At 45.2% G+C, this 132550-nt stretch overlaps 3 protein-coding genes across 3 annotated transcripts in view; all 3 read right to left on the bottom strand.

The window, feature by feature from the left end:
- Nucleotides 1-15685: 15685 nt before the first annotated feature.
- On the bottom strand, nt 15686-37573 carry LOC142579097 (cytochrome P450 3A14-like). The gene is made up of 14 exons (XM_075688965.1): nt 37514-37573; nt 34950-35046; nt 34083-34135; nt 33853-33949; nt 30568-30693; nt 28031-28268; nt 27213-27343; nt 25379-25466; nt 22830-22899; nt 19499-19607; nt 18689-18780; nt 17138-17278; nt 16372-16534; nt 15686-15866 (listed from the first exon to the last, which is right to left on the bottom strand). The coding sequence occupies exons 1-14, from the start codon at nt 37570-37572 to the stop codon at nt 15777-15779; spliced, it is 1554 nt and encodes a 517-aa protein (XP_075545080.1). The 5' UTR covers nt 37573; the 3' UTR covers nt 15686-15776.
- Nucleotides 37574-43730: 6157 nt separating this feature from the next.
- LOC142578191 (cytochrome P450 3A14-like) lies at nt 43731-75815 on the bottom strand. The gene is made up of 14 exons (XM_075687593.1): nt 75757-75815; nt 73505-73601; nt 72746-72798; nt 72517-72613; nt 65768-65893; nt 63015-63252; nt 62185-62315; nt 58846-58933; nt 57162-57231; nt 56707-56815; nt 55886-55977; nt 54383-54523; nt 46168-46330; nt 43731-43864 (listed from the first exon to the last, which is right to left on the bottom strand). Exons 1-14 carry the CDS (start codon nt 75813-75815, stop codon nt 43775-43777), a joined length of 1554 nt encoding a protein of 517 aa, XP_075543708.1. The 3' UTR covers nt 43731-43774.
- A 15634-nt stretch (nt 75816-91449) lies between these two features.
- The window catches only part of LOC142579095 (cytochrome P450 3A14-like), a 42280-nt gene continuing 1179 nt past the window's right edge, over nt 91450-132550 (bottom strand). The window contains exons 2-14 of the mRNA XM_075688962.1: nt 122621-122717; nt 121814-121866; nt 119435-119531; nt 118369-118494; nt 117638-117875; nt 115762-115892; nt 111763-111850; nt 110669-110738; nt 107932-108040; nt 97179-97270; nt 96197-96337; nt 94699-94861; nt 91450-93367 (exon numbers count right to left, since the gene is read on the bottom strand). Of these exons, the coding sequence (XP_075545077.1) occupies nt 93278-93367; nt 94699-94861; nt 96197-96337; nt 97179-97270; nt 107932-108040; nt 110669-110738; nt 111763-111850; nt 115762-115892; nt 117638-117875; nt 118369-118494; nt 119435-119531; nt 121814-121866; nt 122621-122717 (1495 nt within the window). The 3' untranslated portion in view covers nt 91450-93277. The remainder of the gene's footprint in view (nt 93368-94698; nt 94862-96196; nt 96338-97178; nt 97271-107931; nt 108041-110668; nt 110739-111762; nt 111851-115761; nt 115893-117637; nt 117876-118368; nt 118495-119434; nt 119532-121813; nt 121867-122620; nt 122718-132550) is intronic.

Raw genomic sequence — 132550 nt, 5'->3', positions numbered from 1 at the left:
GTTCAGGCGAAGTAAATTAAGGCATAGTTAATAAGGATCAATTTAATTAAAGCGCTCGAACCTACCATATTTATTAAGAGTCAAACAACATGGAGATATCGGCGAGCCGCGGATAACTCCAAATTGGGTTCTAATAGACATCGTGAAGGTCGAGAGTCAAAGCCACGACCTTTCGTCGGAGTCGAACGCACTACCTTTTGTGTTATTTAGGGCAAGTAATTACTGTGCGGGTAATTAGGATATAGTTAAGGCACTCGAACCCGCGCCCAGTAGTGTGAGTCGAACCCTCCAGCTTTGGTGTTAATTATGGCGAAGTTAACTAAAGCAGAGTTAATTGAGGCAGAGTCAACAACACATAAACACATGACCTCGAACACATTACCTTTGGTGGGAGAAAACAAGCAATAGGAAGTAACAACGCATTAAAAAGAAAATGTTAGGTAATGTGAGGAATGTGTCGTGAGCGGGCAGGCTTTCAACTTCTTCCTCTTTAGCGTATGCTAAAGCGACTCTCAATGTTTTAAGTATCTTATGCTATATACCACGTCCTGATATATTACATGCGGTATATGCGGGTTCTATTGCCACATCATTCTATAACTAAAGTTGCTCCTACCAGGTCTTGCATTCTTGACATTTTTTATACTTCACCTCTTGAACGTAGGATTTCGTTCGCGTAACTAAGTGACGAACAGCTTTCCATCGCTTGAAAAAGAGTTCAAAGCCATAAAAAATGTTTTCTGTATGAGTTCCCTTTGTTGGAAAGGCCGTCACCTCCGAACTTTATGCAGAAACAAGGTGCCACGTGGAGCAATGTATGTGCGGCAACTGACACCTCCGCCAATGTCTCGAATTTGCTGTTTTATTTCGATTCTGTACAAAAGCTGTCAGTGTTCAATTACTATTTCGGTCTTTTTTGTTGTTGTTACGGAGCTATATTTAAACATACTAATTGGTGACATACAGTAGTAATGGAGGACTTCAATTCAAAAGTGGGGAAAAAGCAGGCGGGTGAACAGGCAATTGGCAACTACGGTGTCGATTCTTGAAACTCTAGAGGTGAGATGCTGGTAGAATTCGCAGAAAGGCATAAGCTGAGAATAATGAAAAATTTTTGGGGAAACGCAGCAACATAAAATCGACCTGGAAAAGCCCTAATGGGGAAACAAGAAATGAAATTGGTTTCATACTTTCTGCCGATCCACGCATAGTGCAAGATGTTCAAGTAATAGGTAGGGTAAGATGTAGTGATAATAGCTTAGTGAGGGCCAAGATCCAACTCAATTTAAACAGAGCAAGAGTAAAATTGATCAAGAAAGAACAGGTCAACTTAGAGGCAGTAAGGGTAAAAGCAAACAAATTTAGGCTGGTACTTGCAAACAAATATGCAGTCTTAGATCAGAGAGATGATGATAATGACACAGAGGTAATGAATAACACCGTAACGAGGCTGGCTTCAGAGGCAGCAGTTGAAGTGGGAGGCAAGGCGCCAAGGCAACCGGTAGGAAAACTCTCCCAAGTAAAAAAGGACATAATAAAGAAACGACAAAGAATGAAAGTGTCGAACTTAAGTGATAAGATAGAATTTGCGGAACTGTCAAAACTGATCAACAAGGCGAAAATAAGTCATGTTCCAAACTATAACGTGAGAAAGACTGCAGAAGCCGTAAAAAATGGATGCAGCCTGAAATCAGTGAGAAGGAAACTTGCCATAGGACAAACCAAGATGTATGCACTAAAAGATATGCAGGGCAACATCATCAGTAATCTCGAAGATATAGTAAAAGCAGCGGAAGAATTCTATACTGACCTTTACAGTACCCAGACGACTCAGGAGCGCTCTATTCAAAACAATAATGAACAGTATACAGAAAATCCTCCTATAACTAGAGATAAGGTCAGAAATGCCTTGCAAGGCATTTCTGGGGAAAAGTGGCAGGAGAGTATGGAATAACAGTCGATTTAATCAAAGATGGAGGAGACATAATGCTAGGAAACGGGCGGCTTTCTATACTAAGTGTCTGTCGACTGCAAGGGTCCCAGAAAACTGGAAGAATGCAAACATTATACTAATCCATAAAAAGGGCGACGTTAAAGAACTAAAAACTATAGGCCCATTAGCATACTCCCAGTATTATATAAAATATTTACCAAAAGAATATCCAATAGAATGAGGACAACATTGGACTTTAGTCAACCAAGGGAGCAGGCTGGCTTCAGGAAAGGTTACTCAACAATGAATCACAACCACGTTATCGAGAAATCCGCAGAGTACAATAAACCTCTCTTTATGGCTTTCATAGTTTACGAAAAAAGCATTTGATTCATTAGAGATACCAATACCAGAAGTCATAGAGGCATTGCGTAATCAAGGAGTACCGACCGCTTACGTATGTACCCTAGAAGATATCTGCCGAGATTCCCCAGCTACCTTAATTCTACACAAGAAAAGCAGGAAGATACCTATAAAAGAAAGGGGTCAGAGAAGGAGACACAACCTCTCCAATGCTAATCACTGCGTGCTTAGAAGAAGTATTCAATCTATTAAACTGGGAAGGCTTAGGAGTAAAGATCGACGGCAAATACCTCAACATCTTTCCGTTTGCCGATGGCATCGTTATATTCAGCAACAATGTAGTCGAGTTACAACAAATGATTGAAGAGCTTAACGGGGAGAGTGTGAGAGTGGGACTGAAGATTAATACGCAGAAGACAAAGATAATGACAAATAACCTGGCAAGGTAACAAGAGTTCAGGATCGCAAGTGAGCCTCTAGAGTCTGTGGAGGAGTACGTTTACCTAGGTCAACTAATCACAGGGAACCCGGTCCATAATAAGGAAATTCACAGAAGAATAAGAATGGGTTGCATCGCGTACGGCAGACATCGTGAGCTCCTGAATGGGAGCTTACCGTTATCATTGAAAAGGAAAGTATAAAATCAGTGCATTTTACCGGTGCTGACATACGGCGCATCGACTTGTCGGCTAACAAAGAAGATTGAGAACAAGTTAAAGACCACGCAAACAGCGATGGAACGAAGAATGCTAGGCATAACTTTAAGAGACAGAAAGAAAGCAGTTTGGGATCAGAGAGCAAACGCGCATAGACGAGAGAGAGAGAGAGAATCAATTTTTACACTGAGCCCTTATTAAAGGTTGGTGCGCGCTGGCACCAGATGGGGTGGAATCTTCTTCTCAGGTCCCATGTGCGTCCAGCAGTTCCTGGCCACTAGCTGCTAGCGCGAGCTGAGTTGGTAGGTCGGGGCTAGACAACAAGGTCTGCCATCGCTCGGGGAGGGGGGTTGGGGCTGGGGAGGGTGAGGGGTAGGTATGGTGGGGGGTTCTTCAGCTTAGTGCACTCTGCATAGATGTGTGCTAGAGTGCCCTTTGATCGTCTGCAAAACGGGCATGAAATGTCATGCTCCGTTGGGAACTTCTTGTGCAAGAGCATGGGATGCCCTAGCGACCCCGCTTGCGTGCGTCGCACGATCGTTTGCTGCATTCGGCTGAGTTGCGGATGCGGACGGGGAAGCCTACATCTGCCGCTTCTGCACATTTGGGTGATTTCTTTGTAACTTGTCACGGGGTGCGGTAGCTCTGGCTCGTCCTCGGCCCGGATTGACAGTTCTCGGGCATAGTGGTCGGCGAGTGCGTTGCCTTCCACTTGCGAGTGAGCCCGGACCCACACGAGCTCAACGACCCGTCTTGGTGATTTGCATTTGGTGAGGATCGCTAGATATTCTAATAGATCATCATCATCATCATCACCAGCCTGGTTACGCCCACTGCAAGGCAAAGGACTCTCCCATAATTCTCCAACTACCCCGGTCATGTAATAATTGTGGCCATGTTGTCCCTGCAAACTTCTTAATCTCATCCACCCACCTAACTTACTGCCGCCCTCTGCTACGGTTCCCTTCCCCTGGAATCCATTCCGTAACTCTCAATGACCATCAGTTATCTTCCCTCCTCATTAGATGTCCTACCCATGCCCCATTTCTTTTCTTGATTTCAACTAAGATGTCATTAACTCGCGTTTGTTCCGTCACTCAACCTGCTCCCTTCTTATCCCCTTAACGATACACCCATCATTCTTCTTTCCATAGCTCGTTGCGTCGTCCTCAGTTTAAGTAGAACCCTTTTCGTAAGTCTCCAGGTTTCTGCCCCATACCTGAGTACTGGTAAGACATAGCGGTTATACACTTTTCTCTTGAGGGATAATGGCAACCTGTGGTTCATGATCTGAGAATGCCTGCCAAACGCACCCCAGCCCATTCCTATTCTTCTTATTATTTCAGTCTCATGATCCGGATCCGCAATCACTACCTGTCCTAAGCAGATGTATTCCCTTACCACTTCCAATGCCTCACTACCTATCGTAAACTGCTGTTCTCTTCCGAGACTGTTAAACATTACTTTAGTTTTCTGTAGATTAATTTTTAGACCCGCCCTTCGGCTTTGCCTCTACAGGTCAGTGAGCATGCATTGCACTTGGTCCCCTGAGTTCCTAAGCAAGGCAATATCATCAGAGAATCGCAAGTTACTAAGGTATTCTCCATTAACATTTATCCCCAATTCTTCGCAATCCAGGTCTCTGAATACCTCCTGTAAACACGCAGTGAATAGCATTGGAGAGATCGTATCTCCCTGCCTGACGCCTTTCTTTATTGGGATTTTGTTGCTTACTTTATGGAGGACTACCGTGGCTGTGGAGGCGCTATAGATATCTTTCACTATTTTTACATGCGGCTCGTCTACACCCTGATTCGGCGATGCCTCCATGACTGCTGTTTCGACTGAATCAAACGCTTTCTCGTAATCAATGAAAGCTATATATAAGGGTTGGCTATATTCCGCACATTTTTCTATCACCTGATTGATAGTGTGAATGTGGTCTATTGTTGAGTAGCCTTTACGGAATCCTGCCTGGTCCTTTGGTTGACAGAAGTCTAATGTGTTCCTGATTCTATTTGCAATTACCTTAGTAAATACTTTGTAGGCAACGGACAGTAAGCTGATCGGTCTATAATTTTTCAAGTCTTTGGCGTCCCCTTCCTTATGGATTAGGATTATGTTAGCGTTTTTCCAAGATTCCGGTACGCTAGAAGTCATGAGGCATTGCGTATACAGGGTGGCCAGTTTCTATAGAACAATCTGCCCACCATCTTTCAACAAATCTGCTGTTACCTAATCCTCCCCAGCTGCCTTCCCCCTTTGCATAGCTCCCAAGGCTTTCTCTACTTCTTCCGGCGTTACCTGCGGGATTTCGAATTCCTCTAGACTGTTCTCTCTTCCATTATCGTCGTCGGTGCCACTGGTACTGTATAAATCTCTATATAACTCCTCAACCACTTCAACTATCTCATCCATATTAGTAACGATATTGCCGGCTTTGTCTCTTAACGCATACATCTGATTCTTGCCAATTCCTAATTTTTTCTTCACTGCTTTTAGGCTTCCTCCGTTCCTGAGATCATGTTCAATTCTATCCATAGTACACTTCCTTATGTCAGCTGTCTTACGCTTGTTGATTAAGTTGGAGAGTTCTGCCAAGTTAAGCGTTCTGCCAAGATATTAAGCGAAAAAAATGGCGCTGGGCAGATCATGTAATGCGCAGACTAGATAACCGTTGGACCATTAGGGTAACCGCATGGGTACCAAGAGAAGGGAAGCGCAGTAGAGGACGGCAGAAGACTAGATGGAGTGACGAAATTAGGAAATTTCCGGGTGCTATTTGGAATCGCTTGGCACAGGACAGGGATAATTGGATATCGCAGGGAGAGGCCTTCGTCCTGCAGTCGACATGAATATGATGATGATGATGATGATGATGATGATATCACTGCAGGAACAACTGGAGATTGCAGGGAAAAGCGTTCGAAAGGCCTGGGAACTTAAAGGGCCCCTGAAACGGTTCGGACAAATTTTGTAGACGCGTAGGGTACAGCTTCAGTAGAACATTCGCACCACAATTTAAGTGAAGCGTTACGTATTAATGGAGCTACAAGCGATTAGAAGCTACCCTCCTCCCTAGCCATGCTTTTCCTCCTCAACTCGTTCGCCGAGCGAGTGGGGCTAAGCTCCGCCTTCACTGGTTCAGCGTCACGATGCGACGTCACATCGTCCACTTCCGGTTGTTTTGGAGCCCGCCCCCGCCCGCGCGAGACCGCTCCGCTAGTCCCTTGGCCGTCGATCCCAAGCGAAAGCTATCGAAGCAGCGTGCGTTGCGAGCATTCTGTCGTAGCGCCGAACGTGTCTTGTATTGCGGTAACCACAGGCAAGCTGGTCATTTCGGCAAATGACTGTAGGCATAAACTCAAGCTGATGAAGGAACTTTAGCGTAGACGTACGTGAGCGACCTGATCGGTCTGCACGGTCCATACACTTGTTGGTGCAGCGCTTAACCAGCCAAACAAAGCGCTAATGATGATCTAACCAAGTGTAAAACATTTTAAACATTTATAAAAACAACGTGTTCATGATTACACTCCTGCGAAAAATACACACCAGCAGCAAAGAAGAATACACTTCGTTGCTGCTACTGTGTATGGTTGAGCTCTGTGCCACCAGGTGGCTGCACCGTGCAGACCATTCGCATTTGCCCTTCTGCTCATCTCCTGTCTCATCCCATTACGGCAAAGTCAAGCGGCCACACTCCGTCCCCTTGCGCTTGCGTTTTCCCTAATACCGGACTCGGGAAACGCTATTGCGTTAGTAATCTTCCGGTGTAAAGTGACGGCCACGAACGCGCAAATCCTGGCGCCGATCGGATAGCGGCAGTCCGATGCGCAGCAGCCAGTTCGCTCGTACGCTGCCTTGCAGAGGGACACGATGTCGCAGCTTGACATATTGCCAGTCGCTACGTTTGCAGTCCACAAGGCAACAAAGTCGAATCATAGTGCTCGCGAAAAGACTGAGACCGACTCTGACCGCGGAGCTCTCTTCAAAATGGAGTACGTTGTAACAGAAGCAGACGACACATGCTGTGTGCCGGAAGTGCTTAAGTGTACTGAAAAATTATTCTTGTGCATTCTCTTTATGTTACTTTCTTTTCATAAAAACAAATTAACTAACATTCCAACTATTACGAAGGTCATTTGTTTACCATAAAGTTGGAAAAATTATCGATCACGCGCCCTTGTCAGCCAATCGGATAGCTCGCCCCACTGACGTCGTATGGGTGATTTCGGTCATATGGGTAGGGGCGGCTTAAAATTCCGCCGAGCAGTGCGCTGCGATCGGCAGCGATGTGCATATTTAAAACCTTATAATAAATTACACGCTTTACGCGGAGCACTTAGATGTGTCAATTAATGATCAGAAGGACCTACTCTAACGACTCAATACGTTTGTAGAAAATCGTCAAAAGCGTTTCAGGGTCCCTTTAAAGAATATTATTATTATTATTATTATTATTATTATTATTATTATTATTATTATTATTATTATTATTATTATTATTGCACCTTTGAAATTAAAGCTCACCGTTTCTGTATTGCCTTTTCATCGCATCAGAGGGAAGAATAGCTGAAACCAAGGAACTCAATTTTTAACAGTGCAGCTGTTTAGCTTGAGTTCCAGCCGTGCCCGGCAACCGCTCAAAACTCGGTGCCGCTGTGCAAAGGGTAGTGGAGAGGAGGAAAGGCTAGCCGAGACATAGAGAGGCAATAGCTTGGAGCGCGCGTCGCGGCGCAGGTGCTTGGGTGATGAGGAGCGCAATGGGGGATTAGCTACGCCTAGCGATGACCTATGCTTTGACGTGCACAGGCACTCCTAGTTGAGAGACGCGTGCGCGCAGGCGGGATCAATGTCCGATCCACCGATAAGATGGGCAGGCGTAGGAAGGTGCTCTCTACCGACGAATAGAAGCGACGACGAAGGAGGAGGAGGCAACCGATGAGAGGCCGCGAGAAGGCGAGGCGATCGGCAGGCGCTTCTGTGCGGCGCGCCGTTTCGAAAGATGCAATCCGCTCGAGCCGCGCGTCAGCGCGGACTTGCACGCGATTGCGGTCAAGGAATCGGCGGTGGCGCCGACGGCCGCCTCCGCCGCCACCGCTGCCTTACGCAACATGACGGCGGCTGCTGCTACTTCGGCGACACAGCTGCTTGCAGACGTCGCAACCAACCGCTGCCACCGACTTAAACGTCCCCGTCCGCCTTCCCGCAAGTCCTCCAAATGTAGTTCACAGTAGATGCCCTTCGATTTGTTGTCCCGGACTGGCTCAGGACTGTCCGAGTAGCTGCGTACAACAACGCTGATTGGCTATTTCTACTGCTTTCTTGATCGTCACTACCACGTGACAATAAGGTACTACCGAGCTGACCCGCGGTGGAGGTGAAGCAACCGTTAAGCACTCCCCATACGAGGGCCGATTCTGAATGTAGTACGATAGCGGGCCAAGCCGCGCCGGAGGTGAAGTAGGGTTTAAGCACTCCTCATACGTGGGCCAATCCGGATATAGTGCATTAGCGGGACGACCCACGGCGGAGGTGCAGTTCGCAATTAAGGGACCCACGTACACAGTTTCGCTGGTAATCCTTCTTCACAGAGTGGAAGCGCACTGAATTTTTGTTATAACCACGTGAACCAAACAGACGATGAAGCCAGAGAAAGCAAAGGAAATGAAACGCTTTTTATCATTTATATCAAGAAATCGTACGGAAAACGGGAATTAAGAGCGGGGGAAATACAACCTGCTGCACGTGAGGATATGCGGGTTTGACTACATTGGAATTTCATAAATTTCAATTCTAAAAAAAAGACAGCTAATGTTCCCTGTGCATTTGATGTGTTCGTTGTCCGGTTGGTTCATATATTTCGGCGAATGAATTACCAACGAAAATAGTAGTTTCTTCAAATTCATTTGTTTACAAATTACGTACAATATTACGTACAAAATCTTACGTAAAAACGTTACGTACAAAAATTGACTTAACTCATTCTGCACTCCACACGCATGTGTGTTCAAAAAAATTGCTTTTTCTTTGGGCAATTTCTTTCTATTTTTTCAGAAGTTCCTCAACGGTTTGCTTATTCGCTTTCTTTTTCAATAGCTTATGAATTCATTATACATGCTTTTTTTCCGAAAAAATAACTTCTGGAAACGTCTTGAGATAACAAGTCACACTAAATTGATTTGACCTGACTCCTATATTAAAGTGAGAACGATTTGATCAAAGCTATAGGCATTGCGCTAGGTGTCAAGGTCCCCGAATGAGAGACACATCCACGCAGCATCTGTCACACAGCATGCATCGTGCTTTTCGTATAGAAATAACACATTCTAGTAATGAAGTGTGCTTTCCGTTGAAGTGACACGGGAAGAAGAAAGAAGGCCTGCTCGGCCTTCTCCGCCCAGTCCACCAGTACAAGCTGCCGGCCGACGTCCCAGGACCGGAGCCAGGCGGTTAAGTCTGTCTCGCTGCTGACCGGGGGTTGAGAAAGCAGGAGCTTTCATTTCCACATTATGTGGGTGAGTGTCCCTGTTTGTGTACAGAGCTACATAGGTCGCTTTCCTTGCCCCCTGTGATTTTGTCAATGCGCTTCGGTTGTGGGTATGTGTTTATTTGGAGTCGCCTAGAAGCTTGCGTTTTATCGAGTTCCTTGGCCTGTGGAGGGAGCGTGCGACGCCTCAAGCGATGGCATTCCGTTTTTTGTTATTCCACTCAGGGTTCCTCGGTCACGCCGTCCGCATCCGCGGACGAAGCTCGGCGCGCGAGATCTCAAGCCGAATTGTGAACCGACGCATTGCCGGGCACACCCGCGTGAGCGGGGATCCACACAAGGATTTTCCAGTCGCTTAGGGGGCGCCGCGTAAGGACACGGTACGCCTTTTAGGAAATTCTACAACAGACAAAATTACCGATGGTCTGCTTGCTATCGCTGATGACGGTAGTCGCTTGTGCGTGCATGGGCATGGCAATCGCAGTTTCCTCCGCTTACACCACTCGGCCAACCGTGATTGTTAGGTCTTCTATCAATGGTTCGTTGTGATCCGCTAACACCGCAGTCATGAGATCGCCGCGACGGTGTCTCCTCGCGTCCCTGTAAACCCCTCCAGCTTGCGAGCCGTTGCGTCGCCAACTGACTTCACTACGGGCCTGCCAGTGGCCCTGATGGAACTCGGCGTCCATGTTGCCGGATAAAGGTGGGGCGTAAATATGCCCCCTGACCTATCACGGAATCGTCACGTACTCTGTAACCTCGGGGAGGGCCTCGAGATTGAGCGTCCGGAGCACCGCGCCTCCGCCGAGGTTAGCCGGGGTAAAGTTATGCATAGGGGCATCGACGTCGTACAAGCTTATGCGAAGTCAAGGGGCCTGACGTGCTCACCGGAAAAATCCCAATACATGCTTATCAAGCCCGGCAAAAGTAGCTCTGCCGTGCCACGGCAGAGTGCTTCCTCGAACTTAGGGTCGGAGGATTTAGAATCCGGGAGCACACCAGTATCAAGATACTCGGGCTAGACTTTCAGAAGACGCTGCACTGCGGCATCACGTTAAAGAAACTCAAAAAGGACGACCAACTCTGCTATGGCATTCGGTTGCCAAGATAGAGAGAAATAAAGAGGAAAGGCAGGGAGGTCAACCAGATATCGGTCTCCGGTTTGCTACCCTACACTGGGGATGGGAGATAACGGTTATAAAGCGGACAGAGAGGAAAACGTTAAAACACAGGCACACACGGAGACACACACACAAGAGGCGTTCCAGTTGAAATTGCTCACACTGGCAGGTAGATCGCAAAAAGCGCAATAGTGCTTGCACGGCCTTCTTCTGTGATGGTAGGTCCTTTCGATGGCGTAAAATTCTTTTTTCTGATAGCAGTTGGTCGTCCAGCTGGTCAAGTTCGTGGCGAAGGCATTCCCTCTGTGGACTGTACTGCGGGCAGGCGCACAAAATATTGTCAATTGATTCTTCGTGGCCGCAGTGGTCACAGATTGCGGTGTCGGTCATCCCTATGCGGAATGCATAGGTTTGGTAAACGCAACGCCCAACCAAAGTCGATATAGAAGCGCGGCGTCTCTACGGCGAAGCTGTGATGGCGCTCGAAGACTTAGTGTGGGATCAAGTGAGTACAGTCGCGTATTTCTTAAATGTGGCTAATTCCATTGTGACGCGGTGCACTGCCGAGCAAGTATGCGGAGCTTCCGTGCTGCGTCAGTTCTACAAAGAGGAATTGGGAGGTGGTGCTCCTTAGTATGGGCTGAGCGGGCAGCTTGATCCGCCCGTTCATTGCCGATAATCCCGCAGTGACTTGAAAGCCACTGAAAGGTTATTTCATGGCCTGCATCACTTATATGGTGTAACGTCTCTGTATTATGGAATATTAGTTGTTCGTGCGGTCCGCGTCTTAAAGGTGGCTGTAGAGACTGCATGCCGTCCTTGAATCGCAGAATATCGTCCACTTGTGTGGTGGTTCATCACTACTGTGATGAAGAGCGGTAAAGAGCGCTGCGAGCTCTGCTGTCGTCGATGTTGTCGCATGGGTCGTCTTAAATGTGATTGTTGTAGCTTTCGCTGGTATTACAATTGCGGCCGCGGAGCTGCTTGGAAGGACAGATCCATCAGTGTAAATATGCGTAGAGTCATGGTATTTCTCGTACAAATATATTCGCGTGAAGGAATCGAAGTTCTCGCAACCGGAATAAAACAAGCTGGCAATGATTTATCATATGCGGTTATCGTTCGGCTGAAATATGTGTGTGGTCTGTCCGCTGGTAGAAAGGCTAAGTGGCGACGAGGAGTCCTGGCTAGATGTCTTATATGGGTCCTGAGTACTTCAATTTCAATGTGGGTCTTGACGAGGTGGTCTCTAGCGATTGCTTTCGTAGCCACTGTTGAAGCACGCTGAGGCAGGCCTAGACAGATCCGGAGCACTTGAGCCTGAAGACTTTGTATTGTGCGTAGATTCGTTTTACCTGTGTTTATTGCTGGCAAGCTGTATCGCAGAAATCCTAGAAGCAGCACCCTGTGCAGTTGTAACATGGCACTTGTCGACATTCCCCAGGTCTGCGAAAAACTTGAACAGGTGGCAGATGCCTATCAACAGTTTTTTCACGTATGATACGTGAGGGCTATATGACAAGTCCATGTCGATTGTGACACCTAGAAACTTGAAAGATCGGACTCGTCGTATTATTTGGCCATTTATCATTACGCTATAGTTTGCCAAGGGTTTTCGCGCAAATGTCACTAGTGCGCATTTCTCGGAGGAAATTTCCAGGCCTCCATTACGGAGGTAGATAGCGGTTTGTGTGGCGGCTCTCTGAATTCTCGCTCACAACTGTAGGTGTGTTACTGCAGGCGTCCGTATGCAGATGTCATCCACGTACGTTGATAGCCTGACTGTGGTTGGCACGCGCTCAAGGAGAGCAATTAGTGTTAGATTAAATAACACAGGTACGCCGCCCTGGGGGACGCCGCGGTAGGTATAATGCAGACAAGCATGGCCTTCCTCGGTGTTTACAAAACAGGATCGCATGGAGGGATAGCCCCGTATCCATTCAAACATCCGACCACCTACTCCTACCTCTGCGAGAGCAGAGAGGATGGCTTCACGCGTAACGTTGTCATACGCCACTTTAACGTCAAGGAATAAAGAAGCGCAGAGGCGCTTACGGCCTTTCTCATGCTGGATGTAGGTGACCAGGTCGACGACTTTATCGATCGATGATCGATAAATTTATTTCATATTTATTTTTTTATTATTCTTATTATTTCGTCCGTGAATATGGCAACGTTCTTGTTAGGTGGCTGCACTCTGGCATCCAGCATGGCTTCGGCTCTTTCCTTGCGCACGATGCTCGCAAAGGTGCGCGCGAAGCCGCTACGGAACAGGTCCCATGTTGTCAAGGTCGACTCCCTATTCTCAAACCGCGTTCTGGCGGCGTCTTCTGAGGCAAAGTATACATGCCGCAGCTTCTAGTCGGAGTACAAGTTGTTGAAAGTCGCGATTCGTTCGTAGGTCTGCAGCCAGGATTCCGGGTCTTCAGTCGCTGCTCCATGAAAGGTCGGGGGGTCCCGAGGTTGTAGGATAACGGGGGACGCTGTGGCAGCCATTGGGGTTGTTTTGACCACGATCTTCTTTGTCGTCTCAGGTAGAAGTTCATGCTCTGGGGGCAGTCCTTGCAGTCTGCGGCTAGCACGCTGGTCTTGGGCGACGTTGGTTTTGTCCTCGGGCTTCGGGCTTGGATCGCGGCTTTGCGGGGGCGTTCGGTACATGAACGCACTAGCACCTCCACCAGATGTCACGTGGTAGTGACGGTTAAGAAGACAGCAAAACTGTGATTAACGAAACGAGCGTTCTGTTGGGTGAACTTGTGCCCTCAAAAACAGGCTACACTTAAGGAACAATGGTAGTGGTGAACACGATCGGTGGTCGTCGAAATCTGATCAACGGGTCAAGCGCGTCGGCTATTATACATCAATCGTCGAATGTTCCAGACTAATCGCTGGGACGCGCACGCCTTCCACAAACTTCTATTCATATCCACGAAGTTCCAGAAAGTTCTATTCATGTCATCCCCTATCATTGATGTTTGTCATACGCTTTACTCATACTATGCTAATTTTGACACATACCGAGTTAACGAAACGACCATGAGAGCCCCGAGACGTAGGCGGCTGGCTGCTGGGTGGCTAGATGATGGATGGATACTGTCAAAAGGACAGGTGTTCTCCAAGAAATAATTCGCATTTAAAACCTTGAATGACGAAAATGCGTAAACCACGACAGCATCCCGACCATCACATACGTAGAAGCCAAAGCTATAAGACAACTTGGGTCAACGGGTCAGCGTAGACGGTGCAAAGATGACGGCATGACGAGAGTCAGATGACGAAGCTGGAATAAACGACAGTCAAACGACCACGATAACATCATGACCACGAGCACTTAGCTAGTAGTCCAAGCTGGTAGCCAATTTGGGCCATTTTATCAGCTAAGAGGATAGGTATTGCAACAGGAGCGAAAGTTTGTGAGTTGGTAGAGTAACAATTTCGTTGCAGCGGGAAAGAACAAAGACGTATACAAGATACACAGCCCACATATTCTTTTGGTTTTCAATGCGTAAGCATTTCTATGCCGCTCCAACGAGGAAACCCATGCTCCGTTCGTCCGTTACGTTGTATGACTCGCTATAAAAAATCAATGTATAAAAATAAATTCGAAAGGAAACCCGTGGGCGTGCTGAATTTCGAACCTACGACTCCATGCGCTCAGAAACCAAGTGTCATGCACAACTGGTTCAGCAACCACGCTTGCAGATGGTGAATATATCTAAACCATACGAATTTCTTGTAACCGTGTGTACAAAACAAATCTCAAAGGAGAACATCTTGTATAAAGAGTTCTTTTTTTTTAGTTTTCGTGGTGGTGGAATAGAAGCCACCTCTAGGACCACATGTACGGCCGACTTGGAGCATCGCAGACATCCGGGAAACTCCGTTCTTGCGAAAATTTCATGCCAAACACGCCACATACCCAACGCGTCTCTGTGATCGGGGAATGCTCGTTCCTTAGGGCGTTCCATTGGAACATTCCATCACCGGTCGAAATGCCACCGATCTCTGAGGTCGCAAAGATTGGATGAGGGCGCAATACACACAGATAAGCTGTCAATGAATTGATAAGGATATTAGGGAGGGAGGAGCTATATGCGTCTCAGCATGGTTCGTAAGGGTTCAACGCGGATAGATAAGGTGCTAAAGAGTCGTAAGGAGTTACGATGATAGGATGAATTCTTATAAGGTCGATAAGGACTAATAAGGGTTGATAAAGGCTAGATCGAATTCGATAAGGATGACACAAACGATATAGTTTGGTAAGCGTCAGCTCTAGTCTGATCATATTGATAACGACTGATAAGAGTATGTACGGGTCAGATCAAGCTTCATAAGATTGACAATGACACCGGGCTGCGTGGATATGAGCAAGTAGCCCAATGGAAGGAAGCCAGAATGCGACACACTCACGAGAGTGGACATGAAAGCATGTCCGCTGTCGAGCGAGTGACTTGTTCCTATCGTTGACTATTTTGCAGCTATGTTTCATACTAATTCTATGAAAAGAGACTTTGTCGTTATCGGCGACATTATGTAATGACATCAATGACACCCTTCATGTCCAGAAGAGAGGGTGAGGCATTCGGCTACGTGCACGGTGCAACCAAACGAGCCGGGAGGATTACACAGTTGGCGTGGGCCCGCGCAGCGTGGTGGTACAATGATATAGTCGCTTCCGCCAGCCTCCTCCTTCCCGATACCCTTTGGTCTATTTTCTGCCTGTGCACTGATTCATCTCGATCATCCTTCCTCAATTCCTAACTAGTTTCGATAATAACCACGAATGCTGAGCGTCCATGGTTCATGTAATGTTATCGTAACAAAAGTGCTCTATTATTTGTTTAAAACATGCTTGGGTTTGTCTGCATTTTTCCAACGATCTTCAGCGCTCGCCCTTTCATCTGGATCAAAAAAAAACGTGAACGACGAAATTTTGTGTCACTACACATTTATGTTCGGCGCACGTCATTAGCACGCAGAATTTTACCGCCACCCACAGCATTAATAAAGCATTTGCTTACTATTATTTGATTCTAACGTGCCGAATGGCAACTCCCGCAGTCAATAAATAATATAGAACAAACAATCAAGTATGTTTATTAGAGAAAAGCTGTTTATGCACATGACAAAGCCGCATACGTAGTGATGACAAGGGACCGAAAGGAACAACTCCACATATATAGAATTGGGAGGCCAGAGAATCACTTGTCTCAGCGTTCGTTCGCATAACTGTGTAGGACAATCCAGGGCCCTCTTGCTGGCGTTGATACCATCGCATACTGGCCCAGCTCCATGGTTCCCTAAAAGGTTGCAGAATATGCATCGAATACGATTTTATTGAAGCAGTACAAACAAAACAAAAAGCACCTCAGCTTGGGCTCCGAATTCTAACAAGCTTGCGCTCTCTAACGCGCTCCTGAATCGTATGCGCTCGTTTCTGACTGGATTCTGCCGTTTGTATTTAGCTGTTCTTTGTGAGGCCAAGGGGCAAAGAGCACACGCAGCAAACATACCATAGTTAAACAGCTCGATCTTGCGCATTGCTAAGATGAGCCATGCTTCTTTCGTGCGTATACGCACGGGTTGACGGTCTAGCGTCAACCCGTTGCACTGCCCGTCCTCAGTCCCCCATGCACTGCACGCTCAGTCGCTAGAATGTACAAGTATAGGCGCTATGTATTCGTTTTACGCTGAACCCCGAAGCGCACATTTCCATAAAAACCCTTGACTGAGATGGTAAGAGTAAGGTGAAGCAGTGAGGTTGGCAGACTTATTTTTCGTAATGCAGTATGAAAAGATCGTAACCTTCTGAGAGGGGCCTAGTTTCATGCGGTACTTCTGGACCATCTTGGCCACCGTGTACCTCACTTTTAGCAAGGCCAGCCTCATTCCAACGCAGTTGCGAGGTCCGACGCCAAAGGTCATGAGTGCTGCTTTTGTAAACGAGGCCTCGTTTCCTGGCGAAAACCTGCACGGTATGAAACGCATATGTGCGCTATGAAGCCGCAAGGTTGCATTTACAAATGTCAGACACTCTTTACTAACGTCCCTTCGTTAGTTAGTTAGTTTGCTTGTTTATTCGCTCGTTCGTTCGTTCGTTCGTTTGCTTGTTTCTTTGTTTGATGGTTTGTTCTCGTTCTGTTTTCTTTTTCAATATCTTTAGGGCACGTTGGCGTCATGAGTGGCGTCCATACATAGAAACATTGCCCTGCTTCAAAAATCTAGCACCAAAATAGAAGGCATAAGCAAGGTTCTTCGTGGAACACGTAAAGTAAGGTTATTTGAACACTCCTGGATCTATCATAGTGGCTGTATAGAATAATTGTTGGTGTTGTATACGAGTTAATTATAGTCGACATAAGGCTTTCTAGCGTTTTCAAATGTGAACCATGGCTTCCCGAGACTAATAAGTATGCCAGGCAGAAGTGATGGTACGTTCGGACAGGAAATTTTGAAAGCTTATTGCTTTCAAAATTCCTGAGTAGTGAACTTGCTTTTCCAATACAATGACCGTGGTGCGCAAGTTTGCGTTCGTAGGAGCGTCAGTAGAGTAAGTAGTAAGTTCACTCACCTCTCGGGATTGAACTCCAGAGGGTTCGAAAAATAACGTGGGTCTCTATGCATCTCGTACAACGCTGCCGTGACGTTTGTACCTGCCTTGTACTTGATGCCATTGTATTCGAAGTCTTCTTTGGCCTGTCGATTCACACCCCTGCAAACGAACATTTCAGGGGATATCAGATGCAGTAGAGCTTTATATCATGTACCTTTCTGCAGGAAAGACGAGTCATCAATTTACCGCTAAGTCTTTCACCAAATAAAGTAACTTGTTGCGGAATAATTTTGCAGCTCCGTTACCAGTGTAAACAATCCTTCAAAAAGGCTCTGACAGCTTGAACAACAATTAAAATTGCAAACACGTACTTTGTTCCGTAAGTAACGAGACATGAGCTATTACGCCCGTTGTCAACTATTATTTTTGTATTAATAGAAGTAGTAATAGAATAGAATTATTATTGGAAGTATTGTAGAATATTGTATTCAATAGAAGAGAATGTATTATGATGAGAATGCATTAACCAGAGCAAGCTCGCAGTTTTGCCACATTCAGAAATAAATTTGGGGTTAAAAACAAGATGTCGCTGAATAATTGCAGGGATGGTTCACCGAGGTGCTTATGTTTACATACAATGGATGCATTGTGGATGTAATACTGGGGATCAGGAGTCTACTGAATCGATATCCAATACTACGATTGTAGCACGCTCCGTCACTGGGTTAAAAAATCGCGGAACGTAATTCTTGGCATTTAGTCATTAATATTTGACTTCTGAGCGATTCGCTGCTTTAGTAAAAAGATCAGTTCAATTTAATCTTCCTATTTGAGAAAACCGTTACATCATAAACGCCTTTACGTCGAATTGGAGCTCGTGTTTTTAGTGCCCTCTTGATCCTCAGTCAAGCTATCCATTTACATGTACATTTACAACCGTAAATAATATATTTGCAGTCAAGCAAATATTTTGACAGTTGTTTTCGAATACGGGCTCACAATGAAGTGCAGAAAAACTGCTGGAAATTTGTTATTGTTGTAGGTGCAAGAAACATTTGTGTCAGCGATTGAGCAGAAAGCAGCTGTGCAACGGGCATCGCCCACCACGGTAGCCGAGTGCCTACGGCGCCACGCTGCTCAGCTTGCGGGCGAGGGCTAAACCTTGGCCACGGCGGCCCCATACCAACGGGGCTCAATGCAAAATACCATGCATTGCGGGCACGTTAATGAAACCCAGGCGGCGAAAAATTATTCCGGTGTCTTCTGTTCCAGCGCGCCTCATAATAACATTGTGCTCTCGCTTTGGGACGTGAAACTCCATAATTTCTTTTTTATTTTAATGCAAGGAACAACTGCATAACACAATCCCTCACCATTTATAGAGGACGGACCATTTTGTATGAAGGTGTGCATTATTTTGCTTTTCGAACCAACTGTGGACGGTTACCATTGAGTCAACTAATCAAGCTTGTCTCTAGGGTCCTGCTCAGCAGATAAGTGCGCAACTTGATACCAAGCCTAGTTCGTCGGTATGAGTTGTTCGAAGTTTGTCACACTGAGTCTACTCACGATAATGCTGGAGGATAAAGTCGTAATGTTTCATCCACTACGTGTTCCAAGTATTTCAGCTTTTTCATGACTGTTTCATAGTCCAGGGAGCCCTAAAAAGGAGAATATAAGTGATTTCGTACAGTATTCAAGGTTTCACAAGCGGCACATAACTATTGAATTCAAAACTTAATCTAGAACCGAAACTTCATTACCTTTACCTTCACCTAGAACAATGGGTGGCAGTCAGGAATAGTTTCTAAGTTCGTTCGGGCTGAGAACCTCGTTTTATGTGGTGAGCAAGACGGATACAAACACTAAGGATCTAAGCATCCTCGTTGTTCGAATTAAGCGCAATCGAGTGAATGTCTGCGAGCAATTTCAAAGCATCGATCAATGGTGCCATTTTAAGTACATTTTTCATAATTAATCTGGCCAGCAAAAAGTAGTAAATCTTTGTCACTACTTCGCAAATAGCTCGGAAAGAGATAGACAAAGTGTTTGTGCGTCCCCGCGCGCCTACAGCATTGGCCTCAGATTAAATTTCCTCACCTTTATGAGCCAAGATAGGGATGCTTGGCAATCGCTTGAAGAGGTGGACTAGTCTTTCTTTTTTACTGATTGAAATCGCCAGCCCAACCATAATTTATTTACGAGAAAACTCATCACTTAGTGAACAATGAAATCTAGTCACAAAATAAAGCGATCATCTTTTCTGACGTAAAAAAACGCAGAAATATTTCTGTGTCCACAACAAGTATTTTAGATCCTCAACTTCAGGAAGATCGAAGAGCCCGACCTGCATCTCATTATAAAACCAGCGTCACTTACATCGGTACCGACGGCATCGATGACTTCTTGCCGAAGCTTCTCTTGGACATTAGGGTGTTTCGCAAGGGAGTACGCAACGTAACTCAGTGCTGTTGCTGTAGTTTCAAACCTGCATTTATCCAAGCTACGTTAGTTGCATCTCATACATCATCAATCATCATCATCATCATCATCATCAGCCTAGTTACGCCCACTGCAGGGCAAAGGCCTCTCCCATACTTCTCCAACTACCCCGGTCATGTACTAATTGTGGCCATGTTGTCCCTGCAAACGTCTTAATGTCATCCGCCCACCTAACTTTCTGCCGCCCCCTGCTACGCATCCCTTCCCTTGGAATCCAGTCCGTAACCCTTAGTGACCATCGGTTATCTTCCCTCCTCATTACATGTCCGGCCCATGCCCATTTCTTTTTCTTGATTTCAACTAAGATGTCGTTTACCCGCGTTTGTTGCCTCACCCAATCTGCTCTTTTCTTATCCCTTAACGTCACACCCATCATTCTTCTTTCCATAGCTCGTTGCGTCGTCCTCAATTTCAGCAGAACCCTTTTCGTAAGTCTCCAGGTTTCTGCCCCATATGTGAGTACTGGTAACACACAGCTGTTATGCACTTTCCTTTTGAGGGATAGTGGCAACCTGCTGTTCATGATTTGAGAATGCCTGCCAAACGCACCCCAGCCCATTCTTATTCTTCTGGTTATTTCAGTCTCATGATCCGGATCCGTGGTCACTACCTGCCCTAAGTAGATGTAGTCCCTTACCCCTTCCAGTGCTTCGCTACCTATCGTAAACTGCTGTTCTCTTCCGAGCCTGTTAAACATTACTTTAGTTTTCTGCAGATTAATTTTCAGACCCACCCTTCTGCTTTGCCTCTCCAGGTCAGTGAGCATGCATTGCAATTGGTCTCCTGAGTTACTAAGCAAGGCAATATCATCAGCGAATCGCAAGTTGCTAAGGTATTCTCCATCAACTTTTATCCCCAATTCTTCACACTCCAGGCCTCTGAATACCTCCTGTAAACATGCTGTGAATAGCATTGGAGATATCGTATCTCCCTGTCTGACGCCTTTCTTTATAGGGATTTTGTTGCTTTCTTTGTGGAGGACTACGGTGGCTGTGGAGCCGCTATAGATATCTTCCAGTATCTTTACATATGGCTCATCTACACCCTGATTCCGTAATGCCTCCATGACTGCTGAGGTTTCGACTGAATCAAACGCTTTCTCGTAATCAATGAAAGCTATATATAACGGTTGGTTATATTCTGCACATTTCTCTATCACTTGATTGATAGTGTGAATATGGTCTATTGTTGAGTAGCCTTTACGGAATCCTGCCTGGTCCTTTGGTTGACAGAAGTCTAAGGTGTTCCTGATTCTATTTGCGATTACCTTAGTAAATACTTTGTAGGCAACGGACAGTAAGCTGATCGGTCTATAATTTTTCAAGTCTTTGGCGTCCCCTTTCTTATGGATTAGGATTATGTTAGCGTTCTTCCAAGATTCCGGTACGCTCGAGGTTATGAGGCATTGCGTATACAGGGTGGCCAGTTTCTCTAGAACAATCTGACCACCATCCTTCAACAAATCTGCTGTTACCTGATCCTCCCCGGCTGCCTTCCCCTTTTGCATAGCTCCTAAGGCTTTCTTTACTTCTTCTGGCGTTACCTGTGGGATTTCGAATTCCTCTAGGCTATTCTCTCTTCCACTATCGTCGTGGGTGCCACTGGTACTGTATAAATCTCTATAGAACTCCTCAGCCACTTGAACTATCTCATCCATATTAGTAACGATATTGCCGGCTTTGTCTCTTAACGCACACATCTGATTCTTGCCTATTCCTAGTTTCTTCTTCACTGTTTTTAGGCTTCCTCCGTTCCTGAGAGCCTGTTCAATTCTATCCATGTTATAGTTCCTGATGTCCGCTGTCTTACGCTTGTTGATTAACTTAGAAAGTTCTGCCAGTTCTATTCTAGCTGTAGGGTCAGAGGCTTTCATACATTGGCGTTTCTTGATCAGATCTTTCGTCTCCTGCGATAGCTTACTGGTTTCCTGTCTAACGGAGTTACCACCGACTTCTATTGCGCACTCCTTAATGGTTCCCATGAGATAGTCGTTCATTGCTTCAACACTAAGGTCCTCTTCCTGAGTTAAAGCCGAATACCTGTTCTGTAGCTTGATCCGGAATTCCTCTAGTTTCCCTCTTACCGCTAATTCATTGATTGGCTTCTTGTGTACCAGTTTCTTCCGTTCCCTCCTCAAGTCTAGGCTAATTCGAGTTCTTACCATCCTATGGTCACTGCAGCGTACCTTGCCGAGTACGTCTACATCTTGTATGATGCCAGGGTTCGCGCAGAGTATGAAGTCGATTTCATTTCTAGTCTCACCATTCGGGCTCCTCCACGTCCACTTTCGACTAACCCGCTTGCGGAAAAAGGTGTTCATTATCCGCATATTATTCTGTTCTGCAAACTCTACTAATAATTCTCCTCTGCTATTCCTAGAGCCTATGCCATATTCCCCCACTGACTTGTCTCCAGCCTGCTTCTTGCCTACCCTGGCATTGAAGTCGCCCATCAGTATAGTGTATTTTGTTTTGACTTTACCCATCGCCGATTCCACGTCTTCATAAAAGCTTTCGACTTCCTGGTCATCATGACTGCATGTAGGGGCATAGACTTGTACCACCTTCAATTTGTACCTCTTATTAAGTTTCACAACAAGACCTGCCACCCTCTCGTTAATGCTATAGAATTCCTGTATGTTACCAGCTATTTCCTTATTAATCAGGAATCCGACTCCTAGTTCTCGTCTCTCCGCTAAGCCCCGGTAACACAGTACATGCCCGCTTTTTAGCACTGTATATGCTTCTTTTGTCCTCCTAACCTCACTGAGCCCTATTATATCCCATTTACTACCCTCTAATTCCTCCAATAATACTGCTAGACTCGCCTCACTAGATAGCGTTCTAACGTTAAACGTTGCCAGGTTCAGATTCCAATGGCGGCCTGTCCATCATCATCAATATGCACAGACAACTCATATTCTCCAAAAGAACTTCGAGGAATCACAATGTTTCTTGGCGCTGTATTGTCAAAGTGCTTGCGTTCTTTATATCAGAGGATCGTTCTTTCTACGAACTACGTTGTTTATTTTTTTTTCACAGACTAATCTTACTATCACCCTATTTCTATAGATATATTTAGGATTTGATTGTGTCTTGAGACCACATCTGTTCAGATAAATTCTCGTGCTGGTGATTAGCATGATGATAGGCAAGAATTCAATTACTCCTAATTTATGCATAACGTCAGGTGCGCTTTTACTTCTTACCCGGCAATGAAAAGCACTGCAGCACTCGTTAAAACTTCTTCAGTGGTGAGAGCCCTCTTTCCGGCACTTCCTGAAAGAGAGCGAGAACAATTTATTTTAACTCGTTCTTCGTAACATTCTGAGAGAATTTATGCTCTCACTTCTTGGAAAGTTGTGTGTTCAATATTGTCTACAATGATGTTGCAGTAAGTAATGACGTCCCTTTCTTCCGCTTTATGCCCTATGTAATTTTGTTGTACTTCCTCTCTGATCACACAATGCTCCGATTGTAACCTGTGATGTATTTATAAGTAAATAAATGTCCAAAAACAACATCCTTTGTAATTTCATAGACGTGTATGTAAGAAAAGAATCCTAGCACACGCTTTTACGAGGAGGGTGACTAATAACATAACAGCTTGAAAACAGTGGCAGCCGCAGGACTGTTTAATTACAATTCATTACGAAGAAAAATCAAAACAGAAAAGCACAAACCATGAAAATAGTGATTCTATTAGGAGTCACAAGCACCTCACGGTCACAATCGTAAGCTCTGACAATCGCGAGGACATCGTTCTCCCTTATATTTCATTCTTGTTTAGTAGCTGGATTGTTCTTTTAAAAGGACTTGTGCTCGACGTCTAGACAAGCAGACAGCGGTATTATGTTGCAGCTGAGAATTCATAAATAGCATCAGCCCTCTCAACCTGGTTATAGACAACAAATTTTCTGAAGGTAACGGGTGGATTGGTTGAAGCACAGCGAAGGCTGCAAATGAATTTAGTTTTGCACTCGGTGTATCGTGACCGTCAGAATACTTTTGCGAGTGTTTGGGGCGACAAGCGTCTTCAAGCCTTAGAACATGTCGAATATAATGAATTACTGTATGCTAGTTAATGCGCATTCGATATACTATTTTTAGATTCTTTGTTTTCTACATATTTTTGATGACCGAATCATATGACCCTGGTTTCTCTATTAGAAACTACGAGCATCCTTCAAATCATTTGATCACTAATGGAGTTCGGTGCCGTGGAATTCGCGACTATATTATAGCCGCTCCAATACCCCGCCTCGCTCACCCAGATGTGCTTAGGTATTCCTATAAAGTAGTTTGAGCGAAAGGTTATTTTCAGCTGCCGAAAGTGTCGTTGCTACAAGAGACGAAGAGACCGGCGTTCGTGTTGTATTTCTCTTCTCACCGGCGTTCGTGTTGTCTTTCTCTTCTCGTCCGTGTTCAATTGTGCGCTGGAACGATGTTTCATAATGCTAATCACAACCAACTAGTCCAGCTGTCCATACGTAACGAGAAGAAAGGTGGTTAACCGAGGGGCCCGATTTTTATTACTCATATCATAAGGAGCCATAAGCTGTGACACCAAGGACAACGTAGGGGAAATTACTTGTGCTCAATAAATGAAATAAAGAAATCATAAATTAATGGAAATGAAAGTGTATGAAAAGATTTTATTTCATTTCTTTGTTTGATTTATTAAGCATAAGTAATTTCCCCTATTTTGTCCTTGGTGTCAGTGTTTGTTGGCTTCATATGATGTTACTAATAAAAATCGGGCCCCTTGGTTAACCCCCTTTCTTCTCGTTTACTACATAACGAGGGTCTCGAATCCGGCAACATTGACGCCTTCAGGTAGCATGTGTGGGTTTATTGACCGGTTGCCTTCTCCCAAAAAGGTCACGTTCTCGTGGTACTAGTGGCAGAAAGGATTTTCTAAATCCGCCGCGAAGGCCTGTGAGTGGTGGCGCTGGCTAACACTTCTAGAGTTCTACTAGAAAACATAAATACCCAAGAAAGTGGACGGGGAAATGGCGCCGCGGTAAATCAATTCGTAGAGCATCGCACGCGAAATGCGAAGGTTGTGGGATCGTTCCCCACCTGCGGCAAGTTGTTTTTTCATCCACTTTCATTTCCATTAATTTATCGTTTGTTCATTTCATTTATTAAGCACAACTAATTTCCCCTGTCTTGTCCTTGGTGTCAGTGTTTGTTGGCTTGTTATGATGTTGCTACAAGAGGTGGTTTGCTAATCAGCTTCATAAGCGGTTATTCTTCTTGGAGCACAATGTCCTGTGTTCCTATTACGGACAATGCTTCGCAGCTATCTGTCAGTTGAGATACCCGTTTTATTATCACCTTAGCAGACGTTTCCTTCTTGTGGCCAACCATATTTAATGATTGTCGTTACGTTTTGTACAATGCACAACGCTTCTAAGTATGTTTCGACGAACTGTATTTATTTAAATATTTGCGTTGATATATGACGAAATGTGTTTTCACGTACGCAGTCATATTCTGTCACTTCTTGCATTATTGATGTTCCAGAGATTACATAATTTATGCCAGAATTAGCTTTCTGAGCAGCTGAGGAAGTTTCAGTTTTGCACATCAGGATGCTGCACATTATTCAATAATACGGAAACGTTATTTATGTGTATATGTGAATTTTTTTTAATTTCACGGTGAGGACATCCTTAACTATATTTTCTCAATTTAAACAGTTACGCAGCACAATAGAAAATGCTATCAAAGGGAAACGAATTTACAGAGTCACCATTTGCAACTTTGTTATCGCCACGTTCCTCTTCTGCCTCGATGTACTCCGCGTCGAGGAGATTTTGCAAGACGTCGTGCTTTCGGAGCTATCATGGGATTGAATAAAAAAAATTAGCATAACCTTGTTTCTTACAAGGCAACATATCACGATGAAAATTTTCGCTTGGCGCCAGTGATCTGGCTGCTTCACTCACGAAAGAATGTGAAACCTGCTTTTTCTTATATTAAAGGTGCGTACCTTGCATTTTCATTAAACGCGGTGGAATAATTGAGATCGTAGATCCAATTATTCAACAGATCGTCAGGTCACAAGTGGATTAAAGCACAGGCCACATGGCCGCCCGAAGGCACATGGGCTTCGCTGTTATTAATTCTTAGCAATGCTTTATTAAGACAGACTAACAAGGTCATTATTGAGTGCAAGTAGGAACAAACGCATCGCAAGCTATCCTTAATATCCACTAATGTTGCCATCATGCCGTCTATCAAATATTAATCTTGACGAAGTGCAGAGCCAAAATTCGGTAGGCAAAAGCGAAGCGACATGCATCGGCGCTATTACAACACCCTTGCAGAGCGCTCCTGTGGCTTCTGTTTTTTTTCCTTCCGAATATGAGCGCTGGTTTCCTCATGTTAGTTCCATTATGAGCCCAGAAAGGAATTCTGCTAGCCGCAACAGTCCATTTGTCACCTGCGAGTGGCCGTGTCGCGTAACTAGAACCTAGCTTTAAATATGTAATAATATGCCTTTGAGAAAAATGCCGACAGTATTTGGTCTATAGTCATCTTGAGTTACTCAAACTATTTGTTGAAACGGAATAACTTAGCTAATTAGTTAGATTTAAACATGCAAAATTTTTCATTTGTGCTTTAGAGCATCGGTCGGAAGCATCGGTCATCGGCGGCCTTTTGAGCTACCCCTTTCGATCACTGAATACCCAGTGACGTAGGTAGATGGGAAAACGGTTAGATATGAACATTCAAACATAGCCCCCGGAAAGAGCGTGAAGTATCCAAAGAATGCTAGGGCATTAATAGATATTATTGAAACTTTCCGACAGCACGATTCAAAAAGAGGACCTCTAACACAAAATGCCTATATAGAAAGCATTACGGAGCGGATCCATAGATAAGCAACACCACTACAATTAGCAGCGGTTATGCTTTTTCGCAGAGTCTTATTGTCTTCTGTGTTTTAAGAAACGCGTAAATTGCCTCGAAGCTTAGGTAAATCAAGGCCTATAAAGCGTAATAAACGAAGCCACAAGAACTTCTGAAGTCCATGTGCGAAACATCATTCTCTTGGTGGCTTAACTATCTAACCACCAGTGTTTCCTCTAGTTCGTATTGCAGGCAACTCTTTGGTGCAAACACACTCGTGTTTGCACCACGATAGAGAGCGCTGCTACCCAGATGCTACCAAGCGCTCAGTGAGGTTATTATTCTGGATATTTCGTGGGCTTTATTCAGAGCCCCGGAAATAAAAGAGCAGCGTGAGAGATAACGTCATGAAAACCAATTTATTAGTTGTTTCTTAGCACGCTATAGAACTTTTGAAATACGACTTGTGTACAAAAACAAATATAAAATTTTGCAGAGGTAAATGCAACCAGTGCGCTCAGTAAGAGCACTTCAAAAAAATACGTTGCGTAACTCAAGACGACTGCAAACAATATGCTGTTCGACTCATTCGTCTAATAATGTATAACACTATGATATTAAATTTTGGTTCTAGTTACCTGGTGCACACGGTACACACGAATAAGCGACATTATTCCTGCGATCTACTGCAGCAATTCCTAAGACGCAAATGGCGAAAACGTTCTAATCACCAAGGGATCACTCTTTCTCAGCTTAATCACCTTGGCTGTCTGTTTAATCAGGTCGTCAAATGAATATTCTCCAAGGACAAGTGAAAGCCAGTAGAGTGGCTTCATGAGCGCCCCAAATGAGGTTGTGCTCTCTAAAGAGAGCATAAAAAGCAGCGTTTCAGGGGGTGTTTACAAAGTTTAAAGTCGTTCTGTGAAATTTTTTACTAAACAACTCTTTTCTTTAGATCCCTGCTGCGCAATATTTAACTTATCAGCCTTGAGCGAAACTCGGTGTCTGAAGCATGTTATTGGAGGGGTGGTGCCACAGATAGAGAAAGGCAAGGGAAAGACGGGGAGTTTAACCAGAGATTTTCTCCGGTTGGCTACCCTGTACCGGGAGACGGGGAAAGGGATGCGTTATATGAGATATCCTTTTCCTGAAAGCAGGGGGAGGGGGCTGCTGAGCATGATTCTCTAGGCACCAAATTACTGTCACTTTATGGCGACAGGAGGGGTCGCTGGCGGGGCTGGCAGAAATTTGGTGTGCCCTGCCTCCTCGCGACAATTTATACTCGCCCCTGCTATAGCGTTCTTTTCGTCGAAGGTCAGCCTAATGGTTTTCGATTTTGAGAACTTTCTACTGCAGGCCGTTTCTTGCGCGATAAATATATGTTAATATGAATTTCTTCAGCAGTGTAAGTGTGCAGGTGAGTTGGCGTAACATTGTCATGGATAAAATAGCGCAAAGCACAGCACCAAGTAACACTACACAACACCTGGGTCATACATAATGAATTGAAGAAGGGCAAATATTTGTCTTGGGCAAAGTATGAACTCACGTCCGATCATATGAAAAGGTCCCTTCATGAGACCCCTAAGGGTAGCCTTGGCGATTGCCATGAGCGGATGGTTAGGCTTCCCTTGAAAGCGTTCGTCGATGCCGAACGCGCCTCGGGCTGTGTAGTCCATGGCGAGTTCCTCAAACTTGCGAAGCATGTGCACCTCTTCTCCAGTGTCCGCGTACTGCTCCAGAGACTTGATGAAGATGCTTGCATCTTCTTCAATGTGTGGCATCATCTAGAGTTTAGAACGCTTGCACTGTATGTGGTGCATTCACTACTTGTCTAGAAAGGCGCGCTTGTTTTGGCTTCGTAATAAAGATAAACGAACTTGAAGGAGATGCACCATGAGCCATTAAGACCAATGGCGTATCGTTCGTAGTCGTGCTAAGTTGCTCAGAATATTTCTTGCGGTGTGATTAGTTAAATTCCTAGCTCAGTTTACTGATGTAAAATTTTGAAAATCTGCTTTAGGGCAAACGTTTGAACAGAGAAACTTTAGGGCGTGTTCTGAAACGCGCATGTCTACCTTGTAGCGTTTTCCATTGTCTTTCGCAAAAAAGTCGGCGTCTCCACTGTAAAAAGAAGCGGTCGACCGTGACTAGGCAGGATTAGTCAGCCCATCGTTGTGGACATATAAATCTGCCATGGTCCAAAATGATAAGCGACACTTAGAGCTGAGGTTCAACAGAACGACTAAAACGAGAACACAAAGAAACAAATACCATTGAGAAGCGCTGTTTACACCGTGCTCAGAACTATTGTGCTATTTATGTTCTTTCTTTCATTGCACCAGAATGCACCTGTGTACATCCGAACGCGTACAGTCTAGCCGATGTGGTATTGATTGCATTTATGAAACTCAGACAATTTGTTTCTTCGTCTCCTTGTTTTATTCGCGCTGTTCGAACTAAGTTCCATATATGAACCAATTAGCCCTCGTCGAGACCGTACTAATGAAAAGCGAAAGGCCAGTGCTGTCAGTAGATGGAAACGTAACGATTTCGTTTCTCTTAATGCGGGAATGCGTACTTTGTTCTTTAGAAACGACGTTGATAGTGCTCCAAACAGATCGCACAAATCTGTAGGTAACTTCATTGCAAATTTCAGATTCTCCTCCACAAATCTTTATTCAAACTTTCGGTCTAAAAGACAACTCTAAAACCTTGCCTAATAAATTTGTCAAGAATTATAGCACTTAAGAAAACACTGTGAGTAAATCAGGAGGACAAATGACAGTCCCTTAAGGCCTACCATGTTTTGTTAAATCTTCGTTCAACGTATGTGAAACATCCAGTATTTATATGCACGGCACCCGACAAGGTATATATCGGTTACGGTCCCTCTCTAGCTTCTGAGACAAGGGGAGCGGAATAAGTTCAGCAGCTACCCTATAACTGAAGCCTCTATACTAACTATACCGGTATACGCTATAATCCCCTGCATGTAAATTCTGGTAGGTTTTGTTTTGTCATTTTTCGCTTTAGAAAGTCACCCCGATTGTTATTTCCATGGGTTTAATTAACCACGCTGTATACATGTTTCACTTAGCGCACACTTTTAACGCAGTGCTTTGGTGAAGCGCAGGCCAAAAGCACATCGTCAGGGACGCGCAGCAACGTGCGCTGATAACGAAAGCAACGATTACTTTGTATGGTTAGTATAATGCATGAACGGCACCTCGCACAATCTATTATAAGCCCCTTCTCCGCTTAGAAATACCTCAGGAGCACGTTAACCGTTTACTCAATTGGCTTCATCGTTCGCTCATGAAGATCGCCCTTATTTACACGATGAGTTAGAATATGGGGAATTGAGTTGAATCAACGTTTCGAAAATTGCCCCTCACTACCTTCCGCTCATCTTGAAGCTGCTCCGAATACAGATAAAGGTATCTATGAGAGAGGCATAAACCTTTCGTACGAATTGAGTACCAAAGACCTATTTGCAGGTCGGTGACATTCCGAATCCACTTACAATATTTACTCTACAAACAACTAGCCTCGGTAGCTCAGTGCCTATAGCATCACGCTGCTGAATTCGAGGTCGCAGTTTCGATCCCGACCGCACCTTCGAAACTGCCAGTGGCGGCTGCATTCCGATGGGAGCACACTTCAAAGCTTCTGGGACAGGTCAACACTTAACCCATAAAAATTAATATTTCTAGGATTTTACGTGCCAAATTGCGATCTGATTATAACACATGCCATAGGGGAGGACTCCGCATTATTTTTGCGACCACCTGGTCGAAAAAATACAATCTGCGGTACATGAGTGTTTTTGCACTTTCTCCCAGAACAATGCAGCTGCCGCTGACGGGTTTGTACCCGTGATCTCGCGCTCAGCAGCGCAATGCCATAGCCTCAGAGCTATCAAAGTTTTACGAAATTCCAATGAAAATTTCACTTACCAGAGATGGCTCTTAAGTGTTGATGTTTTAGATGGATCTGACAGTGTAAAATAACGTAACATGTCTGTTTGTCAAAACACCTCAGTATACCTAGCGAAAACGGTTACAGAAAAACTCGACGGGGCACCTGCTTCAGCTTGCTGCCACTGAAGCACTGAGCAACACATGACCGGATACTTTTCCAGGGCAGGCCGCAGGCGTGCAAGATGGACTTCTTCAACACAGGGTGATTTTGATCGGTCACCATTGTGATCTAGAAAAACGAGAACATTCGTTGCACCTCTGTAAGTGTCGAAGGAAACGTTTTATCTGAACGCATTACCCAACCCGGGCATCATCTATGACTACCACTCGCCGCTGGCGCACTATGGCTGATTAGGTATCATCAGCTTGTTAACTAGCAGTCACAAAGCGCCCCGGTCAGCCTGGAAGGAGCCTTCCTAGTCATCTCCATCATCATCGTCGTCCTAGTCGTCGTCATAGTCGTCATCCTTATCAGCCTATCTTCCTCCACTGCAAGACGAACACTCATGCACCTATCTCGAATTGCGCCTGTCTTGCGCCAGCTGACCCCCATCTCAGGCCAGCAAACTTGCCAATTTTGTCAGACCATCTGTTCTCTGCCGTCCTCGACTGCAGTTTCTTTCTCACGGTACACGTTTCGTAACTTTTCGTAACTGTTCCTGCCTGTATCTGTTACTGTAAAACATAACTTACACATACCGTTATGGCATATGATTTTCAAGGCAAGAGGCTATGTAAAGAAGTCAAATCATATCGGTTCATGACCGCTAAGGAACCAGACGTTAACAGTGACTGCGGAAGTGGTTCCAGCTTTTAATCGTTCATATGGAGTCCCCTCACTCAAAATTTAAATTGTTATGCCACTCGCCCATGTCGAGGACATTGTTTATGGGAAGAGGCATGTTTTCAGTTCTCTTTGAACCGGCTGTACTGAAGGTGAACAGCATGTTTTTAAATATTTACCTTGAAGTCACGCCAGCTCGTCATTCCCACATAAAATAAATACGTGGAAGCATGTCACATGAGTACACCAGTCCATTCTATGATGCAGCTGTACAGGGTACTGTTTCTCGGGCTCCTACGTTGCAGTGTACCAGTGTTGTCAAATGCATGCAAGACGAACTTTCGCGCTTTGGAGAGCATTCAAGGTCAAGCCCTACGCACGTGTTTAGGGCTGCCTCGGTGTACCTCAACAGCAGCAACAATTGCCATCGCGGGAGACCATATGATCCAGACACATGTAGCTGTCGACTCCCTCAGAGCGCACATTCGCGTTCTGTCAAGGATCCCCGGCCATCGTCTGGCCTCCCTACCAGCCGAGAGACCTCAAGCGACCTTTTCAAGAGTTATCAGGGCTCATCAATAGTGCATACCGGCATCTTTTACACCAGCGGCGAAGCCTTCATCTCCCCTGTGATGCCTGCGACAGCCTCAAGTGAATTTTGCTTTTCCTGGAATTACAAAAAAGTCTAATCATGCATAGCCGGCTCTGAAGAATCTTACGCTACTATTACTGCCCCAGACGTATCATGACCACATACATTTATATACCGACGGTTCGACCTCACCTACCAGCTCAACTGCCGAATTCGTCGTTCCAGTTAAGCAGGTTACCGTTAGATTCAAATTGTCACACATGGCTACATCTACGTCGGCAGAACTTGCAACTCTCGATGCGGCTATGACGTACGTGACCGAAGAGCCAACAGAGAAATGAGTCGTATTTTGTGATTCTAAGGCAGCTATTCACAGTATCAAGTCTGCATTACATCAAACAACTTATGAGCAGATGACATCTGACATCAGGGAAGTGCACCACCATGCTCTGGAAAGAGGACACAACATTATATTTCAATGGATTCCTGCTCACTGTGACATCGTCGGCAACAAGCTAGCTGACAAGGCTGCCCGTTCTGGCCTCGAAGGTACCTGGACGTGCCCAATACCTTTGGCGAGGTCGGACGCTGCCAGGGAACTCGCCTACTTGCACGCAAAAAGTCACAAGATCTCTGGATGTCAAGTGCCTTCAATTGCAGATTACGTAAACTGGACCCCACGCTACGGCTAAAACTGCCAACTAGCCTTTCCCGCGGCGAAAAAACCTTGCTGTGCCGCTTATGGCTGGGAGTGGCGTTTACGAACGTTTGGGAATGGCCGAGAGCCCGATGTGCAACTCTTGTGGGTGTGAGGAAACCATCGAGCACATACTGTGTGCCTGCCCTCGCTAAGACGTACAACGCCTCTCTTTGCGGGCAACTTTACACCGACTGGACTAAAGACTGTTCACCGAATCAAAGGTACTTGGAACGTGGCCACACCTGTCACTTGAAGTGACAGGTGTGGCCACACCTGTACTTGAAGTGAACCTGCTTAAGAGACCGTTTATAGTGTCCCTGTGTATAGTGCCCCTCCCACACGCACTCATTGCTTACTCTCTCCCTTTGGCCTCTTTTTATTCCTCTTCCCCCACCCCCAGTGTAGGGTAGCAAACTGAGTGCTCTTCTGGTTGACCTCCCTGCCTTTCCTGCCCTCTCTCTCTCTCTCTCTCTCTCTCTCTCTCAGCACATGCACAACGTCATCAATACACCTAGGGAAAGCATGAGATTAAAAGGAGAGAAGTTAACCAGACCCTGGTCTCCGGCTCCAGTATCAATCGATCCAAATTAACGTACTGCAGTCAACATGCGTACTAGTAGGCTTTATGCGGCATAACCGCAATGCACCGTCACGCGCAGTATTAGTTGCAACAAGGTGCCCGAGGTCGAAGACACCACAGGACTGCACGAAGGCGCTCACACACAAAGAAAAATTACTTAATAAATACCAGTAATCATATTGTATCTCCAAGATCTCCAATGTTGTGTATGTTGGCGCTTGCGAGCAGTCTTTTGACTTGTGATAACACCTTGTAGCCCAACTGGATGAGGACAGATAACATTTTGACACACACACAGTGTTGTGCATGCGTGTATCAAATTGTTCTCTGTTCCCGTCCAGTCAAGCTGCACTGCGTTACCATGAATTTCAATGAACATCCTAACAACGTGATTTAGTTTGGGACCCCTTCATTCACGGGCACCGTATCGCAGTTGATATTGAACGCGACTGTACAATGTACAAGACAAACAATTTGGTACACGAAGAAAAGCAAGCTGACAAAGAAACAAAAAAAATAACTACGATAACGAAAGGGTTTGTATTGTATGTCTAGATTTTGCTTTACAGTAAATAAGATCTAGTTTTCAAAATACTTCGGCACCATTCAAGTTGGTGCCATTTTAACCATATTAAATTGCAAAATGAAATATCGTGTGTATTCACCGACGTGGCACCTCGGCAATAGCGCAGCAGCCAGACATTAGGAAAAGCATCATTACAAAATACTCACGCCCCGATCAACGAAGTTCTGGAAGTTGCGAACAAAGACGTGCTCTACGAAGTTTAGGTCCCTGGTCACAACAAAAGGAGCGTCACCATTGTAGAACCTGCATAGTGAAATCGCATTTGTGTCAAGTCACATTGAGGTGCGTAGCTGCTTCACTACGAGTGTAGTGAAGCTGCCTCGAGCCTAGCATGAGAACAGTTAGATGGTCGAGGATATTTTCTGGAAAAACTTACCCATATGTATCACCGTACTGGTCAAGCCATTTTCCTATCACCTTGTAAGTCTCCTGTTGGAATATCGGTCAAATAATGCATGAGACAGCTGCTGAAGAAACAACGCATACACTCTAAAAGCAGCTTCTGCTGGCAACTCGTTAATGTTCGTACCATTGTCAACATCTTTTACTTGTGGCGAATAAAAAAACGCTATTACGGCCATATGCGATCAACTCGAAGGCGTCTTCGGATAGCGTTTACTCTGCTTGTGCCGAACCGGCTAAAATATTATTAGAGTTCTAATAATAAAAATAATAATAAGAGTTCTAACTATCACATCTATTTCAGAACGTTGCCAAAATTCATAGTATCAGCTCCAGCTTTCTTCTGGTATATATTTCTTATTCTAGTACAATTTCTTGGCATGATTGCTTGGTAGATTGTTGATCAGTGCTTCTAAAAAGTATATTTTCGTGCTAAATAAACCGGTTTTTTACTCTCCAATAGAATAAAAACAAAGCCGCGATTGTTCGTGCTTGTTTTTCGCTATTGGTGAGGCATTGCTCGTTGGTTGATTGCTGTGCTCATTCAATTTAATGCAACTCTTTCTTGTGTATAAGGTGTAGCGGGGACGCTGAGGGTCGAAAAAAATTCCGGAACGCCTGCAACGTCCCTCTAACGCACTTGTTCATTTTTTTTCTGTTTCTTCTAAATGTAAAAGCTGTTGAACCTTGATGATAAGCGTCTTGGGAACCATTTGGACCTGATAAAAACTTGAATGGTAATGCGCTGAAATTGCCGCAGCACGTTCCTTGTCAAACGACTTAAATCTAGGCCTAAAGAGAATTATTGAATGGACGCCGACTAAACACTCGTTAATCTTACCATTGAGTGGTACTCCCGGATATTTCCCCAGATTAGGCTGGGCTTCGGTCCTGGGATACCAATTCTCTCGAAGTAAGAGAAATGCCACCTGCGCCTTCTAGAAATAGAAAGAAAGACAACTTAAGTACAGATCCTCTTCCTGAAGTCATCGATAATTACACGCCGATCACTGGTAAAAGACGACAGTGAATTTATCTTGGATTGGCTAAAGGGCTTCGAAGAGGACACTACAAATGATCGGGGGATCAATATCTGCCAGCAGTCGTCCGCTATTCTTGAAAAACTCGACACAGAGAGCAAACCAAATCACATCGAATACAATTAGGTGCCTAGCCTTGTAGATAAAACTATGAGGTTTTAGCTTCGAAAGTTCGAAAATTATGATTAAAGAAATTTTATTTAAAATATACATTGATTTCTACTTAATCTTGTTAATGTGTTTCTTTGTTTCTTTGTTGCCCAATGATCGTTACTCAAATACAGCTAACATTGCTTGCATATACCTTACTTGAGGCTTTTTCTCATTGGTCACGGCTATTCCCTGCTTTCTTTTGTGAGCATGCTTACTTTTCTATCATTCACATATCTTTTTATAACAAACTTAGCGTAGATTACATATGTAATAGTTTGAAATACAATTAAATTATATATTATTGCTGCCGCATCTGTATGCTGCACATACGGATACTGCTTGCGCCTGCATACCGAAATATTGCTTTCGGAGATAACACTTCCGTCAGTCACCAGCTCAACATTTTCCTTCAACTTCTCATCCATCGTGTATACTAAAGAATAATTAGAGAGGGGGGCGGGGGGGGGATCATGTAGCACTGACTTTGATCTAAGCGTTTATTGACGTAAACATTTTTACTTATATACATATTCCGCCGCAGATGCGCCAGCCATTAACAATTCATTTTCTCCAAAATTTTTCTCTCTAAAGTTATTTTTGTCATAGCACGATAGTTTTGATGTCAGTTCAGCTTCAGTTCTCTCTCCGATTACCTGGTTGCGTTTCTTCCCGAAATTTAAGTTATCAAAAAAAATAAGGAAACGAATCGTCGACAGTCGCAAATGTTTCAGTAAATCTCAAGAAAGCCTCCATTCTTCTTGACGACGTTGTTTCTATGTTCCCTAAGTTGATCGCTTTAGAATTTATCTGTGTTTACTTTTAATTCGAATTTAGTGTGCGTACCTACGTGCAAAAAAAGAAGGAAAAAGAGATAACTATGACGATGATGGTGACCTCGAAGCGCTGGTATCAGGCTCGACTTGTTGGCCGGCCTTGACTTTCTTTTAGCTAATGGGCTGTCATATGATTCTTGTTCGCGTCCCCGCATTCGCTTTTCAAACCAATATATTGTTGCGCTCTCTTTATATGAGCCAGGGGAACGACAGTATTCTTTTCCCTCTCCTTTATACTTTTGATAAATAAGTTTGTGGAGAGGTTCTCGTCAAGGTTAATGCCTGCGACACGTTCAAGATCACAGGAACGTACGTAAAAAAGGCTTGCACATCGCGTTTACAAGCGCAGAGTATTTGCGGTTGTCCAAGTGTATGCGTGACTTGTAGTAGCAATTATATATATATATATATATATATATATATATATCAGTGCCACGACCACGCAACAGCGCACAGGTGTATGTGCTTCTCCCTATTACTTAGTTGACACGTTCTGTTTACTTCCTCCAGCCTAATACGGCGTATTAGGCTTCTTAACGGAACCCATGACTAGCCGTTAACGTGGCCAAAATTGTAGGCGTAAAGCACGTCATCACCCCTCCAACTGAGAGCATAAACCATGAACTACTTCGCATGGCGTTCATTCATTCTTTTTTTCGGGGTTACAAAGTTACAAAATTGGATCCTTAAAGCCTTACTAACATGGTAAATCATCATTTTTTCATCATAGCATTACTACCCACTTCGGCTGCTATGGCGAAAGCTGATAGTTTACATCTTTTAATATGTTTAGTTTGAATCTAAATTGGAATCACGCGATGGAACTGGGGAAGAAAACAAACACAACACGGCTAGCACCATCGTTATCATACTCATAATAATTATCATCATCATTCTATTTTATCTCCACTGCAAAACGTAAGCCCCTCCCTGCGAACTCCAATTACCCTTGTCCTGCGCCAACCGATTCCTACTAGGCCTTACTCCCAATAGAACTTTATTTGAAGAAGCACCAGCAAATTATAATGTGTCGAAAAAATAACAAAAACCATCTACATTGACAGGCATATGCAAAGGGCCCACTGCTTCAGCTTACATTCAAGATGAGCCAACTCGCCGAAATCATCTTTTGCTTAAGCTTCTCTCACTTTTGCGTTCTAACGCTCCTGTTATGCCGCAGTACCGCCTTCGAGCCCCTCGTACCGCGAGATCCCGTATCCCACTCATACACAGAGCGTGAATGTACTGCGTATTTACATGCGCCGTTTCGCTTAACAATAACAAACACTGAATACGGCGCCTAAATTTTAATTCTAGCCCGCTCTACATCAGACCGTTCCTGCTAGGCAGTCATACCCGCCCGCTCTCCCTCAACTCACATGAGAAGCGCTGCCAGTAGCACAGCCGAGAGGAACAGCAGTGCGCCCGTGACGAACATATTGAAGCATGCGAGCGCAAAAGCAACGCTCCGCGGTCAGCGCCTTTTATAGGCGCCGTGCACGCCGACGGACGCGCCACTGGTGGCGGCCTTGCGCAGAACAAACGGGAGAGGAGCCTGGCGCGCGCCGTAGTTTGATGTGTCGTTGATCGTGCTTCTCTGTCTTATTCACGTTTTCAGAGCAAGATAGGCAACACCATTCGCACGTGTGGGGTGGCCACAGCTTCAGGGAATGTCGCAGAAGAATTGTTGCAGGGTGGGGGGCTCAAATACCGGTGAAAACTTGCCGGAGATGCGGTTCTAATCATTCGCGGCAAAGCCTCATCAGCGGGAGCAACGGTAGCAAAAATGTATCGTAGCTTCGATAGGAAATTTCTTGTTCTAATCATTTCCTTTGTCTCGTCGGTGTTTTTTTCCACTCGATCATAGTTAGACGCGTGAGCAACGAAGTTCGTCTGCAGTGCAGCATGAGGCTTAAAGGCATTTCGCTAAAGTTCGGAATGCGGTTTGCCGCTTATATTGTTTTCCGCTTCCTTACCGCGTTGCGCTAGCTAGGCAGCACGACTGCATGAGTGCATTGCGTTGTATGTTAAAGCTACTGAAGTTTGCAAAAGCTAAAATTGTTGGTCTCATGTGGCGCGGTGAATCCTCGCACCAGCTGTCGCGCACTTCATGTTTTTACATCTATATTATGCGTGGCTTTGCACATGTTTAACTGTTGCTAGTTGCTCCATGCATAACTCTTGTCGATTCTTTTGAGCTGCGAAGTTTTCACCCTGCCTTGTTTGTAAAGGGTATAAATCATGCTGTGTCTTATCGGAATGATACCAAAGAAGTGCTTCTTTAACAGCTTTATTCTTTTCGCCCGAGGGCATCTTAGATATTGTTTGCGTTTTTGGAAATGTGTTTAGAAAATAGGTAGTTCGGGGGGAGAATTGCTAATAGCTGCTGCATATGGTATTTTTGTTCAATTTCCCGCTGAAAAGTTCGCGTCCTGTTTGGGAAGTCATCACACCTCGATGTTGCCTGAGCAAACTTAACACGCCGAGTGATTTGTTTCACAACGTAGTCCCTTCTTGCATGTGAGTTTTGGGCTCAACTGAATTTTTTCTTATACTTACGCTGCAGACGACTAAACCGGGCCTTGTCGCCAGCGCTCATCTACTTTGACTGGCGCTGCTCTGCCTTTAAATATATCATGTGGCACCTCTCTCTAGTAATATAAAGAAGTACTGAAAAGTTAGTCAGTCTTTAGCTTTGTACGTTTCCAAGCAGCTTCCTTGGGGAACTTAAAATTGCACAAACTCCAGCGGGAACGGTAGTTCATCGGCGTATGCAGGAGAATTGCATCGGCGGTACAGGACTAAGACGCGCTTTTATTAACCCGTCTGTTTGGTGACTTCGTTGGCTAGTGTACGCATTTCCATCAATAAATTGGCAATTACTCTTCTTGAGGCGACTTCGACTGCACTTATTCGGCGATGTCACATGTATTCATCGGCAGAAAAATTACAATGGCATATGCGGAGATGGCACCGTGCGGATTTGTTTGATATAAGTCTGCACTAACCACGGGTGCTTATTATTCAGGTACAGAAGCAGCATTGCGGCAAGGGTAGAATAAAAAAAACCATCGAGAGATCGCATCACTCAAAAAAGTTTATCGGCTAGTGAACATGAGCTCCACGTCATATAAATGGGGTTCATGGCGTTTGTCTGCGGGACACACCTTGCACGTATGTGGACCATGTTGTCCCAAACACCGGTAACATCGTGTTCATACCCGCTCGCACAGAGGTCCGCATCTTCCCTACAGCTGTCACCGCAGAAGAAGCAGCCTGGCACCCGAACAAAGGAGAAATTGCAGCCGCGAACTTCAGCCATACTTGCTGCAAAGGGTTGTCGTCTGCTACTGCTCCCGCGTGTACTGTTGGAAGCGTCCGCTAGGTGGCTTTCAGTGGCGCCTCTATAGGTGGTGCACGAGGCGTATAGCCTCCGGTGGCGAGAGGAAAACCTGAGCGAGGAGGTCACTTTTTTCCCGCTCTGCAGTGCGCCACCTCTCCTTAAAGGGACACTAAAGGTTACCAGAAAGTCAAGCTAAAGTGATAAAGCAATGCTCTAGAACTTCTAAGGCGTCAATATAATCGCGAATAGAGCTTTAGTAACCGAGAAATTGGGGTAAATGCACGACACGATTTGAGACCACCCAGCTACATTCCGCTACTAGCCCGATGACGAAAGCACTCCTCATCATAATTTCTGTCACTAGTACTCAATTAGTCGTATTAAAAAGATCATTTCATTAGATTACAAAACGGAAGAAAATACTACTTGTCTACTTCTATTCGATTCTAAGAAAAAAATGACATTTTGACGTTACCCTTGGGTGATCGTATGGGTGATCGAAAGGTTTCGTTTTCGCTCGAATCTGCGCACTCGACTTTGCCCCGCGCGCGCTTTGGAGTTTCAGTTGTTTCTTTATCGCGTCTTGCTCGGTGGTCCTGCTGGCTCGCGAAACTTGCATTTGGAACAAGCAGCGAGAATTTCACGTCCATGTGATGTCGTGGGATGTGCGAACGGTCCGTGGAACTTGGCCAAGGGCAGTTGCAGCGGCAAATCCAACGTTACTTATCACAGTGTGCAAACAAGTGAACGTCTCCGTTCGAAGTGGTTAAGTGCCGTACCTCTGGCACAGCGCGCTGGCAAAGAGCCGAAAAATCACGTAGTGTGCTCGCTGCACTTTCGTCCAGAGGATTACGAGTTCAACGCCGACTTCCTGAAGTCGCGTGAAGTGCCTTTCAAAGCAGGCCGTCGTCGTATAGTAGTACGCAACAACGCCGGCAGCGCGAGCCCTCAACAGCAGGTCACGTTGATCAGTATTTAAATCGCTGAACTCGAGCCCAGCATCGCGAGCTAATGTCTCGTCAGGGTCATCCATTGCAACAAGCGTCGAAGTTGGCGTCATAAAATAAAGAACCAGCTTATCGTCGTGCGCTTTCACCTCCGCTAACCAACTTAGTTCCGCTTTTGCGCTGCTGTTGGCTCTGTCCTGGCTCTGTTTCTGGCCGCGCGTTTGCGTTTTGCGCAGAAAAGCCGTAGCGCCGTCTGCGGGAGCCGTTTTACTCACCGACGGCGCAACGTCACTATGAGACCATGACGTCAATACTCCTCGATCGGGGGGCGGGTGATTTGAACTGCGCTAGAGGTGCGCGGACGCTTCAGAACGCATTTTCTCTTAAAATAAGTCTCTTCTTCGCACGAGACACGCGTTTCGAGGTTTCTGTGATGGTATTTAAACAGTACACGTTGACTTAATATTAACCTTTAGTGTCCCTTTAACTGACACGTCGCGGCGATGAACAATATTCGATATGTGCGCACTGCAGCGAAGGTAACGTTGCTGTTCTGGCAGGTTCTGGCAGGTTCTGGCACTACGGTGCCCCTGGATGCCACTCTTCTCACAGGGTGGTGACTCGTCTGCGCCACCATATTGTGTAGGCACACGTAGATCCTCGCGCTAATGATGGACAGCGGGAATTCAGGCTCTGCGCTCTCTGACAGCGTAAAACGTTATTCAGCGTTTGTACAATTGCGTGCATTGCATTTATTTACATTTCACCTTTAAAACACAGGTTTAACGCTCACTTTAAAGCAATACTAGAATTACTTTCGAGCCCAGCTGATAACTAATCCTTTTTTGCCGCGCTTACGCTTATGGTAAGATTTTTTTTCGAACACAGAGTTTACGGATACGGTGTACTCCAAAGCTTTTCGAGGTTCTCCTTCAAAAATGCGGACGCAAATTTTGACCCTAATGCTTAATGCTTAAGCTATGCCATGCTGTGAATTTTCCGGTGTTGTTTAAAAATCGCCTGTAGCAGATAGTGTAATTCCAGTCATTGAGGTGGATCACTCAGATAGGCGGGCATTACTTGCACGAGAAACCAAAACACAGATTCAATAATTTCCTAATGGACTACTTAAAATCTTAATTACATTAAAGGCACGTAAGCTGGGCTCGAAAGTCATTCTAGTATTGCTTTAGAGTGAGCGTTCAACCTGTGTTTTAAAGGTGAAATGTAAATAAATGCAACGCACGTAATTGTACAAACGCTGAATAACGTTTTACGCTGTCAGAGAGCGCAGAGCCGGAATTCCCGCTGTCCATCATTAGCGCGAGGATCTACGTGTGCCTACACAATATGGTGGCACAAACGAATTGTATCGGGTTGACAACTTGGGCCACTTGTCGACGTAGATGGTATGAAGATGACGGCATGACGAATGTCGGATGACGAAGCTGGAATGACTACAGTGAAACAACCACGATGGAATTATGACCACGAGCTGGTGGTCCAAGGTGGTAGTCAACTTGGGCCATTTTATCGGCTAAGAGGATAGGTATTGCAACAGGAGCGAAAGTTGGGCGAGTTGGGCAGCGCGTAAGGACAACAATAGATATGTGGTCTGTGTAGACACGATACATAGACCACATATTCCTTTGGTTTTAAATTCGTAAGCATTCCTACGCCGATGCACAGAGGAAACCTGTCCGTCCGTTCGCCTGTCACGCTGGACGAATCTTTATAAAGAAATCAATGTGTAAAAAAGTTAATTTGAAAGGAAACACGTTGGCCGTGGTGAATTTCACACCTACGAACCCAGGCGCTCAGAATCCAAGTGTCTGGCACATTTGGCTCAACACACACGCTTGCAGATGCTGAATATTTCTAAACCATATGAATTTGTTGTAACGGGGGGTACAAAACAAATCTCAAAGGAGAACGTTTTCAATGGAGACTTTGTATAAAGATTTAGTGGCAGTGGAATAGAAGCCATCTCTAGGACCACATGTAGAGCAGTCTTGGAGCATTGTATGCATCCGGGAAATTCCGACTTTGCGAAAATTTCATGCCAAACATGCCACATCCCCAATGCGTTGAAGTGGTCGGCGGATGCGCGTTCCGTTGGGGCACTCTATTGGGGCATTCTATCACCAGTCGACATGCCACCGATCTCTGAGGTCTCAAAGATCGGATGAGGGCGCAACACACACAGATAAGCAGTCAATCAGTTGATAAGGATGATAGGGAGGAATGAGTTATATGGGTCTCTGCACGGCTGACAATGGTTCGACACGGTTATATAGTGCTAAAGTGTCAAAAGGGCTTACAATTAAAGGAGCAATTCTTATAAGGTCGGTAAGGACCAATAAAGGTTGCTAAAGGTTGGATTGAGTTCGATAAGCATGATAACAAACGATAAAGATTGATAAGGGTCAGCTCTGGTCTGATCAGGTTGATAACGACCGATAAGAGTTTGTACGGGTCAGCTCAAGTTTCATAAAATTGATAATGACACCGGACTGCGCGCAGATGTGCAAGTAGCACAATGGAAGGGAAGCCAGAACGCGACACACTCGTGTTCCGCTCGAACGACCAATTAAAGCATGTCCGCTGGCGAGTGATTGACTTCTTCGTATCGTTGACGAGTTTGCAGCCATGTTTTCATACTAATCCCATGGAAAAAAACGTTGTCCGCATCGACGACATTATGCATTTACACCACTGACACTGTTTATGGCTAGAGAAGAGGGTGAGGCGTTCGCTACAGGGACGATGCAACCAAACCAACCGAATGACTTGATCGCTTCTACCACTCTCTTCCTTTCCGGTACCCTTTGGTCTATTCTCTAGCTGTGCACTGATTCGTCTCGATTATCCTTCCTCTCTTCCTAACTAGTTTCTATGATAATCACGGACGCTGACCGTTCTTGGTCCATGTAATGTTATCGTAATAAAAGTGCTGTACTATTTTTTTAAGCACGCTCGGGTTTGTGTGCATTTTTCCAACAATCTTAGCACTCGGCCTTTCATCTGCACCAAAAAAAATGTGATGGTGGAATTTTGTATCACTACACATTTAGGTTGGATGCACGCCATTATCGCGCACAATTTTAGCGCCACGCATAGCATTAATAAAACGTTTGTGCACTATTATTTAATTATAACATGCCGTTTGACAACTCCTGCAGTCAATAAAGAATATAGAACAAACACTCAAGAATGTTTATTAGAGAACCTGTTTATGCATATGGCAAAGCCAAACAAGTAGGGATGACGAGGGACAGAAAGGAACAACCCCACAAATCAATCAATGCTTATAACACTATGTAATATGCCCACTCAGAGAATGAGTTGTCTCAGCGTTCATTCGCCAAACTGTGTAGAACAATCCAGGGCCCTCTTGCGGGCGTCGATACCATCGCATATTGGCCCAGCTCCATGGTTCCCTAAAAGGTTGCAGAATAGGTATAAAATACCATTTTATTTAAACAGTACAAACAAAAGAAAAAAGCAACACCTCAGCTAGGGCTCCGAATTAAGTCTAACGAGCTTGCGCGTTCGAAAGCTCTCCTAAATCGTATGCGCTCGTTTTCGCATTCCGCCGCTATCGGGATGCACTAGCCCGCCACAGGGAATCGAAAGACATGACTTCATACTCAGCAGCAGCTTTCTTTAACGGTTGTTAAGCATTTTCATCAATGTTCCGCTCCTTACGGATACAGTCTTCTTGAAAGCGAATGATAAGGAGCTGCAAGAACCCTACAAAAGAATGCATCGGCAAACTGCGAATGCTTCATTGAGTCAACATCGCTAAACAGTATTTGTGTCATGCTACCTTTGCACTGTACTACTCAAGAGGTGCCAGTCTTTCTGAGGTTATTACATTTGTGACAGCAGTAGAGGTTTAACTGTCATTGTAATAACTGTAATTGATTTTCTTATATGCTGTTAACAATGTTTTATGATGTGCGCGAGCAATGTACGTAGTGAAGCTTATCCGATGTTTTGATCGCTCCCGCATATTCTTCATCTGTAACCCTGTTTTATGGGCTACAGATGAAGATATTCAGTGCGACTGTCTTCGCGCACCGGTCCTCTCTCAGGTCAGGTTACGCACCTGCGGCAAGACCTTCGATTCCTCCATGGTGTATGAGCCGTACTCAAGTAAACTTTACAATCCCAGGAGTTCAGAAAAAGTCGGACTAGCCGTCATCAGCACTCAAGCAACTAACTTTACCTCTCTTGTACGAGAAATACAGCGACTGCACACACGTCTATACTGATGGATCAACTACATCAACCAGTTCCGGTGGCACTGTAACTATACCAGCAATGAGAATAACACAGCGGTTCAAGACTTCTCACGTGACTACATCTACAGCTGCAGAACTCGCGGCTCTCCGCTAAGCGCTTCATGTGATAAATGCCGAAAGTCCTCGAAAATGGCCTGTCTTCTGCGATTCAAGACCGGCCTTTCAATGTGTGCAGTCATTTCTCCGACATGGAACTCGCGATCAGCTCACGTGCGAAATCGTATGACTTGCCCATCACTTGAGAGAAAACGGCCATGATATCTCTTTTCAATGGATACCATGTCATTGCGGTATCAATGGAAATGATGATGCAGATAAGGCAGCTTGAACGTCAAACGAAGAAGACCGCTGCGTCCCTATTCCTCTCTCAAGCACAGACAGTGCGAGACAACTTCGCATTCTAGCACGCACGCTCTCCTTAGCAGAGTGGAATACCGCACATGCAAGGCGCACAAGACTGTACAGAATAAACCCGCCACTTCAACTCAGACCCCCGGCCGGACTGCACAGATGTGAAACGTCTCTTCTGTGTTGCTGTTGCCTTCATGAATGTCTCCTCAGTACTGATTGGAATGGCTGATAGTCCTGCATGTGACGTTTGCGTATGCGAGGAGAACATTGACCACTTATTGTGCCATTGTCCTCAATTTCAAGCATACAGACAAGATTTGTCCAACACATTGGAGAAATGAAGTGATCGTCCTCTGAGTGAACAGGCACTACCAGAGCACCGTTCCCACCGATCATCAGCTCAGTGGAGGCACTTTTGTGCTTTCTGAGAACGTCTCGTTTGCGCAAGCGGCTTTAACTGGAGTACTGTCCGTGCAGTGCTCTACACCTTCTCTTCCTTCTCTCTCTTCCCCTTCTCCCTGCCCCCAGCGTAGGGTAGCCAACCGGACTCTTGACTGGTTAACTTCCCTGCCTTTCTATATTCCTCTCTCTCTGTTTTGTGACGATGATTTCTACTCATCTTTGTGGTATTCACATGCACAACTCTCTTGCAATGATTCCCCCATTACTCAGTGCTCCTCATTGGGCCTTTAAGTTATATTGAAATAAATAAGTAACTAAATAAACAAGTCAATAAATAACGACCGCATTCTGCCGTTTGTGTTTAGCTGCTTTTTGCGAGGCCAAGGGAACAGCACACGCAGCAAACGTACAATAGTTAAACAACTCGGGATGGCGCATTCCTAAGCTGAGCCATGCTCAGCTTAGGAATGCTCAGGAGCATGCTCAGCTAAGCTGAGCATGCTCAGTCACTAGAATGTACAAGTATAGATGCTATGTATTGGTTTTCCGCTGAACCTCGACTCTGTATCGAAAACTACAAACGCACATTTCCATAAGAACCCTTGACTGAGATAATAAAAGTAAGGTGAAGCAGTGCGGCTGGCAGACTCATTCTTCGTAGTGCAGTGTGAAATGATCGTCACCTTCTGAGAGGGGCCTAGTTCCATGCGGTACTTCTGGACCAGCTTGGCCACAGTGTACCTGACCTTTAGCAATGCCAGCCTCATTCCAACGCAGTTGCGAGGCCCGACACCAAAGGGCATGAGTGCTGCTTTCGTGAAGGAGGCCTCACTTCCTGGGGAAAACCTGCGCGGTATGAAAAGAACATGTGCGCGATGAAGCCGCAAAGTTACATTTACTAACTTATATATTTACTTACTGACTAAACATTTACTTACTAATACCCTTTACTAACGTCCCTTTGTTTGTTTGTTTGTTTTCGTTCTGCTTCTTCCTTTCTTTTTTTTTCAGTATGTCTCGGACAGTTGGCATCATGAGTGGTGCCCGCTACTCATTTCCGTTTGGCAAAAATATCTAGAAACATAGGCCGGCTTCAAGAAGCTATCAACAAAATTGAAGGAAAAGAAAAGGTCGTGGAAGACGTAAAGTAAGGTTATCTGAACAGTCTTGGATCTATCATAGTGGCGGTGTACTATAGGACTTGTTCTTGTACGTTTTGGTTATAGTCGACATAAGGCATTTTAGCGTTTTCAAGTGTTAACCACCGCTTCAATACGTTACTAAGTATACCAAGGAGAAGGGGTGATAGGTGGGGACGGGAAATGTTGGAAGCTTATCATATTATGAAAAAAAAGGCACGGAGTGTATTAGTGACAGATCAGTGTATCTCTTAGGTAGTGAATTCTAGTTTTCTGACACGATGACCTAAACGCTGCACGCATCCGCATTTGGTTATCTTCTTGCATCGTTCTGTCTTCAGAATAAATCAGTTGATGTCAGCACTCGACCCCGTCCACGGTCTTCGTCTTATCCTCATTCTTAGTCCTTTTGTTTCTTTCATTGCGCTAACATACCTAATACCGGCGCTGTATTAGGTGGATGTGGAATTTTCATTCCGGTGCAAGCCATCTTTGTACCTTAATGTAGTGCCTGAGTGTAGAGTGAAAATAAGAACGAGGTAATTGGTCTAGGACGTTTCTTGTTCTTAGCTCAGTTTTATGACGTATTGTATCTGCACTTTCTTAAAGGTAGTTTGAAGCTGTCTCTGACATTAAACACCACTTGCAATTTTAAGTTCGTAGCACAGTAAACTAAACTGCACGTATTAGTAGTCGCGCGAGCAGTTATATTCTCAACATTATTCTCAAGTTTTCCTCATTAAGCTGTTTCAATTTCCACATTCTACTATTGCTATATTAGGAACCTAACAAATTAGCTACGCCGTTGTTGTTCGGGAGAAAGCGTGCTTGTGAAAGGAATGCACTTGGAATCTTTAGTATTATTTTCACTGCCACTTTCAACAAGGCACAAAGCTGAGTGCTTCAGCTATCCTACATTGTTGTAGCTATCCTACCAGACAGGACTTACTCATTTTATTCACTCACATTCACTCGCAATTCCAGTCGTGGATGCGCCATCGCTAAAAACAGATCACTGTTGCTTACTTTCTCTATAAGGCCGTTTATGGCCTGTATTTGGCGCTGTACCTTCTGCGCGGCACACATCCTAATCAGTCAATAATCATTCAATTTATAAACCTAAAAAAATAATTGTTCTGAGAAAAACGCTGCAAGGTCATTTCGGGCTTAAAGTTACAAAAACAGTTTGACCTGATCAGAAACGCCTCATATGGCTGTAGGAAACATCTGTGTGACACAGAAGAAGCTGTTGTTCTGGCTTCTTTAAGAGTCCGTTTTAATTATGACCAGCATTGGCGGCAGTCCACGTTGACAGCTAAGAAAACAGCTTCGACACTAAGTAATGGGACGTATCTGGAAAACGTCTCTGCGACCTGGCTCCAGCTAGCGCTTACATCTAAAACCGAAGAAATAGATATATCATAGCTGTATTTGATGGTCTTGCTTCTGCGAACCTGCGGGAAACACAACGTGCCTTACAATAAGTGCATAGGGAAGCCTGACGAAGTTTTTTATTGTGTGCAGGCAACATTCCCGTCGAGTTTTCAGAGATTCTGCCCAGCCGCCGTTTTGTTCGGACAACAAGGTAGCCTGCTTCATTCTTTTAAGGGGAAATGAAGCCTTAAGTGGCTCGTGGTCTTAAGTGGTCGAAGCCTTAAGTAGTCTACTCGAGTGATACAAAAAATATCATCATCAACAATGGCTCATACCCTGTTGCGTTTCGCCTGCGACACGTGGTTTTGCCGGCGCGACTGCGGCGGGGCGGCAGACATTTTGGCCCGATCGTCGTCGCCGCAACACTCATCGCCAGGTGTTTCCAGGCGCGACTGCGGCGATGCGACCGCCTAGGGATCATCCTCGCATTCCAGTCATTGTGCCCGAAACAGGCGATGCCAAAGCAGGGATCTCATTCCAGTCATTGTGCCCGAAACAGGCGATGCCAAAGCAGGGATCTCGTTCCAGTCATTGTGCCCGAAACAGGCGATGCCAAAGCAGGGACCATCCTCTCATTACAGTCATTGTGTCCGACCGGCAGCGCCACGACAGGGTGCTACGAGATCGTGCTCGACATGGTGCTACGGCATCGCTACGACAGTGTGCGTCACCATTAGCCCATTGTACATTCACGTGCTCGTCTTTTGAGGGGTTCCTTCTTGCCCTCAACTGCGAGAGTATAAAAACAGCTGCCCCCGGACGCCAAAAAGGAGGGCTCCGATTTCTTCTGTTGAGTGAAGTGCTCTCCCGTCTCTCTACTTCGGTCAACCTGACCGCCAACTCTTTGCGATGTTAAAATAAACAAGTTGTTTCGTTGTTACCAGTCGACTCATGCTTTGCCGGGACCTTCGGATGCTTCCAGTTGTACCCCAGGCCGCCAGGCCAACGCTACCCTTGGGGCTTGCGACCCAGGTACAACCACGGGCGTCAGCGCCGAGTTCCCAACAGATCGTACCAGCGGTCCGATCCAAACATCTGGTTGCCAGCGGTGAGATCGCGACAACGGAGGCCAGCAGCGAAGAGATGCAGTTGACTGTATGCTGAGCAGCTCAACGACGATCCGGGAGCAGTGCAACGAGCCCTGTGTGATGACTGGTTGCCTGCAGCGGAACGACTGCGCTGGACTCTTGGCTGCGAGGTTTGGTGAGTGCGGGACTTTCTTCTTCTGAGCTTTGCCAGGCTTTTGTTAGTGTTAGAAACAGAGCTGGTAATTGTGGTTGTCGTTGCTGCCGGGTTAGTTGCGGCAAGACAATAGTAAGCAGTAGAGAAAGCAGCATTCAGAGCAGCCATGGATTTGAAGTCGTTGCGCAAACCGAAATTGTTGGAGCTTGCAAGAGAGTTGGGTCTGGATGTCTCAGACAAACTAAGAAAACCTGAACTGCTAAAGGCTATTCTTGAGTTAGAGGCTGAGGATGACGAGCTGTCGGAATGCCTTGAGACTATTGAGGAGAGGTCAAAAAGACAGGAGCGCGAACTTAAAGAGCAAAAAGAGAAACAGGAGCGCGAACTTAAAGAGCAAAAAGAGAAACAGGAGCGCGAACTTAAAGAGCAGAAAGAAAAAGAAGAGCGCGAACACGCTTTGGAAATGAAGCGTCTCGAGGTAGAGATGGAACGCGCTCGTAATGGAAGTCAGGCACACGGTGCAGGAGAACGAGTATTGTTCAAAATGACTGACCTGATGCGGCCGTTTAAGCTTGGAGAGGACATTGGTTTGTTCCTGGTTAACTTTGAGCGAACGTGCGAGAAGCAGGGGTTCTCTCGGGAAACGTGGCCACAGCGCTTGCTCACTTTGTTACCCGGCGAGGCGGCCGACGTAGTCGCTCGCTTGGATAGAAGGGAAGCAGTGGTGTGCATGATGGTAAACGTTCCTGAAGAGCTTCCGGTCGAGCTTCCGGGACTAGGCTCAGTGACGAACAGGGAAGACACCGGTCAAGTCATTAGTGACCTTATCAGTAAAGCACCGCTGTCGCCTGAGCAGAAAACCGAACTACACCAGCTATTACAAGAGTTTCAAGGTCTGTTCTCTGAGAGGCCTGGTAGGACTTCGGTACTTACTCATGATATAGAACTTACCTCCCCAGAGCCAGTACGATCCAAGGCGTATCGGGTGTCACCCCGCCAGAGCGATATTATGGAGGCTGAGGTAAAGAAAATGCTACAGCTCGGTGTTATTGAGGCAGGTGAGAGTGATTATACCTCCCCTTTGATTTTAGTTGAGGTACCGGGCAAGGAACCTCGTCCTTGCGTCGACTACCGCAGGCTTAATTCCATCACTAAGGATCAAATTTATCCGATCCCTAACATCGAGGAGCGCCTTGAGAAAGTTAGTAGCGCTCAGTTTATTTCCACCCTAGATCTTGTCAGGGGTTATTGGCAGGTTCCACTTACAGAAGAGGCTAGTAGGTATGCGGCGTTCATTTCACCAATGGGAACATTCCGTCCTAAAGTGTTGAGTTTTGGTTTGAAGAACGCGCCATACTGTTTTTCAAGCCTCATGGATAAAGTGTTGCGGGGACAGCAAGAATTCGCTTTACCGTATCTAGACGACGTAGCGATATTCTCCGCATCCTGGTCTGAGCATATGGCACACTTGCGGGCAGTGCTAACCCGCCTGCGCGAAGCGGGCTTGACAGTCAAGGCTCCTAAGTGCCAGTTAGCACAGGCCGAGGTTGTCTACCTCGGTCACGTGATTGGTCAGGGTCGTCGCCGCCCCTCTGAAATAAAAGTGGCCGCTGTGCGAGACTTTCCGCAACCGCGCACCAAGACCGATATTCGGTCGTTCTTGGGTGTCGCCGGCTACTATCAGAGGTACATCCCTAGGTACTCTGATATCGCGGCTCCCCTGACGGATGCTCTAAGAAAGACAGAGCCTCAAACAGTCGTCTGGGACGAGACAAAGGAAAGAGCTTTTAGCGCCCTAAAGAGTGCCCTAACAAGCCAGCCTGTGCTACGATCGCCAGACTATACAAAAGGGTTCATTGTTCAGTGCGATGCTAGTGAGCGAGGCATGGGCGTTGTACTGTGCCAACGGGAAAATGGAGAAGTCGAACACCCCGTCCTGTATGCTAGTCGTAAGCTGACCAGTCGTGAGCAGGCGTATAGCGCCACCGAGAAAGAGTGTGCGTGTCTCGTGTGGGCCGTTCAGAAATTGTCATGCTATCTGGCCGGCTCGAGGTTTATCATTGAGACGGATCACTGCCCTCTCCAATGGCTGCAGACCATCTCTCCCAAAAATGGCCGCCTCCTGCGCTGGAGCCTCGCTTTACAACAATATTCCTTTGAGGTACGTTACAAAAAGGGGAGTCTCAACGGTAACGCCGATGGCTTAAGTCGAAGCCCCTAACGTAGGAATCAGCCTCAAAATTGTTTGTTACTGATGTTTTTCTTCCTGAGGCAGGATTTTTTTTAACATATTGCTTTTGTTTAGTGTTTCAAAGTGATGATATGCTTTCTAGTGCAATTTTTCAGTTTGTGGACGCGTTCTGAGTGATGCTAGACTACTGTAAGGAACTAGGCAGTGGTATAAAAAGGGGAAAGAGCCTGGCAGGGCTTAGTGAGGGTTGTGCCGTGCTTGCTGACTGAGCGGTTGAGTTTCAGCGTAGTTCTAACGCTTGCCGGGAACGAGAACAAAAATGTGAACTCTCCCGAAGTCACTTTGCAGTGTCCCGTGCGAACCTGAACAAGAGAACGAGGCCTTCTCGGTGCGCTGCGCTCAAGAAACGTCGAGGGACGCCCGACTTCGGTTATGAGCATCATCGAGCGACATCCCTCCGGACAGCGGATGCAGTCCCCTGTCCATCGGGATCTCCTTCCCCCGGCGGGGCGGTCTGTTGCGTTTCGCCTGCGACACGTGGTTTTGCCGGCGCGACTGCGGCGGGGCGGCAGACATTTTGGCCCGATCGTCGTCGCCGCAACACTCATCGCCAGGTGTTTCCAGGCGCGACTGCGGCGATGCGACCGCCTAGGGATCATCCTCGCATTCCAGTCATTGTGCCCGAAACAGGCGATGCCAAAGCAGGGATCTCATTCCAGTCATTGTGCCCGAAACAGGCGATGCCAAAGCAGGGATCTCGTTCCAGTCATTGTGCCCGAAACAGGCGATGCCAAAGCAGGGACCATCCTCTCATTACAGTCATTGTGTCCGACCGGCAGCGCCACGACAGGGTGCTACGAGATCGTGCTCGACATGGTGCTACGGCATCGCTACGACAGTGTGCGTCACCATTAGCCCATTGTACATTCACGTGCTCGTCTTTTGAGGGGTTCCTTCTTGCCCTCAACTGCGAGAGTATAAAAACAGCTGCCCCCGGACGCCAAAAAGGAGGGCTCCGATTTCTTCTGTTGAGTGAAGTGCTCTCCCGTCTCTCTACTTCGGTCAACCTGACCGCCAACTCTTTGCGATGTTAAAATAAACAAGTTGTTTCGTTGTTACCAGTCGACTCATGCTTTGCCGGGACCTTCGGATGCTTCCAGTTGTACCCCAGGCCGCCAGGCCAACGCTACCCTTGGGGCTTGCGACCCAGGTACAACCACGGGCGTCAGCGCCGAGTTCCCAACAGATCGTACCAGCGGTCCGATCCAAACAACCCCCGCAAGGAAGCAAAGATGCAATGACTCGTACCCCGTTGAATCAGAGGCTACAAGCGCTCACCAAGGAGAAGCGGACAGTGCCTACATTCATTTAAATCTCCCATACAACACATCGGGCATCTGAACCATCGATAAATCATCGTATACACGCCTCGGAAGTACGCTACGGCCGAGGATGTCCGCCACGCGAGGAACGAGGTGAGGCGTGCGAAGCCGCGGGAAGAAGTCGCTCTACCGCGAGTGTTGCTTTCCCCTTTTGAGACGATGCAACATAAACTCGAAGAGAAACGTCCTTGGTACGAGTCTGAGCCCGCAATACGAGTGCACGAAGCGGCAGCTAAGCGTCGAAAACGAGCAGAACAAGCCGAACTGCTAAAGCAGCAACGCGACGATGCCAGATGGCCATCATGTAGAGAGGAGGCGAAAGCTCGCAGACAACGGCTTGTCTCACGTGTTCTTCCCACTGAGGCTTTCGTCTACACGTGTTGCAGCAATGTTACACGCTGCCGCACTTTTCCTTACAGTGGAGCTGTATATATGGCTAGGGTGCCATAGATTTTCGTCTGCGCACACAAAAACTATATGGTACATACTCGTGTAAGCACTCGCATAATGGCTCGTAGTAAGGAAGGGCTCAGCAAAGTGAAGCGAACGGTGCTTACATTCTTTAGAATCACGGAAACAACATACAGAACAGCACGTCGGAAACTGTAATGGGCTGCCTCGGAGAAAACAATGGTTAGTCTCATCTAGGCTCTGCTGGGACTCCCTAAAGGACCTAGTTTGGTAGCGTTGAGCATCAGTTGCCATAGGGAGGCCGCGCGTGGTTAGGACTACCGAAGACCAGCACACTTACGAAGCCCAGCGGCGCGAACTTAGACGAGAGTACTGTCGACTGTGGTGGCGGCGCCGAAAAGGAGTGGTTTACACGTTTATTGTTGGAGACATTTCACTTGCGATGCCACGCCGATCCGGCACAACCGACCGTCCAATGTCGTACGTGCATCGATTTGACATTATCAAAGAATGTGTCTGCAGTTACGAGTGTGCCGAACGGCGTATATCATACCGACCACAAACCCAGTGTGACCGCCGTTAATAAGTGACAATGAATGATGCAATAAAGTCTTTACGACAAGTGCTTTACCACGTATTTACAACTCCGCCGGTCATCCACCTTCCCAGGGCGGAATGACGTTGTATTTTGTCTCCTTTTTTTTCGATGCTCTGTTCGAGAAGCTGTTTTTCTTGCCGGCTTAGTCACAATTGGAACGACACTCAAGATGACCGCTGTCCACTTAGCCATGTATTTAGCCGTTTACGGCGAGTAAAGATATTGGAACATAGCGCTCATCTCAGGTTCTCTGGCTCCGAAATTAGCATCCATAAGAGAATTCTTAGCTTCATATAACAACTATTATCTGAAATAGGCTTAAAACATGTCTCCTTCGAAGTAGCAAAACATTTCAATTTCTCTGTGAGACTTTCGTTGCTTTCAAGCGGTAAAATGCACCACGTGCTTCTTTTTCAAATCAGCAATATACTCCCTGATTGTGTCTCACTTATTTTGAATTCAACTCCCTGAGTAGTGTACTTGCTTTCCCAATGCACTAACCGTGGTCCGCAAGCTTGTAGTCGAAGGAGTGTCAGTAGACTAAATATTAGGTTAACTCACCTGTCGGGATTAAACTCAAGAGGGTTCGAAAAATATCGTGGGTCTCTTTGTATCTGGTACAACGCTGCCATGACGTTTGTACCTGCCTTGTACTTGATGCCATTGTATTCGAAGCCTTCTTTGGCCTGTCGATTCACAGAACTGCAAAGGAAAATTTCATGGGAGATTAAATGCAGCAGAGCGTTATATTGTACACCTTTTTGCAGCTAAAAAAATTATAAATTTGCCGATAATGTCTTTCACTCTCATTAAGTAACTTGTTGCATAATCATTCTGCAACTCCGTTACCAGCGTAAACAATGCCCCAGAAAGTCTCTGACAGCTTGAACAATTAAAATCGTAAACACGTACTTTATTTCAAAAAAAAGGAGAGATTGGCTTTTACACCTGTTGTGAACTGTTATTCATTCAATGGAAGAGAATATAATATGATACAAAAGTATTAACGAGAGCAAGCTGGCAGTTTAGCCGCACTTCAAAATAAATTTAGGGTTAAAAATACGATGTCGCTGAATAACTGCACGAATGGTTCACCAAGGGGTTTATGCTTAGATACAATAGATGCATTGTGGTTGCAACATTGGGGATCTAGGGAGTCTACAGCATCGCTATCCAATGGTAGATTTGTAGCAAGCGTCGTCACTGGGTTAAGAAGTCGTTGAGCATAATTCTTGGCATTCAGTCCTTAATATTTGACTTCTGAGCGATGCGCTGCCTTAGTAAAAATGCCAGATCAATTTAATCTTCCTATTCGAGAAAACCGGTACATCTTAAACGCCTTTACGTCCAATTAAAGCTCGTATTTTATTGCCCGCCTGATCCTCAGTTAAAGCGATTTATTTACATGCAAATGTCCGACCGTAAACAAAAATATTTGCCATCAAGCAAATATTACTGCAGTTGTTTTCTAATACGGGTTGATAATGAAATGCGGGAAAACTGCTGGAGATTTGTCATTTTTGAGGATGCAAGAAACATTTGTGTCAGCGATTCTGCTGACAGCAGCTGTGCGACGATCAACGGCCACTGCGGTGGCCGAGAGCCTATGGCGTCATGCTGCTCAGCTTGCGGTAGCGGGCTCAACCCTGGTCACGGCGGCCCCATTCCGTTGGAGTTTAATGCAAAAAGGTCTCTGTGCCATGCATTGGGTGCACGTTAATGAAACCCAGGCGGCGAAAAACTATTCAGGAGTCTTCCGTTACAGCGCACATCTTGATGAGATTGCGGTTTTGTTTTGGCACGTGGAACTCCAGGATTTCCTTTTTTTTTATGCAAGCGCCAACTGCATGACACAATTCGTCACCATTTATAGATAACGGAACATTTTGTGAGTGGGTGCGCATTATTTTGCTTTTAAAACCAACTGTAGACGGTTACCTTTGAGTCAGCTAATCAAGCTGCTCTCTTGGGTACTGCTCAGCAGATAATAAGCGCGCAATTTGACGCCAAGTTTAGTTCGTCGGTTGCAGTTGTCGCAGTTTGTCACACTGAGGGTATACTCACGATAATCCTGGAGGATAAAGTCGTAGTGTTTCATTCACTACGTGTTCCAGGTATTTCAGCTTTTTCATGACTGTTTCATAGTCGAGGGAGCCCTAGAAACGGGAATACAAGTAATTTCGTACAGTATTCAATATTTCAGAAGCGACAAACAATTTCATTGAAAACTTCATCCTGAATCGAAACTTCATTACCTTCACCTTCACATAGAATATTTGGTGGCATTCAGGAAGACTTTTTAAGTCCATTCGGGCTGTGAACCTAGTTTTCCTGTGGTAAGCAAGGCGGACTGAGCAAGGCGGCAAGGCGACTAAGCATCTAAGCATCCTCGGTGTCCAAGTTAAGCGCGAACCTATGAATGTCTGCCAGCAATGTCATAGCATCCATAGGTGATGCTACTTTAAATAATTTTTTTCACACTTAAACTGACCAGCAAAAAGTAGCAACTGTTTATGTCACCACTTCGCATATAGCACGGAAAGAGATAGACAGAAAGTGTGCGCACGTCACCACACGCATGCAGCATCGGCCTCACATTAACTTTTCTCGTCGTTCATGATGTCAAGACTGCGATACTTGGTGATTGTTCAAAGAGGTGGACTGTTCTTTATGCTTGGAATAGCCAGCCGAATTGTGACTTCATTTCGCGGGATCTCATCACTTTGTAAACAACGAAATCTTATTACAGCATAAAGCGGTCGTTTTTGCTGACGTTAGAAAATACAGAAACATTTCCGTGTCCTCAGCAAGAATTTTAAATCCTCAACTTTCGAAAGATCGAAGAGCCCGATCTGCGTCTCATCATTAAAACCAGCGTCACTTACGTCGGGACCGACGACATCGAAGACTTCTCGCCGAAGCTTCTCTTGGACATCCGGGTATTTCGCGAGGCAGTAGGCGACGTAACTCAAGGCCGTTGCTGTAGTTTCAAACCTGCATTTCAACCCCTACGTTAGCTACATCTAACGCATCATGATTGAACACAGACAATTTACACTCTGCAAAGAAACTAAGCTGAATAACAATGTTGCTTGGCACTGTATTGTCAAAGTGCTTGCGTTCGTATATATCAGACGCTCTTTCTTTCAACAAACTACGTTGCTTATTCTTTTTGATGGACTAATCTAGGTATTACCGTATTTCTAAATTCAGGATTTCATTGTGTCTTGAGACCACGTCAGTTCAAGTAAATTTTCATAATGATGATTAGCATGAAAGGCAACCAGAATTCAATTACTCGTTCTTTACGTATAACGTCAGGGGCGCTTTTAGTTCTTACCCGGCAATGAAAAGCACTGCAGCGCTCGTTATGATTTCTTCGCTGGTCAGAGCCCGCTTTCTCGCACTTCCTGAAAGAGAGCAAGAACAATTTATATTAGCTTATTGTTCGTAACCTTCCGAGGGAATTTATACTCTCACTTCTTGTAAAGTTCTCTGTTCAATATTGTATACAATCTTTTTGCAGTCATCAATGACTTTCCTTTGTTCCTCTTTATGCTGTATGTAATTTTGTCGTATTTCGTCTCGCATGACGCAATGCTCAGATTTTAACCTGTCATGTATGTGTCAAAAATAAATAAATAAATTTCCTAGATGTGTATTTAAGGAAAGTAACGTAGCACACCTTTTTACGTGGAGGTTAACTAATACCATAAGAGCTTGAAAACACTAGAAGTCACGGGAAAGTGTAATGAAGGTTCCTTACAGAGTAGAATCATAATAGAAGAGTACACACCATGAAAATATTGATTCTATTAGGAGTCCAAGCACTTCACGGTCACAATCGTAAACCTGACAATCGCGAGGACATCCTCCTCCTTTATATTTCATACTTTTTTAATAGTTTGATGGTTCTAGTAAAACGACTTTTGCTCGACGTCTAGGCAAGGAGACAGTGGTATTAGGTTGGAGCTGAGAATGCATAAATAACATCAGCCCTCTCAACCTGATTATACACAACACATTTTCTAATGGTAACAGGTACATTGGTTGAAGTACAGCGAAGGCTGCAGGTGAATTTAGTCCTGCGCTCTGTGTATTGTGACAGTCAGAATAATTTTGGGAGTGTTTGGGGTGACAATGGTGTTTAAGCATTCGAAAATTCGAATGTAATAAGGAAGTGCAATATATATATATATATATATATATATATATATATATACATCGTACATATTCGATATAATTATTTTATATTCTTTTTTTTCTATATCTCTTTGAAGACCGAATCTTACGACAGTAGCTTCCCTATTAAAAACCACGAACATTCTTCAAATCGCTTGATAGTTAGCTGCCGTGATATCGTGGCTATCTGACAGCCGCTCCCACACCCTGCTTGGCTTCCCCAGATGTGCTTAGCTATTCCTACACAGTAGATTGAGCGCAAGGTTATTTTCAGTTCCCGAAAAGTGTCGTTGCTACAAGAAGTGATTTGCAAATCAGCTTCATAAGTGGCAATGCTTTCGCACCGTAACGCCTTGAGGTCCTATTACGCACAAATTCTTTGCGACTATCTGCCAGTTGAGGTACTGATTTTAACATCCCCTTATCACTCGCTAACTTCTTGAGGCCAACCCTTTCTTCTATGATTATGGCTATGTTTTGTGCAATGCAGAACGCTTTTAAAAAGAGTATTTATTTTCATATTTGCGTTCTTATATGGCGAAATGTGCTTTCTCGTACGCAGTCGTATTCGGTCCCCTCTTCTATTATTGCTCTTGCAAAGATTACCTAATTTATGCTGAAATTAGCTTGCTGAGCAGCTGAGGAAGTTTCAGTTTTGCACCATTTGTATTCAGGATGCCGCATTTTATTCCACAATAAGCTAATGTTATTCATATTTATGCCTGCGTTTTTCCAAATTTTACCGTGAGGACCTCCTTAGCTATATTTCCTCGATTTGAACAATTCGTATTACGCAGCAGGATACAAAATGCTCTCACAGAGAAAGGAACTTAGAGAGTCACCATTTGCAACTTCGTTATCACCACGTTCCTCTTCTGCCTCGATATACTCCGCGTCGAGGAGATTTTGCAAGACGTCATGCTTTCGCAGCTGCCACGGGATTGAAAAAGAGAATTAGCATAACCTCGTTCCCCACAAGGCGATTGATCACGATGAAAATTTTTGCTTGCCGCAAGTGATCTGGTTGCTTTAACTCTAGAAAGCAGGTGAAGACTGCTTTCTTCGTATTACTGGTCCGTACCTCGAATTCTCACTACACGCGGTGGACTAATTGGATCTAAGATCTTAATAATTCAGCAGATCGTCACGTCACGAGTGGATTAAAGCGCAGGCTTGTGAACGCCCGACAACATATGTAGGTTTCGCTGTTATTGAATTGAAGCAATGACTTATTAAGACAGACTGACAAGGTCATTCTCGAGTAGAAGTACGACCAGGCGCATTACAAGCTACTTTTAATATCCACTTAGTTGATATCACGCCCTCTATGATATGTTAACCTTAATCATTTGCAGCGCTGAAATTCGGAAGCAAAAAGGGAAGCGACATGCCATGGCGCTATTAGAACACCCTTGCGGAACGCTTCTATGGCTCTCATTTTTTTCGTTCCACAGTTTCACGCTGGTTTCGTCATGACAGTTCCACCGCGAGCCCAGCAAGAAATTCTGCTCGTCGAAACAGTCCGTTTATCACCTACAAATCGACCCAACATGAATGTACAATGGCCGTTTCGCGTAACTTGAACCAAGCATTAAATGCGTAGTAATATACCTTTCACAGAAATGCCGACACTATGTTCTCTATAATCATCTTGAGTTACTCAAATTATTTGTTGAAATTCAATGAGTTAGCTAATTAGTTACATTTATATGTGCGATATTTTACATGTGTGTTTTAGAGCTTCGGTCATACATGAAAGGTTTTAGAGCGTACTCAGAAATACGCAATAAACTTGTTGTTCCGGCTATTACGCTATCATTTCCGTGTTTTCTTCCCCTGAGTGCTGAATATGGCCCGCAAAATATGAAAAATAAAGACAAATATCACAAAAATTCTGTGCGTGCTTGTGCATCTGGATTGCAGCGCTCTGCATACTGTTTCGAAAGAACGAAGCCCACTTGGCAATTGCAAAAAAGAAAACCTTCTTGGCATGGTGTCCTCTGTACGGCCCCACCAGGGTTGTGAGAATCTAGATCCGATACGGACCTAATGATAAGCCAGAGCTGAACACAGACGCAAACTATGGAGTTTCATACAATTAACTATAGAGCTAACTGTAGCGCTAGCATTTAATGGAGCTGCAAGTAGGGTGGTTGAGGCAGCATAGGAATTGTGCTTAGCCCCTGGATTTGCCTAAACTTCGTCCTTCTCGCTTTGCATATTGGTCGTTTTCGACAATGTACTGCATTATAAATAACTAAGAAATCGCGACAGAACCCATCACACGATGACTGCAGACGGTAATATGCGTTGGCACGGAAGCAGTAAAGCGACACGATCTACTGCCGCCGTCGAAACGAGTTATATATTAGACGTATACTGTACCGGGACTACTCGTTCGCGCAACCCTAACAATATTCGGCGCCATGTAGCCCCGCTACCCCAAAGCCTGCACGGGGCCCCCTAGATGTATGGCGCACCGGTGTGTGCGTCATCACATCATCAGGCCACCGGGCTCCTCTCTCGCGCTTCTTTCTGGACACGCGGCGCCATCTAGTGGCACTGCCGAGAAGTCCGCGCGTGGTCTCCGAGACGAGAAACGTGACGCACCGATGCCTGAAAACACTGAGAATCGTTCTCTCGCTTGCCGCACACACAGTGACAGATGCACGTTGACGAGTGGTTCACTGAAGAGCGAGAAATACCCATTGAATTCATGACGCAGCTTGGTGAAGTGTTGTCGTGAAAGGCGTTCCCTGAAAAGCGCCCCACACGAAGTGAATTTGTGGCACAGCCTAATACTGCGTCAAGTTGCTGTCCCTGAGGAACACTTCTTACGTGGTCTCGTTTCCACCAAGCACGGGAGAAATTTAAAGGATCTTTTTCGTTATTGTAGGGCGGCACCTTCACAGTGGCACATAAACCTAGTTAGCCAAGGTGTCATCAAAAACTTTAAATCAAGAGCGGCACAAAACTACTAGCACACACCCATTGACCCTGGTTGGCGTCCAAGGGGTTCATTTTTGATTAGCATAGACCCAGTGGAACATACTCAGTGCTCCAAGTAGGCGTCAAAGAGTTTCTTCGAACAGGGGCACCTACCCAGTCCCGCGTCTACAGTGACCTATGTCAGCGTGAAAGAGGTTCGTTGAAGACCGGAACGTATGTACACATTGCCACACACTCATGGACCCAAGTTCGTCTGATTGTTGGTGTCTGATTGTTGCCTGATGACCTACCCATTCGATCACTGAATATCCAGTGAACCAGTTAGGTGAGAAAAGGGTTAGATATACATATACAAACATGGATAGCCCCCGGAAAGAGCGTGAAGTATCCAAAGCAGGCTAGCGCATTGATAGAAATTATTGAAACCATCCGACAGCAGGACTCCAAACAGTACCACTAGCACAAAATACCGACGCTGAAACAATTACGGAACGGACCCATGGACAAGTAACACCACTGCAATTAGCAGCGGTTATGCTTGTTCGCAGAGTCTTATTGCCTTCTGTATTTCAGGAAAAGTATAAATCGCCTCGAAGTCTAGGTCAATCAATGCAGATTAAGCGTAATAAACAAAGCCACAAGAACGTCTTAAATCCATTTGGTAAACATCATTCCTATGGTGGTGGCTTAACGAGCACGCCGCCAGCTTTTCCTGTAGCACATATTGTAGGAAACTCTTCGGCGCAAGTACACTCGTAGTCTTTTGCATGCGGTCATCGTTTTCTCGAAACACGATAGAGCGCGCTGCTATGAAGATGCACAAGCGCGCAGAGAGGATATTAATTTTCACAGTTAGTTAGCTTTTTCTAGAGCCCCGATAGAAAGAGCCGCGTATGAGTTAACGTCATGAAAGACAGTTTATGAGGTGTTTCTGAGCACTCTCAAGAACTTTTTATTACGACTTGCGCCCGAAAAGGAATATTAATGATTTTGCAGAGGTAAAGGAGACTCGTAAGCTAAGTAAAAGCGCTTCAAAGAATATTTTGCGTAACTCAAGACGACTGCAAACAATATGCTGTTAGACTCACTCGTCTAATGAGATATACGACATTAATTTTAAATTTTGGTTTTATAGTTACCTGGTACACAGGGTATACACGTGTAGGCAAAATTATTCCTTCGATCTACCGCAGCAATTTCTAATACGCGAATGGCGAGAACTTTGCACTCACCGAGGCATCGCTCTTTCTCAGCTGAATCACCTTGGCTGTCTGTTCATTCAGGTCTTCAAATGAAAATTCTCCAAGGACAAGCGAAAGCCAGTAGAGCGGCTTCATGAGCGCCCCAAATGAGGTCGTGCTCTCTAAAGAGAAATCAATTATAAAAAGCTGCGCTGCAGTGAGTGTTCACAATGGTTCAGCTCGTTCACTGGAATTTTTTAGTAAACATTTTTTTTCAGATCCCAAGTACGCAATAGTTATTTTTTGAGCTTTGAGGGAAAGTCGGCGTCTGCAGCATGATATTGCAGGGGCGGTGCCACTGAGAAATAGAGAAAGGCAAAGCAAATACATGGAGGTTCCCCAAATATTATCTCCGGTTGGCTACCCTGTATCGGGGGAGCGGGAAAGGGATTCGATATATGAGAGGTTCTCTTGATTTAAGTGCGGGGTGGGGGGCTGTGGGGCATGATTTTCCAGGTACCTAATAGCTGTCAGTTTATGGTGTCGGGGGAGGCGAATTGGGGGGGGGGGGAGATTGGAAGAAATTTTCCCTGCACCTTCGCCACCATTTATGCTCACCCCTGCGATATCGTTCTTGTTGCCGAAGGTCAACTGGATGGTTTTTGGTTTTGGGAACGTTCTACTCCACACCGTTGCAAGAGCAATAAATATATGTGATTCTAAAATTCTTCAGCAGTGTAGATGCGTAGGTCAATTGGCGTAGAATTATCAGTTTTAAAATAGCTCAGTACACAGTGCAGAGTAAGACGACACAACAGCTGAGTCAAACATAATCAATTGAAGAAGGGTAAATATTGGTCTTGGGCAAAGTATGGACTCACGTGCGATCATATGAAAAGGTCCCTTCATAATACCCCTCAGGGTAGCCTTGGCGATGGCGATGAGTGGATGGTCTGGCTTCCCTTGAAAGCGTTCGTCGATGCCGAACGCGCCCCGGGCTGTGTAGTCCATGGCGAGTTCCTCAAACTTGCGAAGCATGTGCACCTCTTCTCCAGTGTCCGCGTACTGCTCAAGAGACTTGATGAAGATGCTTGCATCCTCTTCGATGTGTGGCATCATCTAGAGTTTAGAACAGTTGAACTATATGTGGTGCATTCACTACTTAATTAGAAAGGCGCACTTGTTTTTTCTTCGTAATAAGCATGAGCGAACTTGAAGGCGACACGCCATAAGCAATTAAGGCCTACGACGTATCGCTCGCAGTCGTCCTAAGTTGCTTAGAATATTCTTTCGGTGTTATTAGTTAGCTCATTAGCTAACTCTATTGATGTGAAAGTTTCAATACCTTTTTTTAGGGCATACGTTTCAATAGAAAAGCTTGAGGGCGTGCTCACAAACAGACAATCAAGTTCTTTCCATGTGCGCACTGTTACGCTGTTTCTCAATGAAGTCCATGAAATTGCAGGCTTGCTGCTCTGGTTTGTATCGTTCTCAATTCTGTGTCGAAAAAAGAAAGGCGCCGCAAGGCCGCATGTCTGTTGTGAAAAGAAGCGGTCGACTTACTTTATTTCTATTTTCTATTTCTATTTTCACAACGATGGGCTGGCCCATGCTGCCTTGCTGGTGCCAGGCACCATTAGTCATCCCATCGTTGTGAAAATAGAAATCTGCTGTGGTCCAAAATGATATGCGATAGGCCGGTGCTGACAGTGGATTGAAAAGTAGTTATTCCGTTTAACTTATAGTGGGCATGCGTACTTCGTTCTTTGGAAACAATGTTGAGAGTGCTGCAAACTAAAAGCTCCAAGGTACGGCTTTATTTTCTATTGTCGTATTTCCCATGTTTTCTTAAGAGCCCGGTAAGGCGAACACGTAAAAAGAGTGTTGTATGACGTATGCAATGTATGAAGCAAAAAGTATCACAATTTCATTGCGAATTCCTGATTGTCCTCCACAACTCTATATTCACACTTATGTCTTAAAACACATCTCTAAAACCTTGCCTCAGAAACTTTATTGAGTATTATGACACTTTAAAAATACTTTAAGTCAGGACGGCAAAGAGCAATCGCTTAAGGCGTACCAGGTTTTGTTAAAGCTCGGTTCAACGTATGTGAAACACCTGGTATTTCTATGCACGACACCGTACAAGGTATACCTCCGTTGCCGTTCTTCTCTTATGTTTTGAGACGAGGAGGATAGACTACGTGCAGCAGCTACCCTATAAGTGAAGCCACTATATTAGTATATATACTAACCAGAGTGGTATACCCTGTACCCCCCCCCTACATGTACGTTCATGTTAGTTCACAGTGTTGTAATGTTTGCTTCAGAAAGTCACCCCGATTGTTATTTCCATGAGTTTAATTTACCACATTCAGAGCACGCCCTTAACGCAAAGCTTTGGTGAGGCGTAGCCCAAACGCGCATCATCAGTGACGTACAACCACGAGCGTTGATAAAGAAAACAATGACCACCATATATGTCTTTTATAAAGCATGAACGAGACCTCGCATAATCGGGTATAGGCCCTGTTGCCGCTGAAGAATACCTCAGAAGCACGGCAACTGTTTCATCGTCCACTCATCAAGTCCTCCCTCACTTTCACCGTGAGTTGCAATATCCGGCATTGAGTTGAATCTAAGTTTGACACATTGTCGCAGACTACCTTCCACTGAGCTTGAAACTGCACCAAATCCAGAGAAAGGTATCTATGAGAGACACATGAAACACTCGTACGAGATGAGTACCAACGAACCTATTTGGAGGTAGATTAGATTTCCAATCCACTTGACTTACAATATCTATTTTATCAACAACTAGCCTCGGCAGCTCAGTGCCTATGGCATTGCACAGTTCAGTTCCAGGTCGCAGTTCCGATTCCGACCGTGGCTTCTATCACGGCCGTGGCGGCCGCATTATTCTTTGTCCTGCTTCTTCTCCTGCCCTCCTGGTGCCCACAATGCATATTCTCGGTTAAGTGGAAGTACCATGAGTTTGGCCCTTATTTCCTCGGTTATGTCCTGTTTTTCTCCGTTTTGTGTGTTATAGCGGATGCCTTGTTTATCTAGGATGTGTCTGTCCGCCGTGGTCTCGGAGAAGCATTCGTATTGTGCTATACCTTGCGCTTATACTAGCTCCTCTAGCTTATTGCGCAGTCCCAGCTCTAGTAGTTTATCTGTGTTCGTGCTTAGCATGAATCCAATCACTTGTTTATATACATTCCTAATCAGGCCGTCTAGCGTCTTTTCTGCGGCGTACCATCTGTGGTATGCCACCACATACGTCAACCTTAGTGGATGACTCCAGATTATTTTTCCGACCACCTGCGGCTCCTTAGCTGCATACAATACGATACCAGAAGGCTTTTGCATTCTTCCCCCGTCACCATGCAGCTGCCGCTACAGGGATTGCACCCGTGACCTCGCGCTCAGAAGTGGATTGCTATAGCCACAGAGCCACGAAAGATTCGTGCAATTCCAATGAAAATTTACCTGACCAGAGATGGCTCTTAAGTGTCGATGTTGTAGACGGCGGTGACAGTGTAAATGAGGAAGACAACGTAACAAGTCTGTCTGTAAAACACCTCAGTATACCTAGCGAAAACGTTTACAGAAAAACTTGACGGGGCACCTGTTTCAGCTTGCTGCCACTGAAGCCCTGAGCAACACATGACCGGATACTTTTCCACGGGAAGCCGCAGGCGTGCAAGATGGACTTCTTCAACACAGGGTGATTTTGATCGGTCACCATTGTGATCTGGAAAAAGGAGAACATTCGTTACAACCCTTTAAGTGTCGAAGGAAATGTTTTATCTGAGCGCATTTACCAACATGGCAGCATCTATGACTACGACTCGCCTGCTGTTACACTATCGCTGACTATATATCTTCAGCTTGTCAAATTGCAGTCACGAAGCGCCCCACTCAGCCTGGAAGTAGCCTTCCTAGCCATCTCCATCATCATCGTCGTTGTAGTCGTCGTCGTAGTCGTCATCCTTATGAGCCTATCTACGTCCACTGTAGGACGAACACTCATGCACCTATCTGAAATTATGCTTGTCTTGTGCCAGCTGACCCCCATCTCAGGCCAGCAAATTTTCAAATTTCGTCAGACCATCTATTCTAGGCCTTCCTAGACTGCGCTTTCCTTCTCACCGTACGCGTTTCGTAACTTTTTGTAACTCTTACTCCCTGCCTCTGTCACTGTAAAACATAACTTACACATATTGTTATGGCATATCATTTTAAAGGCAAGGGGACATGTAAAAAAGTCAAAACCTATAGGTTCACTACCGCTCTAGCACCAGACTTTAACAGTGTCTGCGGCTGTTGTTGCTGTTTTTTATGGTTTAAAAGGAGGCCCCTCACTCGAAATTTAAATTGTTATGCCACTCATCCATGCCGGGAATGTTGTTTATGGAGGGAGAATGTTTTTAATTCTCTTTCAATCGGCAGTACTGAAGGTGAATACCGTGTTTCCAAATGTTTACCTTGTAGTGACGCCAGCTCATCCTTCCCACATAAAAATGGATACGTGAAACCATGCCACATGAATACAATAACTTTACACATGTGCAATGTCATCAGTAGCGCTACGCAAAGCAAGATAGGAAAGACAGAGAAATTAAACAGACGCTAGTCTCCGGTTCGAATGCGCTCGCGCTCTAGGAGCAACTCCAGGTCGAGGTAGCGGCCATCGTCTGGGAGGCGGAGGCGCAGCTGGAAGCCAAATCACCTGGGCTGACAAGGTCAAGGGCGGCATCAGCGCCGGCCACTGTGGCGCCGGCAGAGCGCGCGAGCAGCGCCAGGAGCATGTGGATGGTAATAGGGATAGGGATTGGGTTGCGCAATTGGAGAAAGAGAATCATAGCTTAAAAGCAGCCATTGACGGGCTTATCAAAGAGATAGCTGAATTTAGCAACGGCTTACCTTCTGGTAACAGCGATAGCTGAGGACAGGCTAGGAAACAGGATGACTCGGTTGAGGTACCAAGGTATGTGGAGGTCGCAGAAGAGAACATAGCGGACGAGGAGACGCCTGCTCCGAAAAAGAGGGCCCTATCCTCGACCGTGCGGATTCAGGGCAAAGTCGGTTCTGAGCTTAATGCAATGGTGGCGACATTGCAAGAAAGTGTAAATCAGATCATTAGTAGACTGGAGCGTATAGAAGAACGGGAAAATATCACGGATCAGAGATTAGGCAAAACTGAAATATATCTAAACGAGACGGTGGTCCCTGTTATGGAGCGGGAGTGCACTCGGCCGCTAGCCCAGCAGGGTGAGTCGTCGAATGTACTTGAGCTCAAAACTAGTTCACCAAATTTCCGAGGTCAAGATGGCTCTATTAAATAGTTAATTTAGTATTTGGCAGTGGAATTGTAGAGGGTTCAATCATAAGACGGCGTCTCCGCAGCAGTTTATTAGAACGCATGGTGTGAAATCTCAAGTTATCATGTTACAGGAAACACTGACGTCTAACGTGACCTTAACGGATTTCAAAGCGGAAGTTAAGGAGAATGAACAGCGCAGAGGACTCGCAACCCTCATTAATAGGAGGTTGGCGTATATTAGACATTATCTTCACATGGCGGATTGCAAGATTGAATATATTATGGTGGCGGTAATTTTAGGTCGGCAAAGGTCATGTCAGAGGAGCGTTTACCTTCTTAACCTGTACAGTGGCCCCCGGGACACGAAGCAGAGTTTCAAATCTCTCTTGACCAAGGCAACCAATTTGGCTAAGGATGCACCGTTGCTTATTGGAGGGGAGTTTAGTGCACCATATCATGTGTGGAAGTATGTTTATAGCACTATTAAGGGGGAGAGACTATGGCAGCAGGCACTAGACTTGAATTTAATTCTGATTACAGACCCTTCGTATCCCACTAGATGTGGCACGTCGACATGTAGAGATTCGAAACCTGATCTCACCTTTGTTCGGGGGTGGTGTATTCGTCCTGGTCCAATTCTAATATAGATTTTGGTAGCGATCATTACATACTTATGATTACTTTGGTAGTGGCTAATAAAAAGGAGCGCACATTCAGGATGGTTGACTGGGATGCACTTAGGAAACGAAGAGCGCAGAGAATCGAACATGAGAGAAATGAGTTGACCTTGGAACAGCGGACTAGTCAGCTTAAAAGCGACTTTGAGGCGTCCACTATAGAGGTTCAGACCGATATTGACACGGAACACATGGATAGTCGCCTGGCGCATTTGTTGGCAGTGAAGCAGTCGATGTTAGCGAGATGGAAGAGTCAGAGATCGAATAGAAGGCTTAGAAAGTGCATAGCAGTGGTTAATCAGGTAATTGAAGACCATTGTCGGGTGTTGTGCAAGCAGCAATGGGATGAAGTATGCAATTCTGTTGACGGTCCCATTAAGATGGGAGGCGCCTGGAGTTTGCTCAGACATTTACTAGATTAGACAAACACTAAATCTAATCAGAGGATTGTGATAGGTAAGCTGGTCCATCAGGCGTGTCGAGACCCCACGGAGCATGAGTTGCTGAAGGATTTGGCTGAGCGATACCTTCCGCTGGAGACCTGGCACGATATACCTGACGTGATTTTGGAATATAGTGGGGACGAAAATGCTGCTATGGATGAGGAATTTACTGAAAGTTATATAAGAATGTCACTGCAGAATCTTAATGGTCGATCGGCATGAGCGCCAGATGGCATTACGAATAAAATATTGCGGAATTTAGACGACGGGTCAATTGAGTTCCATACGGGGAAGATCAATTGCCGATAGAAGGAAGGCTCTTTCCCTGAAGAGCGGAAACTTGCAACTACTGTCCTGATACCCAAACAGAGGAAGGCCATAGGGCTTGAAAATCTCAGACCGATTTTCCTGACATCGTGCTTGGAGAAAGTCGTTGAGCATGTCATTTTACATAAGTAACGCGTTATGTTAAGGGTAATCGGGTCTTTCCGCACTCGATGATAGGATTTCGGCCCGGACTCTCGGCTCAGTATGCTATGATCAGGATTAAGCATCAGCTCCTTCACCGGCGGACAAAGGATACTAAGGCACTAATTGGACTTGATGGGGAAAAAGCTTTCGATAAAATCCGACATTCTTTCATTCTACGGGTGCTATCGGACTTGAATATGGGGCGGCGGCTTTTCCATTTTGTCTAGGCTTTCCTTATGGATAGAAGGACATGTCTGAGGTTTGGGGAGATAAAGTCACAAATCTTTAAATTGGGTTGCTGTGGTACTCCGCAGGGATCCGTACTCTCGCCTATGCTATTCGATCTGGCGATGTCGAAGTTGGCTAATACACTGGACACTGTCCAGGATATTGACTATTCTATCTACGCGGATGAGATTACTATATGGAGTGTCGGTGGTAGTGATGAGGGCTTGAGAGCTGGAGGCTAGGCTGCAGAAGGTGGTAACGTTTACGGAGGAGTATCTGGGTCTCATGGGACTCAAGTGCTCCACTAAAAAGTCGGAGTTGTTGATCTTCAAATCTAAGAAGCTAGGTCATAGGGCGAAGGGTTGGGTACCGGAAGTTGAGCCTTGCATTAGAATTCATACTAGGGAAGGGTCGGTGATACCCAAAGTTGAAGCAATCAGGGTCCTGGGTTTTGTACTTGAAGCGAACGGATCGAACATTAGAACCATTCAGCGCATTACCAATAAGACGGAGGAGGCCATAAGACTTATAAGAAGGATCTCTAATAGGCATAGGGCTTTAGGAGAAGAAGGTGCGATGCGCTTAGTTCAGGCATTTATTATGTGTCATTTCTCGTATGTGGCAGCTGTGCTAAATTGGAATAGGGGAGAAAAATAAATTGGAAGCATTTATCAGAAAAGCCGTCAAGGCTGCGCTTGGTCTGCTTATTACTACGTCAAATGATATGTTGTTACGACTGGGTTTGCATAATACTTTAGATGAAATTGCCGAGGCTCAGCGTACTGCATAGAGGGAGCTGTTGCTAGGAGCACCAGCGGGTAGGTATATTTTACAGTCAATTGAAGAATCGGTGGCTGTGTCACACGATAGGGTGCCCCTACACGAGTTGAACGTGAACCTTAGAGCAAATATCATGGTTCGTCCGTTTCCGCGGAATGTGCACCTCGTGCACAATGTAGGGAGGCGGGTCGCGAAGCTAGGGCTTTGTTACGAGAGGCAAAGTATCAGGAGGAGGAGTCTGCGTTTGCTGACGCCGCATGGATTAATGGAAAAATGCTTATTCGATGGCGTCGGTGGTGATTGTAGATGGCAAAAGGAGCGTTACAAATGCCGCTTCCATTTATACCAAAGATCTGGGGGTTGCCGAACAGGTGGCTATTGCTCTAGCACTAATTGATCAAGAAGAGTTTTAGTGTTTAGTGACTCGCGATCTGCGATTAAAGCCTTCTCGAGAAGACTTGTTGCGGAACCGGCTAACAGACTGCTGAAGGGTAGGGATATCACTTCGCACACAGTTACTTGGTTCCCAGAGCATATGGGGACAGTGAAGGGAGCCCCGCGTAACCTCAACGAGGTGGCGCAGAGGGAGGCACGAGGATTAGTATGCCGTGCACTCCTTGAATGGGCTGGATCTCCCGCTCCTGAGTACAGGGACCAACTGTTAACCTACAGCGAAATCACCAAGCACTATTACTTAGGGCGCAGGGCATTCCCCCTGCCACATTCTAAATTAAGTAGGCCACAGGCGGTTACAATAAGGCTTCTGCAGACACGAACGTACCCTAACGCGGTCATCATGAATAAAATTAATCCGGACTGCGGGGTTTCAGTCTATTGTAGTAAGTGGGGGGTTTGCTCGATTTAGAACACATGCTTTGGCGCTGCTTGGCGTTGGCCGATGATGGTTCTCGAGGTGAACAGTGGTGGCAGCGGATGCTGCACAGTGAAGTGCTGGCGCACCAACTCAGGACTGTCCAGAGGGCCCGTGTGACGGCAGAGGGGCTTGGTCTCTCTACCGACGTGGGAGCGGCCCGCATCAGTCCCAGACGGATCCCTCAGGACCTAAATAAAGTTCTTCATACCATACCATACCATACCATACCATACCAACAATCGGAAGGGTGTTTAGATCTTCAATTTAAAATCCCGTCGACATTCAGTAGAACCAGAACCTTTCAAACGCTGATTCACAGTATGCGTCTCGGTACCACGTACACAAAACACTTTCTACCTAAAATTTCAAAAACTCATAGTGCAGAATGCACTTATGGCCACGCTGTACAGCATCTTCTGCTAGAATGTCCGCGATACGACACACAGACGTAACGCTTAGCACTTGATTTAGTAGCATTAGAGCGCATGGCCCTCAGCCTGAGCAAGATCTTAGGTTCTTGGCCATCATATTGATTGCAAAGACGAGAGTTACTGGCCCTGCAAAGATTTCTAGGAGCGAGCAATTTACTCGTTAAGTATAGAATAGAGTGTTTAAATGTGATAGAGCATTCTACGTTTTTCTTTTACCCGACTTTGGCCAATCCAATCGCTGGTTTTTTGTAACTTGATAAGACACATCCGTGAGTGCTTATGGTCCCTTATTTTAGTCTAGCTAAGTGACCGGACTTTGTGCTTACTTTAGTGCACATATGTGACTGGACACTTTGTTGATATGTTACTTAGTGGACTTTCAATTTTAGTGTGGCATTAGTGTACTTACGTGATTGGACTTGGTGCTCTTATGATTTGGAGTTGTCTTTCAGTTATAGTGTGACATTAGTGCATTTACGTTGCTTACGTTGCAGGAATTCGTGCTGTTATGATATCACTATTTTGTTAGGATTTCTACGGGTTTTTTTAATCCTTGTGTGAAATGGACTAGCCGGTGCCATTTAAAAGCGACATCTCGTAAATATCATATAATTAAAGAAAGATCTGCAATGTATCCTATGTCAGTGCTGGCGAACAATTTTGTGGCTCGTGATAACACAGTGTAGCGCAACTGGACGAGGAATGAGAACAATTTGACAAACGCACACTGCTGCGTACGTGTGTGTAAAATTCCTTTCTGTCTCCGTCAAGCCGAGCTGCCTGCGCTGTGTTACCGTGAATCTCAACGAATAAACCCCCCCCCCCCCCCACGTGCTGTACTCTTGGGGCCCCTTCACTCACGGGAACCGTGTTGCAGCTACTATTGAAAGCGACAGTGCAATGTACACTACAAATAACCTGTTTCCTACACGAAGAAAAGCAAGTTGATACAGAAACAAAAAATAGCAACAGCAATAACGAGTCTATTGAATAAGATATTGTTTGCAATATACTTCGGCACCGTTCCCGTTGGTGTCACTCCACTCATATTACACTGCAACATGAAATACCATCAGTGTCCACCTACATGGCACCTCGACCACAAAGCAGCCCGACGTTAGGAAAAGCGTCATTACAGAATACTCACGCCCCGATCAACGAAGTTCTGGAAGTTGCGAACAAAGACGTGCTCTACGAAGTTTATGTCCCTGGTCACAACGAAAGGAGCGTCGCCGTTGTAGAACCTGCGTCGTGAAATTGCATTTGTGCTAGGACGCCTTGAAATGCTTCGTCACTTGCGTAAGCATACGAGAGCTGCTTCGAGTGTAGTGTGAGAACATTCAATTCGTCGATGATATCTCTTAGAGAAAACTTACCCATATATATCGCCGTACTGGTCAAGCCATTTTCCCAGCACTTTATAAATCTCCTGTTGGAATATAGGTCAAATACTGCATAAGACAGCTGCTCAAGGAACAGCGCATACACTCTAAAAACAGTTTAAACTGGCAACTCGTTTACGCTCATACGAATGTCAACACCTTTCATGACTTCGCGCAAAAAAATCGCTTTTACGGCCTCTGGCGATCAACTCGCAGTCGCCCTCGGATAGTATTTACCCTGCTTGTGCCGAACCGGCGAAAATATCATTAGCGAAAGCATCACGTACCAGCCTGCAGCAGTACCAGCCTGCTTTCTATCAGTGCTGCTACAAACTATCATTTTGTGCTAAATAAGTCAGTTTTTTTTATACTGTAATAGAAAAAAAACGAAGCCACGATTGTTTTTGATTTTTCCTCACGCTTGGTCAGGCACCGGTCGTTGGTTGATTGCTCTGTTAATTCAGTTCAATGTAACCATTTCCTATGTACAGGGTGGTGAGCTAGACACTTAGTGTTGGAAAAAAATGTGGGAACGTCTGCAACGTCCCTCTAACGCATTTGTTCATTTTCTCGCTGCTTCTTTCAAATACTGTTGAACCTCGATGATAACCCTCTTGGACACCGTTTGGAGCTGATAACAACTTGAATCGTATTGCACAGAAATTGACGCAGCAAGTTCCTAGTCAAACCACTTAAATGTGGGCCTAAAGAGAATCATTGAATTGACACCTTCTAAATACACGTTGATCTCACCGTTGAGTGGTACTCCCGGATATTTCCCCATATTAGGCTAGGCTTTGGTCCTGGGATTCCAATTCTCTCGAAGTAAGAGAAATGCTGCCAGCGCCATCTAGACATAGACAGAAAGACAACTTAGATCAAGAAAGACAACTTGAAGAAAGACAACTTGAAGTCATCGACAATTATACGAATATAAGCGGAGAAAAACGACAGTGAATTCATCTTGGATTGGCTAGAGGGCTTTGCAAATGATATTACGGTAATCGGGGAATCTATATCTTACAGCACGCGTCCGTTATTCTCGAAAAACACTGTACAGAGAGCGAACCAAATCTGTTGTCCCAGGCTGCTTCTCCAGGCAAAAAAAATATTAAGGAATACTTAATACGCAATTCTCAATCTGTTTAATACCACCGCCGCAAACAAAATAAAAAATATGTCACGCGTTAGCGATACCTATTGACGGTAGAATATTCATTTAAATTAGGTCCCTAGTCTTGTGAATAAAGCAAAGGCTTTGAAAGTTCTAAAATCATGACTAAAAATTTTTGTTTAAAATATGCATTGATTTCTGCTTAATGCTGTTAGTGTGGTTCTTACAAGTGTGTATAGTAGAGAGAGGCACTGACCTTCAACCAAACGTTTATTGACATAATCATTCCTTCTTATATAGATGGTCTGCCACACATGCGCATGGTATTAAAGTTCCATCTTCTTCAAAAAATTTTTCCCCAAGGTTATTTTTTTTATAGCGCGATTGATGGTTTCGGCACAAACTTCAGAAAGCTTCGATATCAGTTCTGCTTCAATAATCTCTCCGATTACCGGGTTAGGATTCTTCCCGACCCAATTTAGGTTATCAACAAAGAAAAAAAACAAGGCTCGACAGTCACAAATATAGCAGTAAAGATCACGAACGCCTTCATTCTTCTTGTCGAAGTTCTTTCTGTGTTCTCTAAGTCGATCGCTTTAGAACCTATATTTGTATACTTTTAATTCAAATTTAGTAGGCTCACGTGCTTGCAAAAAAAGTAAAAAAGAAAGACAGACAGAGAGAAAACTACGACGATGATAGTGACCTCGAAGCGCTGGCACTGGTATTAGACTCGACTTGTTGGCCGGCCTCGACTTATTTTAGCTAACGAGTTCTCATATCACCCTTCTTCGCGCCGCAGCCTCCGCTTGTCAAACGAATATATTGTTGCGCTCTCTTTATCTGTGCCAGGGGAACGACACTGTTGTTTTCACTGTCCTTTATACTTTGATAAATAAGTTTGCGGAGAGGTTATCGTCAAGGTTAATGCCTTCAAGGTCACAAGAACGTACGTAAAAGGCTCGCACGGCGCGTAGATAAGCGAAGAGTATTTGCGCTTGTCCATGTGTACTGCGTGCCTTTTAGTAGCAGTTGTATACATATATACATGTATAATAATGCCACGAGCGTGCGACAGCTCACAGGTGTGTGTGCTTCTCTGGATTACTTGGTAGGCACGTTCCGTTTACTTCCTCACCATATTAGGCTTCCTTAACGGCACCCTTGACTTACGTTAACGTCGACAAAATTGTAAGCGTAAAGCACATCATCACCCGTTCAACTGAGAGCATACCTCATAAACTACGGTGCATGGCATTCATTCATTCTTTTTTCGGGCCTACGGGGTTACAAAATTGCATCTTCAACGTCTTACTAACATGGCCAGTCATAAGTTTTTTTTTTCATCAGAGCATTAATATCCACGTCTGATGATACGGGAAAAGCTCATTGTTTACATCTTCTAAAGCTGTTTACGTTGTATATAAATTTGAGTAGTGCGATGGGACTGGGACAAGAAATACAAGAAAACACACACAACAGAACAAGCACTTGCTCCCCATGGAGCTTTATTCGAAGAAGCACCAGGCAATTATAATCTGTCGAAAAAAGTACAAGAACAGTCTGCATTAACAGGTGTATCCAAAGGGCGCACTGCATCAGCTTGCATTCAATGTGAACCAACTCGCCGAAATCGTCTTTTTGTTTAAGCTGTTCTCGCTTTTGTGCTATAACGCTTCTCTAATGCCGCAATGCCGTCTCGGAGCCCGTGTTGCCGCGAGATCCCGTGTTGCACTCGTACTCAGAGCGCGATAGTACTGCATACTTACATGCGCTGTTTCGCTTAACAATAATTAACACTGAATATAGCGCCTAAATTTTAATTCTCGCCCCCACTACATCGTACCGTTCCAGCTACGTAAGCACACCCGCCAGCTCTCCCTCAACTCACATGAGAAGTGCTGCCAGTAGCACAGCCAAGAGGACCAGCAGTACGCCCGTGACGAACATAGTGAAGCACGCGAGCGAAAAACCCAGGCTCTGCGATTAGCGCCTTTTTATTGCCTGCGGTGGAGAGAGGAAAAGCTGAGCGAGGAGGTCACATTTTTCCCGCTCTGCAATGCACCGTCTCTCCTTAACTGACACGTCGCGGCGACGAAGAATATTGGATATGTGTGTGCCCCAGCGAAGGTAGCGTTGATGTATAGTTGGTACCATAGGGTGCCTGAATGCCGCTCTTCTCCTCACAGGGTGGTGACTAGTCTGCGCCGCCATATTGTGCCGGAACACATAAAGGCGCGCTATTATGGGCAGCGGGAATTAAGGTTCTGCGCTCGCTGACAGCGTAAAACTCTATTCAGCGTTTGCATAATTACGTGCATTGCATTTATTTACATGTAACCTTAAGAACGGACGTTGAACGCTTACTGTAAAGCAATAATAGAATGAGTTTCGAGCCCAGCTGACAACCAATTGTTCTTGCCGCGGATTGCCTTACGCGAAAATTATTTGTTTTTTTCAAACTCACTTTAAGCATTTGGTGTACTCCAATGTTTCCAGAGGTTCTCCTTCAAAAAAGACGCCATTGCGCCATGCTGTGAATTTTTCGGAATTTTTAAAGATCGTCTGTTGCAGATAACGTAATTCTAATCATAGAGATGGATTACTCAGATAGGCGGACATTACGTGCACGAGAAATAAAACACATACTAATCTAATAAAAATAGACTAATAGATTTCTTAGTTACTTTAAACGCACATAAAGCAATTTATGAATTTAACTGGTAAGTTTCCAAGGCGTTATCTTTAAGTATTCCGGTAAACTTAGAAGTCGTCACCCCGAGTAACTGTCACTTGAGTAAAACCATGCAGAAGAAGACAACCGGAAAACCGAAATATATTTCAAGGCAGCTCACCAACATGTTCAGGCTGCCTGAGGCCATAGGAGCCATGCACACAAACACGAGAGCTTTGACAGAGCAAGGCTTCAGTTTTTACGCTTTTTATAAACATTAAAACAGGTCAATTCAAGTTTACACCTGCGGTGGTTTTACTTCCATATTCTATCTCCCTCGTTACATCTAGCTGGTACGATCAGTGCAAGTATAACTCATGAGCCGCCACAAGAACACCTCGAGAACATTTTCCTCACATTTCAATGCTCAGTGCGTAGGATTGTTAGGAATCACATACTGATATTTAGCAGTCTTCTCATCACCTTGATTAAATTTATACAGCAAACGTCTAGTGCATCAGGAAATTTTCTGGAGGCCGTTGCACAAGAAGACACACATTTAAGCATCATGGCCAAGATGGACAACGTTCATGTCGACTTTTTTGCTGCGCTCTTGGTCGCGTGGAAACATGACGTGGGTGCCGCTTTTCGGTAGAGTTGTTGCACAAAGGTGCGCAGCAAACGGGCATGACGGACTATATTTAGCGATAGAATCATCAAGCACCTTTCATCTGGCTACGCGAGACCGACAATTCAACTCAGTGAACACATACGCGGCATAGTTGAAGTTACAAACACCAGACGAACACGACAACGCTACACTGACTAATGCCCGCACATGTACGGCTGCTTTGACAACTCTGATAAAATATGGCAGGGGGGTGGGGGGGCGACACGGGCCTGCTCAAAGTATGTCACCACGCTGAACGGCGAGAGAAGACGCTGTTATCGAGGCGTCCTTGCTGGCACTGCATAATATGGAAGAATTCGATATCTACTGCAGCTGGCCGTAAAGGTTTATCGCCCCACGCGAGGACGTGCGGGAAAGGACGTAGTTATTCCGGTCGGGATCCGCGCTATAGAGTAAATGCGCGTTGTCTTTTGAAGCGACACACGCACGCACCCACACACACGCACACTCTCATACACGCATACGCACATACGCACACACACATACTCTCATACACACCCATATACACGCAGAAGAGAGCACCAGCTTTTAAACCCATTAGCCATTGCACGAGAGTCGTCCAGCTCTTGTCGTTCAATGCCATTATATCGTTTAGCGTTCAAACACTTGTGAGGCTCGCGTACTGGGTCTAATGTGGCGTAGAGTTCTGTTGTCATTGCGCATACCGGTGCCCGAACAGGTGCCGCGACGACAAAGAACAACTTGGAGAAAGGGAGAAACGTTTATTAGAAATAAGTAAATAAAGGCGACCCCTGTAGCGCTTGCTGTGAGGCGTCTAGATTAAATTTATTGTTCCGCTTTACAAGAGGTACAGCAGCAAGGTGTTGCATGGCTTTCCAATGGGCACGGGTACCTCTTATAAATATCCAGTCGTTTGAACGTAATAATTGAGAAGATGGAGCACTAAGTTGTCACTAATTTTTGCTTTAGCAACGTCAAGGTTTGGGTTACTTGGTTCTGCAATATTTTATAATTAACAGCGCGATTTCTCTACAAGGACGAAACTCAAGAACAAACAATGACAAGCGCTGTCCTCGTCTGTTCTTCAGTTGCGTCTCCACCGCAAAATGGCGCTGTTTCGCTCTAAATTTTGGCGAGAATAAACGGCGCACTTTATAAAAAAACTGGAGAAAAAACTCCCACGCCTTCCATGGAAGAGGGAAACGAAGTTATGCTGTAGCTCAGCGCGTTAGTTGAGTTCCACAATACCTCGGTACGCGTGCGACCACGGCGTCAACTGTTTCCTTGTCTTAACCTATAAAGCACAAGGCTTGTCTGCTTAGAGTCACGAGGCAATGTTCTCAAAGTCGATTGTGTAAGTCCGTTTACAACGGCGTAAATATTACATTATGTGGGTAGTTCCTTACCGAACATTGACCTCGAACATTTTGTTCCGATAGGGGAAGATTTCCAGGTCTTTCAAGCATTCGCACATGACTTACCTACCCGGACTAGGGCGGGGACAGCCACCGAGGAGATATCTAATGGTCTCGGCATGAGTACAGGTGTATCAGGTGCGGCGGTCAGCCATTACATTGCGGAAGGCATGGGGAATGGTGAACGCAGCGCAGGGCCACAAACGCTATAACATGGCGCGTTTGCGCCATGGTAAAAAGGCAGTAAACTAATATAAGTCAGAGGACAACTAAAGTAGACGAGGCTATCAGATTGTTTGAGTATGAGAGAGTGTTTTCGTTTAGGAGGAGGACAAAGAGAGGGAAAACAGAATGAATGAAACCACGTTTATTCCACATTAAAATGCGTCGAAGACGTATTTAATGTGAAATTTTCTGCCCCTTTTTTTCTTCTTTTATTTGTTAGCCAAATTAAGGCTGTACATGCAAAGTCAACACAGCCATACCCCATGGTGGACATTTCTTGGACCAGCCCGGCCTTATCTGCCGGTAGTTCCACGGCACGGCGCCGCTGTCAGTCGTTGAAAATTGCGGTTGTGCTTAACGACAATGCGAGGCCACATGTGGCGATCAGAACTGCGATATGCTCCAGCCAATTTGCAGGGAACGTCTGGACCCCCCAGAATACAGTCCGGACCTCGTCCCTGTGATTTCCACGTTTTCTGTCCGGTGAAGAGGTTCCTGGCAGGACAGCGATTCACGCGCAACGATGAAGCCGAGACATCAGTCCGACGGTGGTTTCACAGTCAGCTCGACGAATTCTACCGCAGGGGCATCTCAAATGTAGCGTTTCGATGGGGGAAATGTCTCAACTGGTGCGGGACTATTTGTGAGAGTAGGGTAAGGTACGTAGAATAGTACGTATATTAGTAATTACTTGTATGTACCTTATTTTGACTAATAAACAATAAGGGCAAAAACTTTCTGATTCGTCCTCGTATATGACGGACTAGATACGGCCTAGATGAGTAAGGGGTATGGAAGTGTAAAGGCAGAAAAAAGGAAGAGAGAAAAAACAATCAAAAATTGTCCACACAACTCGATACAACACGTGAACTCTCAATGAATGTCACAAAGTACGTAGATACTCTGGAAGTGGGATATACGCTTAAGTTCTTCGGTGCCGATGGTCATCTAGACCAATCTCTCAGTACCATCTCCTCCGATAATCAGCCACCTTTAAGCCTATCTAGCATAGTCGAGATTAGTTTTCTTTATGCAGTTTAGCGAAGGCAATCGTTGTATCATGCTTGTTGTTTTGGTAAACGGGCAGTCGGTATTTAGGCGAAAGCCTTAGACGGCTCATGGGAGAAAAATCCGATGTCCGTCGTTACGCTATCCGGCATTATGGCACCAAAGTCCATGGCACCGAAATTCATAGGGAGTACAACCCTCAACCTTTGGTTGGAGTCGAACCCACCACCTTTAGGGTTGATTAGGTAGCAGGTAATGAAGGCACAGTTAACTAAGATATAGTTAATAATGGCACTCGTACACACTACCTTTGGTGGGAGCCGAACCGACTTGGAGATATGCGCGAATCGGCCTGTCTCCAAGTTGGATTCCAGTTGTCATGGTGAAGGTCGAGAGTCCAACCCATGACCTTGGTTTAAGTCGAACGCATTACCTTTTGTGTTAATTAGGGCGAAGCTATTAAGGTGTGGTTCATTAATATAGAGTTAATTAAGGCACTCGAACCCGCGCCCTTTAGGGAGCGTCAAACCCATGACCATGGTTGGAGAAAACAATAGGAAGCAACAACGCATTCGAAAGAAAAATGTCAAGTATTGGAAGGAATGTCTCGTGAGCGGGCAGGCTTTCGCCTCCATCCTCTTTAGCGTATGCTAAAGTGACTGTCAACGTTTTAAGTACCTGTATGTTATATTCCACGCCCTGATCTATTACAAACGGTTTATGCGGGTTCTATTGCCACACCATTCTATAAATAATGTTGCTCCTACCAGGTCTTACATTCTTGACATTTTTTATACTTCACCTCGTGAACGTAGGTTTTCGTTCGCGTAACTTGGTCACGAACAGCTTTCCATCACATCTATCAGGGTGAAAAGCCATAAAAAATATGTTTTCTATATGAGCACCCTTTGCTTGAAAGGTCGTCACCTCCGAACTTCATGCAGACACAGGGCGCCTCGTGGAGTAATGTATGTTCCGGAACAGGGATCGCCGCCCATATATGGAATTTCATGTTTTATCTTAATTCTGTACAAAAGCTGTCAGTGTTCATAAGAAAATACTATTTCGGTATTTTGTTGTTGTTGTTGTTGTTGCAGGGTTATTTTTAAACATACCAGTTGGTCTCTGAGAGTAGCAGAAGGACTACTAAGGGCAGGAAAACAGCTGATGGCACAAGGAAATGAGATGGAGATACGATGCAGAAGTTTGCAGGTGGAGGATGGATACATCGTGGCTCAAATTTGGATGAAAACTTCTCGGCGGAACGGCTAGCACCCTGCTTCAGATAGAAAAGATAACAGTAAAGAAAAACTATACGTTTAGTGGGCGTCTTTAGCGGTGTGTTTTATATACGCAACGTAAACAAAACACGCCGTAATACACCACCTACAAGCTAATTAAAGTATCTACTTGAGACCGCTGTCTCAGAAAGGTTGGAAGCGCCTGCTCTGCACGGGACAGAATGGAGGAGGCTGACGCAGGTAAGGTGTGTTGCAACCGTAGCTCCGGTGATGTCAGATGTTAATTCACCGTGGAGGAGGGGGGCGGGGGTGACGTGGAGCTAGGCCAAACATCCGAGAAGTTTTAAAACACACTTTTATATTTACATTTTGTAGAAGATTGATGATGAATACTGAAGGTAAGATGATCACGTTCGAGTTAAACCTGCCGATCCCTTCGCCAAGCGTTCACCTCCTCTTTTACACCCTCTGTCGTCCTTGTCCCGTCGCCTCACCACAGTCCGGCGTCAGAAGATGGATGACATCATCCCCCCGCCAATCCGCAAGTTGCCAGCCGTTTTCCTACCTAGAAAGCTTGGCCCTAAACACACGCATAGCACTGTGTACGAACAGGGAAATAGGGACTACAACGACCCCATTTCCGGCACGGTCGTGGTAATTTGGGCTGATGTGAAGTGATGTGAAGAAATGCATCGCCTTGCTAATTGCCCCTCCCGGGCAGAGCCCAGCTGTTTGCCATGAGTCAGTGCAGTTGGAGATGGCTTTGACGGGATCGTAGACTCATTCACCATTGTTGCCTCCTCCGTGAGCGGCTGGTTTTCGGGGTAAACGGCCGATCACGACAGTAGTAACTGGAGATTGCAGAGAAAAGCATTTGTCCTGCCAGGCAACTTAAAAATTGTTGTTGTTGTTGTTGTTGTTGTTGTTGTTGTTGTTGTTGTTGTTGTTGTTGTTGTTGTTGTTGTTGTTGTTGTTGTTGTTGTTGTTGTTGTTGTTGTTGTTGTTGTTGTTGTTGTTGTTGTTGTTGTTGTTGTTGTTGTTGTTGTTGTTGTTGTTGTTGTTGTTACATGTTAAAACTTCAAGCTCACCGCGTTTCTGCGTTGCTTTCTTTTTGTTCCATGGGAGTGAGAATAGCAGGAACCAAGGAACTGAATTTTTGTTACAACCATGTGAACCAAACAGACGATGAAGCCAAAGAAAGTAAATAGTTTTTTCTGATCTATATCAATAAACTATAAGGAAAACGGAAATAAAGATCAGCGAAAATACAACTTGCTTCACGTTTGCTGTCTTCGATGTCCGTTTGATTCATAATTTTGGCGTAAGCGTCATCAACACCAATGGCAGTTTTTTTTTTCAAATCAATTTGTTTACTATTATTGTATCAAAATTGACTTAACCATTCTGCACTCCACAACGCATGTGCGTTCAAAAGAAATTGCCTCTCCTATGAGCAATTTCTTTTTCAAATGTTCTTTAACCGTTTGCTCATTCCTTGTTTTTAAAATTTTATGAATTCATGTGACATGTTTTTTTTTCGAAGAGCAACTATTGGAAATGTCTTCAGATGACTAGTCGCAGTAAATTGTCCTGATCTGGCCATTGTGTTCAGCGAGAGCGATTTGATGAACGCTCGAGGCATTGTGCCAGGTGTCAAGTTCCTCGAGTGAAAGACCCATCCCCGTACCAGCTGTCAGACACTGTGCATCGTACTGTTCGTACAGAAATATTACATTCTATAAATCCAGTGTGTACGCAGAGAGCATTATGAAACGAGATTTTTTTTGTTTTTTCACAGCGAAGCTGTCTGTGGCTAGGATCTTTAAATAATGTGTGAGAGATGTTCACGAAAACGAAATGTCATGTGGGCCGATCCTGGTGATGGTGCAGAAAAGGTCCAAGCTGAATGGCACATACCCCTGTGGGCTCGGGGACTTGTCACGCGCCCTTGAACTACCCCTGTCACACGTGGGACCCAAAGAGGTCCTATGCACAAGATTAAGAACAGATGTTTTACAGCAAAGCTGTCTACGGCTAGGATCTAGAAAAAAAATGTGTCGGAGATGTTAGCAAAAACAATGCACCGGCGCGATGAACGCTGTTGCCAACACGCTATATTCTATGACGATGCGTATCGAAATGTTAGTGATAAAGCGTAATAGTGTGCCAACCAATAACTGTGCATCACTCTCTCTTGACATAGCTATTTCTCTAGTCTATGACGATGTGTGTCAAAGCGACAATGATAAAATTTTAGTGCCCTACCACTCTGTAAAGGATAACCACCGAAGCTGTATTGACAACACTACATTGACAGACAGACTACATTGACAACAACATTGATTTTTATGGTTGTTGCTACATTGATTGAATAAAGATACATGCACGTAGCTTCGTGGTTTTCATAGTCCTTATTTTGTCTCATTCTTTACCACAGTGATCAAAGCTTTGTGGTATTTGTGGCACACCGTGATTGGTTTCACTGCTATGCTAGACACGCTCTTGCCAAAGGTTAAATTTGTAGACGGCCGATGACGCGTGGTCGGCATATTGACGTCTGTGTAGCACTCAATTTCAAACTGTTCCAACAGGAAGGATACAATCCACTTGCCATCGGGGCGCGCTAGGTCGACGTTAGTCTCCCAATATGACGATCGACTTGTCTTTGACAGATGAGAAACAACCAAAGGGGTCTATTAGAAAGGTCTCAATGTATCCTTTGGACGTAGCCGGAGGGACGTAGACCATCGCGACAACGGTCCCATCTTCCATCTGCACGGCACATACACGATGGTCCCGACCCGTCGGCCGCTGCGCGTTTGGCGGCTTTCGTTCCCATACACGCTTTTGTTCTCTGCTTAAGGGCACGTTCTCCTCAGAGCGAACTACGCGCGTCCTGCCCATGGCAAGTCCAAAGTGCAACTAATTAGAGTCGCTGGGGCTGGCTTGCTCTTCCCGCGACGAACAAGCGAAGGAGATTACAATGGACAGTTGGTCCTCTCACCCTCCTTCTTGTGTCTCTCTCTCCATTTGTTTGCCCGAAGAAAAAATACATCCAGAGCGACCGCCGCGATGACTGATAACATCACGCGGAAACAGTTGGACGGCTGATCTCCGATTGGACATCTCCGACAAATTTTTTTCCATATCCTAGCCATCAACAGCTTCGCTGTAAAAGGCAAATGTGAAGATGTGGCTCCATTACCTAGTCACTACACCATTGTACGGACACTGCGATGCCCGTAATGACAACCAACAACTGCGTACCATCCCAGATTACCGAGACGATGATGAGGACGAGGACGGAATAGAGGGCGAGGTATCAGTTTCCGATCCAGATGATACCACACAATGCACCTGAGCGATGAACACTTGCCCGAACGCTTGTCTATGACGATGCATGTCGAAATATCAGTGATCTGGAACAGCGCAGCAGTTACTTGGCTATAGAGCCGCGTGAGAACATGACACGAATCTCCCTGATATATAACGAATACACCGAGGAGCTCTCTTTCCCACTGATCTACTTAGGTCAACAGCGGAAAATTACTAGCCCCCATTCAACGTCATTTGTCAAAGCAACAAGTGAAATTAGGCACACCGACCGACCGGGATCAGACCATGTTTTGTACATGGCCATGAAGGTCATGTGCCATAACATGTTTGATAAGATGGTGACCTTCAGAGCAACTTCCTCAACTGATAACATTACGCGGCGACAGTTGGACGACGGAGAATTTGTGAGGAATGCCAGCGACCAAGACTTGACGTTCATGCAAGGAGTTGAAAACTCTGTGCATTACTGGATGAAGCGTGAGCGACGGGTCTTTGCAATGATTTAGCGTACTTAGGAAACCGACGGCAATTTTGACCATGTCCGCCTCCGAGGTCCACTGGAGTCGCCTCAGTGAATTAATTGTTCGAGCAGCTGCGTGTACGCAGTAATGCGTCTCTGCAGTGCGCAATAATTGACCTACTTAGGTCATGCTGAACTATGGAACAACGACCCGGTCGCGTGCGCCACATATATATGCCAACAAGATGTTCAACGTCATTCTCAACATTCTCAATGATTCCCGCCTCTCACCGCTTAAGCCGTACACGGTCCTTGACCACTTCAAGCGAGTTGAATTCCAGCAACGAGAGAGCCCACGCGTCCACATTCTGGTGTTGTTGGACAATGCACCCAATGAAGAACTATGTCCATGCCTTGTACCGTAATCGTGCTGAAACATCTGGTGTCTCTCGACAAGTCGGTACTGAAGCGTGCGCGGACCCAAACACACCAATATACAAACACCTGCTATAAGAAGAATGCCACAAAGTGCATGTTGCAAAACCTGCAAACCTGCAAAACCTGCAAAACTTTCAGGCCCCTTCGAAGTGACATTAAAATTAAAAGCACCGGAAATAGCTATACACATGATGTGAAATCTAGCTTTACTTGCACAAGTTCGATGTGATTTATATGCTTGACTGTCTCTTCTAACAGAAACAATATATCGGTGAAACGGGACAATCAATGAACGTCAGGTTAAACGAACAATGCACGGACACAGCTGAAAAGCTTCCCAAAGCCGTCGCCGAGCATTTCAATGCGCCACAGACCCAATGAACAACTGGCCTCAGAAATTCGACGCATGTATCATCGTAGCCATGACAAGGGACTCAACATCATCTTTCAATGGCTTCCAGGACATTGCAGCATCAGCGGGAATGACCAAGCCGACGAAGCCGCCAGATCTGCATATGAAAGTGCTCAACGTGTCTTGATTCCGCTTTCGCGAACAGATGCTGCGGCTGGGCTCCGACTGATGTACCGTGAATGTACTTTGCCTCTGTGGGACTCGAACGCTTTCACCATGTGTCGTTTGCGTTCGTTGTCTCCGGACATACGAATGCGCCTACCGCCTGGGTTACCACCACGTGAACATACCATGCTGTACCGTTTGTGGCTAGGCGTTGCATTTACGAACTCGTAGGCTTTCCCTATTGGAATGGCCAACAGCCCCACGTGCGCCACATGCAACGTCGATGAGACTCTCGCACATATTATCTGTGTCTGCCCGCGATATAGTGCCCAGAGACAAGGGCTGTGCGGAGTACTGGACCAGTTGGACAAGCGTCCACTACCAGAATTCAAAGCTTTAGGTCAGTACTCCCTCAGAACATCCACGCTAAAGACCTTACTCGCGTTATTAAGGTTCCTGCGGTCTGCGGGGCTTCACGATAGACTGTAAGGACGCCGCCCCCTACCGCTCTGTAGTGTATGCAATGTGGTCGTGCTCGTCTCTATTTCTTTCTATTTCCGCCTTCCGCTCTCTTTCTCGTTTATCCCCCTTCACCCTTCCCCCCGTAAAGGGTAGCCAACCGGAACTGTCTCTAGTTAACCTCCCTGCCTTTCTATGCATCCTTTTCTCTCTCTCTCTCTTTCTCTCTCAACCAACCAGGTCATAACTGATTAACCTAAACTCTACATCTTACAGTAGAATTTCTGTTCTGATCGAGAAAGAAAATATAGAGAATTATACCTCATCCTTAAGTTCAAGACATTGCAACCAATAGGCATAAACGTTTCAAAGGGAGCTGTAGAATCTATTCGCTATGCTAAATCTTCAGCTATAGGCAACAACACTTGGTTAATTTTCATTTGGTTGCTTAGTTTTCTTCCCCTCTTTCCTTTTTTCTTTTATTCTTGTTTTCCTTATATATATATATATATATATATATATATATATATATATATATATATATATATATATATATATATATATATATATATATATATTCCATTTCAGTAATTTATTTTTTTTCATGGGCACCGTTTTCTGCCGCTCCTTTTATTATCTTTTTCCGAGCGACGATAGCGCACTGACCTCCAGCGCAGCAGATAATGAAGGGGTGCTGTGCGCATGGCCGTGTCACCGACCGTGTGCATAGCAACCCTTTATTCTCAAGTCTACACCCTCGCCACTGACACACCTTTGGTCGTTACCTCATCCACCCCTTACCGCCTTACCTCATCTCCCCTTTAGAAGAAACCACTTATATATACTGCTGCGAGGAAAGCATATGTCGCCTTGAAAAAGGCAAGTCCACTTGTCGAAACGTTGGCTCCCGCTTTTACCTCGTTCTCGTTTTGATCATCGTCTTGAATTTCCATCTCCCGCTTTCCCTGTGTTTTCCCTGAATTTACACAACATTGTAGCTTCGGTACGAAAACCGATGAATGACACCGATTGTTCGACGCAGACGAAATGAGGGCGGTGGAATGACAACGGCGGTATAATTCGCGATTTAATGATGACCGAATGATTATGAATAGAGAGACGAAGAAGGAATTACATCAATGGAACGACGAAGGCCGTATGACGATGACAGCAAAAGGACAATGCGATGTCGTTTCTTAAATAGTGACAATTGCAAAAAGACAGCGCGATGACGACACCATGAGGACAAGGTTATGACGACGATCTCGTGAAGACGACGGCGAGACGACAGCCGCCAGATGAAGAAGTCAGAATAATGATAATGAAACTATCACAACGGCATCCCTAAGACAGTATGACAACGAATTCATTGACGACGTTTGTCTGCCTGGCGATGAGGCAGCGACGACGATGTCGTGACAACAGCACGAGGACTATGAAATTACGACGAGTGTATGACGACGATGGCATGAGTAGTCGTCGTCATATGCAATGACCACACGACGACGGCGTAACAACAAACGCACGCGACTGTATGACGACGATGGCGTTACTATCGATGGCGTGACGAGAGTCGGGTGACAAAGGTTGAATGATGACAATGCGATGACCGCGATGGCATCTATACCATCACAAACCTAGTAGCCAAAGCTATTAGACAACTTGGGCCACTGGGTCGGTGTAGATGTGTAGATGACGGTATGACGTGAGTCAGATGACGAATCTGGTATGACGACAATGAAACGACCATGATGGCATCATGACTAGGAGCACTTAGCTACACTGGCCCAAGCTTCATCATCATCATCATTTATTGGTCCTTAAAGACCCCTGGAAGGGGCATTACATAAGGGGGGGAAAACATTGAACACAACAACGCAGGTCACTGTAAAACATTGTCACAATCAGTGATCAGCAGGGTATATACAGAAAAAAAGAGTACAAGAACCCTTTAAGCATATGCAAATATAAAAATAGCAACAGTAAAGCAAACAGAGGCAAACAGAAGAAGACAATAATTTCCACATCATGTTTTCAAATAGGACGTCAGCAATTGCCGGAACTTAAATGGATCGCGTTCTATTACAATATGGTCTGGTAATGAATTCCATTCTTCAATTGCAAGAGGCAGGAATGACTTGTTAAATGCGTTAGAGGAGCCGTGCAGACGTAGAATGCTCATGGAGTTGAAAAGACGGCGTGATGTTCGGAGAGGTGGTAGCAGAAGAGAGTCCCGAAGCGAAGGAAAACAGAAGTATAGTTTATGAAATAATGCCAAACGGGCGATTTGTCGTCTGAGTGTCAGAGGCTCGATGTCAAGCGATAATTTTATATTGGTAACGCTGGAGTGAGTGTCGTAATCGGATGAAATATATCGGGCTGCACGGTTTTGAATGGCTTCTAGTCTATCGATTAGGTAAGCCTGATGTGGATTCCAAATTGGGGAGCCAAATTCTAGTTTGGTTCGGACAAATGTTTTGTAAGCTAGACTGCGAATAGAGGGAGGGGAGAAGCTGAGGTGCCGTCTGATAAACCCAAGTGATTTCCCGATCGCGAGGAGATGAGCAAGTAGCACATTGCTTACGTATACTTACACAACTCCAGTGGAGTTCCTCCTTGCCGTCAACTCGCGCCATGTTATCGGCTAAGTCGATAGGTAACTGCAATAGGAGAGAAAGTTGGGCAAATTGATAGAGTAACATAATTTTTTTGCTGCACAAAAGGACGAAGACGTGGACGAGATACACCGATGGCATGTTCCATTGTTTTTAAATGCGCAAAGATTCCTATGCCAGCCCAACGAGGAAACGCATCCGTCCGTCCGTCTGTCTCGTTAGAAGAATCACTATAAAGAATTTATTGCATAAAAAGTTAAGTCGAAAAGAAAAGCGCTGGCGGTAGTGAGTTTCGAAACTACGACCCCAAGGGGCTCAACAATGGGCTCAACACAAACGCTTGCAGAAGATGAATATATCTGAACCATGTGAATGTGTTGTGCCGGTGTTACAAAACTAATGTCAAAGGAGAACAGTTTGCATTAAGGCTTTGTTGAAAGGTTTCGTGATGGTGGAACATAAGACATCTCTAGGACCACATGTAGAGCCTACTTGGAGATTTGTAGACATCCGAGAAATTCTGATTAATGCCAAACACGCCACATCGCCAATGCATTCCGGTGGTGTCGCGCGATGCGCCTTCTGTTGAGGCGTTCTTTCACAGGCCGAATGCCACCGATCTCTGAGGGGTAAAGTTCTTCATACCGCGCGCACACACAGATAAGCAGTCAATCAGTTGATAAGCATGATAGGGAGTGCTGAATTACATGCGTCTCGTCACGGTTGATAATGGCTCGATGTGCTTGGGTAAGGTGCTAAAGCGGCAATAAGGGCTTACAATGATAGGGTAAACTCTGATAAGGATGACAAGGATGGACAAGGGTTGTTAAAGGTCTTATCTAGTTCAGTAAGGTTCATAAGGACTGATAATAGTTGACTTGGGTTGGATCACGTTTATAAGTTATTTAGGTGTCAGTACGGTCGATAATTGCATGATGCGGTTGGATAAGGTGCTAAAAGCGATAAGGGCTTACAATAATCGCCGCAATTCTGATAAGGTTGATAAGGACCGATGAGGGTTGATAAGGGTCAGATCGAGTTCGATAAGGTTGATAACAAACGACAACGATTCATGAGAGTTGGATCTAATCTGGTGAGGTTGATAACGACCGATAAGTGCTGATAAGTGTCTGTACTGGTCAGATAGTGTGACAAGATTGATAATGACTCTGGATCGCGAAGAGATGAGCAAGTAGCACATTGCTTACGCATACTTACACAACTCCAGTGGAGTTCCTCGGTGATTTTTTATGCGCGTTGCAATCGCTCATATACGATCTTTTACAGCGGAGGTGTGTATGGCTACGCTACTGCAGCATATAGTGTCCGCACACAAAAACTATCATTGCCAATAGCTTAATTCCCAGAAGCAAGCAAAAATGCAATGGCTCATAGCTCCGTAACGCAGAGGCTACAAGCACTCAGCAAAGTGAAGCGAAGACTACTCACATTCCTTTTAATAACTTATACAACACATAGAACAGCCCGTCGAAAACTGTCTTCAACGTTTCGTACCGCTGTAAGCAATGAGCAATGGCTCATATATCCCCCCACCATAAGCAAACAAAAAATGCAATTGCTCGGAGCCCAGTAACGTTCATGGCTACTCACTTTCGGTAGTTAGTTACGACGCTACCCCTCTGGTCGCTGTCGGTTATATTAATATGGATGGGTCGCTACCAAAAAGGCAGTGGTTTACGCGTTCCATATTGCAGACATATCCCTTGCGATGCCGCACCAATTGGTCCCAACCGACCACCCAGCAGTGTACGCGCATCAGTTTGACATTATCAAATAATGTGTCTGCAGTTGCGAGTAAGCCGATCAGTGTATGCCATAGGTACCACAAAGCCATTGTGACCATCTTTTCCACAAGTAATCTTGCCACCATGTTTGCAGCTGCACTGGTCACCTTATTGAAGTGTAATGGCCCCTGAATTTTAAAATAAAATCTTCAGTTGAGAACAACGCTGGTCATGTGTGTCGCGTCTACGTCTTCGTCTTTTCGCGCTACAACAAAATTATAATAGATACGTACTTTGAAACGTACGTTGCTCTTGTACTACTTTTCTCAGGATTGCAGTGAGCCTGGAATGATCCCAGATGGGCTGCAACTTTGTTGCTGAGAACCGCCATGAATAATGACAACTGCCATATGCTAGAATTATTACTAAACTTGAACTGCCACACGTTTTCTACTAATGATGTTTTCAATGACAGCCTTCTTTCTTGATGATTTTTTTAGAAATAAATGAGATTACTTTGTTTCAAGATGTTGTATTTATGAGCATGTTCCTATACCAACTCACCCAGCTTCACCAACTCACCCAGCTTGCCGTCTTAATTCAGTATTTATGAGGTTTTACGCAACGCAACAGCGGGGTCAAATTTTCATTTAAAGCTAGCCACTGCACTAGTTGCTCTATAAAGTGACAAGCTGCATGTCATAAAAAAACAAGCGTACTTCATTCTTGAGCAAGTCTTCATCTGCGCCTATCGCTGACTTTAAATCCAGGTAAAGAGACGTACAGCCAGAGCCGTGCATACGTAGAAATTAACAATTGTTTATTGCACACACACCAAGAAATAGACACAAAGCGGCTCTAAACGAAAATTGTGGCAGAGATACGTATTTTGTTTTTTCACTTGGTTTAGCAACGAAGCGTTGCAAATATGGCAGCACGATCCGTCCTTAACTCACACACTGAACCCCACTTTTTATTGCCTGTAAGGCATAGAAAGCAATGGTGACATTTAAGTTTCGTCACCCTAAAGCATGCCAAATGTTTCATAAACAGTGCACTATTAGGAGCTACTTCGAGCATCAGAATTGCATTCGTTTTTTGTTGTTGATGTTGTTGTTTTTACCAGGCAATACGCTGGAAGGTTCGCTTGACTAAAAGTCGTGAAAGTGGCCACACAGGGTCCAAGTGACCGTTGCATGGCAGCAACAGCGCAAAGTGTATATATTCTGTTTCAGGTGCGCCGTGATAGACAAAATAAAAGAAACAAGCAAATTGCATTAGCTAATTTAACATAATTATAAGTCACAGAATTCCAGATAAAATGTAGCCATAATAAACAAAACAAAAATTTAAATTGCAAGCAGCATCGTCGATATCATTTGTAAATACTTCGTCGTTTTCTAAAAGACAACAGAACAAAAGTACAGAACGCAATTTTTGTTACTCCAACCAGCTACATTCTCACATGTTTTTAGTGTTACTGGAACATTTTATGTTAAAGTTTGGTGGGCGCATAAGTTTTACAAAACAGGGGCAAAACCACATTTTGCTATTTCTGGTTGGCACTGTATGACGTTCGAAGCGTGATAAGGCTGTTATAAAGTTTGAGCCTTCACCGTTCGAAAAACAGAGTGTATACAACAAACTAAAATACATACCTGTTTTCAACGCGTATTATATTGAACTCTTCAAATGCTTTACACGCGCCTAAGCGTTTACTCTTTCGAATGTAGCGACTATAGTTCTTTCTCTCCTTTCTTTTTTTCTTTCTTTTCTCAGAACAAGGATATCACTTATCTTTATTTTGTCGTCGTGACCCCATGTCATGGTACAAAAGTTTAGCTTTGCTTTTCACTCGATCGACCAGTTAAATGCTTTTTTATGAGGATAAGCAGCCATTTTATGATGCTGATTTCATATACTATAATCCCAACACCGAGAATAATAGAAGATACCATAAGCATCGAGAACACGAACGAAACGATAACATTGTGCTTAAACTCAGAAAAAGCAGAGCTAGGACCATTTGAAAGTATTGAAGTATGGGGCAATAAAAAAAAACTTTATATCCCCCAAAAAAGCAAAAATATAAAATTCTGAGGACCCATAGGCAACATGACACAACTGTCTATCGAGAGATACGTGGAATTTGGGGACAGCAGTTTTTTGAGTAAATATTCACAAGACACTAGACCACGCGACCAGGATATGGTTCTGATTATTGAATGGTCATAAGCGCCATATTCTATGTATATTCGGAAATCTTTCAATTAGACCTCCAGTCAAGAAGAAAAACTTGTCTGAGTGATAGGATAGGAACGTGTCATCCAGACGTTAATTCGTCCGAGAAATACGGCAAATAATGCATAAGTATGCGTCCTACCGAAATCTCCTTAATGATAAAAGCAAGTATGTAAATATACGAAGGAATGAGCTGCTATCATTTGTACGGGCAGTGCCTGCAACAGAAACTGACATGTCCCGCTCCGCCAGATAGCTACCTAGCGCCGCTAGAGAAATAATTCTTTCTTCCCCTCGTACTTGGCTTCAATGTCATGTGCTACATCCGGGGCTCGTCATGCAGTCCCAGTAACACGACGGGCACGTTACCACTCGCACGTTTGACATTAAGCACTTTTGTTCAGACGGTGACAGATTATCCATGGTCCGCAGGCAGGTGTTGACACCATGGCTCGTGAGCCCATGTCCATTTTCCCCTGGAGAAAATAAAAGCGAATATGCATTACTTAGGTGACATTGTCTAACACATGAAGCCTGCCAAATGTGTGCATTTCACACTGACGTTTTCGTTCCATTTCGGTTACGAAAAATGTCTTGATTGACATATTGATGAAGAGCTCATATATACGCACACACAACACGCTCACAAACACATACATACATGCATACATACATACATACATACATACATACATACATACATACATACATACATACATACATACATACATACATACATACATACATACATACATACATACATACATACATACATACATACATACATACATACCAATTTTCTGGAACAAAAGACTGTCCCATAGTTGCAGGGATAAAACTCATATTACTCCTTTGTAAAGGAATAAGCACAGTTAGGTGCATCCCTAAGGCATTTAAAGAAGTAATGGTTCCACCTGCTAGCTTCGAACTTTATGAATAGGTTGTGATATGTATACTATTTGATGACCCTGCAGCCTGCGAACTCTCCGGTAGTAAGTGGGGTAGGCACGTTTGCAGTCGCCTGTTAAAACATTCAGTTCCATTCAACTACAGTCGAACGCCTTTACAACGAAGTGCTTGAGGCCTCAAAAATCATTCGTTATACCGGTCACTTCGTTGTAAAGATAGCGCGTCGCGCAGCTCGCAATAGAGCTGGGACAGAAGTACTCCTTCGTTATAGTGGTTATTTCGTTGTAAAGGTGTTCGATGTAGAATCGCTTCACTCTATCCTTATGCTAATTAATGTGGCAAAAGGTGGCTGGCATTTACGAACTCTCTTGATGTGAGGCGGTCTGCACCACCCATCTGAAGTTGAAATCGTTGCACTGGCAAAACAGCTCGCGTAACCATGTGTGAAACGTCATTCATCTGTTTGTTATTCAACGCCCTGTTTCTTGCGTTATTTTGCTGATGGAAGATCGCTCTGCACACCTGTTAGTCAGAAAGGAAGTGCAATGGAGGGCTCAAATAATTGTGGCGACAGCAAAGTGCGTTTTTCTCAGATCACCTTTTTGGTGCATAGTGCCGCCAAAATAAAGATTTATTTATTTATTTATTTATTTATTTATTTATTTATTTATTTATTTATTTATTCTTTCATTGTGTTATTATTCATCATTGGTTGATTGCGGGAACCGAGAGTACTAAAGCCACCAGCCTGGACCTCGAAGCTTTCTTTCTAAACGTGTGTGGTAAAAATGGCTACGCCAACTCATAGTTGTATCGGCCATGGCTTTACGATCTGGATGCCAATGTGTGTGTGGCGACGAGCGCTGCTTTATGCGTAGTCCATAATTTTGCTTCTCACCATCTGGGATGGGCCGAGCTCCAGGCGGAACTTATGCAACACTTTTGCAATCGTGAATTTTGTCTGCAACGTGGCGATTCTCAAGCCGACGCAGTTGCGGGGTCCAATGCCAAATGGGCAAAAGGCCATCTTCTTCAGTTCTGCTTCATTCTCCGGGGCGAATCTGCAAATCAGACAAGTCGGCAAAAACTTTTTGTTATTACGATAGCGATTATATGAATATTCGAAGCGCACTCGCCCCGTCGTCGTCGTGCTGTCCCGCTATCGATGGCGCATCACGAGCCGTGGGTGAAGCGCTGTAAGGTCTACAAAGACTAGCAGTGCATTTGGCTGCAAAAGTTACGAAGGACGCTCCGCTCAATAAGCGCTGTCTACCGTGTCTCGGCCGGAGCCATTGCAAGACAGCGTTCTGATTGCCGCTCCTGGCACGACCGTTGTGCGTGCCCACATTGGCATTTTTGGTGAGCAGCTGTGCGCGTAGGACACCGTGGCGCATGCACTGGCACTAGTGGAGTGGACAGTAAGTACATAGATACATACATTCAGGTGTATGTGAGTGCACGCCGTTTCATACACAGCAGGCAACGCTGCACAAGCTGCGCGAGTAGTGCGGACCTTAAAGCCTCACTCATCGCGCTTTGAAGCTCAGTTACTCTTGATCTGTAATGGTTCCTACGAAACACTACTTCACACATTCCAACTACTGCTTGTGAACGCTAGTTTACGTCAAATCACTTATTACTTGTGCATATTTCTGCATCCAGTAGGCCACTTATGCGCCTTATTTTGGTCACGGCGCAAGTGATGCGCTATGGCTGCCGGTTGCAGAAGCGTTATTTTCCTCTTATCGTGGTAAGTAGGTTTAGATCTCCGACGTCTCATCATGCTTTGGGATGTAGAAGCAGGAAACATAACTTTACTTCAAATTATATGGCGCGAACCTAAATTATTCCTTTCACATGTGACGCACTGCTTTTCGGGGAAAACACGAGGCATGCGGGAGATGGAAAGTCAAGACGATGAGCGAAACGTCCACAAGGTGAATGCAGGAGCCTTGAAGAAGACAAGTCCACTTGTCGAAACGTTGGCTCCTGCATTCACCTTGTTCACGTTTTGCTCACTGCACTGCTTTTCGGTCACGGAGGCGACTGTCTCTGATATGACCGAGGAGCCATTTCTTGTGTATTCAGGAAAAGGTACCGTCTCCTTACAGAGCAATGGCCCCCACCGATGGGTTTTAGTCGGATAAGTAGTGGAGAAACAGTGCCTTTACGCATAGTTATTAGGTTTTAAGAAATCATGTACATCACACTCGCAGTTGCCTTTCTCTCTCTCTTTTTCTCTCTCTCTCTTTCACGCGAAATTTGCTTTCCTTGGGCCTTCAGTTTTGCTCTTAAGTCATTTACAACCACAACTGGCACCCGGTCGTTCCTCTGAAAGTCGTTCCTCCGCTTTGGTTATGTGGAAAGGCTTGGTCAGTCCAGGCACCGATTCCCACCTGTCCGGGTTGAACTTCAAGGGGTCGGACCAAAAGCGCGGATCTCTTTGGATCTGAAGCTGAGGAACCATGAAGCAAGTTCCGGCCTTGAACTTTAGCCCCTTGTATTCGAAGTCTTCTTTGGCCTGCCTTGTCACAAACCTAAAATTCGTACAAGCACAAAAGAAAATCGCGCATCAGGCTTTGCTGGAACCGAACACTGAAAAACACTGCGAAGCTACAAAACATGGGTTTACATAGACTTCACTGTAACAAAAGATAAGGCTAGGATAAAATGAGTGCGTAAGGCCACATAATAACAGGTCACATAATAACATAGCACGTAATAACAGCATTTGTGCACCTTTCACGCGAATTGCTCGTGGAACAGGATGTCTGAAAAACTCTTTCAAGTAACTGTTTCCCCGTAGGCTCGGTTGCTCCGCAAAAAAAACAAGTTTAACCTGCATGTACGATCTCTTTCGTACTAATTTCTCTTGTTTTGTTGTCCTTTGTTAAGTTTATTTGGAATGAGTAAATTAATTTCGTTTAGTATTGCACTATTCATGGAGGACATAGGAGATTTTATATATTCCTTCGTTCTTGAGAGGACATAAACATGTGACATACTGGCAAAGAAGCATTTGGTTTTATTAGGCACCGTTCACGTGTGTGTTTTATGCGACAACGACTCTGTGCAATGCGGCTCTGTCTCAAGATGATTTCGCCACCTATCTTGGGGTATTACTATATCTTCCTCTTTTGCTACATCCTTCATCTATATAATCTACTCTCTCTTACAATATGTGCTGTCATACAGCGTCATAAGTTTGCCACAAGATGTCAGAAATCTTGCAGCACATTGAAATTGGTTTCATTCTTTTATTATTATTCTCTTCGCCAATCGAAAACTACATCATCTCCAAGTGGTCTTTCTTCGTAGGATTCGTCTGCAAGCGATACGTGGAGCTACTGCGAAACAAAAGTGTTGCTTCAAACTTACGTGAGACCCGGAGGATAAAGCCGCATCGTTTCGTTCATTACCTGTTCCAGGTAATTCAGTTTCTTCATAACTGTATCGTAATCCAATTTACCCTGTTGCCAGGATGCAAAGAAGAAAGAGATCCAAATAACATATTTTTGTAGGTGCTCATTCAGAATACAACACAAAGCAGCTGAGTTCGTAGTGCGAAGACGGAAAACGCTAGTTGAGTAACCTGTGTGAACGTTAGAATAAATCTAACAACAGCCCACTGAAAACGAAGACGAAGGAGGAGGAGGAGGAATAAACCTTTATTGTAGAACCAGCACTTTATGGTGGCCGGGCCTAAGCCTCCCACGAAGGGACGTGGAGGGCTTGCCTCGCCGCCGCCTCGCGGGCGTGCTGGGTCGCCCAGGTTTGGTCGTCGAGGGCGGAGCTCCGCAGAGCCTCATGCAACCTCGACGAGAGAGTCGTGGTGTTAGTCTGGGTGTACTGTGCTGGGCACTCCCATAGCATATGCGGAAGCGTAGCCGGGTGAATTCCACAGCACCGGCAGTTGGGGGTAGTGCAGACGTCCGGAAATATAAGGTGGAGGCGGGCGGGTGAAGGGTACGTGTTTGATTGTAGTAGACGCAGGGTGGTAGCCTGCGCCCGGCTGAACTTTGGGTGAGGCGGGGGGAAGATTCGGCGACTGAGGTGAAAGGCCTTAACGAGATCGTTATAAGTTGTCAGACTGTTCCTGGTGTCCAACTCATCTCCAGTGACTCCGGCGCGGTTGACTAGACCTCGCGCAATGGAGTGGGTGAGCTCGTTGAGATTGGGGAGGTGTGGGTGGACAGGGCCCGCATGGGCCGGGATCCATGTTAGGGAGATTATGCTGTCTTTAGAGTGTGGTGCTTGGCAGAGGATGCGAAGAGCTTGCGGAGAAATACGGCCTTTGCTGAAGTTAGTAACGGCTGAGCGAGAGTCACACACTATGGTGTGACAGGTGGGATCTAAAGTGGCCAGGGCGATGGCCACTTCTTCAGCCGTCTCGGAAGGGGGGGTAGTGACGCTGCAGGCGTGGTGTAGGGCTCCATCGCGTGTGGCGACGGCCACAAATCGTGTGCCATGGGAGTATTGGGCTGCATCAACAAATGTGACGCCAGGTACGTGGGCAAGGGCTTTTATGATAGCTCCGGCCCGACCTTGGCGCCGGGCCCTGTTATATTCAGGGTGCATATTTCTAGGGATAGGGTCTATGTAGATCCAGCTACGGATGTCGGTCGGGATCGGTTGTTTGGGGCCCTGTTGCTGATGGTAGGTGAAGCCAAGCGTGGACAGAATAAAGCGCCCCGTTTCAGTAAGGGTGAGCCGTTCAAGCTGAGATGGTTGTTGGGCTTCAATGAGTTCGGAAAGGTTGTTGTGAACTCCCAGTTGGTTGAAGAGGTCAGTGCTGGTGCAATGCGGGAGCCCAAGTGCTTGCTTGTAGACCCCTCGTATGAGGGCGTCGAGCTTGTTTTGCTCAGCCCGGTACCAGTTGAGGTACGCAGCAACGTACGTAATGTGGCATATGACAAAGGATTGGACGAGTCGGAGAAGGCTTTCTTCTTTGAGTCCTCCTCGTCGGTTAGATATACGTTTAAGAAGTCGTAGGGTGTTTTGCGATTGGGCACAGATCTTGTTGAGAGCCAAGGCGTTGGAGCCGTTGGTAGAGATGGTGAGACCGAGACCCCGGATACTAGGGACGTGTGGGGTAGGACTGCCATCTTGAAGGCGTAGGGTGATGGCGTCACAAGGTCGGTAATCAGATTGGTGTTTGGGAGGGCGACCCCGCTGAATGGGCTTGTATAACAGAAGCTCCGATTTAGCCGGCGAACAGCGCAGTCCGGGCCCTTGGAGATAGGCTTCAACCGTGTCAATCGCCGTTTGGAGGGCTGATTCCACTTGACCATCACTGCCTCGGTACGACCAGATGGTGATGTCGTCGGCGTAGATGGTATGGTTGATATTGTCGACTTGCTGTAGGTGCTTGGCAAGGCCAATCATGACTAAGTTAAAGAGCATGGGAGAGATAACTGAACCTTGCGGGGTGCCTTTGCTGCCAAGGGGAAGCTGGTCTGATCGTAAATCCCCGGCCGAGAGTTTAGCCGTGCGATTGGAGAGAAAGTCACGGATGTAATTGTAGGCTCGCTCTCCCAGGTGGAGGTTGGAGACCTGGTCAAGGATAGCTGCATGGGAAATGTTATCAAAGGCTTGAGTGAGGTCGAGTCCGAGGATGGCTTTCATGTTACGGGAACGATCGTTTAGCACTTGATGTTTGAGCTGCAACATAGCGTCTTGAGTAGAAAGGTGAGGGCGAAATCCAATGATGGTGTGGGGATAGAAAGAGTTGTCTTCGAGGTGACTGTTGATGCGTGCTAAGAAGGCGTGTTCCATCACCTTGCCTACGCATGAAGTGAGGGAGATGGGCCTTAAGTTATTGAGGCTAGATGGTTTGCCAGTCTTTGGGATTAGGATAACGTTGGCAGTCTTCCAGGCGGCTGGAAGGGCACCACTGCGCCAGCAATCGTTGATGTAGTCAGTCAGATGAGACACGGACTCGTCATCGAGATTGCGAAGGCTTTTGTTAGTGACCCTGTCTGGCCCTGGAGCAGAACGACCGTTAAGCTTGCGTAGAGCGGCATGTATTTCAGATACGCTGAAATCGGCATCTAGTGTAGGGTTGGGGCTACCGATGTAATTGCTGTGTGGACTGACTTGTCCCCTGGAGATATATCTGGTGAAGAGGTAGTCAAGCACCTGTTGTGGAACTTGCTTAAGGGTCTCCGTATAAAGGAGCTTCTGCGGCTGATCCTGTTGGGTGGTGCGGGTGGTGGTATTATCAAGCAGATGTTTGAGGAGTTTCCACGAGGAAGGGCGATGAAGTTGTCCATCCACCGTGTTACACAGCTCAGTCCATTGTTGCCGGCTGAGGGTTTGACAATGCTCCTCGATGACTGTGTTCAGTTTGGAGATCTTAGTTCTGAGGCGACGGTTTAGGCGCTGCCCCTTCCATCGAGCTAGGATAGAGGCTTTAGCCTCCAGAAGATGGGCGAGGCGGCTATCCATGCGTTCAACTGAGGCATCTGTAGTTACCACCCGAGTGGCCGTTTGAACATCAGTGCGTAGCGCTTGCATCCAGGTGTTAATGTCGGTAATGCCTTCTGCTGAGTTAGAACCTATGCGTATTTTTTCGAAAAACGTCCCAGTCGGTAATGGTGAATTCTTTAGTGGGGGCAGGGGCGGCAGCGAGTTGGGGTAAAGAGAGAGCAAGGATATAATGGTCGCTGCCCAGGTCTTGCTGGGTATTGGTCCAGTGTGCATTGTTGATATGTTTGATGAAGGTGAGGTCGGGGGTAGAGTCCCGGGTAGTGGAAGTACCGAGGCATGTAGGAAAGGAGGGATCCGTGATGAGCGTAAGGCCTAAGTCGTGGTAATCTTGCCAGAGGTTGCGAGCTGCAGCTTCCGTGCGAACGTAGCCCCAGCCTGTATGGGCGAGGTTGAAATCACCGCCGATGAGTAGGGGGTGCGTTCCAGCTACGTGAAGAGCCTTCTTAAAGAGGGTGAGGAAGCGACACCTTGCTTTATCCTTGGGGCTATTGTAAATGTTCAGAAGGAAGATGCATTCTTTCCGTTTACGATTGGGAATTAATTCGAGGAATAGATGTTCGATGTGAGGACTATTGAGATCATGCTCAATAACAGGAATACGACGCCGTACTAGGGTGGAGACCCGGTGAAGAAGGTGGGTGGTATGGAAGGTTTGATAACCGGGGAGCGTGGTCGGGGCGTTGTTGGTTTCTTGAAGTAGGATAGCATCCGGGCGGCGGGTATGTTGGCGTAGGTATTGATTGAGTACCGGTTGTTTATGGTGAAAGCCTCGGCAGTTCCACTGCCAAATGAGGGCGTCTTGATTAGTGTGAGCCATGATGGGAGATGGTGGATGTCGCCATCGGCGTCCCGGAAGGGTCGCAGACGGGGGCGGCATGGCTAGGAGGCGTGAGAATATGAGTTTCCAGGTTGGTCACGCGTTGGACAATACCAATGAAGGCTTGCTGGATGGAGTCCAGTGCATGTTGGAAAGTGCTAATAGTTGTTTGAAGTGAGATGAGCATGTCTTTAACTTCAGAGCGGACCTGGCCCGTGGCTCCATCTTGCAGGGCTCTCTTCTTGGGGGCGGGAGTCGAGGGGGCCTCCTGACTAGGGGCAGGGACGTTCTGTGCGATAGGTGTAGGGGCTGGTGTTTGGGACTGTTTGAGGTCTCTAACCTCCTGCGAGAGTTTAGTTAGGAGATCGCGTAGGATGGCGTTCTCGCGCTTAAGCTGAGCTATTTCTGGGTTTTCTGGTGAAAGAGGAGGGTAGGTACGGGGTTTTATATCGAGCGGCACAGCTTTTGTCCGCGGTGAGATGGGGACCACCACAGAGCGAGCACTTAGGGTTACAGTTATGGTCGGCGGGGGGTTGCGGACACCGCAGCCCCGGCATATCTTGTTATTTGGGTAGGGACAAACGTCCATACGGTGTCCGAGGCGGCCACACTGGTAACAAATATCAATTTGCTTCCGATATAGCGAACATGGGAGTAACGTGGAACCGTAGCGGACCTGATAAGGCACATCCACTCCGTCAAAAGCGATTATCACTGTTGTAGTAGAAGCGATGCGCTTGGCTGCCAAGGCTGTCGGGTTTCGGGCAGTGACAATTTTGTTGTGGATCTGCTGGGGAGTCTCCGTGAGTGGGATCCCACGGATGACCCCCTTCGTCGTGTGCTCAGCTGCGGTTTCGTATGCATTGACCTCGTGGTTGACGCCGTTCACATGGATAGAGCGTATGCCAGCGTACCGGTCTGCATGGTCCGGGCGAGGTGTGCTGACGACAACGATGTTTTGTTGCGTATTCGGGCAGACAGTGTCTCCTGAGCTTTCTTCGTCCGTGAGGTTGGCTGCTTGGAGAAGGGCGGTGGTTACCACGGGATTGCCGATCTTGGCTATATGAAGGGCGCCCTTGGGGCGGATGACAATCTTGATATCCTCCGTCGGAAGCGGCGGCATGCGGCCCGCCTTCAAAACTTGAGATTTGACGGGCTGCCTCACCCGAGAGCGGGGCCGGCTACTTGGGGCTTGAGATGATTCATCGGCCGGGGTCAAGTTGTCCGTGCCGCGTTTTGAGCGGCGGGATCGTGCAGTGAGCCAGCCAGACTGGGCGGTCACTTCATCTGGCGAAATATCCTGGCCGGCGACCTGGATCTCCATAGCGAAGACAGAGGTGCGGGATCACTCTGGTAGGAGATGTAAACGCCGCGCGCCGAGGCGGGACACGCCGCCGAGACCCAGTCGGTGCAGTCGGAGGCTTAACGACCGGCCAGCTAGGCTTAGCGTGGCGGCGACGTGGCGGGTGGAGAAAAGGTGCGGTTCTCAGGAAAATGGAAAGTCTCACCTTAAAGCGAGGTGTCCACAGAGTCCCGAGAACTTCAAGAATCGTTTGGTGAAATCTTTAGGTCGCTAATCACAGAGAAATCTGCGATAACATTTGAGAAAGCCGGAGCCGACATGAAAACATCCGCACTCCTGCATAATACAAGCGCTGTTATGTCTTCCTTCGTCTTCGTTCACAGTGCGCTGTTGTTATTAGCCATGCGCCAATACCAACTTACCCAGTTTTCTATACCCTTTTCAATTAGAATAAAGTTTAGCACATAGTGCACACCATGCTGCGGGAATTTGCGTCATCTGTTCGTAGCGCAAATGTTTCGACCTTGGCTTGTACTAGCGTATAACTTTAACCTACAAGTAACGAATGTTAATGAAATAGAACATTGAAAGAAATAAGTAAAGGTTGGTTAATGCAAATAACTTAATTTGCCTGCTTAAGCGTTAAGTTCCTGCTACGCCGAAAGGACTTTTTTTTTCTTCCGCCATGGAGGTGCATTTCTCGACTCGTTTTATTACATCAGTTAAAATTCAAAGATGATTCTGGCCCCAGCGATAACAATAGGCGCTAACAGAAATTTTTTGAGCGCTTCTTTATCAGCGTTATGTTCCTTGCTGATACAAAAAATAAGTACAGCAGACAAAAAAAGAACACTTTGGCCAGATGGTTAAAGCATCGGGCTGCTGTGCGGGGGGTCCGGCAGTCGATCCTAGCATCGGTTGCTAAATTTGAATTTTTTTTTCTTTATGAGCTATTTCAAATTTGAGTGAGACAGCACCATCCAGCCACAGTCAGGAAATTCCTGGAGGACTCGCAAAGAAAGCTTCACCTTAAAGAGAGCGCACACATCGCCTGGTAACAGCATGCATCTGTACGCGCATAGTATACATTGATGTCCAATGCACGATACTCAAATCAACTTGAAATATGTGACCGCCTGCACTCTCTTGCGCTCGGATGGGACGATGCGGAAAACCGTCCCCGACGGAACAACTTGCTGATTTTTGCCACAGGTAATAGGCCAGGTGAAGATTGGGCTGCGTCGGAGCAAAAGGCCCACTGTTCTGTTCTAGAATTTCTGTTCTAAGAATTTCTGTTCTAGAATTTCTGTTCTAAGAATATCTTCGTGACGGCATTGAGCTAACAGTCTCAACCTGTTCATAAGTTGGGCCGATTTCACCGCGAAAAAATGTTGACCACTAATTGCAAAGTTCGGGTAACTTAAAGTCAAACGAGGTATTCTGTCCGTTGGACACAAGCTGTCCGTTCGACACATACGTGAAGACTTTTCTCCTAGCTAGGCGAAAACTAATCGAATTTCCTAAGGCTAACAAGAAACTCTTCGACTTATCACTGGATGAAATGCGCTTGGATAATAAGACCTAGATGTTTGACCATGTGACTTATGGCGTTGTGCTATCAACCACATAGCTACAGAAAGGTATTTGCATGCAACAGTGATAACACGGCCAGCGTGCTCTGTGCCGTCGTTATCTGTGGAATTCACTAAGATTCCAAGTCTGCTGCCGAAACGTGATTACTTGAGCGCGTACCTATAGACGATAGTAGACCGGGCATTTTGGCACTAACTGAAACACGGCTTCATTCAGATGTCACAAACGCAGAACTATTCTCAGGCAAGTGGTGGGGCTTTAATATTTGCCGGTGTGACCGAGTAGGAAAAAGAGGAAGTGGTGTCCTTTTAGCAGTCAAAAGTTTTTTTACCCTCATTTTCAACCAATGCTTTCGCTAGAGCTGAAATTGCTTCGGCCACATGTGTTGTCTCCTCCGTTATATTGTTGTTAGGAGCACGCTATCGGCCATCCGATGCCGCTTTGTGGTTTGTACAAGACCTGCATGACAATATCTTGTGCTATTGAACCTTCTAAGGCACATATTGTTTACCTTCTGGATGATTTCAGTTATCCATCAATTGACTCGTTGGCTCTATAGTCTTCCTGTCGCGTTTTCACCGACTTTGTAAACTCAGCACTGGACTATCATTTATCCCAAGTAGTTGACGAGCATGCTAGCGGAATCAACATCCTGGACTTAGTAAAAAAAATGTACCTGGACTACAGGGCCGGTAATGTGTACTGAAGGTTTGAGTGATTACAAGCAACTACAATTTAAAATTACTATTCTACCATAATTTAGTGGTAACACTGGTAAAACCATCCGAGATTATAGTAAAGCTGACTACAGCAGTGTAAACAAGGACTTTGAGAGTTTTTATAATCTAATATTTCAACTATCGTTTAATTCGCGGTATGTAGATGATAACTGTGTTCCATTCAAAACTAAAATTTTATAACTCGTCACAACTGTTGTTCCATTAGTTGTCATTAAAAAATGATAGCAGAAACCCATGGTTGTAAGCATTTCCAACCACTGAGAAACAAAAAGAGGTGTTTGTACAATAAGGCTAAGTGCATTATTCGTTCCCTTTCCTGGGACGCGTACACGGATTCCTTGTGAACCTACTGTAAAGCCTTATGCACTACAATGAATAAATACTTTTCTCAAGATTTGCCCTCTCTTTTCAAAAATAACCCGAAAATGTTTTGGGCAGCCACTGCCCCTGATAACTCTGCTAGTAGCATCACTTTACACGAGCGAGACTCTCCCCTTCCCGACGAACACTGTCCAACCGTATTCAATGCGTTATTTTTTCTCTCTTGCTCTTTCTGTATTTACCAACGAGGATTCTTCTAATGTACCCCTTGTACTTGATGAAATTTTTTACATTCGTGGCATAAATCGAGGTCACTCCGAAGAGCAATGTCAATTTCATTCATCTTCTTAAAATGTCTACTTCATGAGGAATTGACACTATTAATTCGAAGATAGTAAAACATACCTCTCTTATTTCCAGTCAAATTCTGTCATATTTTCAAGCAGTCATTGGTATCTGGACAGTTGCCTAAGTCAAACTCTGTCATATTTTCAAGCAGTCATCGATATCTGGACAGTTGCCTAAAGACTGGAAAATGGCTAAGGTTATACTGATATTCAAAAGTGGTGTCAAGCGCACACCTGCAAACTATAGACCAGTGTCACTAACATGTATTTGCTGCAAACTACTTGAGCACGTTACAGCGTCACATACCTATCAACACCTTCAATCTAAGCAATACTGTTCTTTTCTGTTTTTCTAAGCAATACTGTTCTAGGAAGGGTTAATCATGCGATTCATAGTTATTCGAACTCACAACGGATCTTCATTTTAACACTAGCAGTAACAAACAAAGTGATTACGCTTTTTTTAGATTTTTTTTCAGAACCCCTGGACAAAACGACTTTTCTAAGGAAAGCAAAAAACCGCACTGAAAGAAAGATACTCTAGGCTTCATTCATAAACAGAGCAAAAAATAAGTGCGTTAGCACGCCTGCACTAGCATTAAGTGATAAAAAGAATGTCATTCATAAATGATAGCCTGTAATCGTCACTAAGAGATTAACACTTGCCGCTGCCCGATTTGGTTGAGTACTCGGATTACGCCTGTAATAAACGCGTGCTCATTTGTACCTGCAATCATAATTCAGTAAATATCAATGTCCTACGAGGAGTGTTAGCTCCTACCATCCCTGTTAGTTTATCTCTACTATGATTATTTTGCATTTAGGTTTCATGTAAAAAAGTGCGTGGTTTCTGGTGAATAAACAGTTGGAAGTTGCCACCCGTACATGTCGTTTGTGTCTCACTTCGTCCTCGTCTGCTTAGCGCCATAACCTTTGTTTTTGAGTCATGAACCAACTAGCTCAGCAACAAGTTTTGGTCTTTCGACAAAGTTGCTGATTGTCGTCTGTTTTATAAATTATCCGCACTTCGATTGAACTATTAACTATGTAGTGGCTTCGTCACTTTCTTTTCGTCAGCAGTTTACCGTAGTAAATAACTTCTCTTCAAAGCTTTCTGGTGTAACATCCGGTGTACCACAGGGAAGTGTTATGGGACCCTCATTGTTTTTGATGTACATCAGTGACCTACCCTGCTGTTTATCTTCGTCTGTTAGGCTGTTCGCTGATGACTGCATTGTTTATTGTACAATTGACAGTTTTGAGTATCGCCTTTCTCTTCAAAATGACCTTGAACTAATTTGCAGCTGGTGCGACATCTGGCAGATGTCCATGAACTAATCTAAATGCAAGGTGCTCTGCTTCAGCCGTAAGCGCACTAACGTCGACTTTTCCTACCTAAAATAAATGGTGCCGCTGTTACCAGCGCTTCATGATACAAATACCTCGGTGTTCATGTAACACTGGATCTCCCATGGAGCACGCGTATATCTGCTATCTGTTCTAAAGCATCTAAAACACTACCATACCTCCGTAGGAACCTACGTAATTCTCATTACAGTGTACGCAAATTAGCTTATCTTTCATTCATTCGTGAGTAACTTGAATTTTTTTTGTCTGTCTGGTCGCCTCATCAATACTATTAGCAGGCAAGAAATTGTTCTAAACAGACCCGCACGGTTTATTTCTCGTAATTATGCCCGTTGTGCCAGCGTAACCCAGTTAAATGCTAGGCATCTCACTCCAGATACTACATGTGCGCCGAACTGTCTCCTTGTTACGTCTTCTGTCCCATCGGCATCTCTACAGTGACACGTCACACTATCTGCCGCCTCGCACACCCGAACGCGCGTCAAGCCGTACTCATAACAAGTTCAGCTCCATGCGTGTTTTCGGCATATCAAAAGCCTTAAATCCACCTGACGTCGCCATGTGCAACCGCGTCCCCTATGATAGAGCTACGTTATCCAACCGGCATGCTTTTCGTGAAGTACTGCACACTCTGCATGACTAATTACTGTAGAATGATGTGTCTCTGTAGAACTGTAGGCTCGAGCTTTCGCACTGAGGTACCTTTTTAGGTGTCTCGGCATAATTTTATTTTAATTGTATTCGTTTTTCTATTCTTTTTATAGCATGTTTATATGTACTTATGTGATTTCCTTACTGTTTCTTCCCTTCATTGTATTTTCTGACTGTCGCCTTTTACTGAATGTTCTTTGTTGTACCTCAAGGTACGATAAATAAAAATAAGTAAAAAAATTTTGGCCAGCTACTACATGAACGTGCGGCGTATTTGCTAGGTTGCGTAGGCGTTGAAGAGACCCACATTGTCCTTGTGGGCTGCTGGCTCCAGATTTCCTGATGTGATGAGAGTCACATCCTACACTTGCTCTTAAAAAAAACCGAGGCAGAACACCAGCGCCATCTGGTCAATAAGTAACCGGTAATTACGACAAAAGTACGTTACAACGCAAGAGACAGTGCAAGCTCACATGGCGCTCCACGCCGTTCATTCACTTACCCCCTGTGAGATGACATCTTCAATTTCCTGGCGTGCTTTCTCTTGGATGTCCGGGTATTTTGCGAGCGTAAACGTTAGGTAACTGAGACTGGTGACTATAGTCTCGTACCTGCGTTGAAGTGCAGATAAGGTGTTAGCAACCGATCTTAGGTTAAATGGGACCTTGGACGGTAAACCGGTGCATATTTTCGAACAATTAGAGATCTTTCAATGCATTCATTGAGCAAATTATTATTTTACTTAATTAGAGGTACTATTTCTTAATGCATTTTCTTTTAATTTGCTGGCTCATTTTGTTTATTCCTGCATTTCTTAGTCACTCAAGATTCATTCTCAAGATTATGATAAGCGGGCCGAATCCGGTGGCCTATATTCCTGCGGCCTCCTCCATTAATAACGACAGCAACTCTCGTTCCCCGATGCAATATCCTTATTCCTTGCAGTTATTCGCCCAGATTAATTTTGCCCTCGAACTATCGTAAGAACTTCCGTGCCGTACAAACCATGCACTTATAGCCAATTCCTTGCGCAGTTCCAAAGTACACCATCACGTTCCCGAAGAAATGCTCACAGCCTTCTATAAATATAAAGCATTAATAAGAACGCAACAACGTTCCACAAAGTACGCGCATCTATGGGTGCTTTTGAGTGGCGTACGACATTTTCAAAAACTCGTGCTTTTTTTCGTTTTATTTTTCCCCCTCACATTTGTTTATTCATGCTGCAGCTTTATTCACATATGACAGACATGTCGCCAACATTGAGGGGGTTTGGCCAAGCAAGTTGCTTTATTTAACCCTCCATATTAAAATTCGTCTTCTCTCCCGTACTTTTTGACGTACACACTATTCATGACGCACTGAAGTCGTGGTAAGGCAGTAGTCACATGGTTATACAGTAAATGCATGGTGGGTGGGAAGTTACAATTCTCTACTCGTACTGATCATTTATTTACAATAAGTAGCACTTTTCATGACATGAAATTCTGGGTTCGTTCGAGAACGGAATACTTCTCATCTGTCTCGAGCTACAGTAGCAACAAGTGCAGAACCCGTCTTGCTAGCCACTCTAGGCGTTGTCTCGCGACGTTCCTTCTCTCGACTACCTGCTTGCGATACTCACGCGCCACTGCGATAATATTGAAGAATTGCGACACGGGATTACGTTCCCAGACAACTTTCGCAGCGCACACGTCTTGGCACCGCGGTTCTTAGCCTCGCCGTCTTCGGTGAAACCCGGCGAGTACAGCCCTGCCATATATCTTTGTTTTCCTGCTGGGCGTCGAAGTCAGCGACTTGCTGCTCGCACGATCGCAGTGTGAAACGTTACACGTACCGCACTATTGCCGCAATGTATTCTATCGGGATTCTGCCGGCGTGTCGCACTTCTAGAGATAGGCATGATTCGTAATCCACTCGACTCGCCACACTGTCCTTCCCTGCTGCATCAAATCTACCGTCAGAGCGAGCCGATACCGCGCCCTGACTGTCTCTAAGGCTCAGGGGACGTCTGTGCAGCACCTCCTCAAGTTGGGCGCTTAAGTGAGAATTACGATACAAAGTAAAAATGCACAGATAATCTTTATGTTCAGTCTGAATACTCTGCAAGGATTATTTTCGTAATACCTTATCAACTATACTTAAGGACAATTAGGACCTTTTAGAGGACGCAAAGTTTAAAGAACGCACCGAACACGTCCCCTCCTCCTCCCCTCCCTGAAATTTATGGATGCACTGAGAGGTGTTGGAATATATTCTGCCACCGGCTTCTTTTCACTATACGAAAAGATTCATCGATTGAAGGACAATCACAAGCTGCTAAATAAACATACAGACGAATTAAACAGTTTTCGCGATGAATGCAAAGAGCTACTTCAAAAAGAAAGAGAAAAGGATCTACATCAATAACGATAGCACGTTTCACAGATTCTTCAGTTTTTCGAGCTTCATTGGTCGCTTTTAGTCTACAGCTTTGATTTATTTAGTTTCATTAAATATAATTGAGTATGTCATTTTCGGCAACGTCCTATGCTAAAGCGTTTACACTGTTCAACACCCTCTACAATTTATTTCTGCGCAGATTGCTTGCCTTTTTTGTTTGCCTTGTGGTTAATACCAATCTGTATAAACTTACGTCAACTTAAAGGATTGTGGTGGGGCTTGCATAGCACCATTTCTCTTTCTAAACTTGATTTCCTTTAGGCCTGCTTTCTTTTAAATAAGTCGATGTAAGGATAAGTTGACACCTCTTACAAGTTGCGGCTATTTCTGTGCTCCTACATGCAATAAAGCTATAAACAATCTGAGAAAAATCTCCCAGCTGTACATAAAGCACTCAAAAACACGTTTCCGCGAGTAGTTTCCAAGTCGGCGTGACACGTAAGGGGGACACAGCTCCACGATCCCACTTCGCAAGCTAGAATACAAGCCCAATGCAGTCCGTATGACAGAAAGGAGAAGAGGAAAGTAGAGACCACCACAATACAGCTTACACCGCAACATAAGAGCACACAATGAACAATAATCATACGAGAAGTCATCTCTGGAATCGTGGACTCTGTGGAGCCACAAGTGTTGCAAACGTCTATTCAGACGCCTTCTCTTGTACTTCGCAATACCACCGATAATAAGGTGTACTACTTTAAAAAGCAAAAATGATTTTGTTCATCGTGTTTGGCAAGTATGCCTAGTTCACGTTAGTGCTGTCAATAGCAAACTCATTCTTTCTCTTCACTTACCCAGCTATGAACAAAGTGGCCGCGCTAGTTATTACTTCTTCCGTTGTTAAAGCTCTTGTTTTGGGGACTCCTGAATGTGAAAAAAAAAAACAAGGAAGAATCCAGGGAAAACAACAATGTTCACAATGAATGAGACACTTGTCGTACTATGTGTGCCTTAATTATGACGATATTTATGGCAAATTAAAGTTCATCTTGCGTAAACAAGTGCTGTCTCATGTTATAGAAACCACTTCAGAAAGGAGTCGAAGTCTGAATAATAATTAATCCATAATATCGCTGCAAGGCGATGGGATAAACGATTAAGCGAACTATCGCGCTCAGCCTGAGCTACAACGGGCGAGAGCTGCGCCACGCACTTCCGCGTTGTTACAGAGGCGGATAGTACACGTGCTGATGGCACTTCGCATAGCAGTCATTGGTGAAGCTGCCCATATCAACCTGATGTCAACAAACAAAATTCAGGGTGCAGGACGAAGGAGTGAACGACTCGAGCAATGTCATTTCGCGATCCTATCGCGCACTTCTTTCTGTGTCCTTACTTTTGGCACTGAGTTTTGTTGGTTACCGTCAATCCAATCCAAAAAGCCTCATTAGCAACCTTAATTCACTGATAAACTTCAAACGCCGAATAATGTGAGTGGCGCAGGGAGCTCTGGCCGAAACATACTGAATCTGAGTCTGACTCAATTGTGTCACAATGCAGCTCAGAATAAAGTACCGTGCACGTCGGCCGTCATTAGTTATCGAGTAGGTTGTTATCGTGTTATCAATAAGACGCATCGTAACCTTAGCCGTGGTTCACGTTTTCCTAGTTGTACTACAGGTATTGATGCAGAATCCGTCTTCGTGACAGCTGTTCGTTTTCTCCTTTGTCTGTTTTTTTTTCGTTCGAACTAGCGTCACGAATTTCAAAGCTTGCCTAAACTTGCGCTTTACGTAGTCGCCACATCGGAACAGGTCCTGAATTTTTTCACCATACCAACGGCCTCAACGCCAAGACAGAAACGTGCTCGTGCCATGTACATACGCCTTTGCGTTATGATCGCCCACTCTGCAGGGAATTCACAAACTGTAGAGGTTGCAAAACTCACCGTTTCCTCCTTTCTCTGGCGCCGCACCGGTTTGACTCTCAACGTACTCAGCATCGAGCAAGTTTTGTAGAATATCTGGTTTTCGAAGCTACAACAATCAAAGAGAAGAGACGAGATATTGCGACCAGAAAGGTCTTACGGAAATAAGATGATGAACTGTACAGAAGCCTTTCGGTTACGAAACAATATGTTACGTACTTCTATACCATGCTATGGCTTCATTGCCTGTTGCCTTCATGTGGCTGTGGCTAATGATAATGGGGCCCCTCGGTTACCGTTCATCTCGATTATTGCGCCGTACCAAGTGTGTAGGCACAAGTAGGCTTTCGCCATCCTTTGAACTGCCAGACAAGTAACTTGCAATACAGCTGGTAAACCGACGATGGCGGCATTTCATAACTTCCATGCATGGCTGATATCTTTATTTTTACGCTACGCTGCGTTAGAGGTTGCGCTCCGGGGCCATGAAAAACGTCGGTTGGTCTAGAACAAAGGAATTATATTGTGAGATACTCCTAAAGCATGTAGCAAAGTTTACAATCATCTTTTTCGGTGTGCCAGCAATGTTAAGTCTCACGTCGAAGCAGAACTTTCGAAGTTTTACGAACCCATACTGGAATATTCCAACATCTTGAACTTGTGTGAGCTGTATGAGCGAGAAAAAAAGCAATGACTGCGCCAAAATTTTTATTGCAATGCATATACTATTTGACGTCCCCTAGCAACTGCAGTCATACAACTGAAGTAATGTTTACATAAGCAACGATCAAGATAAGTTTTCGCTTCAACGCCACTGTGCACTGTTCTCCCTTGTGCACTTGCAGGCGAGCAAATTTAGCCTAGGTTTTACGTTTGTTTCCGAGTAACCGAGTGTGATTTTAGAAGTAGCCGTGATGTTGTAGGGATATCCCAGTACCTAGCTCGTAACTGCTGAGCGCAATAATACGGTCGGTATGTGCCATATAGCAAACTCTACTGAACTGGGAATCTAGCGCGACCTGAAGGACCTCAATGAAGTTTTTCATACCGTACCATAGTGAAATACGAATAGGGGAGCCCATGGTTCTTGCGCAGCTTCTCGAAAAGCGATAGTGTGAAGATGTGTGACCAACTGTATAGTGTCCCAAACGACGTTCGTTGGCGGTGCACCCGCGTGAAGAACCACGGGTTCCACTGAATAGCATTTTATTCGTTAAGTATAGTACTGTCATTTCGCATTGCCTGTGAACAATTTTGCATAATGTTCTGCAAATAATGATTCTTTTTTTCTGTTTGGCTTCATGATTAAAAGTGACACAGCGGGGATCTTACAAATACGCAGCGCCTAATTAGCCTACACTACTTTCTTATCGTCAGACGATAACTATGTAAGAACAAAGACCTCTTCCGTGGATGCTGTCAGTCTAGTTTAAATATATATGTCTCATAACCATATAGGAGGCGGGGTTTCTGTGCCAGAAAACACCATAAGCAAGTAAATGAAATTAGCCGCAGCCATGCGCTTAGGTTTTTCTCGTACACGATAGAAGCAAACATGTCCTCCACACAACCTATTTAGGTGAATGCTGCAATCCTTGTGGAGGTTATGTTCGGTGCTCGCTCATACGCAAGAGCACGTAGTGCACACAAGTACGAGCGTAACAAGGCGTCCGCTTAGCTGGCGGCAAGCCAAGGCGATCAAGTGGGATTCCATAAAAGCTCACAAAGAACGTTCTTTCATTCAATTGCGCTCGGGTGGCTCCCAATGTAGCAGACATGCACGCCGGTTGCTACAACTTGGAGCCGTGCGAGAGGGTTAGAGGTTATCTTTCGGACCAGCCGCGGTGGAAATCGTTTGTGCATGCAGTGGCGGGTAATGCGCTCTTCTGCTGCGTCCAGGGCTATCCTACACGTGCCCGAACTTTCGCTTTCAAAATATAGCGTTTTTTTTTTCCTTTTTTGTTGTTACCATTCACCTTACTGCCTAAACCTAGTCCCGTGCTCACATGGCTTCTTCCCCGTCTCTGTAGTCGGATGCTTTAAAGCAGACATTCTTTTAATAATAGCTCGTATTCGCACTCTTAGAGAAGCTACGAATGATTGTCGAGAAGACACGTGTATAGGCAACTCTGCGAATGTTAATGATGTGGGTGCCTGTTCTTGTGCGAGACAAGTCTATACCATTTATGGCACGCAAGTAAAAGGAGGAAATAGACCAAGCAACAATTTCATGTGTTTCGAAAATCTTATTGTCCTCACATACAGTTAACTATACACCGTGACCTTCTCTTTTTCTTTACCATAGGCTATAGTATTTTGGAATGAAGCACAATGCGTTTGTTCACTGGTACAAGCTCCTACTAAAGACCTTCTTTTTTCCTCCGCAGAAAGATACGCTGACAGTGGTTTTCGGAAGTTAAATTGGGACGATCATTCCCAATTTAACAGTATATATATATATATATATATATATATATATATATATATGGTGTTCCAGCTAGCTTGGACCAAGATTTTAAAAATACCCAAGAGCTCTAGAGAAATCATACCGACTGCATATAGCCGTAGTCGTATGTACTTACGGCAAGCATTTTTTTCATCAGGAAGTATTACTTAATCACTTCTAATTTGTGAACTTTTTAATTATTGATTGAATCGCAAATGTACCAATTACAAAGTTGTAGAGCACCTTAAATAACCTCCGAATCAAGCATTTATTTCGTGCTGATGTGGTCCTGGTTATTTTTTCCAAGAAAACACAAAAGCCCGGGAAATACGAAAGAGATGCGCACTCGCACGCCGCTACTCAAGTGCCTACAAGCAACCATTGAAAGATATGCGGCTGCATTCTCTTATCGCCGCACCGTACAAGGCTCCGCAACGCTTATCAATGCGTCAGTGGCGTGTTCTCTTGATGCCGCGACCATCACATAGCGTGAAGTCCTGTATCGTGCAGCCGCCGCTAGTAAAGCCGTGTATCCGTGGCTATTCGCTTGGGAGCGCTTGAGTAGCGGCGCACGAGCGCGTATCTATCTCCTATTTTGGATGTTTCGCGCGCTTTTGTTTTTTTCTCGTGAAAACCAACAAGGCAAAGCTGAGCACTAAAGAAATGCTTTATTCGGAGGTTATTTGAGGTGCCCAACAACTTTGTAATTTATATGTTCGCGATTCAAGCAATAATTAAAAAGTTCGCTAAATAAAAGTAATTAATTAGGTAATAATTCGTGATGAAAGAAATACTGGCCTTAAGTACATACGACTTCAGCTGCTATGTAGTCGCTACGATTTCTCTAGAGCGCTTGAGTATTTTTAAAATCGTGATCCAAGTTACCTGAGACAGCCTGTATATGCATATATATATATATATATATATATATATATATATATATATATATATATATATATATATATATTACTTGTGCGCAAGAAAATGCAATTTGCGAAGGGTCATTGTTTTCTATATATAGGTGTGCACCCCTACAAAAGATAGGCACCTCATGTTCGATCAGTACGATAGAAATCAAGGAAATCAAAAATTTTGTTTTATTTAATTTAAATAATGTAGCCGATGTGGCACCTTACGGCGATACAGAGACATGGCATTAAAATGAGATGCACAATCATTTCGTCACGTTTTCATTTTTACTGAGGCAAACTGAATAGGGAGTTATGGGCTAGATTGTTGTACCCTATTCGGAACCTACACTTTTCCCAGCTTCACAGTCGGAATATAAATAAAACTGATAGTTCTCATGCAAATCTGGCGCTAATAAGAGCACAGCGACCATGACAAGGCATTTTTACATGCGCTCTAAGGGCTCAAGACATCTGCTAGTATCGTAATGTACGCATGGATGGCTTGGTGGTAAAGCATCTTAAAGGGTTAACAGCGCACACACGTGGCGACAGATAGAATTGCTGTGTACAGTTGTTCTTCCGTCCGTGTGCGCTGTTAACCTTTTAAGTCGTATACGTATAATGTATAGCCCTGCATCTGGCGAAGACAATTTTGTTGCTTACCGACGGATCCTTCTTTCTCTTCTCGATTACTTTTGCAGTGTTAGCTGTTATCATGTCGAACACGAAGTCTCCGATTGCAAGTGAAAGCCAGCAAACTAGTTTGATAACTGGTCCCAGGCTTGTGGTGCTTTCTACATGGAAAAAATTTCGGAAAAGTGCATCGGCATTTCTTGTGGTCGGATATGACACATAGTTTAGACAGACAGACACATAGTTTACAGACGTGGTCTGTAAACTATGTGTCTGTAAACTCTCAAACTTACAGTTCTGCGTATAGCAGACTCCAAGAAGACGATAGTTAAGGTGTGTTTCCTGTCCACGCTTAGTACCAAGGCTTCCATTAGCGTGCACGGGTCGCCCATCCTGTGACAACTTCCAAACTGAATTTACGTGAATGTTCACATCGACACGAAAATATACACCACGTAAAACCTCCCTTCCCAAAACCTTTTATTGCTAGAGCATCCGGGATACACACAGGCGGCAGGAAACGAATGATGTAGACGGCGGAATCTCACAACCGTCATAAAGAACGCAAAGCTTCTTTTATTTTCGTTTTTTATGCTACAATAATATTTACTATCTTTTTATTCGTCCTTCGGCATATCTGCCAGGTTTGATGAGGTCGACCATGTTCCATACCAAAGACACCAATGTTACCATACCAATGTTCCATACCTTTGACAGTGCACCGTTGTAGAGGTGCTACTGCGCACGCGCGCAGACCTCAACTAGAACATACCGTATTTACTCTTGTAACGCGGGCTTTCTTTAATATTCTTATAGGGAGCGGGGCTTGCACGAAGCGGCCTATGGCTGCACACTGAAGCCTGGAACGGCACCCAGTCTGTTATGTAAATAAATAAAACCGCTGGTGGCCCACTATATCAGCACGTTTACACTCACCGTCTGATTTTTCGCGCACCGACTAGTACAATCTTGTAGCAGCTTGCGGGAATTGTCTAGTACGCGTGTATGCACGCGAAGCTTCATGTAACATTTTTTTTTCTGAGTGTTCAAAATGGGGAATCGGGCCTTATACGAGGGGCGATCCTTACGTAAGGAAATATGGTATTATCGCCAATAACTCCAATAGCTCAGGTTGCCAAGCTTACTACAGAAAACAATGCACGTGGGTTCTGTACGGTTGATGCCTCTGGCTAGAATCATTCGGCTTTCACGAACACGCATTTGAATCATCCTGTACCACATTAATAGTGCACTAGATCGCAAGAGTGCTACAAGGTGCGGCGTGGCGTGTGAGATTTTGCTTGAGGCTGACATCAATCACCCGTCGCAGTGGCTCACTAGGTATGGAACTCTGGTGCCGAGCATGAGTTCCAGAGTTCTACTCCCGGTTGCGACGGCCACATTCTCATGGAGGAGAAAAGCCATAACGCTCGCGTGCCGATCTTTGGCTCCACCTTTCAGAGCCGCAGGGGGTCGAAATGAGTTCGCATGCCTCAACCACGACGCTTCTCATTGCGTCTTCCACTCAAAACCCCGAGCTCGACCCAGTGAAAGCTTTCGTGACAGCCAGAATGGGAAAGCTGAATGGATGAATGCTACCAACCTCCTCCATCCTCGCTCACAAGCATATGTAAGAACGATGCACTGTTTACAAATATCAATTGGACACAACCAGAATCATTTGTGGTAGCGTAATGTGCCGTAAATACACAATTATTAATTGTGCAGTGTTGAGCATCTCTTCTCTAGTTCTTTTGTTTAACTGTACAGTTCAACGCAGTTTAGATAAAGCTGAAGCAGCTCGCTTTCTGTCAAACATTTCTGTGATTTGTTCCTGCTGTTAATGCTACTAACGATATTGCAAGCGTATATATACCCTTTAGAACGAAAGTTAATATTCCCTTACGTGCGATCATGTGAAAAGGACCAGTCATGATCTTGCAGCAAGTGGTCCTCGCCATTTCGAAAAGCGGGTGGTCGGGATTTTCCTGGAAACGCTCGTCAATGCCGAAAGCCCCTCGGGCCACGAAGTCCATGGACAGCTGTTCGTACTTGCGATACATTTGTACCTCCTCTCCCGTCTCAGCGTTCTTTTCCAGGGATTTCAATAGGAAGTTGACATCTTCTTCGAAAAATGGCATCATCTGTCAGGCGAGAATGATACTATCTGGCTTAATTAATGCGCGTTACTTCAAACATTTGTGCTGAGACGAGAGAAAAGAAGACAGAGAAAACAATTCTTGAGCCGTGCAGAAAAAGTATACGTAGGTTATTCAGAAATATCATAACAACTCAAGAAATATGCTGTTCAGATTATTATTTAGTGCAGAATACACGAACGAATGCGCATAGGACACAAGTGCCCAGTCGCTTGTGTCGTCTGCTTACTTCATTTTGCGCCGTTTGCGGTACGGACCTTAACAAGTCATCTTAAGCCAGCTCCTTACTGTCTTCAGGGTTACAGCAATAGCTGTTAAAGATGTAAAAAACATAAATTCTGGCGTTTTACGTGCTGTTAAATGTACTTTGGCTAGTTTTACTGGCGCCGGTGATAAGCTTCATTGTAAAACGTTAGCTTTAAGAAGCTTATCTTAAGAAGCGTGGTCGAAGCTTATTCAGAACAGAACATTTTCATACCTGTTTCAGTTTCGCTGCGCTGAAACCATACGCGACAGAGTTTCGAATGCTCTTCCACATGGGGGCGTTCACGTGAATGATGGACTTGCCGAGGAACGGGTGCATCTGGTCCGTCATCATCGTCAGCTACAAGTGAAACAAGAGTTTGGTGAAGACTAGCGACATTCAGGATACGGGAAACAAACAGAAGAAACTAGTGTTGCGTACGAAAACAAACGCGACTGCATTAAGGTATTTTTTTTCTTTGTGTCAGTTATATTTTAAAGCTTCGTAGTGGCTTCTGGTATGAGACCCGCGCACGTTAAACTGAGCTTCCTTGACAGAATTCTTGCGCTTGCGCAAGCTTCTGCAGCAAATTTTTACTACTACTAGTGCTCTCTACAAATTGGCTTCCTTTCCTTCTTGCTACAAAATTTCTTGCTTCTTCTTTTTTTACCTTCTGTAGGCAAACTAACTTTTTGCGATGAGCCGCTCGCTATCTTCGTTTTAAAGCAAAGCTTTCTTTTCCTCTTCCCCCCCCCCCCCACTTGGCCAGTGCTGTCTTGCCAAGTACCCAAGCCACTGAGTGCATGCAACGGGGTATTTGACACCTGGCATTTGCCCATGCTTGGCCAATGGCCCACAACCAGTATGCACCAATGCATTTGTGCCCAATAGGCAAGTAAAATTAGAGGCAAGAAGTGAAAAAGTTGGAGAAAGGAAATCGAAGTCGGCTAACAAGACGGTAAACTAGCATTCAATCTGCATCATTTTGTGCAACCATTTCTATCCTAGCTATCCTTTTTCTGTCAAATGTATATATGTTTTCGAAACAAATAATAATAATAATTAATGTCATTAGGTTTGCACTTGCATGACGTTTGCTTTCAAATTTCTTCAAACATTAAAGTTTCGCTTAACACTGATTCCAATGTAAGCGTCAGATTTGCATGTTCTCTTTTTTTCTTTGCGGCGTCTCTCTTAAAAAACAAGAAGGATGAAAAATAGATAATGTCGAATTAGCTGCCATATGTGCGAGCAAAGTAAAGCATTTAGTGTCGCACTATTTCATGCGCCTGGTACTTACGCCTCGATTCATGAAGTTCTGAAATTTGCGCACGTACACCTGCTCAATCAATTCCAAGTCTTGCGTTACGACGAACGGCACATCCCCGTTGTAGAAGCTGCAAAAACATAAAAGTGTGCTTTAGCAGCAAGCTTATACTTCTATTACGATGTTTTGGCAGTTTGGTCTCTATATGCGAGACAATCGTGGAGCAAATCGAGGAGATTTACGATTTAGATTTTACGAGGAGTTTCCTTTAGCGGATTACCGAGATTCTACACATATGCACATCGCCATGTGCGTGCATGAACCAGGGGCGCTATAACGTAAAACAATTCCAAACTTTTCTATTCCAATTCTGCAATCAACCCACCGCGATTGGTCAAAATTTGTTTGGACCACCCCCACTTCACCTGTCTGTCACGTGATGTCACGAAAACTGCGATAGCTCCCCACCTGATATGACGTGTGCACACTGATTATGCATAATTTGACCGAACAAAACAAAAATAGTTATTTCTGATTCGACGCCTTTTTGCCATTAGCCCTCGGCTATCGGCCAAACGTTTTCGGGCTGCACCCACTTCACCTGCCTGTCACGCGACGTCACAAAACCGCAAAAACGTACCCCGTCAAAGTGACGCATACGCGTTAAAGAGGCAAATATGCCGAACCAAACCGAATTTTCTTCTGAGTAGCGGCAGGCAGCCCCGTTCCGAAAGGAATAAAAGATGGCTGCCGCCGATCGTTCCGGCACTCGCTACTCTCCCCTGCCGGAGAGCATGGGTTTATTTGCGTGTAAAAAAACTTTTTGCGTGTAACGTTTTCGAGAACTTTCGGCATGTTTACGACCTCGTTCCGCCAACTCTTCTTTGCTGAGGATTCGGTTTAGCATCATTCTTAATCTTCCGTTGCATGCCGCCGCAATTTTCGACGAGCCACCGCAAGCTGAGTAAGAGAAACGGACGAATCACAGACGCCGGCACCACCCTGTTCATCCGGTTATAGATATTCAGGGCAGTGGCTCGGCCCCATCGAATCCCTCTCCACTTGCGCATGCTCCTCGCCTCTTGTCACCCAATTAGGAAAGACAAGCCGCTCAGTGCAGGCGATGTTAGTTGTTTTTCAAGCAAAAAAAGTGACCTCCTATGGACGAGAGGAGCATTCGATTGGTTTCTTCAGGAGACCCTGCGGGTGACCGCCTGATGCTTGCGTCGTGGTTACGCAAATTTGACGTCAGAAAATTGGAATAAAAACATATTGGAATATTTTGACGTTATACGGCCCCAGTTGAAGTGAGATTCCTCTCGCCGTCGTCGATATGCCAAGCGCTACGTCCTCGTGAAAATCTGGCGGTTGCGTTTCGTGATTGGCGCATAACAGCTTCGTCGGTCCAGGGTGCGTGGAGAGCCCATAGCGTGCCCATAGAGTTACAGGTAATTCCTTTAATGCGATAGCATTATAGGCGAAGTGCACATACTTTGTAGGTACCCGTTGACCAAAAATGTTGGGCGATCGCAAAGACAATGCAATCTAACCCAGCGTCTCAACGCGCTAGCTGTCACGAGAGAAGAACGCGAGAAACTGACACGTGACGCACGTGCCACACGTGTCAAAGAGCAGATTTGGCATCAGGGAAGCATTCGTGTGATCGTGGCCTGATAATTAGAGCACTGAGCTGTTGTGCTGGAAGACAGAGGCTTTATGCCGCCATTGGTGCCGTGTTCCTCTATAGCGTTCGAGGGTGGAGTTCCTCTATTTGGAAGTATCTAACTGGAACCCTATAGAGATGTGTTCAGCGCACGTGATTGTGTCACAGTGTGCGCGACATCATAGAAGATATACGAGGTGCAGAAACATCACTGGTGAATGAGTGCGTGCGCGGATCGCACTCACGCGCAGCGGCCGAGACGTCACAGTCTAAGTATGCTGTCAAAAGCCGCGTTCACAGGAAAGCGCGACAGTAGCGCACAGTATTTCTAAACGCATTTGGCACAGGCGATGCGAGGCCGTTTGCATGCAGCGCATCAATTCTCTCGCGAAAACGTGGCGTCACTCGCGTGAGTCGACTCGCGCCCTTAAGTCCACCTTCGCCTGGCGCAATTAACTGCAACGCATCTTCCTAGCGCATTGCCACTGTTTACATGAATGCGATGCGCCAGAAATGCCATGCGATGCGCCATTGTCGCATTCATGCAAGCGCGGCCAGAAACTTAGCGGTGCTGAGTTGTATCCTTTTTCTGTTGTTTTTTCTTGTGTGAGGTTTTCTTTGTTTGATCTATTTCTGATTGTTTTGCTAATTTCGGATATTCACAGTAAATGTTCGCCGGTAGCTTCTTTACGTTTTTGTGTACTCTTGTGGAATGCAAATTAAGTATAGTTTGCTTAGTTAAAGCTCACCCAAACATGTCGCCATATTTTTCAATCCACCCTCCGACAGCTTTGTAGAGATCCTGCAAAAAAAAAAAAATATTCACTTAAGGTATTATCGAACAACGTGCTCGGTGCGACTGGACTTCTGAATGGGAAGAAGTCGTGGTTCGTGTTGTAAAAGCGAGCAACGTGATTTTTTTAGCAGCAAGTGAATTAAGCCTGCCAATTAAGGGACGTGGATAATTTGGTTGTGTGAAACCACCTCTGTGCGCCCTTAAGCTCGTAAAGGACCTAATCATAGAGGACCTTTTAACTTATCGTGACATTGTATTTCCAAGATTAGGATTAAGATTTCGTAGTTCTTTAAGCATTAGGGTCACTGCTACAGGAAACATAATGAAGATTTATGACTTGATATTTTTCGACGTTAGGCTCTGTGCACTTGAGTAGATATCTGACTACGGCGCAAGCATAATCCCTGTCATTTCCTGCCTGTGCTGTCCTTTGATATCACTTTCTAAGTACTGTGTGACCGGAAATGCTCGTGGAGAGAAATAAACCGGCACCTAAGTTTATTTTTACCCACACTGGTTACAACAACCAGCTGCTGCGAGCGAAGTACGGAGATAAGATAGGCCGTCTGGCGGCGGCATTTCGATGCTGGCGGAATTCGAAAATTCTGTTGCACTTAGATTTAGCAGCGCATTGTACAATCCAAGGTGGTCAAGAGTAATCCCGAGCCGTCAACTATGACATCTCTAATTATTGACCACAGTGCAGTTGTCTCACTCTAAACAGCGACAATTATTTGAGCATTTATCATCAGGCTCTTACCGTAGAGTGATATTCCATAAGATTGCCCCATATCAGGTTGGGCTTGGGGCCAGGAATTCCGAGCCTCTTGAAGTATGAGAAGTGCCTCCACCGCCATCTAGAATGCAAAAGAAAAGAAAAAAAAAGATTGCAAGCACCTTACAAAAGTGTGTGTCCGCCTTTGTCATCAAGCACTCAAGCTGCAGAAGCCATCGACTTACCACGTCCACTTACAGAGCCCCCCCCCCCCGTTATCGCCCCACACCCCAACCCAAACACAGAGATTGCAGCACCTTTTGTGAATGCTGCACGGGGGCTGAATGATTTTGTATGGATGAATCCTGTATGAATTAATGAATGCTGTACGGGGGCTTACGGCTAATGATACAGGCACGTATCAGCAATTATCTGCGTTGCTTCTTGGCGTAGTGCATTGTTTTGTGCAGAAGCAGTCATTGAACTTTTCTATAGATGCACGTCTACAAATAGACGCATCCGGTAAAAGCATAGTTCGTTCATCTTGCAACTGGGGTCGCTAGCCTTCAGTACGCGCTTATGATAGCCAATAAAGAGCACAGCAATGCTAGTGCCCTCAAATTTACTTCGAATAAATGATCGCTGCTGCAGGAAGACCGAAATAATAAACAAGCTATAAACGGATCTGCCCCATCTGAAAAATCTATTTCAATACACATGTGGTAGGTCTGTAAGGTAGTGCCGTTGCCAAAGAACATCCTAGAACAGTCTTCTGCAGAATACTTTTTTATGCTTTCATCGTGACCTGTCGCGTTTCATCCGGCATCAAAACATACTTAGTTTCCTAGAAAATGTCTAGGTAAATGGAAAAACGTACCTAGGTACGTTTTTGTATAGACCAGGGCTGCAGAACTCAACTTTGACTAGCACAACTTCGACTACACAGCTTTGACGTGCGAGGGCCCATGCAAACGTTTTTGGAGAGTCACACGGGCTTCCCTTTAGTGGGCAGTCTGTTTAATGTCCTTCAGTTGAAACATACTGGAAAAACGCATGTCCAGATCAATTATGCACGCCAATGATGCGCTCTTGGCGTTGGTCACATTAAGAATGCGTTTGGTGGTAGGGCGATTTTTTATCTGCATCCAACAAGATATACAACACTTCCACGTCATCTGTGTTTTAATCGGCTGATACGGCGAAAGGTTCGTGTCGTGCATTGGGTTTCGCGACCACATTGGCGTTCTTTTTGTTTTTTCATTGCATGGACATGGTCCGATTGCCGCGCCAGCACATCAGAGAAGAGTACACTTTCGCCCTTAGTCAATTTACGACATGAGAGAAGCCCGATGCCTTCAGAAGAAGATGGACGTCATTCAGCAAATCGCTAGATCCTAGGAAGCCACCACCAGATATCTGGAGGAAAGTCCGCCGCTTGCGTTCATCTCCATAGCAACGGCACCCTTTTACAGCTTTAACCCTCTTTCATGGCCGAATAAAACTTGATATGGTGGAAGAATTTTGCAATAAAATCACTGACAATCCTTACACCACGAGCAGCAACGCCACCGTCATCCCTGAGACTCGGGTGCTAGAAAAGAACATACATTTTACCGTGCAGGAACTTGAAGCTGCCCTAGCTGGGCCTCTAAGCGTTCATACTTTTCCAGGTCCTGACGGCATCACCTGTGCCAACGTGGGAAATATCTTGCACAAGAGGCAAGGAAAGAACTATTAACACACTTCAATAACTCATGGCACAGCATTACTGTACCCAGGGAGTGGTAGACAAGTCGATGTATATCACGTCTAGAACCGGGAAAATCCCCGTTGCACTCGACGACATATAACCTTATGGGTCTGGCAAGTACAACTGGAAAAGTGGAAGAAATAATAGTTCTTGCAAGTCTGGAATGATACCTCGAACGCTACAACACTTACCCTGCCTCCATGGCAGGCTTTTGTTCGGGCCATTCCTCTATCGACAATAACCTTGCAACATTTGTCCAGCCGGAGGAAAATAGCAAACTCATATCATTTGCGCTCTTTCTCGACGTAAAGGGTGCACGTGGCAATGTGCCCAAAGACGTCATCCTCAACTCTCTCGAAGCGATCGAAATTGGTGGCCGAGTGTTTGAGTAGATAAAGGCTGTATACCCCTTGGGTCCATTTTTCTGCAAATTTCAGAAGGCGAAACAGATTAAGATTACCCGTACTGTGGCATGCCTCAAGGAACATTTAGCCCCAATTTGTTCAATGTTACCCTCATTGGCCGCGCTAAATTTTCGTCAAAGTTGGTCTGCCTATGGATACATGCGAATAACTTTTGCATTTGGACTTCTGCAGTTACTCGCCTTCAGGTGCGTGCGCGGCGGCCGCAGGCAGCAGCCATAACATTAGCCTACCTGCAAACACAGGGCCTCACGATAGGCTTGACAGTCTGCTTTAACGGACAGAGTGCCAAATATGAAATATTCATCGATCTTTAGGTATAGTAATAGACAGGAGCATTTCATGAAGCCTTAATTGCGTATGTCTGAAGAAGAAACTGTTTTCTATTGCGCATGTCTCGAAATTCATGTGTAAGGCATCATGAGGCACACTTGCACGCTCCGTGCTACAGTTATACAGAGCTTAATTTCTATGATTACTATGCTACAAGCTCTCTCTCTGTTGTCAAATGTATGCAAGCGTAATGTTCGCTCATTGCAAAGCTTACGGGGCCAGGCACTGCGTACCTTCGTGGGGTTGTATACCTCGAAGTACTTCAACTTATTCAAAGACTGGGCTTGCCAAGGATTATCTAAAACATACAACACTGTTGATTGTCTCAGGACGCACGTTCGACGTAATTCCCTCATTACCGATCACCACTTGGCCCTCTTGCCCTCGCAAAGACCTGGAGCGACATTTTCAGAAGTTATCGCCACCCACCAAGACAGTATTCCATCACCATATAAACCAGTAGTCTGACCTTCAACGCCCTCGCGGTGTCTCCACCAGCCGCAGCTGCACCTTCTACTCTTCCAGGAGTAACTAAGACGGCCCACCGATTACCCAATAACAGTTTACTCGCCATAGCGCTTACATAAACACTCCGGGTGAATTTCCACTGTCGTTGTCAGTGTCTACGTCGCCGTGAGGTTCCGTGTAAAAGTCCAAGTCCGTTAAGATCGCTGGCCCGCGCCATATGCTGTGTTTGCGGGGGGAAATCATGCGACGGTGAGCTGAGAAGGATGGTTACTTGGCGCAGCGGCGTCTTTTCGCGCGCGCTAGATAGGAAGGTGGGGTGGGGCGGACCAATGTCACCAGAATAGGTTCAGTTTTCAAACTCCTGTGACTGCGTGGGCCCACCACCGATCCTCGCGTCTCGTGGCGCTGCTGTCGCACTTTGCTCCGTCAGCTCGGCGCGGACGGGGCGGCGAAGCACGGTCCGTGGTTGTTCACGTGTTTTGGCGGCGTGCACAAGGGTGTTCTTGCAGCAGTCTCTGTGCTTTTTGCAACATGCTTGTGCGTTTTCAATGCCTTGTGCACTTTGATAATTTTACGGCACGTATCATCCAATTTTATTTGGTAACGCGAATGCACATTTATGCTCCCTTCCTGCAGCAAAAACATGCTTTAAATGTGCAAGTATGCTCGCAAGCGAGCAAAGCTCACGTAGATTTTAACATTGCACTTGTGAATGGGGTGCTCTAATGAAAGAAATAGTGCTAGCTTCATTATTTTTTCATCCCGAAATGAAGTGCTGAGAGTGTGTAGATACAGGATTTCCCAGCTAGCTTCAGCCAGAGCTTTAAAATGTGCGAATGCCACGTAGTTGGACAGAACCAAGGCAATGTTATTTGCCGTCGCTTGGAGACACTCAAGATTTTTTTTATTCCGCCTAGTTAGGTAATTAGTCTTCATTAACTAACCAATTTCTCAAATATTATAAATAGATGAGAAGTGTCAATGAGAAAATTGTACAGGGACATGACAATCTCCCGATACAGCTTTCTAATGCTCAATACGTGCTACATAAAAGTGTTTGTCCGAGTGTGAAAGAAGCCTGCAAATCCCGGAAAGATTGCCGCGCGACTGGCCGTTCGAGGCACTTTGCGCCACCAAACGCTTGCTGTTATACTGCCTAAGGTCCTACCTAAGTTAAGAAATAGAAAAAGAAAAAAAAACACGATTAACTGCCACAACTAAACTTTCTGACCCTCTATTTGTACGTCTCCGTTCTTTGTCGTTTTCCTACTTCCACCAATCTTCCAATCGCCTCTTACTAATCTCTATTGCGGATATGTTTACTTTTCCCCTGCTCTGGCTGAATCCAAGGGCTTCAAGGAGGTCAGTGGTGCCTAAATTGACCGCGGGGCAGAGGTCTTCACATTCTAATAAAACATGCTCCATTGTTTCCCTAGCTTTACCGCAGCAAGCACATGCTTCTTCCTTCTTATATCTCGCTTTATAGGTGCGTGTTCTAAGGCATCCTGAACTCGCTTCGAAAAGTAATGAGCTTCCCTCTGAGTTATCATAAGTTGTTTCTTTCCTGATTTTCTTTTTTCTTCCTGAGTAGTCACTCATGCCAGGTTTCTTTTCCATTTAAACAATTTTACTGCGAGCTTCACTGACTTCAAAACTAGTCCGGGTCATACCACCCTGCACAGCTTCCTGTGTAGTCTTCCCGTGAGCGCCCAGTGCGAGGCGTTCCACTGACTTTTAGTTTCCATCGAGTCCCGCTTGTAACCCCGATTTCCAGCAAACAGCCGCATTTCCAAAAGTAAGTGCTGGAACCATTACACCTTTCCACATGCCCCGGAGCACCTCGTACGTATTTTGTCCCCATAGCGCTCTGTGCTTCAATATGGCTGCATTTATCTTCCCCTTTACTGCTATTGTTCTTTCCTGTGTTTCCATATAGCTACAGCCTTCGTTTATCCATATACCAACATATTTATATTCTTTTACCCAACGCCACCTGAGGCCACCACAACGAAACTGCCGGACCATTCATTATTAAAGTTTCTTCTCTCTTTAACCAACGTATTTCCTGGCCCTGGATTCCCACTGTCTGTCACTGTTTTCGCTGAATACTATAACACCCGATTTTCTAAAACTACATTTAAAACCTAAATTGTTGCCTTCCTGTCCACAGATATTAGCCAGACGTTGCAAATCACTTTGCTTGTTAGCTAGCAATACAATGCCGTCCGCATAAGCTAAACCTGGAAGCTGCTGCTCTATTACTTTACCCGCTTGTTTGTACGAGAGATTAAACCCGATATTACTTTCTTCTAGCGCCCTCTCCACCCTCAACATGCACATCATAAACAGTAGGGGGGGATAAAGGGCATCTCTGCCTCCGTCCCTTGTTGATATCAACTTTTCTCCTCGATCCTCATCCCTTCCCATTCAACGCAAACGACATTTCCTAGGTAAATCTATCTGAGAAGCTGTAGACAATCGTCTACATTAGCAGCGAGAACTTGGAGTGGCGCCCTCTCGCGGGTGGCGTCACGGCCAGGACGCCGCTCGCTCCGGCTCGCTCGGCTGCAGCGCGCGCGTTCCCTTCTTGTATGCTTGGGGTATGGGTGGCTAGAGCCATACTTATTGAAGGACATGTCGGCTTCTTTCTGCTGCCATGCCTGACCGCAGTTCCTTCTTAAAAAGTGCGTCAGTGTAGAAAATTTGCGGCTTGAATATCGCAAGCTGCGTAATGTTGAAGGGGTCTACTGGTTCTGCAATGCATGTATGCGCCGTGCTTGTCCGTACATTTTGCGTAAAAAGAATGTTGGCAAATTCAGCACGCGCACTTGTGTATGATGCTTTGCTAAACACTTAACACTCCCTTAATACTTAGCTATGAGAGACATTGCATCTTAGATGGAAGAAAAATCTTGGTATTTGGCGTCAACATGTTATCCGTGTTCAAAGACACTGCCCAGCGATGCTGTTATCAAGATTCTTATGACTCAGGTGAGTTGTTCTAGTCAAATGTGGTCACTTTATTAATCTGTAGAAGAAAGAGTTAGGCACGCATTTCGCACGAAAAGGTTTGCTGCTACTTTCACCGCTCTCTGAAACAGGCCCCATAAAACGAATTGTTCATGGCTGCTAACACGACGGTGCGTCATGTAGAGTATTTACATAATTAATTCACAAATACTGTAGTAGCAATCACCTGAGAGAAGAGTTTCGTGGTTAAGATCGAGAGCCAATCAATTGCAAGCGATGAAATGTTACCTATTGGCACTCATAGCCTTTATCGACAATATGGCATACCCCTCACGCAACGGTAGCAACCGACTGTCCTTATAGCGAGGCACGCATTGTTCGCGAAATCCATCAGTTCACTACAATTTCAAATTAAAACCATGAAGCAGTTTTTTACAGCACCAACTACAATGCCTAGAGTATACTCGAGGTACTACGGAACAGCTTAGGGTGCCTAGAAAAGGAAAATTAAAGCATCTTCTGTCTCACCAAGTCTCGATCCAGCGTTGTTTAATTATACAAACGGAGAACTATTCGCTTCTTCGGTACATAAAAGAGAGCCTCGCAAAGATTCATAAGGAACACACCACAGGCCTTACATATTTCACTTGATTTTTGACCCTACACCGGGCAAATTTGGTATCTTCAATATGTCCCATACTACCGATGAATGACGCTTCGGCTTCTTTCTGGCTGCAGCCATGCGGTCCAAAGGGCATATTTCACTAAAAAATTTGTGCCTAGCAGCCTGTGTCAGTTCGCCAAACATATTTGTCATGTATATCCCTCAATCAACAATCCCCAGTAAATTGCTCAAGTGAGTTGAATGTGTAGCACGGAAACGGAAATATATGTTAGTACATTCCTTTTCATATTCTGCGAAGAGCTGTAGGCCTCAAATAGCTTTACTTAAAATTACCGCCACCTAAACACGTGAAGAACCGCCTAATTTTGGGAAGCAGTTAAAGAAGCAAGTGGTGCTAGTAGAATCTAAACTGCAGTGCTAGTTAAGTCCTCTTGGTATTGTCGAGCGTTTTTGTGAATAAATGCAAAAATTCGGCACTGTACCATGAACTACTCGTCGTGAGCAAACCTGTTTTAGCGTATTTAAATCAAGGTAACTGTTGTAGAAGTCATATATAGCCAGTGTCTGTGACATACTTGTTGCACCGCGGCAGGTAAGGTATCATAACTGGATTCTTATGTGCTATGTTTTTGCGGTTGTCGATACGCGTATGAAAAACCCGCAATGGGCTGGACTGAGCTCTTTCGGCTGGCACTGTAGCGTTGCTTTTAGGAATTCTATTGTCATCTAAAAAATAAGTTCCTTGAATAAGTTTTCGCGAATGAAGATGTCGCAAAAATATATTTCTGACGACCGCCGTAAGTATACAAGCAGAGGGAACGAAAGCGAACGAACGAAAACACTGCAGAATGCGCCCCGACACCGCCCGAACTGCAGCGGACGACAGGCGCGAGTCCGTGCCCTGATGTCACGCGATCGGCGCTCGCAGCGCCCCTGTAGTTCGTTCTCGGGACTAATAATAATTACACCAATGTTACTAATTATACTAACGTTGGTGTGCACCGACTTTTCGCACTCGCATTGGAGGGGACGGGGGATGTGCGTGCGCTAGGAGGTGGACGGTAAGGAGGGCAAAGTAATACGCGTCTCCGTTGTGCTGCGGGCGCGGCCGTGCGCTTCGTATTTTAGAGGTAATCCAGGACGGGTTCGAAGGCTAGCCGACATGAAATAGCTGATGGTTGCATAAGGCTTGTTCATCGTACGCCTAGTTCGCGTGGAATCGCGAGGCATCACAAAGGGGAATCCGCTCGCCCCTATATGCCACTCTTCATCCTGCCAGCGTTCAGGCAGATAGCGTCCGCGGTCGAGTGACGTGTTCATGTTGGCGTATGAGCACATGACATCGTGCTTGTTAAGTTAGTAAGCGAAAGTTTGCAGCAGTTTATGCAGCTGATAACGCTACCACCCTTATTGCGTACATATGTATAGTAACTTGCTATCACAATCAGTGCTTCGTCGTTCATGCGAAGCTGTGATGTTCCAAACAAACGACGCTGCTATTATTGAATGAGACATGAGGGGACCGGAGGCACCTGTACACTGATGGTTTGACCTCACGTGCCGCTGTCATTCTGGCTACGCTGTCACATTGAAGTTTAAATTGTCGCATACTACATGTACATTGGCAGAGCTTGCTGACCTGCGTGCTCCTCCATAAATTCTACAAGACCTACAACGCAAATGGCTCATATTTTGCAACTGAAAAGCAGCCCTTTAGAGTTTGCAGTTTTTCTCAGGCCGCACGACTCACGAGCAATTGGTACAGGAGACAAAGAAATGATCAACATGAAGCTCCTGAGAGAGGACACGGCATAATATTTCAGTGGCAGCCAAGACATACCCGTATTACTGCTAATGACCGTCCGTGAAGGAAGCCGAGCGATTCCGATCCCATTGTTAACTACCGATGTTGCAAAGAAACTTTATTTCCTGGCTCGCACGCCTCTTAATGGTCGTTTTCTAGCTCTCTGAAGTGTCGCCTACTTAAAGTTGATCTTTAGTAGAACGTTCCTGAGGGCTAGTTGGTTTATACTTGAAAGGGGGTTAAAATTGCGTGAGAAAGAAACGACGACAAGTGAAAGGAACACACAGCATACCACGAGCGCAGTGAAACGAACACACTTGCGTTCCTTTCGCTTCACCTCGTTTTTCTTTTTTTCGCGCAGTTTTAACTCCGTTCATTGAAACTTGAGCCGTCGTTAAAGCGGCTACTGCCATCATGAGTTTCCCTCTCCAGTGCAACCTTCTTACGCCATCTCTGGATCAGGATTGTATCCACGAAAGCATACTCATTCGGCATTGGAACGTCTGACAGGCCTACGTGCGACTCCTGTGGATGCGACGAAAGTACTGCACACGTTCTGTGATTTTGTTATCGTTATGAAGTCCAGCATTAAACCGGATGAACTCAAGGCTATTTTCACAAGCCAAGATTTTTGAACCATGGCCGTGCGCCTCGCTGGCCCAGAAAACAACGAAGGCCTTGTTGCAATAGTTGAAGTCGACTGGTGCGACCGTTTCTAGACTTGGTGTGCTCTTTCAAGTGTGCGTTCGGATAGTGCTCGCTCTCTTCGTTTCGTTCTCTTTTTTTCGCCCTTTTACCAACAAACCAGACATACTTTTCGTAAACCCCCTGCCTGTTCTTGCTTCTCTCTTTCTCTCTCAACCACACTCTTGACTGATTAAGATACCTACTTTCCTATATTCCTATCTCTCTCTCTCTGTCTATATATATATGTATATATATATATATATATATATATATATATATATATATATATATATATATATATATAGCGTGTGTGTGTGTGTGTGTGTGTGTGTGTGTGTGTGTGTGTGTGTGTGTGTGTGTGTGTGTGTGTGTGTGTGTGTTTCTCGAGCTATACCGAAATTCAATGAGCACTTCATGAGGAATCAGTGTGATACGTCGACGCTGCCATATCACAAGGACGAAGGCGATGTTTAATATTTGTCTAAGAAAAAATTCTGAGGAAAGGGCTATTGAGAGAGAACTACGACCCGTATCTCAATATATTTCAGGCGTCAGTACTTCTCGTGCCGCAGTGGCACATACTCATTTTGATTGACTAGCCAGGAATGGTCACATATACCCAGTGGTGTATATATATGTGTGTATATATGTATATATGTGGTAGTACTAACCTAGTGACCCAAGAATGGCGCAGGCCAAATATAATACATATGACAAAGTGTAAAAACATTAAATTACAGTCTTTGAAAAGTATGCGCCTTTCCATTAGGAGGTCCGTGAATGCGCTCTAGAGGCACCTGTATGAGCCGGCACTTTACTTTAGCAGCAATCTTTGAGAGGGAATTATTGTTTAAGTTTGCAGATCAGAGGGGTGCTAGCTAGCAGTACTGTAAAACTGGCTTGTTGGCGTTTCCCT

The sequence above is a fragment of the Dermacentor variabilis genome, chromosome 4, assembly GCF_050947875.1.
Source record: "Dermacentor variabilis isolate Ectoservices chromosome 4, ASM5094787v1, whole genome shotgun sequence".
NCBI classification, from domain to species: Eukaryota; Metazoa; Arthropoda; class Arachnida; order Ixodida; family Ixodidae; genus Dermacentor; species Dermacentor variabilis.
This window is presented reverse-complemented; position numbering and strand designations above follow the sequence as displayed.

Coding starts and splice junctions, on each gene's coding strand:
- LOC142579097 (XM_075688965.1), bottom strand. CDS start 37,572: ATGTTCGTCACGGGCGCACTGCTGTTCCTCTCGGCTGTGCTACTGGCA. Junction 22,900..25,378: donor CGATAACAAAGTTGCAAATG/GTGACTCTGTAA, acceptor GCTCTCTTTCAG/GAAGTGCCGGAAAGAGGGCT. Junction 15,867..16,371: donor AACTAGGCCCCTCTCAGAAG/GTTACGATCTTT, acceptor GCAACCTTTTAG/GGAACCATGGAGCTGGGCCA.
- LOC142578191 (XM_075687593.1), bottom strand. CDS start 75,815: ATGTTCGTCACGGGCGTACTGCTGGTCCTCTTGGCTGTGCTACTGGCA. Junction 72,799..73,504: donor TCCGGGAGTACCACTCAACG/GTGAGATCAACG, acceptor ATATTCCAACAG/GAGATTTATAAAGTGCTGGG. Junction 72,614..72,745: donor CAGTACGGCGATATATATGG/GTAAGTTTTCTC, acceptor TTCACGACGCAG/GTTCTACAACGGCGACGCTC.